The sequence below is a fragment of the Phacochoerus africanus genome, chromosome 3 (assembly GCF_016906955.1).
Source record: "Phacochoerus africanus isolate WHEZ1 chromosome 3, ROS_Pafr_v1, whole genome shotgun sequence".
NCBI classification, from domain to species: Eukaryota; Metazoa; Chordata; class Mammalia; order Artiodactyla; family Suidae; genus Phacochoerus; species Phacochoerus africanus.
In genome coordinates, this window is record NC_062546.1 from 14699657 (window position 1) to 14842010 (window position 142354).

Sequence of the window (142354 nt, forward strand, 5' to 3'; positions counted from 1 at the left end):
ATCCCACCAGCCCTCAGGCCGGAACACTCACATCCTGAGTCCTGCCCACCCCTTCTGGCTAACCCTTTAGAGTGGAAAAATTCTTCCACGTCGCAGGGTTTCTCCACTTTAGCACTGCTGGCTTTGGGGGCTGCTCATTCTTTGCGGAGGTGGGCTTCTCTGTGCCTTGCAGGATGCCTCACAGCGTCCCTGGTCTCTGAGAAGTGGGTCCCAGTAGCTCCCCCTCCTCCAGCTGCCACAGCCAAAACAGAGTCCTGACATTGCCGAATGTCGCCTGAATGGCAAAACTCACCTTTGGTGGAGAATGACTGTCCCAGAACTTTGGTATGAACTGTGAGCTTCTGTCTTGCAGGATCCTGACAGAGACGCTTGTAAAACCTAATAAAGGTCCTCAAGTTGGGCCCAGGAGGCCACTCTCAACTTTCTCCCACTTTCCAGTGAGGATTCCAATCCTTTGACACATTGTCTGAACCCCTTGGCTGCAAGCATCAGGTGCAACCCAAACTCTGAGCCCTCACCCCAAACCCTGAACCTTAACCTTAAATCCCAAACTTCCACCTGTTTTCCCAACCCCTCACCGTAATTCAAATCCTAATCCTATGCTCTTGACCTGTTCCCAAACTTCTGATTCCTTAACCTCCAACAGAATCCTAAATCCAGAGGTTAACCCCCAACAGGAAAGGTACACTTCCAGGTCCTTCCAGCAGTAGCTCCTAACCCCAACCCCTGTCCCTTCTGGCCTCTGGAGATTCTTTGGTCAAGCTTCTGGCCTCCTTCCCTCTGAGGCAGCCCCAAGTCCCTGGGGAGAGGCAGGAAAGGCTGCGGGAGTGCAAGGCTGCAGGAGGCAACTCGGTCTCAGAACCCCTCCCTCATACCACTCCCCCCCAGGCAACCCATCTGGAAATTCCATTACTTATTCATTTGTTTATTCAGACATTTAATGAGCGCCCATTCCGTGCAGGCTCTGTGTTACAGAGCTACAAGAAAAGCCGTGGAAGGGTTCCCCGGGGGCCTAATGGTTAAGAATCTGGCTTTATCACTACTGTGGCTCGGGTTCAATCCCTGGCCCAGGACCTTTTGCATGCTGCTGGTGCAGCTGGAAAAGAAAGAAAGGGAAAAAAAGCAGTAGAGAATTAGATCCAGTTGCTGCCTACTGTCCACTGGGGGAGAGAAGTAGACAAACCAGTAGACACATTGTTCAAAACAGTGATTCCAGAGTCATTGGAGAAATGGCCACTGAGTGCCTATTACATGCGAAGCAGCATCCTAAGTGCCAGCGATTCAGCACTGAGCACAACAGACAAAGCCCCGACATACAGAGCCTCCATTAAAGGACATGGAGGCAGATAATAAATCAGCAAATGTGTGCTGCTGCAGACAGCGCTAAGTTCCGTGGGGGCAGGGCCGGGAGGTCCTGAGGGTGGAGGAGCTGCTCTGCCTCAGGGAACGTCTCACCGGGGGGCTTGGCCATTTGAACCTCGTCTGAAGGAAGAGAGAGTGAAGCATGCAGATAGCCGGGGCAATGGTGTTCCAGGCAAAAGAACCTGGAAATGCAAAGGCCCTGAGGTTGGAACATGCCCGTTATTTTCAGAGAACAGCCAGGAGGACAGTGTGGCTGGGACGGGGGCCGGGGACCGAAGGAGGCTGAGACAGGACCAAAGGAGGCTGAGACGTAGCAAGAGGTCCCAGCATGTTGGGTCTTCTGAGCCATTTTACCCAGAATGAGACGAGAAGCAAAAGGGATTTTGAGAAAAAGAGCGTTATGATCTGATTTATGTTTTAACACCATCACTGAGAAGAGTCAGTAGGGGGCAAAGGCAGAAGCAGAGAGACCAGCGAGGAGGCCGTCGCAATAACCCAGGTGAGAGATGATGGGGCTTGGACCAGGCCGTTCATGGCGAAGGTGGTGAGAATAGTCAGGTTCTGGGTCTATTTTAAGGTAGAGCTGGCGGGGTTTGCTGATGGATTGGATGTAGGGTGTGAGATGGAGCGAAGTCAAGAAGGACTCCAAGGCTTTTGGCAGAAGCAGCTGGGATAATGGAGTTGCCAGTTACGGAAATGGGAAAGCTGGAGGAGGAGCAGCTTTGAATTTATCTTCTTTTACTGTTATGTGTGTGTGTGTATGGGAGGTCATGGATTGAGGTCAGGAGTCCTGTTTTGAACATGACGAGTTTGAAGTGCGTTCTAGTCATCCCAGTGGAGAGGGCGAACGGCCAGGTGCACATAGGAGCTGTGGGACAAATCCGAGTTGGACACTCACACTTGGGTGTCCTCAGCACCTCCGTGGGGTTTCAAGTTGTGGGGTTGGATGTGGTGACCTAGGGAGTGGGACAGAAAAGACGCGCGGCTGGAGGACCAAGCGTTGGGCCCCGCTGGCACAGAGTGGGGATGAGGTGGAAACAGCCAAAGGGATGGTGAAGGAGCCCAGGGCGATGAGGTCCAGGGTGCTGGGAGGGGCATCTGATGCTGTCTTTGCTCCCAGTACCTTTCTTTTGCAGTTGTTATCAGACCTTTTAATGAAGTCGCGAGTTAACACAGAGCAGTTGCTACCAGAGAAGGGAGTTGATACTGGACGAGGGGAGAAGAAAACAGAGACATCAAATCTAGAGCAGCCAGGGAAGCCTTCATATATCCGGTGACATTGGGGCCTGGCTGTGAGCAATTAGTTAAAAATTCCCCTTCAGGAGTTCCCTGGTGGCTCAGTGGGTTAAGGATCCAGTGTTTTCACTGCTGTGGCTCAGATTGTTGCTGTGGTGAGGGTTCGATCCCTGGCCCAGGAATGTCATAGCACGTTCCCCAAAAAGGGGGGGGGGGTGGTTCTTGCTGTGGTGCAACAGGATCAGCAGGGTCTCTGCAGCACCAGGATGCAGGTTTGATCACTGGCCAGGCACAGTGGGTTAAAGGATCTGGCCTTGCCGCACCTGCTGTGTAGGTCACAACTGCAGCTCTGATCTGGTCCCATAGTTGAAAAAGAAAAAGAATTCCCCATCAGACAAGACTGGGGAAAAGCATTCCAGGGTGAAGGAACAGCGCATGCAAAGGCTCGGAGGCCTGTGATTGGTAGGGCACACAAACTGAGCTAATGGTTCCCCGCTGCCCAGACCTGTGACTCACTCCCACTCTGTTCCCTATCATCAGTGGGGCCACCTTGGAGCCCCCCCTCCATCAGTCCCTCTCCCTTATTTCCCCAGAGCACTCCTGCTGTGTCCTGAGGACTCTGCCTCCTACAGATCTCCAGAAACAGCCCTGCCCTCTCCACCCTCACCACCCCAACCCTGGACGGGGTCACCTGGACAATGGCTGCGTCTCCCATCTCCCGGCTTCTTTCTCAGCCACCCTGGGAGGGTCCCACGGGGTGAGGGAGGCTGGTCTGCTTTACATACACAGCAGCCCGGGCGGGTTAACAACCAGATGAAGCTCGTGGCGATCCTCTGCTTCAGACGCTTTCAACAGCTTCCCATTACTCGCAGGACAAAATTTAAAATTCAACAAGGCCCGCGAGGCGCTGTGTACCTGCCCCCCTGCCTGCTTCTCCAGTCTCATCTCCCCGCTCCTTCCCCAACCCTCCTGAGGCGCCAGCCTCCCGCTGCCTTTCAGGTGTCTCCACTCTGCAGTCTGTCCGGCCTCAGGGCCTTTCCCCATGCTGTTCCCTCCACTTGTCTGCTCTGTCCCTCCCCACCCGCACCGCTCAGCCTCGGGGAACCCTTCCCGGAGCCCCAGACTGGACCAGCCCCCCCCAGTTGCTCCCCTCCTTGCTCCCTGTCCCTTTATTTTGTCATCGCCATCGTGTGTTTCAATGCCGTCCTGAGTTCATGATAACAGCTTACAATTATTGAATACTTCATGCTCCACAGTAAATGATAGTCTATTATTACATGTTTCCACATATTTTTAGCCATTTAATTACTCAAACAACCCTATGAGGTCGTCACTATTTTTATTCCCATTCTACAGAGGAAGAAACTGAGGCTCAGAAGAAGTTATTTGTGCTGCAAGATCGCACAGATAGTAAAGAGCCAAGCCAGGGTATGGACCCAGGCAGCCTGGCGCCAGTACCCACAGACATCTGTCTTTTCTGCTCCATGTTCCAACCTCACGAGAGGAGGGACCGTGTCTGTCTGTTCACAGCTGCATCCCCTGCACCCTTCGGAGGGCTCAGTTGATGCCGAACGAGTGAATGAGTAAATGAAGAGGGGTTTGAGCGGTACAGGGTTGGTGGTGTGGGGACGCAAGCCAGGAGGCTGGAATGATGGACAGGATGAGACAGGAAAGGCCCTGTATTGGCAGCTGGATGAGTCCAGACTTGGCCCTGGGCCATGGGAACCCTGAGGCTTTCTTGAGCAGAGGAGGGTGGGGCTCAGAGAAGGGTGTTAGAGAGATCCTGCTGTTGGCTGATGGGGAGGAGGGCCAGAGGTGGGGTCCTTTCCTGCCCAGCAGCCCGGCGAGACTGGCACCTGCCCCCTCCCACTTGGCCCTATTAGCATTCCACGTGTGGCTTGGGCTCCACAATTAACACAAAGGTACAGTCATTCATTCTGACTGGCGGACTCGGGGGATCAGCCGATCGGGGGGCTGGCTGCGCGGGGCTTCTGCTGGGAAGGCATGTCACAGCACAGCGGCCACCGAAATGAAAAGCTATTAATAATGATCCTGGAACTTCACTCCCATCAGCTGTTTGTTTAAAGGTGTTCCGTACTTGGAACCGGCCTGATTTATGTGGGCAATAACGCGCCCCGGTCGGTCCGCACTTTTTAAAGCAGCGCTAATGGGGTGAGACCGAGCCCCCGGGGGATGCTGGGGAATAAGGCTTGAAGGCCAGGCCTGGTCAGCCTCAAACCTCAACTCCCTGCCCAGCACCATCTTAAAAAGCCCTGGAGATGGCCAAAGGGAAAGAGCTGAAAGAGCCAGGAGAGCTGGGTTCAAATCCTAGCCACTCCTCTTGACCAGCCTAAGCGTGTCTCTTCCCCACCCCCAACCCAGCCTCTGTTTCCTCACCTGCACTTTGAATAAAAGGACCCCTGCATTGCAGGGTGTGAGGCGGATCCTGATCCGGAGAAGCATACAGTAAGGGCTCAATAACACCTTCATTTTCTCCTCCTCCTTTTTATTTATTTATTTATTTATTTTTGTCTTTTGTCTCTCTCCTTTTTTTTTAGGGCCACACCCAAGGTATATGGAAGTTCCCAGGCTAGGGGTCTCATCGGAGCTGTAGCCACTGGCCTACGCCACAGCCGCAGCAAGGCCAGACCCAAACCACGTCTGTGACCTACACCACAGTTCACGACAATGCGGGATCCTTAACCCATGGAGCGAGGCCAGGGATGGAACCCGCAACCTCATGGTTCCCAGTCACATTCGGTTCTGCTGTGACATGAAGGGAACTCCGTCTCCTCCTTTTTAAATGGAACCCTCTCTCCACGCCCCCTGCCCAGTCCTCTCCAGGAAAAAGAAGCATTAAGTCCACTTTAGTGTTTATTGAGGATCCGTGGTTGCAATTGACATTTTAATTTCGGAAGGCCTCACAAGGACAGGGGAGGAGACATAGTATTGTGCCCATTTTAAAGATGAGAAGATGAGGCTTAGAGGGGAAAGACACAAGTCTAAGGTGACCCAGCTCGAAGTCTGCTACAACGTGGGTTCCAAATGGGCTGAGACCATATCTGTTTTGACTGCTGCCGAGTACCTCGCATTTTGCACCATGCCTGGCACAGAGTGGAAGTGCGCTCTGTGATTGTTGAACTGAAAGCCAAAAGTGTCAGAATCCCGAATCTTTGACTTGGAGACCTACTGCATTTCCCATGTTGAATCCCAGGGGTAGACACGGTCAGAAGAGCCGGGTACCACCCCTACCTCTTGGGTAAGTCATATGCTCAGACATTGGATCAGATGACTCTAGAGAGGGGTTTCTTAGCCTCGGCACTGTTGACATCTTGGGTTGGGTGGTCCTCTGTTGTAGAAGGTTGTCCCGTGCGCTGCAGGATGTTTTGTAGTGTCCCTGGCCTCCACCCCATACATGCCAGCAACATCCCTCAAGTGTGACAAGCAAAATGTCTCCAGCCATTGCATATGTCCCCAAGGGAGTCGGGGTCAAAATCGCCCCTGGTTGAGAACCACCGTTCTAAGAGCTTTCTCCAGACATCACACAAACTCCACACAGCAGAGGGTTCTGTTGTGGAGGTCTGGGGAGGCGGAGGAGACGAGACTTGTACTCGGGACCCAGCCCATGACCCGAGGAGCAAGGTCGTGTTGATATTTTTACAAAGTCACGTTTTCCCACTTGCCCTGTTAGAGGGCAGTTCTTCTCCTTGCCAGAGCCAATCGCCTGGCAGTTTCAGCTGATGATGCTAACCTGGTCCACACACACAAAGTCCCTCCCTTTGGTGCAAGGTGAATTTCCCAGAATGCACTGCAGCTCAGCGGGGGTTGGGGGGGGGGACTGCTGCTGGGTCCCTATTAGGTTCAGAGGTAAAGCAGAGATCTGAGGCTCTTGGGATGAAGGCTGGGAACGATGTGGGCTGGACTCCAGGGAGGCTCTGGAGGATTTGGAGAGACAGGAGAAAGCCACAGGCAGGTCAGGGGGCAGGAACAGCCACAGCAAAGATGAGGAGGCAGGAGTGAGCAGGAGAAGGGTGTGAGGAAGAAAATGGCCCGTCCCCATTTCCGAAGGATAGACACCAGGACATCCTTCCCTCTTCAGTAGGCCCTGCCTCCCGCTTCCCCACCTGGGGAGGCCACCCCTGTTCCCAAGGGGACCCAATTCCTCCAGGTCATTCCCTCCACGCCTCCCCCCCCCCACCCCCCCCGGGGACTCCTTACACAGAGGTGGCCTGGAGGGGCAGGAAGGGTAGAGGCTCCGATGTGGGATGCCGAGGGTTTCAATGGCAGATTAGAACTCACAGCCCTGTGGCCTTGGCCCAGTCACACGACTCAGGGCAGCATTCACAATACTTAACAAGTGCAGAAGCACAGGCATTGATCAGTCAGAACAGATGATACCTGGGGGCGGGGGGGAACAGTAGGGCTGAACATGATCGGGCCTGCCTCTGCCCCAATGTCTCCACCTCTACCAATAGTGAACAGCGACACACTACCCAGAGGGGCCGTGGGATGAAACAGAAGGGAGGCGCCCAGCACAGCAACCTGCATACAGCAGGCAATCAATTAGCTCCCCCAGAGGATCCAGAAGATGCTGAAATTTGAATGCCCTGCAATGGGCCCTGGATCCCAGGGAAGCCTTCTCTCTTTCCAGATGTTGAGGAAGCTGTCTCATGCGTCCTTCCACCCGCCTGTCCCACATTGCCCGCTCGGCCAGGGCGCAGGACCACAGAGGCTGGAGAGAGGCACGGGGTCCAAAAACATCCGCTACAACCAGTGCGCACTGAATACTTCCTCGGCAGAGGCCCAGGCTGAGGCTGCGGGCCCTGGACCCTTGGCCCCCAAGGGCCTTCACGCCTGCCCAGGGCCCCTGGCACACCCAGCCGTCCCCTGTCCCAGGAGGACCTGGATCTGTCACTCCATCCTGGCCCAGCCAGCACCCCCCCACCCCCGGTGTGTTTAGGCAGCTTGTCATTACAAAATCCATTTTCTTATCTTTCACCATATCTATTTTTCTAATTCTTACTTAACGAGCTCCCCTGAAAATAAGAAAATCATTGGAACAATTTCCTTAAGTGTGAAAGATTAGTCTGAAATCGGCATTAAGGGGACTAATTACCTCCATTCTCCCACCTTTCCGACAGCCGTTTGTTCACTGCGAGCACGTTTGTTCACTGCGAGCACTCATTCGTCTGCTGCCCAGGGGAGTCAGTCAGCACGGGGCTGCAATGGGACTCTCTGCTCAAGCCTTGACTCACACACGGCGTGTGTGTGTGTGTGTGTGTGTGTGTGTGTGTGTGTGTAAGTATGTAAGAGAGAGACGGGGAAGTGGGGCACCCTAGAGCAGGATGTCCCATGGCATGGAGGGTGACGGGGTCCTGTTCAGCATCGGGGGCGGGGGTGGGTACCTGAGGCAGGAGCCTGCCACACAAGTTCCTGATGAGCCCCCGGGGACCTCGATGTCCCGCCACTGACTCACAGAATGGCTTGGAGGAGTCACCTGCGTCCCTGGGCCTCCGTCTTCCCCTCAGTAAAATGAAGGGAGTTTCCTGCGGCTGCGGTCACAGCTTTGCTGAGCCTTCGTGGAGACCAGGCACTGCCCAGGCCACCCCACCCACTCAATTCTCACCCCAGCCCCCAGGGAAGCCACTGTTGCTAGTGCAGCACACACAGGAGAAAGTGGAGGATCAGAGAGGTTAGGGAACCTGCCCCAGGTCACACAGACAGTGAGTTCAGAGCCGGAGGAGGGACCTGGGTCTGTCTGATTCTGGAGCTCGCGTCCTGTCTACTCTACCTGAACCCTGACCTCCGTCTGCTCCCAGAACCGCACTCCCAGCCATCAAGGAGCCTGAAGACCTGGGCTCTGGCCCCAGGTGGGGCACATACCAGGGGTGTGGTCAGAGGCACGTCCAGGCATTTCTCTGAGCCTCTGTTTTCCTCTCTGGGAAATGGGACTGGCTATGGTGCTTCATAACGGATGAAGGATGCGGCAAGGCCCCCACGTTGGGGGGCAAAGGCCTACCCGGGGCATGCTGGGTGTCTGCAGAAGCTGGGGACAAGAACCCAGGCGTCTGGACTCCAAGCTCCCCCATACCTGGTCCCCTGTCTCCGCTCCTGTCCCCAGTGTTGAGGGCCCTCCTTCTGGAACAAGGCTCTGAGCCACAGGAAGGCAGATTGACAAATGGTGCCGCTCAGAGCATCCAGCCGGGGACCCTGGGGTGGGGGAGGGGCCGGCCCCTCCCCCTCTCCAGGGACAACTCACGGGGGAGGCGGATAAGCTCTGAGAAGATGACGGGAACATCTTCCATTTTCCATTTAACCACCTGATATTGAATTATAAATAATTCATACACCTGCCAAACATTTGATTAAAAGAACCCAATTCGCACTGCATTTGTCAAGGGGTAAGAATTGCATTTGGTGTTTTTATTTTAATCTGTCCTTTAACTCTTTTACGAATATTTATTTATACTTGGCTGTCAGGTTTTATTCTATTTGCCCTGATTTTATTCCGGCTGTAGCCGGCATTTTTTCCTTTCCCTTTTTATTTTGTCACTTCTGCCTAGTAGTCATGCATTTGAGAGCCCAGAGGTAATAAATAAGGAAGCGGGACTCCGTCTCTGCGCTCTCCGTGCACGCCTGCCCCACCCCTGTCTATACTTATTGTTTATGGACCCCTCTCCCTTAGCCTGCTCCCCACTCCCGCAGGCTCAGCTACTCTGGGTCCAGGGCGGCCAAGTCCAGGGTGTCAGGGCTCGTTGCACACAGGCACGCCTCTGTCTCCCTTGCCCTTTCCCTGCCATCCTCCTCTTTGCCAAGCACACAGGACGCCCTCTAATAATTTTCTTCAATGAATAAATGAAGCAACATCCCTAAAACCATCAGTATCAGTGTCTTTGGGGACAAAGGGGAAAGTGTTGGTATTTAGTGAGTCTGGTGATGACGATAAGCTGTCACAGTGGACCTTGCACCTGACAAGCTCAACCCCCCGGTGCTGCCACGTACCAGCTGTGTGAATGTGGGTAAAATACTTCCGTTCTCTAGGTCTGCCCTCCCCCCATCTATAAAAGACATGTATTAAAATAGCCCCCACGTCAGAGGGTGGACCCAAGAATTAGCACACGTGCCCGGCATGGGGTAAGCATTTGTTTTCTTTTTTTGTAAAACTGCAATCTCCCTTTCTCAACACTGTCCATTTTCCCACCCACCCTTCCTTCCTGCTTCCCCCGGGAAGCTGAAGTTTCAAGGCGTTTGAGATTTTATCCTGAATGCCAGGTGTAGGTCAACAGATGTGTCTGTGACAAACAAGAAAAGGACAAGCGGGCCATTCCTTTTTTGCTGGCTACCTGCTTTCTCAGTAATGTGCTGTGTTTGTCGGAGGGCTTACACCGGTCGGTTTGTGAGTTGACATAAAAACTTGTTTCTGCCAAGCGATTCAGGTGAGCTGGGAATTTGCTTGAGACCTTGTCAGTGCTCTCTGAATACAAAGGGGCTGGGAGGTTTTGTGCCCAAGAAAGCCTGTGACTGTGAGAGCATCGGGCTGGGGATAAGCGATTTTTAAAAAGTTTATGAAAGGTATTTTTATACACATGGTGTTTTTATCTCGATCATCCATAAAAATCCTAGCATCTTTCAAGATCCATCCAGTCACCCCACTCTCCCCTGGCTTTCCCCAGTCCGTCAGGCATCTCACAGGATGAGCAGGGACCTCGGGGCCCTATCTGTCACCTGACGGGTTCACCAGGGCCTCGTCAGGGATCTCCCTGCCTCCGGGCTTGTCGCTTCCGAAGCCATGCTCCACACTGAGTGTTCTTTCTGAGACCCAGCTCACCACTCTCTTGATTAAAGCTTCAGTGGCTCCCACTGCCTGCAGAGTTCCAGATGGCCCTTGCTTGGGGGGAGGCGTCTGCCACCTCCGTTAGATGGTGGAGACTTTTTCTTTGGTCATCAATAATCTGATCCCATGAGAAGCCAAGCCACAACTTCCCTGGACACGTACATTCTGCCAGGCACTGTGCCTGGCGCAGGGTTCAGGGGTGAGTCAGGAACGCTGCAGGAAAAGGGGAAGAGAGGAACCTGCATTTACGGAGCACTTCCTGTGTACGTTTTGCCCGCTGCAGCCTGCAAACTCGGTGTGATTTTGCAGAGCAAGGAAGGGGCTTGTTCGAGGGCCCCAGCTGGTAAGTGACAGAGCTGGGATTCAGAACCAGGTCTCTGAGTCTGATATCCAGGATCTGTTGGACACCTGTGGCCACTGTATTGCTTCCTGGAAACTAGTGGGTGAGGGTCTCAAGAGAGAGCTGGTCCTCAGGACTTTGGGGCCTGCTCAGGTGGGGCTGTGGGACTTCAGCAGAGAGGCTGCAGGTCCACCTGAGAGGGGGCTGGAGCCAGGACAGTGCCCCCTTCATGATTATTCTGTGACAACAGAGACCTTTTTTTTTTGCTTTATAGGGCCACACCTGTGGCATATGGAAGTTCCCAGGCAAGGGGTCCAATCAGAGCTGTAGCTGCCAGGCTATACCACAGCCACAGCAACGTGGGATCCAAGCTGTGTCTGTGACCTACACCACAGCCCACGGCAATGCCGGATCCTTAACCCACTGAGCAAGGCCAGGGATCAAACCCAAATCCTCATGGAAACTAGTCAGATTTGTTTCCTCTGCACTGTAACGGGAAGTTCCCTGGAGACCATTGAAAAGGTGTTTTCACCCCAGAGCCTGAAGCAGTAGAAAGAGGGGCCCAGACTGTGGAGGCAAGACAGCCCCAGGCTGGAATCCCAGTCTTGTCCCCACATGCCACACGTGTGACCTGCGAAAAACCTCTTCACCTGTCCATGCCCTGCTTTCCTCCTCACTAGAACACAAATTACAATCCACCCCTCAAAGACTTGTTAAGAGGCTGGACGAAGGTCACGTGAGTAAAAATGCTCTGTCAACTAGAAAATGAATTATGCATTCTCTGTGCATGTATAATTTGGTCCTCTACACAACTTCATGAAATAGGACAGGAATTTTTTTAAGTTAATTTCTTTTTGGAGTTCCCATTGTGACATAGTGGTAACAAATCCGATGAGTATCCATGAGGATGTGGGTTTGATCCCTGGCCCTGCCCAGTAGGTTAAGGATCTGGTGTTGCTGTGAGCTGTGGTGTAGGTCACAGACACAGAACCTGCCAGCAGCTGTAGCTCAGATTCGACCCCTAGCCTGAGAACTTCCGTATGCCTCGGATGCAGCCCTAAAAAAAAAAAAAAGAAAAGAAAAGAAAAAGCGAGGGAGTCCCCATGGTGGCTCAGCAGAAACAAATCTGACTCGTATCCAAGAGGATGCAGGTTTGATCCCTGGCCTCATTCAGTAGGTTAAGGATCTGGCATTGCTCTGAGGTGTGGTGTAGGTCACAGACGCGGCTCGGATCCAGGGTTGCTGTGCTGTGGCTGTGCTCCAATTTGACCCCTAGCCTGGGAATCTCCATGTGCCTTGGGTGCGGCCCTAAAAAGACCCCCCCAAAAAAAAGTTAATTTCTTTTTAAAAATTAATTGTATAAGAAATACATGAATCCATTCTCTTAGAAACCAGGATAGCATTGATGCAGCTGAGGTCCCCTTTACTGCCACTTCCAATCCGGTCTCTCCCCCGCTTCCTTAGACGTCTCCCCCGTGATGAGTTTGATACGTAGCGTTGCGTGCCATTTCGATACTTGCACGTACATGGTATGTACCTACAGAAAACAAGCGGCATTGTTTTGTATTATTGTGATGTTTATGGATTCCTACTAGATGGATCATCGCTCTACAACTTGCTTTTTTTTTTCTCTCTCTCTCTCCAACAGTGTTTTGAAAGCTATCAGCGTTGATAGGTCTGGTTCGTTCCATTAAAGTGGCTCTGTTCCATGGTATGAATATACCCCAATTTGTGTGTCCGCTCTGTTTCCCACAGACGTGTAGAATGTTTTCTCTCTTTTTCCCTTGTTACCGGCAGTGCTTCTGTGACGGTGTGCACGTCTCCTGGAGCACATGCTGGAATATTCCAACATCTATTCTATTCCCATTGGAATAGACTGGGGCAGGCTTATTAATGACGGTAATGGTATGGCGCTTTGACCGTGTTTGAGATGTACCGTGTGCATTATCTCATTTAACCTTCACTTAAACCACGTGGGAGCAAAGATCACACCCAATTTTTGGAGGAGAAGACGGAGGCCCAGAGACGTCCAGAATGTGACTCAGAGTCACGCAGCTGGGTTGGGGCAGAGTCTCCCCCAGGCCCTGGTTTTCCTCAGCCCAGCACACCCCCTGCCGCCGCAGCGGTACCCCCTCTGCTCATGGGCATTTAGGGCAGGATGACCTGGAAAAGCCAACTGGGCCGGTCTGGACCCAGTGTTCAGGAGCTATGAAATCCCACGGGGCAGGTGTCTTCTGGGGATAGGAAAGGTGTCCGCGTCGTTTCTGGAACAGAAAGTTCTACTTGCCAGCCGGGAGGACCACTCTCCCCACTCCTGAGTTTTCCTGAACCCCCATCTCAGGGGTTAAGGCAGCAGAGGTGGAGACCGGCAGAGACATTGAATCGTAAAATTGCAGGATCCTGGAGCTGGACCCTTGAGGAGAACATGAGGCCCCAGGTGGGGTGGGGCGGACTTGCTGACTGGCCGCAGCGCCGGCTGTAGGATGAGCAGGGTCAGGGGCCTGGCTTGTGCCGGCCAGTGGGCCGAGCGGTTGAGTGACAGGGCCTGGAAGCCTAGGCCTAGAGGAGAGGTCAACGGGGGCCGCAGAGCCAGCGCTGTCTGCCGGAGGCCGGCCACATGGGAGAGAGAGGGAAGGGCGGCCCCAGGGAGCCGAGGCCTGGCTGCAGCTCCATCCCTCCTGCCTGTGGAGCTGTCCTTCCTCTCTGGGCTGGTGCTCCAGCCCCGCTCACCACTTCTGCCCTCAGTCTTCCGCAGTCGTCCTCTCCCACTCCTCCCCATCCCTTCCTGTTGGCAGAAACCCCCTCATCTCTCTCTCCTTTAAAAGTCCCTCCCTCCCGCTACCTCCCCCTCCTTCCTTCCCATCCTGGCCAACTGATCAAGTTGCCTCTGTTTCACTCCCTCCCACTCACTCCTCAGCCACTGCAGTCCAACGTCGGCCCCCTCCCCTCCCTCTCTCCTGGTCCCCACCGCCTCCCTGGTGCTCTTCTGTACCGTGATGCTTCTGTTCCTCGCCTCTGATCCCTGCACCGGCAGTGTCATCGCCTTGGTCCTTGATCCACTTTGGACACCTGTGACCACGGCATGCCCCCAGATCTCCCTCCTCTGACCTCCGAGACCCCCCTTTCTCCCGGTTTCTTCCTGCCTCTCCTTCTCCATCACCTGCACCATCTCCCCCTCCACCTGCCCCTCCATTGTTTAAAACTATTGATTATGAAATTTTAAAAAATGCAAAAAAGCATACAGAGAAAAAGGAACCAAAGTGGCTTTAAATCTCACCAGTTATTCCCCTGTTGATATATATATATATATATATATATATATATATATATATTTTTTTTTGAAATAGCTGTGGCTGTTGACCCACGGAGACAGGCATAGGCTGTGTACAGAGAGCCCCTCCCCCACCCTCCAGCCGCTCTCCAGAGGCAAACCCTGATCACCATGTCTCATAACTCCTTCTCGAAAAATCTTTTGTTCCTATTCCAGCACGTATGTTTTTGTATTATTTTTATTTGCCTCGAAGGGATCATCCTCTTGCTCTGTCTTATGCTTCTGCCCCCCTTTAAGCCCTGAGGCTGGCCTGAGCCTGTTCTCTCGCCTCATTCTCCTCTTGGGTGTTGTCTTAGGGGTGTGATGCCCAAGCCGCTCGTTGCCAGCGTTCATTTCTTTTCTGGATTCCAGACCCACACGTTTAACTGTACAGTCAGCATCTCTGCTTGGGTGGCATCTCACGCTTTTTGTGGCTTTAGCATCTCCCCTGACAAACCGGCTCCCCCTCTCACTTCCATCACCGCCCCGCCCCCCCATCACCCCCATCTCCCCAAATGGCTCTACCAGCTATACAAGCCAGCAACCTGGGGTCACTCCTAAAAGCCTAATGTCATGTCTAGCCTGTGTCTGAATCCTGGATGTGCCACGTGGGTCGTGGAAACTCCATGTTTCAGATTTCTGGGGTGTTGTGTGGATTAAGAGATAGGACGTGCCAGGTGCTCTGAGCCTTCCCGGGCCCGCAGTACCTGCCCAAGAAATGCTGGCTGTGGTTACGGGTATTACCCATGATCCCTCCCTTTGCCAATCATCTACAACCACTCAGTCAGCTGGGACTGTCCAGTCTCCCAGCAGGACTGGCTTAAAGCTTCCTGTCCAGCCCCCCCCTAATCAAAGCAGCCCCTCCAATCTATTCTGCCCTTAAATGATTCTCCCAGGAGTTACATTGTGGCTCAGAGGGTTAAGAACCTGATTAGTATCCATGAGGATGCAGATTTGATTCCTGGCCTCACTCAGCTAAGGATCCAACGTTGCCGCAAGCTGTGGTATATGTCGCAGATGTGGCTCGGATGCATCCTGTGTTGGTTGCTGTGGCATAGGCTGGCAGCTGCAGCTCCAGTTCGACTCCTAGCCTGGGAACATCCATATGCTGTGGATACAGCCGTAAAAAAAAGAAAATACACACACACACACACACACACACACACACACACACACAATGGAATATTACTCAGCCATTAAAAGGAAAGAAATAACAGCACTTGCAGCCACATGGATGGGCCTAGAAATTATCATGCTAAGTGAAGTCAGTCTGACAGCGAGACACCAACATCATATGCTATCACTTACATGTGGAATCTAAAAAAAGGACACAATGAACTTCTTTGCTGAACAGATACTGACTCACAGACTTTGAAAAACTTACGGTTTCCAAAGGAAAGAGGTTGGGGAGTGGGGGATGCACTAGGGGTTTAGGATGGCAATGCTATAAAATTTGGTTGTGATGATCATTGTACAGCTATAAATGTAATAAAATTCATAGAGTAATAAAAAAAAAAAGATCCCCCCAAAAGGGAAACCTCATTAAGGCCACTCCCCTGTTTAAACCCTGCAGTCATCACCAACACAGGCAGACTCCACCGTCTCTCCCCTGGCTTAGGGCACAGCAGAGATTCAGCCGGAAGTTCCCAGCCTTGTATGGCCCGTGTCCTTTCTGATTGGCTGGTGCCCTGCTGAACCCACGGTTGCCTGTGTTGATGTGCCCTGTGCGTCCAGCCCCCTCTCTCCCACCATTCCCCTTGCAGTTCATGTTTCCACTGGAACAAGCATCTTACCTGTCTCCAAACAGGACGCACTTCCTCTCTGACCTCTGGACCTTCTCCCATGCTGTCCCCTGGGCCTGACACCCTCTTTGCCTCCTCCCCACCTGGCCAATTCCTGCTTATCCAACAGGTCACTATCCAGGAAGACTGCCCCTCATCCCGCTCCTGTGACAGCCTTTTGTACAGTGTGTCACATTCGTGATTTCTTGGCGAGGGGCCTGGGGTGGGGGCACGCCATTCCTGGTTTAAAATTCGTTCTTGCCTCTGGTTTCTCTACCACCGAAATGCAAGACGTCTAGGGGTGAACAATTTGTTCACCCATTCACTGCTGTATGCTCAGCTCCAGGCGCAGAGAGGGCGTTCAGAAAACATCTGTGGGAGTTCCCGTTGTGGCACAGTGGAAACGAATCCGACTAGCAATCATGAGGTTGAGGATTCGATCCCTAGCCTCGCTCAGCGGGTTAGGGATCTGGTGTTGCTGTGAGCTGTGGTGTAGGTCACAGACACAGCTCAGATCTGGTGTTGCTGTGGCTCTGGTGTAGGCTGGCAGCTGTAGTTCTGATTAGACCTCTAGCCTGGGAACCTCCATATGCCGTAGTGCTACCCTAAAAAGACCACCAAAAAAAAAAAAAAGAAAGAAAGAAAATGTGGAATTGCTTATTAATTCTTCCACTTTACAAATATTGGTTGAACCCCTTTTAGTGCCAGGCATTGTTCTATGCCCTAAGGGTACATCAGAGAATCAAACCAACACGAATTCCTATCCCAGTGAAGCAGATAGGCTAGTGATGAGAAACAAGAGATAAGCATAGTAAATAAGGAAATCCTATATTAGAAGGTGATAAATGCTATGAAAAATAAGGAGAAGGAAAAGGGGGGTGGGCAGGGCCTTGGAGAGGGGCTGCCGTCATTGAACAGACTGATGGGGTTGCAAGATCGTATTTGAGCAAAGATATTAAAATTGGTAAAGGAGGGAGCGCCACAGATATTTAGGGGAAGAATATTCTGGGCAGAGGGAGTGGCCAGTGCAAAGGCCGTCAGGTGGGAACACGTCTGCTGTGTGCAAGGAAAGCCCAGAAGGCCGCTGGTGGAGCCGAGGGAGGGCGGGAGTCGGTGGGTGTGGACGAAGTCAAAGAGGCCCTGGGCCCCGATCACCCTGGGCCTTGTAGAAACTCTGGCTTTGATGCCGAGAGAAATGAGAGCTTCCCCCCTCCCCTGACAGCTTTATTGAGGTGTAATTTACATACTATAAAATTCATTCATTGTCAGCGTACAATTCGATGATTTTTAGTAAATAACAGAGTTGTGTAACCACCATCACGATCCAGGTTTTGAATGTTTCTTTTATCCCAGAAAGAGCCTTGGGCCCATGCGTCGTCAGTCCCCATTCTCACCGCCAGCCCCAGGCGACTGCTCATCTGTTTTCTGTCTCCAGAGATGGGCCTTTTCTGGCCATATCGCATAAACAAAACCGAACAGCATGTGGGTTTTTTTTTTCATCTGGTTTCTTTCATTGACCGCGTTGTTTCTGAGAGGCATTCTGTTTGCACCATGTATCAGTCGCCTGGTCCTTTTTTATTGCTTCATAGTATTCATTTGGCTATACCACAATTTGTTTTTCCATTCACCAGTTGATAGACTTTTGGATTGTTTCCACGTTGGGGCTCTTGTGTTTGTTTGGTTTTTTAAAACGATTTTATTTTGGGCCGCAGCTATGGCACAAGGAAGTTCCCAAGCCAGGGATCAAACCTGTAACAGCAGCAACCCAAGCCACTATCACAGGCAGTAACAACGCCAGATCCTTAACCCACTGCGCCACAAGGGAATTTCCTTTTTGGCTCTTTTTTTTTTTTTTTTTTTTTTGCTTTTTAGGGCCACACCTGTGGCATATGGAAGTTCCTGGGCTCGGGGTCAAATTGGAGCCACAGCTGCCGGCCTACACCACAGCCACAGCCAATGCAGGATCCAAGCCACATCTGTGACCTACACCACAGCTCATGGCAACACTGGATCCTTAACCTGTTGAGTGAGGAGGCCAGGAATCGAACCTGCATCCTCATGGATCCTAGTTGGGTTCGTTAACCGCTGAGCCACTAAGGGAACTGCCCTTTTTGGCTCTTTTGAATCATGCTGCTATGAACATGTGCTTACAAGTCTCCCCATGGGCATTCGTTTTCACTTCTCTTGGTTAGGTACCTAAGAGTGGAATTGCTGCGTCACATGGTAAATTTCTCTTTAACTTTTTTTTTAATATAGTTTTTTTTTTTTTATGTTTAACTTTTAAAGAGACTCCCAAACAGTGTTCTGGTTGGGAAATTATCCATTGGGCTGCTCTGTGGCGAATAGCCTACAGGGAATCAAGGGTGGAAGCAGAGAGACCGGTTGTTTAATGACCATAATTAATTCAATAAACCCACCGGGTCCCAGGTCTGAGGAGAAAGGGGTGAGGACTGTCACCAGGTTGGCACCGAAGACCCTCATGGAGGACCCAGGCCAGGAGATGCCCAGCTGCAAACCCTGCGTTCGCAGCCCCAGAAAGGTGCAGGGAGGCCTGTCCCCCCACCCCTCCGCCTCCCTCCACGCTGCCCAATCCCCAGACAGCTGCCACGAAGCCAAAGCGTGAAAATCCCCAGTATGGAGAAGAATCAGCATCAGGCCTGACTGTTGGAAGCTATGGAGCCCTCTCCCCGCAGGGAGGTGACAAAATTTTCTTTGCAATTAAAATTCCTTTGAAACTGAGACCACGGAAAATGCAGAGGAGAAAGCTTTTTAAACCAGGGGAAAATACTCTTCGTAGCAATTACCATGTGTGCATTTCAACAAAAGCTGTTTCTCCTCCCTCCTCCTGCCGGCTGCAGGGGACTGCCCCTGCTGGGCCTCCGCTCCTACATTGTTTTGACACCGGGCCCAGAAGTCTCCTTGGGCCTTCAGAACTTCTCCCCGGCTGCTCCTTGCTTCTCTGCCCACTGCCCACTCTTAGCTCCTGGGTCCCTCACGCATTCAGCCGCCACTCCAGGCCCTTACTTAAAACACCGCTTCCTGCGAGGCCTCCTTTCCCGACCCAGTGGCTCATCTGTCAAGACGCACGTCCATCTTCGGGCTCATCCTGGCTCTGTCTTCCTCCTGTCTGTGGGCCCTCCGCATCCCACAGGGTCCTTCCCCTCTCTGGCCGCACAGCCCTACCTCTCTGCACAGCTCAGTGCTCTGACCTCGGCGCTCTGCTTGTAGCCTGGCCTGGGAGCGTGACGTCCAGCACATTAGCGAAGAGCGGTCGATGCTGAAGATCTGGGTTCTCGTCCTCCATCCAATCAGCAGATAGTCATCAAGTCATTACAATGTGCCATGCATATTGCCAAGCCCTAGGGATTAGCAATTTCCGTGTTTAGAAACAGGAGGCTAGGTTTTTCGGAACCACCCTTCAGCTGAAAGGAGCTCAGAATGCTGGATAGAATGGAAAGAGCATCTTATTAAAGCATCAAAGAGCTGACAAGTAAGCTCTTTGTAAGGAATTACCAGGAATTATTAGGTCAAAACTGAGGGGAAAACAGAAGCCCAGAGAAGTTCGAGAGCACAGAATCTGTTTTTGTCCTGAGGGCATTTGCTGATCTCAGGAATTTAGAATTCATGGTGTTTTTTTTTTTTTTTTTTTTTTAATGATCTCCCAGCATAAAGGGAATTGAAATCGAAGTCCACGGCCTGCACAAGGTGGGCAATCAAGTAGGAGACCCTCACCCAAACAAGTTGGAACTCCAGAGGGCTTCCCTTTGGGGTAGAGGGGACCCAAAGCTAACCCAGCTTTGAAGCAGCCTCATCCACGCTACTTGGATCTTCCAGGCAATGTCAGGTCTTGAATTTTGTTTAAAGCAATCCCAGAATGGCAGCACCACAGCCAAATGCGAATCCTTTTTAGAAGCAAAGACCTTCATCCTGGGCCTGAAATTCTTCCTAAAAAAAAAAAAAAAAAAAAAAAAAAAAACCAACAACAAAACAAAAAATCCAAGCACAAAGGCCAACACACAGTCAAAGACAACCCGACCTGCCAGAGACAATGCTAATGAGCCAGGTGAGCTCGGAGGGCGCAGTGTAAGCAAACAAAGGCCCTCCTTCGCCTCCGAGGGCTTACGTTCCAGCCAGGAAGACAGAGGGCCACAGTCTCATCCAGGCCACCGACAGTCTGCGCCTGGCCTAGTGGAGTCACTTCTCCATCCTCACTTTGCTTTGCCTCTCGGTGGCTTTCAACAGGCTGACCTCTAGCTCTGCTCTCGGTTTCCATGACACCACACTCTTGGATGGCCTCCAGCCTCACTGGCAGCTTCTGCTCGGTCTTTCTCTTTCCTTCCCCTTCTCTATTGCATCTCTGATGTTGGAGGGCCTCGGGGCTCAGTTGCGGGTCTGCTCTCTGTCTCTCCCCAAGTGATGTCATTCACTTCTTCAGCCTTAAATATCACCTACAGGCTAATGAGTCTCAGATTTATAGCACCTCTCCTTGGAGTCCAGACTGTTCCATCCAGCTGCCTGCTACACATCTCCTCTGGCACATCTCATGAATTTCTCAACCATAACATCCCTGAATAGGAGGAACTCGTACTTCCTCCCCGAACCCTTCCTCCCCTCATGTGCTCCATCGTGGCAAGTGTCAGACCATCCAGCGGCAGCCATCTAAGAGTCATCCTAAATCCCTGGTTTGAATGACGGTGGGGATGGAGATGACGCAGAGTGGGCAACTTAGAGAATTATTTGGGAAATAAAAGTGCGCCAGACTTAATAATAGATTGTCCACTGGGGGTGTAGGGGTGAGAGTTGTTAAACACGACCTCCAGCCTCCTGGCTTGGACCACTTGACAGATATGGATGCCATTCCCTCAGAGGGGGCATCTGGGAGAGGACCAATGTGGAGGAAGAACATATGTTTGGCTTTGCACATGTTGAGTTGGAGGGTTCTCAGAGGTATCTAAGTGGAAGCACTGAGAAGGCATCATATTCCTATCTCTGGACGTCTTGAGAAGGGAGGTTGAGATTGAGCCTGGGGTCATCCTAGCACTGATGGAACAGGAGCCAATGGCATGGCTGAGATTGCCCGGGAAGAGATTGAGGCACTTGAAAGTGGGGTGGAGGAGCCTGCAAAGGAGATAGAGAAAGCATCATTGGAGAGGTGGGAAGGAATCCAGTTTGTTTAGTTTCACGTTTCGAATGCTGCCAAGAGGTCAAGCAAAATGAAGACTGGAGACCATCCATTGGGTTCAGCAAGAGGGAGGTCACAGGTAACCCCAGGAGCCATCTGGATGCAGTGCTGGGGATGCCAGCCAGATGGCAGTGGGTTGAGAAGAGAGTGGGAGGCGAGGAAAGCATGCGTGAGAAGTCTGCGGAGAAGTTCTGTTGTTAAGAGAAGGGGCTGAGAGGTGTCGGGAGGGGTGTGCCTATTTTTGTTTGTTTGTTTTAAGATGGAATCTACCTGAGCGCATGTAAATGCCAGGAGCCCATCAGAGACGGGTGAAGACAGGGCAGGAGAAGGGAGAATTTGTAGTGTGAGGTTTCTCAGATGCCAGGAGGGGTGAGCGGGCTCCAGGACCCAGATCAGGGGCCTGTCCTCAGACCAGAGGGACAGCTTCTCTGTGGCAAAGAGCAAGAAAGAGGAGAGAGGAGGCATTCCCATCGTGGCTCAGTTCGGAGATGTGTTCCGAACCTGACTAGTATCCCTGAGGATGTGGGTTCGATCCCTCGCCTCACTCAGTGGGTTAAGGATCCAGTGTTGCTGTGAGCTGTGGTGTAGGTTGCAGACGTGGCTTGGATCTGGCGTGGCTGTGGCTGTGGTGTAGGCCAGCAGCTATAGCTCCGATTGGACCCCTAGCCTGGGAACCTCCACATGCTGCAGGTGTAGCCATAAAAAGACAGAAAAAAAGAAAGAGGAGAGAGGAGATGTGTTCCGCCATCTATAAAATGAGGATAATAATAGTGCCTACCTGTGGGGTGGCTGGGGTGGGGATTCCATGAATGGAGGCTCAGCCTAGGGTAGTAATGGCAGGTGGTTAAAGCTCTACAGATCGCAGCTGCTATTATTATCTTCCCTCTCAAAGCTCTGATCCACTCTCGCTTGTGGATAATAATCATCACATCTCACCTGGTTACAGCACTTAACTCTTTCCAGAGGATTATTTTCCTATGCATCTCTGCGAGCCTCCCAGCAAACCGAGCAGGATTTATTTCCCCCGTTCTGCCGAGGAGCACACTGAGGCTCAGAGAGGTGAAGTGCCTTGCCCGGCGTCACGCAGCTGGCAGCAGCAGCGTTGGGAGTCCAGTCCAGATGCAGATCCCAGGTCCGCTCCCCCGCCCCCACTCACCTTCTCTACAAAGAGGGACTCAGATCTAGGGGCTCAGTGCCCCCAGGCAGCCCTGGAGGCACAGCCCTATGGCTGAGCTCTGTTTTCAGTAGGTGCAGGGTCCCCTGGAGAAAGGGCTGGGGAATCCTGGACTCAAGTCTATAGCTTTAAACTCAGGAGGGAGAGGATTAAGTTTCCAACCAGGTGCTGAGCTCGGCTGGCTTTCTTGTTCCAGCCTGAGAAGGGAGATTAGGGGGAAAGATGCCCTATCTGCCAGCTCCATCGCTTGTCGGGAGAGAGAAGAAAGTGAAACCTCCTTCAGGCCTGGCATTGGTGCTGCCTATCTGTCACTCCAGACAAGGCCCTGCTTATACTTGGGGGGGGGCGGTGGGGGTGCGATTTGGCCAAACTGGTCCAGTCTGCAGCCCCAGCAGTCCCAACCCGTGGATGGAAGACCGTGAGAGATAGGCTCTCCCTGTTCCCTTCCCGCATCTGTTCCAGGCACAGTGAGGTCCTAAGGAGCGTTCCCACCTCTAAGTTAAGACCCAGCCCCTTGCCAAGGTGCCCAGCCCAGTCACACCTTTCTTTTCTGCCCTCTTCCCCACCTCTCAGCTCCACCCCACCCCACACTCTGAATAGTCCTTCCTCCAAGATGGGTTCAAGTCATTCCCGCTGCCGGCACTCCCTTCCCCCTTTGTTCTATATGGGGAACCCCTACTTATCCTTCAAGCAGCAATTCAATGTCACGTGATGCAGAAAGCCCCGTGTGACTTCCTTAGAGAAAAGCAAGTCTTTTTTTTTTTTTCTTCCCATTTTTGCCTGCCCCGCATCATATGGGGTTCCCAGGCCAGTGATCAGATCTGAGCTACAGTTGCACCCTGTGCCACAACTGCAGCAACGCTGGATCTTTAACCCACTGTGCCAGGCTGGGGATTGAACCTGCATTCCAGCATTCTCAAGATGCCGTTGATCCCGTTATGCCATAGCAGGAACTCCGAAAAGCTTTATTGAGCACCTACTATGTACCGGTCCCTGGGTTAGGCTTAAGAAATGTTATCAGGTCCTGGCCTTGCCTCCCGAGGTCCAGGGTTGCAGCCCCATAGGGAGAAGTGGCCAGGCTGGAGGTCCCTGGGGATGTGGATGGGAAGCAGCAGAGGAAGTGGGAAGTGGTAACCGCAAAGGGGCAGGCTTGGGGCAGGGGGCATGCTGACCTCAGGCCCGGCCGGAGAAGGCAAGGGACAGGCCAGTTCCCTGACATGGCAGCCACCCATACTTCCCCTTGGTCTGTCGGCTCCTCTTGGCACCTTCTGTCTGCTCAACTGCTCACAGGCCAGGTGGAGTGGGCGAGGCAGCGCGGAGCAGGAGGGGCACCTGGTGAAGAGCTTGGCTCTGATGCCAGGACGCCTGTGGGACCTTGGACAAGTCACCTGTCCTCTCTGTGCCTCCCCCCCTCCACAGAACGACAACAGAAGTAGCGTCAGCCTTGTAGGGGTTTTCGAGAAATAAGCGGATTGCACATGTGAGATGCTTAGGATGGTGGTATCTAGCAATTTTATTACTATTTATTATTTTAATCGGCAGACTTGGGCCCATTATCAGCTCCCCATGTGCACCCCGTCTCTGAGCCTCTCTGCATCAGGGAAATGAGGAAAGCAGTGGGTTTCCAGCTCTGATATTCTGGGATAGGAATGAAAGGGGGTAGTCGCTGTTAGGGGCTGGGGGAGTGGTCTAAGAAAAGACCCAGGGGCAGAGCTGACCCCTAAGTGGGGAGGAGACACCCCCTCCCCCAGGAAGCCTACCATGTTCATGAGCCACAAAAGGTAAGTTTCCAGAAGGGAGTTAGCAGCCAGATCACGGAGAACCTTAAATGCCAAAACAATGCTTCTGAGAGGTGACAGGGCTTGATCAATTATTTGGAGATTATGTCTAATCATTAGAGAGATAATGGGCCCTCCAGAGAGGCAGTGATCTCCCTGTCACTGGAGGAGTGCAAGCAGAGGCTGAGATCTAAGAGAGGATTCAGGAGTTCCCATGTGGCTCAGCAGGTTGAGAACCTGATTAGTATCCATGAGGATGCAGGTTCGATCCCTGGCCTTGCTCAGTGGGTTAAAGGCCTAGTGTGCAGCATAGGTTGCAGAGAGAGCTGGGATCTGGCATTGCTGTGGCTGTGGTGTAGGCTGGCAGCTGATGCTCCCATTCAGCCCCTAGCCTAGGAACTTCCGTGTGCCACAGGTGCGGCCCTAAAAAGCAAAAAAAAAAAAAAAAAAAAAAAAGAAAAAGAAAATAATAACAAGAGAGGATTCAGATATCAGATAAGTGGGCCAAAGTCTTAGAGGGCCTAAAACCCTTAAGAGACCACGGCTTTCCGAGAGCAGCACTGGGGGAAGAGGCAGTGGCCGTAGTGCTTAAGCTCTGCAGCCATGGAGTCAGCAGCTTCCTTGGTATGTGACCTTGGCAGTTGAACTCATGCTCCTTGGCTCCAGTTTGCCCATCTACAAACTGGGGGTGACGACAGTGTCTGCGTCGTGGTCAGGGGGAGGATTAGACGGACGGGCGTCGACGTGCTCCTTCACGGCTGGGGTTCCTGTTCTCTGTCTGCCTTGGCCTCCGGGACCCCCCTCTGCCGTCCCCCTCCTGTCTCCCATCCTAGAAGGAAGCGGCCACACTGGAGTCTGGGGCTGACAAGGCTCCAGCCCGAAGCCTCCCTAAGGAGCTTGCCATGGTTACCAGCTGCCTGCAAGGAGAGGCCATAAATCCTGTGCCCAGGGTGGTAGGAGGGAGGAAACCCGTGTGTCGGGTGGGAAGGGGGGCAGCTAAGTGGAATTGAATCTTGTTTAAGGAGGAGGCCCACGCCTCCCCGGGCCTGTAATTTACTGCGAGGTTGACAAGATGAAAGCAGAATTTTCAGTGGCATAATCGCTGGGACCTCGGGGAGCCGCGAGAGGCGAGCTGCAAGGCAGGCGGTGGCAGCCAGGCTTTAAGCGAGATCTGGGGCGCTGATCCCGCTGTGATCACAGTGGGTGGCAGACCTGGGGTGCAGGGCTCGGAGCAGGGGTGGGCGGGGCGGGGGCGCTGTGCTGAGGCCTGGCTGGCTAAGCCCAGGGCTCAGGCCGCGTCTTGTCTGTTGTCATCTCCAGAGCCGAGGTCAGGCCCCAGTTTTTCAGTGGATTTTATGTGGTGGAACGTACCGCCCAGGACAGCTGTGACAGTGGCCGCCGACAGCCCCGAGCAGAGCCCCTCCTCTGGGACTGTGCTCAGCCAAAGGGGGCTGACTTGTTCAAGGCCCCCTGGAGAGGTGGACCACTCAGGTCCAATATCTGGAAGATGCATGGATTCAAAGGCCAGGCCCCTTGCCTCAACTTGCAGCATCCCAGCTCCAGAGCGCCCCATGGAGCAGCCGGGGCCTCTGCTGAGACAGCATCACGTTCAGCTTCTCCCCCTGCGTGGCTCTGCCTCTCTCGCCCCTTCCACCGGTTCCTTTCAACTTTCCCCGCTGCAGGCAGATCTCCACCCCTTTGAGCCTGTTTTTAGGGGGCCAGACCTAAGGCCTTCCATCACCGGGAAGCTTGCTGTAAAACGGCTTTTGCGTGTAGTGTTGGAAGAGGATCACAGAACCTTCTTTTGCAGATGAGGAGACAGGCCTAGAGAAGAACACAGTGTTGGGGCTGAAGCTGGGAGGCCAGATTCCCAGCCCACTAGTCCAACGCCTCCATTTTACAGATGGGAAGGCTGAGGCCCGGAGAGTTGGGGGGATGCAGTTAAGCAGCTATTACAGGGTGCGGGGGGTCATGGAGGCAGAGTGCTAGGGTGAAAGCTCACTGCCTTGGAGCTGGATCCTAGCCACGTGGTCTTGAGCAAGTAGTCTTTTCTTAGTGACTCTACTTTTCATTAGTAACTGGAGAATCTAAAGCCCATCTTGGGAGAATATGTGAGGCTCGCCTAAAACAACCAGAGCTTGCACTGGGTGCGTGTTGGACGAACCCTTCACAAACATCTTGATGAATCACCATGAAAATGTGTCACTCGGGGTTCCTGTCGTGGCGCAGCCGAAACAAATCCGACTGGGAACCATGAGGTTGCAGGTTTGATCCCTGGCCTCGCTCAGTGGGTTAAGGATCCAGCATTGCCGTGAGCTGTGGTGTAGGTTGCAGACACAACTCGGATCCCACATTGCTGGGGCTGTGGTGTAGGCTGGCAGCTGTGGCTCTGATTCGACCCCTGGCCTGGGAGCCTCCAAGTGCTACAGCCCTAAAAAGGAAAAAAAGAAAGAAAGAAAAAGGGAAAAAGAAAATGTGTCACAGGCTCTGGGGCCAGACTTTCCTAGTTCAAGTCCTAGATCCCCACTTCCTGGCAGGGACTTTGCACAAGGTACTTCACCTCTCTGTACCCCAGTGTCTCCATCTGTGAAATAAGAATAAAACAGACTGTGGCACAGATTAAACAAGGTAACTCGTGTAAAGTGCTTAGCACAGCTCAGCCCAGCTAGCTATTTTTAGCTCGTCAAATGGACACGTCCTGGCGCATGGAAAGCACCCTGTAAATGTTGCCTATTAGTATTATTATCACTGTTACTGAATTAGATGCTCTGGAGACCTGGGGATAAGTGTTTTGAAAGAGTCCCTGTCATGATGCTGTCGACAGGACCCTGTTCCCAGCAAGTCCTCTGATGAGCCTTGGGAGCCCCCATTTGACCTTCCATTGTACTGAAGCCTAGGGAGGGCAGGGACTTGCCCAAGGTCACCCAGCACTGCAGGATCAAAGCCAAGTTCCAACCTAGTCCACTTGCCTCCCAGGCTGGAGCGCTGTCTCCTGTGCTGCAAAAGGACACATCCCTTAATGTCATCAGCTCAGGTTGCAATAAAAATTAACTACCCTGAATATGTGCATCATCAGTGCAGCTCCAAGACGGAGAAGGGACTGAAAGGAGATGTGTCACATTTGCTCCTGAGGCATCCACGCAGTCCCTCTCTCTCTTTTTAAATTTTTTAAAATTAAAGTATAGTTGATTTACCATGTCCTGTCAATCGGTACAGCAAAGTGAAGCCTTCATACACACACACACACACACACACACACACACACACACACACATACATTCTTTTTCTCCTATTATCTTCCATCATGTTCTATCCCAAGAGATTGGATATAGTTCCCTGTGCTGTACAGCACGACCTCATTGCTTATCCATTCTACATGTAATAGTTTGCATCGTCCAACCCCAAACTCCCCGTCCATCCCACTCCCTCCCCTTCCCCCTTGGCACCAAGTCTGTTCTCCATGTCTGTGAGTCTGTTGCTGTTCTGTAGATAGGTTCGTCTGTGCCATATTTTAGATTCCACATAGAAGTGATGTTATGTGGTATTTGTCTTCCTCTTTCCAACTGACTTCACTTAATATGAGAATCTCTGGTTCCAACCATGTTGCTGCAAATGGCATTATTTCGTTCTTTTAATGGCTTAATAGTATTCCATAGTGTGTATGTACCACATCTTCTTAATCCATCCACCTGTCAATGGACATTTGGGTTGTTTCCATGTCTTGGTTATTGTCAGTAGTGCTGCTGTGAACATAGGGGTGCATGGATCTTTGTGAATGATAAGCAGTCTCTTTAATGATTCCTTGGAGGGCTCTCCACCCCATGAGGACTCCCACCAGCCTGCTGGTTTCCTCACTGTGGCCTTGGTGAGACCTGATGCTAGATACGGGATGGATACCCCAAGAGACCTTGAGTGAACAGAGTGAGGGTGGGGCTTCACCCTTGGCCAGCCCAGGTTCCCATCTCCCCTCGCAAGTCATCTGTGCATCCTTCAGGGCCACTCGGGGCCACCTTGGTTCTCACCCCAGTCCAGAGGGTAGTGTCTGAGTGAGGGTGATGGGTGGGGACTTTCCCCCTAAGGTTGCTAGATTAGAAGCTGATGCACAGGGGCAGAGGACCCTGCCATGGACCCCCAGGCTCTGCCCCTGTGGATCCTTTGCCACAGACAAACTTTAATAGACTCAGGTCCGGGGGAATCTCCCTCTGGCTGGAGCCACATATTCCAGGAACTGGGTGGGGGAGGGTGAGACCCAGAGGGAGCCTCCAGGCCCCTGGTAGGATGGAGGAGCTGGGATCAGGTATGTTTGTGACATGCACAGATGTGGTAAACAGAACAATGGGAGGCAGGCAACCAAGGAGGCAAAAGAGGGGGAGAAGAATATGGAAGGGAAGGCAGAGACAGACTAGGAGGAAGAGCAGAAGAAAGGCAGAAAGCAGAGGGAAAATGAGAATGACTGGAATGGGATGTATCCATCACGGTATATTCATGCAACGGAGTACTATACAGTAGTGAAAAGGAAACACAAGAACAAAGATGAATCTCAAAAACACGATGCAAACAAAATGCAAAAGAGTATATACAGGATGATTCCCTCTATCTCAAGTTTGAAAACAAGCTAAATTCGGATGTTAGGAATGCATAAGTAGGTGGTAAACTACATAAAAAGGCAAAGGCACTAGTTATCCTAAAAGCCAGGAAGGGAGGATGCAGTGGTTATGGTCAAAAGGGACACAGTGGGGGAATTCTGAAGAGTGGGTGACTTTCGGCGTTTTGATCAAAGGGTGATCTGTGGGGTTCATCTTATAATTATTTGTTAAACTCTGCATTTACGTTTCATGCACTTTTTGTTACAAATGTTGAATTTCACAATTTTAACTGATTACCAAAGTGGAGAAAGAGGAGGAGAGAGGAGGGGGCAGCTCAGGCGTGAGAGGGAGAAGGACCTCCCGGGGCTCAGCTTGGCTGGCATCACAGCAGGGCCCTGCCCCCCATCCGGCCGCATTTGTAAAATGGAATAAATATTGACACGGCCAGGATGGTATTCAATTTGTCCTGATCACTGGGCTGCGGTGAGTTCTGACAGGGCGCGGTGTAAAACAGCAGCTCGGATGTAATTTCTACTGTCAACATGATGTACAGCGGGCTCTGCCTGCGGCACCGGCAGGCAGGCAGGATGGGGGCAGGGCGGGAGACAGGTGCAAGCCAGGGGCACCTGGGGTGGAGGGTCCAGGGGGCCAGCCCAGGGCCGGAGAGCAGTGTCAGTCAAGGGATGCGTGTATATGTGTGTGTGTGTGTAAGTGTAAATGTGCATACGTGTCTATATTCATAACACTCATAGGTGGTCAGGCTAAGTAGACAGTCGGCGTGGGATAAGCCGTGTCAAGAGGTGTTCAGGGGAAGGACATGGTTCATGCTTAGAACCCAAGGCAGGCCTTTTCTTCCTTCCCAGCTGACACTGAGCACATCTTTGCCCATCCTCATCACCATCCCCGCCACCTGCCACCATAGCCTGGCTGTGTGACCTTGGGCAAGTTTCTCAACCTCTCTGAGCCACTGTCCCTTCTTCTATAATAGAAATTATAAGGAGAGCTGTTGTGAGATTTCAAGCAGATCATTGATATAAAGTGCCCTGCATGGAAATAAGTGTTACCTCTTATTATTAGCTAATTGGATGGCACTGTGCCTGGCACACAGTAAAAGTTCTATAAATGTTATCTATCATTATTCTCACTGACTCAGAATCAGCTCAATATATGCAACCTGCCTGCCTTTCTTCTTCCTCTGTTCCTTTGATCTGCCAAGGCTGTTCCCCCAAAGCAACAAAGCTTGGGACAAACGCCACTCTGTCCCGTCAGCCCCTGGCATTCTAATCAGAGTGAAATGAGATGGTGAAGGAGGGCGATGATAACTTACTCTGTTGTGTTATGGTGAGGAGTAAGCAAGGCGATGCCCATAAAGTGCCCAGACAGTACCTGGTTCTTAGTAGGTGGTAATAAATGTCACTTAAAAATTGGGGGTCGTACCTGATGTTGCTCCCCCCTCATTCCCTACGTCTGACCCATCACCAGATCTGGTCTATTTTACTTCCTAAATATTTCAAATCTGTCACCTTCTGTCCATCCCACGATGGGCTCCTTGAGCTGAGCCACCACCACCACCTCTCACCCAGACACTGCCACTGCCTCTTCACGGGTCCCTGGCTTCCGCTCTTGGCACATGTGCAGTTTGTCCTTTAAGCCTCAAGCCCGTGATCTCTTTCAAAACCAAGTGTGATCACATCTCCTCTGCTAAAAATCCTTCGATGCCTTCCCATTGCTCTGGAGCCAAAATCTGAACTCCTTAAGCCCTTTCGTAAGTTGCTTCTCCCCCCACAAGCTGTGCTCTGGCCCTTGAACTTTCAGGCCCTCAGATGTGGCTTTGCATGTTCTAATGACCTAGGCCCCAGTATGTCTCTCATCTCTTACATTTCATCTCAAAAACCCCTTTCTTGGAGTTCCCGTCGTGGCGCAGCGGAAACGAATCTGACTAGGAACCATGGGGTTGCGGGTTTGATCCCTGGCCTTGCTTAGTGGGTTAAGGATCTGGCGTTGGTGTAGGTAGCAGACACCGCTCGGATCCCGTGTTGCTGTGGCTCTGGCGTAGGCCGGTGGCTGCAGCTCTGATTGGACCCCTAGCCTGGGAACCTCCATATGCCACAGGTATGGCCCTAAAAGGACAAAAGACAAAAGACCAAAACAAAACACAAAAAACAACCCCTTTTTTGGGGAACTGCCCCCCCCCCCGCCCCTCCCATCCCTGGCCCCTCCCCTGTGAAAGGTGCGAGTCCCCACACTTACCCTTCATGGAACCTGACTCCTTTGGTAATTGTATATTTACTTGCGAGATGATTGAATTGATGAATATCTCCTTACACACACACACACACACACAGAGAACACTGGGCCATAGGAGCAGGGACTTTGATTTATCCACTGCTACATGCTCTGCCTCCAGCTCAGTGCCTAGCATAGAGTAGGTGCTCAATAAATACTTGGTGAATCAGTGAGTGGAACAAACAGAAGGAAACAATGCCACAGAAAGGCAGCCCAGCGGGAGGCGGTGTGGTGGTAACCAGGCAACCCCACCATGTGGCCTTCCGTCCATCTATCCATCCATCTGTCCATCTATACATTCTTTCATCCATTCACCCACATTCAGTAAAACCCACTCTGAGCAGGGCACAGAGCTGGAGGGCAGGGATGGAGGCGCCCACAGCCAGCTGGCAGGGTGCCGAGACCAAGATCAGGGAGAGCCTGATTCTTTTTTTTTTTTTTTGTCTTGTCTTTTTAGGGCCACACCCAAGGCATATGGAGGTTCCCAGGCTAAGGGTCAAATCAGAGCTGCAGCTGCCGGCCTACGCCAGAGCCACAGCAATGCGGGATCTGAGCTGCGTCTGCGACCTACACCACAGCTCATGGGGATCCTTAACCCACTGAGCGAGGCCAGGGATCAAACTCGCGTTCTCATGAATGCTAGTCGGGTTCGTTAACCACTGAGCCACTATGGGAACTCCCGGAGAGCCTGATTCTGAGCCTTGACTCAGATGAGTGAGCTTACTGGGGTTGGGGGTGGGAGAAGCAGAGAGATGGCCTGGAGGAGAGGGAAGTCAGGCTGGGCTCCGAGAGGTGGGTCAGGGTTGGATCTGGGCAACATGGGAGAAAGGTATTCCTGGCAGAGGGAACAGCAGGAGCAAAGGCTCAGAGGCTCCGAAGGAGTAAAAAGGGTTAGCCCCATCTGCCCAGAGAGATGGGCACATGAAAGATGCCTTGACAGTGACGTAGAGTGGGCGGGTCCAGACCTCATAGGGCCGTGAGTGGCCACATGCGCTATGGCTAAAGGCTCAGGCTTTGGAGCCAACAGCCCAGGGTTCAGATCCCAGCACCACATCCTCCCGCTTGCATCTTGGGCAATGTTCATGAACTCTTTGTGCCTCCGTTTCCTCATCTGAAAATGAGGGCAAATAACAGTACCTACCTCCAGGGATTACACGTGGGCAGAGTCACTGAGCGTGAAAAGCTCTTTGCTACTCTGAATGGTAACTAATGGATGCCAGGCCCGAGTCTGGACTTCATCCTGAAGGTGAAAGGGAGCTGGGGAAGGTTTTGGACAGAACCTTCCAGACTGAGCTGGGCTTCATGAAGGTGCATCTGGTAGTAGGCTCAGCAGAGACTGGGGACAAAACTGGGGCCCTTAGATCAGCTTTACAGATGGGGTGACCATGATTAGGGGGCGCCTATGGCCCCAGCTTTACTCATCCCCGCTCCCCTGACCTCCCCGCTTTGCCTCCCTGGATCACAGTCCAGCTACCAAGCCCAGAAACACTGGCCCATCCTGACCCCCGACACAAACACACCCAGAGAGACAGTCCCCACCCCACCTGGCAGTGCAGCACCGAGCTCACAGGATACATGCCTCACCCCCAGGCCCCAGGAACAGCCCACAGGCTCAGTCCACGCAGAGCAGCCCCCATCCACTCACTCCACACTTACTTTCGTGTGCATGGAGTTGTTCTAGTGCTGGGACACAGCGCACGTGCGTGCCATCCTGCACACGTCACTACTAATGCAAATGCACACATGTGCTCAGGCACGCGCATGCTCAGGCATGTGGCAGTAGCCGGTCTGCTCTCTTGTTCATGGCTCCACTGCCCGGCACCCCTCCACGCCTCAACAGCTCCTGTGCTATGCTGGGATCGGTTCTGGCCTAGAGGGAGAGTTTGAGCTGTAGAGATCATTTCTCCCCAGGGAGAAGGCAGCCGCCAAGCACAGAGAGCTCTGGGCTCAGGATCCAGCAGGCACTGTGCCCCTGGGACTCGGACAGGGCAGACAGAAGCCAGGTGGCCAGGCACAGTTCTCCCTGCAGAGCTGGGAGCCAGGTGGGCATGGAGGGAGGGCATCTACATGCCAAACCAGTGCACGTGGAGCCGAGAGTGAATGAACGAGCCAATGAATGAGCTGCCTCTTCCCGCCTCAGCCTTCCCCCCGGCACCAGCCTCGCCCTGGAGTGGGTGGCGGAGGGGAACCACCCCTACCCAGCACAAGCCCTCACTCCTCTGGAGTGAGGTGCACGCAGCAGCTCATGGCAGTTGTTAAATAAATGCGCGAGTGAATAAATGAATGACCTGGTCAGGATACTTTGAACTTACTAGGGGTCCAGTTGGATTTTTCAAGTGACCAGAAGTAATAATGATGATAATAACAATAATAAAAATAGCAGTCACTATCATTACACTAGCTGACCTTTGTGGCCAAACCCTGTGGATGCCTTCACATGCATCATCGCATTTATTCCCCACACTGGCTCTGGGAGGGAAGCACTGTTATCCCCATTATTCAGATGAGAAAACTGAGACTTAGGGGAACAGAAAATTCCCAAGGTCGCACATACAGTAAAACAATAGAACTGGGACTCAAACCCTGGTCTCCCTCTGAACCCTGTGGTTTTAGGTCACCTGGATATTAAATCCGGTCCCAGCAGTAGGGGCCAGGAAGATTCTCAGGAGTGTGGGGGAGGAGGCAGGGGTGAGGAGCCCCAGGCTGCACCATCAGATCTCCTGCTTTGTCCTGTGGGGGTGAGGGGGTGGCAGTCGCTGGGCCAAGCCCCTCTTCTTGGTCTTGGCAGAGTGAGAGGCTGGGAAACAGATGTGGGAAGGGGAGGATAAGAATCCTTCCCTCTGTTCCCCCAGGGAGACAGCCAGATGACAAAGGAGGGCCTGGAGCCACTGAGCTCACAGTGATACAGCCTTGGCAGCAATGGTACTAGGGCACTGAGAAATCAAGAAAGGACAAGCCCAGATTCTGGAAGGATACAATGTAGGCAGTGGCAATGATGCCCAAAGGACAGATGGGGCTACAGCAAATCAGCAAGGCTGGCAACTTCTCACTGAGAGAGAAAGACACATTGCCCAAGCAGTTCCCAAAATCTGTCTGTGGAAAGATTTCACTGGGGCTCTCCCAGGCCCCAGCTCCATGCTTGGCTCTGCGAGGTGTGAGTGGGAAGGAGAAGGGAGGGCAGGAGGAAGGAATAGGTATGATCTCTGTCCTCTAGAAGCTTGTCATCACAGCTGATACCAAATCCCAGTAGAAGACCCTGCCATAGAGGTCTGCGGGGGTTCAGAGGGGAGAGAGAATAAGAGTCTGAAGGAAGATGGGCTGGAGCTGGATTGTCAAAGCCCAGAATCGATACATTTGGTGGTTCAACAATATCATCAAGGGTAGATTGTTCCATCATTTCTTAGTGGGTGCCTTTGGCGTGGCTCCCCTCGTTATCCCAGAATGGCTGCTCTTGCTCCAGCCATCACCTTCTCACACATGCTGAAAACAGAAAGTTCCTACTCAAGGCATTTCTTTTTAAAGAGTAAAAAAATGTATATCCAGAAGCTCTCCAGGAGTGATTCCTTTATATGTCATTAGCCAGAACTGTGTCACATGATACTTTCTAGACCAATCACTGCTGGAAATGGGGGAATGGCCCTTATTGGCTTAGACTAATCACTGTTCAGAGGGGAGGGGCTGAGCACATGGCCAAGCTGCGAGAAGGTGACTATCTAAGCAAAATGGAAGCAAGAAAGAAGGATGAGGGGAAAATTAGCTGTTAGCAGCCGGCCCATCTTTTCTGTTTTGCACCTCTCTTTATACACCATAAAAGCCAGCCAGCCAGACTGCTGAGGGAAGGGTAGGAATTGGGGGAGCAGGCAAAACAAACCTTCAAAAATCCCTAGAGGGGCTGCCACCCACCCACACGTGTCTCCACCTACTCTCTTCCCAGCCTCTCCCAAATCCACTCCAGTCACACCTGCACACCTACCACTCAACCAAAACAGCTTTTATCAAGGCCACTGATGACCTCCGTTTTGCTAAATCCAATGGTCAGTTCAAAGTCTGTGTCTGACTTGACCTGTCAGTAGAATGACCATATAATTTATCATCCAAACCGAGAGTGAAAGGGGGTTGGACACTCGTCATAGTTATGCCAGGACAGCAGGTGTAAAGTGGAACCGTGACAGGCAAAGGTGGAGAGGCTGTCACCAGTTAATGCCCCCTTCTTCCTTTCTTCTGTGGGCTTCCCCAGTACCTCTTCTCTCCTAGCCTCCCCTCCCCATCCCCAGTCTCTCTGTGTTGAGGTGCTGGGACCCCTTCTCCATCTATGCTCCCTCATTCGCGAGCTGACCCAATCTCAGCTCTAAAAACCATCCAAGTGCCCAGATTTATATCTGCAGCCAGGACTTCGCCCCTGAGCTCCTGACTATTAGCACAGTTGCCTGCTTGATGTCTCCACTTGGACTCGCCAAACGTCCACAACTTGATTGTAATACATCCAGACGAGTCCCCGCTGGTCTCCCCAGGTCTGCTCTGCCCACGCTTGCCTGCAGCTCAGTGAAAGCACCCCATCATTTCCATTGCCCGGGCTGCAGGTGTGGTCAGGATTGGTTCCTCTCTTCCCCTCGCACCCCATTTCTGATCCATCCACGTATTTTGTGATCCAGCCATACTCCTCAGCACCTCCGCTGCTCCTGCTTGGTTCAAGCCCCCTTCACTCCTCATCTGGCTTATTGAAATAGCTCCCTTGCCCCCTCCTAGCCCCAGTATCCCTCTGTTTAGAACACAACAGCCAGCCTGGGTGAACTTTTAAAATGTAAACCAGATCATGGCATTCCTCTGCCAAAACCCTCCTAAGAGTCACAGCTCACTCACAGAAAATCCCAAAGGAGGTCTTGCAGGCTCTGACGCCCAGCTCCCCATCTCTCTGTCTTCATCTCCTGCTGCCCTCCTGCACTCTCTCCAGCTCAGCAACCCTGGGCTCATTGCTGTTTCTCCTGCACACCAAACATGCACTGACCTCAGGGCCTTTGCACTTGCTGTTCCCCCAGCCTGGAATGCTCTTCTCCCAGCTCTGTGCATGGCTATCTCCTTCCCTCACTCCAGATCTCTGTTCAAAGTATCATCCTCACTGTGGGGCCCTCCCTGACCGTCTTGTATAAATTATCATTTATAAGAGGTGATTGAGAGAGAGAAGGAGAGAGCGAACCACCCCCAGCACTTCCGTGACCCCTTACTTTGTTTTTCCCCATAGCTCTTACCATCATCTGACATGTTATTTATTTGTTGTCTGACCCCCACTAGACTTGCAAGGGCAAGGACTCCGTTACTTTTCATTGTGACACAATGAAACAGCACAGAGTGGCCACTCACAAACATCTGTGGAAGGAATGGACATGCACCAGATACACACATACACGCGTGTGCGCACTCACACTGGCATCCATGATTGCAGGCATGTGCCTGCACACATACAGGAACCACACGTGTGGTGGGAACTTATGTGGCTCTGAGAGCACATGGATTATAGGAGGTGAGGCTGAAGAGTAGAAGGGACAAAGCCAGCATTTATTGAGCCAGCCTGGGGCTCGGCTTCTCATCCCATTTGGGATTAAACAGCTGGGCAGTAGGTTGGGACATGCGGCCCAGAGAAGGCTGCCAAGATGCCCAAGATCTTACCGGGAGACCCAGCAGGACCGAACGCAGCCCCAAGGCACCACAGCTGCCTCCCTGAAGGACTCAGAATATGCCAAGATCCTGTAGCTGATGCCCACTCAGGAAAGGCAGCTGGAGCAGGAAGGAAGGAGGGAGGGAAGAGGCTGGAGTGTCTAGGGCAGTGCTGGCAGGGCCGTGTGGAGTGGTGGAGACTTGGCCAGTGGCGAGGGAACCTGGCCAATGAGCCCAATGGAGGAGCCGGTGGGCTGAGGTATGAAGGTCCAGGCAGGGGGTAGGGGGTGTGTGGCCATGCGGGCCTTGCCCTGCAAACGACAGTGCAGGATGTGCCCTGCCCGGGGTGGCCTGCCAGGGAGGCAGGTGGGAGCTGAGACACAGCCACCCTTGTCCTGCCAAGTGTGCTTCCGAGCACTGGGCTGCGTCCACTCAGGGGGCCGTCTTTTCCTATCCCCTCAAAGATGCCCTCCGCAAGGGGAATCTAAGTCCTGGGTTCGAGGCCCCACTCCATCACCAAGTATCCTGTGCCGCTCTGGACCACACTCGTGGACTCTGCACTTTTCTAAAGTGGGCCTTGACTTTGCAGCCCTTCCGCAGCGTGCTCCCTCTCCTCCCCAACACCCCAAATTCTGCCTGTTCAAATCCTTCCTTCGCTTTAACTCCAAGGGCCACCTTCTCTGTGACCCTACTCTGTCACAGAGTCCCTACTCTGCACCCAGCTATGCCTGGCCCTCCAAAGTTGAAGGATTCCCATCATGAAATTCCCTCATAGCCGTGTGCCATTTTGGTTTTTATTGTATAAAGTCCCTCCAAGTGCTTCTCTACACACTCAGAATGAAATGGACACTGCTTTCCTTCTTCCAGTCCTGCTCCATCTGGCCGGCACCCCCATTTCCTGAGGCATCTTCAGCCACCCCCTTGCTCTGTACCATCCACCGTGGCCTGCTTCCCTGTTCCTCAGCTTGTTCCAGCCTCTGGACCTTTGCACATGCTGTTCCTTCTGCATGGAACCATGGTGTGCCTGGCTCTTTCTCATCCTCCCAGATCCCCCAAATGTCACCTCCTCCGAGAGATCCTCCCTGATACCCTGTCTACAATAACACACCCACTGCAGCCCTTCCATCCCCCTCTTCCTCCTTCTTCCCTGCTTTATGTTCCTCCTTAATATTTATCACTCCCTGAAATTATATTGTAGATTCCATTCCTTTGTTACCAGAAGGTCAGCTCCATGAGAGCCAGGACTTTATTGCTTTATTACTTTGTCCCTCGTGCCTACACAGGGGGCCGGTGTCAGGGAGGCACGGGTAAATATTTGTAGAAAGAGTAAACCAGAAGAATAACCAGAAGAATACACCTCTCTCCTGATAGTTGAGTAGCTGATTACATCCTGCTGCCTTAAACAGAGACATGATTTTCCAAGTGTGTTGAGTGAATAAATGTAATGCATTTCTGTCTCCCCAAATGTAGTAGATGCTAATGTTTGATGAATGAATGAATGATGGAATCTTAGTGTTTCCCCCTCTTATTAAAGGGGTTCTAGAGAAAGAAAGGAGAGAGAGGGGAGAGAGCCCCAAATGGGGTGCCTGCAGACATTGGGGGATCTCCCCTTGTTCCCCCTTCCTGCACCCCCATGGCCCTCCCCAGAGGTGGCCCCAGCATCCCCCAAACCCTCCCTTCCCCCAGCCCTTCCCCTCTGCATCCCTGCAGGGCTGTGATGGGCCCTGAAACTGCCTGATGGAGTAAGGGGATGAGTTCCTGCAGCGCACAGGGAAGTCATAAGCTGCAGGAAATGAAGGCTTTGGAGCGGTGCCTCCTCCTCACCCATAACTCCAGCCTCATTACGACCAGCCCAGGCCATAATGTTGGGAATCAACGCACCGGATCCCCAGGGGCAGCAGCACAGCTCAGGAACTGCGTGCGGAGCAGGGCCACCACGGTGGGGGAGGGTCTGCCAGCATCCCTCGGCTGTGCCTTCATGCCGAGTGAGACCCCACGGAGTGGGCGAGGAAGGGGTGCTAGGGATGCTCACGGTGGGGTCAAGAGTTCTCCTGACGTCCATTAGTTCAGGGTGGGTCTGGAGGGAGAGGGAACGGCTGGCTTGGGGACTTTTCAGCTCTGCCCCAGGAACCGATGTTGTCTCATTCTCGTTGCCCTGAAATGCAGTTTTAACCCCCTCACCATCACCCCCACCTCCCAACAGATGACATCTACCCCAGAACCCCTTCCATAAAGAAATCCTGGAGCTGCTAGTGGGAAAGAGCCCTGGGGAGTCACGCATCTGCAAAATGGGTATAAGACAGCAACTTTCACAGTTGTTGTGATTCATGGGAGTTAGTGAGTTCAAGTTATGAGAACTGCTGGCTGTGGTCCTGGGTCACAAGAAGTGATCGGCCTGTCTTCTGCTCCAAAGATTCCAGCCACTTCCCTCATCTGCAGGAGGACCTGGCTGGGGGCCAGGCCAGTCCCTCCCAGATCCTCTGCTCAGCCACACACCTCATGTTTCCAAGCTGACTCCCCAAACTAGCCAGACCACCCCCAACCTGCCTGCCCACTCCTCTGCCAGGACACCCATCCTTTTCTAACCACCCGTCAGAGGCCTCCTCCTCCAAGAAGCAGCCCTGATTCCCTCCCACCTACCTGCCCCTTCTGGACACCTGTGCCCACTCTCTTCCTAGAGCCCCCCAGGTGCCAGGTTGCACCCCCTTTCAGAGCCCTGATCACACACCACCAGACATTCAGGTGGGTGCACGAGGGGTCTTGACTCTCGCACCACTGAACTGTGTGCTTACTTACCTTTGTCTTAGCATCCAGCCCATACCTGGCACAGAGTCAAAACTCAGCGCGATAGAGTTGTTGAACTGAGCTGAACTCGGTTTGGGAAGAGAAGTGGGGACCCAGCTCCTCACCTCCACTTATGCTTCTCAGTGCCTGAAACTCCTCCATTGCCGTCCCCTGTAAACACCCACGTTGAGCCATTATTCATCATTATGGCTTGAGTAGGAGTGAGTCCCTCAGATCCTTTCTTGCTGAAAGCAGGATCTGATGGAGGGAGGGAAGCAGAGATGGATGGATCTGGGGACGGCAGTGCTGGTCCAGGAAGGGGGCGAGGTGGCTCTCAGACTCTGGGAAAGGAAGGTCCTCTGAGGAGGATGGGGGGACCCCAGAGGCAGGCTCAGAGGGAAGGTGACCTTGCCCAGAGCCACACAGGGAGCCTCCAAGCAAGGCCCTCTGGGACTCTGGCACCCCACCCCGTAAAGGGATGTGGAGGGACTCACAGGAGATCAGAAGGCCCTCCCTGGGCTCCTGTGTATGGGGTAGAATGAGCAGAGGGATGGGTGACAGGCAGGGTGCGGGACTCCGCACCCAGAAGGCTTGGGAGCTCTTGAAGAAGGGAAAGCTCCCCTTCTAGGATGGGGGTTTTCTAGAGGGTGGGCTGGGCTGGAGAGATTTGCAGCCGTGGGGTGTCGGGGGCAGGGAAGGCATCTTATAAGGTCCCGGCTCCTGTGGGACCGTGGCCTATGGGAGGCCCACGAAGAAACAGCTGGAGGAGGGGTCCACGAGGAAAGGGGGTGCCGGGAGAGGGTGAGAGAGAGGATGTGTGCGGTGGGAGTTGAAAGGAAGCTTCCAGGGCTGGGGGGGAGGGGACAGGACATGACTTCTTGACTGTGAGCCCAAGAAGGCAGGAACGACTTGGTCCTGTTTGTCCCACCCTGCACCGTGCCAGGCACACTGTCGGCGTTTAATTAGTACCCGAAGGACAAAAAGATAGACGCAACCTGCCCTGTCTCCGCAGAGAGCCTCCTCTGATGTTTTCTCATTTCTCTCGCAGACTCCTGGTCGGGACGGCCCCTAGTCCCCGAAGGATCCGCCGGACCCCAGCCAGCACCCCTGAGCGCAGGGACCATGGCACACCCCCGACTCCGGAGCTGCAGAGGCGCTGCCTGGTGATCCGGCTGCGGCCGCGCCAGGGGGGCGCGGGCGGGGACCCCGGGGCCGTCCATGCCCCGGGTGCGGCCGCGCCCCCTCCCTCTGCAGCCAGGCGCCCCCAAGGCTGGGCGGCATTCAGGGCCGCGCGCCTGTCCGGGTGCCCCGTCGGGGGCGGCGCCCCGGTGGCCGCGCTGAGGCCACCATGTGACACTGCACCGCTCTGTCCTGCCATCGAGCGGCCACGCCCTGGTGCCTCCCGTCCATGCTCCTGGGCCCAGGCCCCTGGCAGGCCAAGCATGAGGCCGCGGCTCGACGGCCGGGGGCTCCGAGAGGGAGCCGCGCTGTCGCCGGCGTTGCTGCTGCTGCTGCTACTGCTGCTGCTACCGCCGCCGCCGCAGCTGCCAGGACCCCTGTGGGCGGCGGGCACGCCAGCGCCATCGGAGCCCCGGGCTGCGCAGGACGGCGCGCCTGGCACAGGCCGCGTGAAGCGCGGCTGGGTGTGGAACCAGTTTTTCGTGGTGGAGGAGTACACGGGCACCGAGCCCCTGTACGTGGGCAAGGTAAAGTGGGATCCCCATCCACTATCCCCCCCCCCCAGGACCCGGGAGCCCTCTGGTAGATGCAAAGGACCCCAGTTCCCCTCCCCTCCAACCCAGTCCCCGCGGCCGCCTCCCAGCTGCCCCCGGTCAGGGGCGGACAACAGAGTCATCCCTCTGTTCCGTGCCCACCCACATCTTTTTCTAGTCTGTCTCCCTTTTGCATCCTGGAGCAGAGAGTGCACTAGGTAGACCCAGTTCATTTTGTAGATCAATGCACGGAGAATGTAGAAACGAGTTTGCCAATAGGACGGTGTCACACACAAACTGTCCCCTCTCTGCTTAAAATTCTTCAATAGCTTCCCATGCCCTAGGGGTCAAGCCCAAATGCCATCCCACTATTGGCTAAGTTCTGGCCTCCCAGCCAGCCTCATCTCCTGCCACGCTCCCTGTGAGTCTCCAGCCACGGCACCCCTCTGATGTCCTTCTGATGGTCCCTCTGAGGCCCCCCCCCACAGGCTCCTGCCAGCCACCCCCCCAGATTGTTTACTTCCCCCAACTGCTCTGTCCTGCTCCTTCTACTGCTTGCAGTATCTCACAGTCAGGTCCCTGCTCAGAGGCCGCTTACTCAGAAAAGCCATCCCGGATCACACCAGGCTAGATCACATCCTCCTGTATGTGGCCATGCCTCCCTGTTCTGTGCCCTCCAAGGTCCTGGTATCTTTGCTTCATGACGCTTAATTATGCATGTGTTTGTTTGATTATGCAGTTGAGGCATGTCTCTCCTGTTAGATTGTGTTTGTTTTGCTCACTGTAAAATCTTCAGTGCCTAGCGCAGACATTGCTCACTGACTGTTCATTGCGTGAGTGAATGAGAGCTACTTTCTCAAACTCTCTGAGTAATTGTTGTGCCCTGAGTGTCAGGCGCTGAGAAGGACTTTTGTTCATCTATTCAATCCCAGAGCCCCTCATGGGTATGATGCTGGGGAGGCAGAGGGAAGTGAGGTCCAGCCTCTGCCATTTGCAGGCTCCCCAGAGTGGCAGAGACACCCTGGTGCATAAAAAGCCTCACGGGTCATGGAGTTCCCGTGGTGGCTCAGTGGTAACAAACCCGACTAGTATCCATGAGGACACGGGTTCGATCCCTGGCCTTGCTCAGTGCGTTAATGATCCAGTGTTGCCATGAGCTGCGGTTGCAGGTTGCAGACATGGCTTGAATCCCGTGTTGCTGTGGCTGTGGTGTAGGCTGGCAGCTGTAGCTCTGTTTCGACCCCTAGCCTGGGAGCTTCCATATGCCACAGGTGTGACCTTAAAAAGCAAAAAATAAAAGGCTTCGCAGGTCAGCACCTGGCACTGACTAGGCATTCAGAATAGGCATTCGGTAAGTGGTGTCTGTTGGCTGGCTTCATGGAGGGGGTTTCTAAATGCCTGAGCTGGGTTTTGACGTATGAGTAGGTGTTCAGGCTGATGAGGAAGAGGGCAGAGTCGATGCAAAGCCTTGGAGGCCTGCTGGAGCCTGGCTTCTTCAGAGACTTGGCAGCAGTTGAGATGTTGAGGTGGAGGGTGCTTGTAGGGCACGAACAGCAGGGCGGTGCCCAGGGAGTGTTTGGCTTCCGCTGAGGCCAGTCAGCGTTCCAGGAACGTTTGGTCAGCAGAGATGGGGGAAACCAGCTGTGGAGTTTGCTGTGTGCTTAAATGGACCTGAGAACTGGGAGGCTGACCAAGCTGCTCAATTCAAGGCTCAGGGATCAGGACCCTTGACAAGGGGGAGGGGAAGGTCTTGCTGTAAACCTGTGGGTTTGCCTTGCAGGAAACTCAGTTTCACTGGTCTAGATACAGTAATCCCTGGTCCTTGGTACACTCCCCTCCATCCATGTGGCTGACATGGATTCCCCCTGGCTGAGCAAAGTGGGGATTTGATGGAGCACAGAGAGGTTCATGTCTCTGCTCAAGGTCACCCAGCAAACTAGCAGCAGAATCTAGGACTCCTGACTCCCAGCCAGGGTGGCGAGATGGTGGAGCTGGTAGAATGAAGCGAAGGGAAGGGGAAGGAGGAACAAGTGGCAGCCGGGCAGGAGCTAATGGTGAAGTAGCTAGGGTGCGGACGTTGGAGCCAGACACACCTGAGTTCGAGGCCTGGTTCTGCCAACCCATTAACCGGCTTACCTGAAACAAGTTACTTCTTCTCTCTGGACCTCAGTCTCTTCGTCTATGAAAGTGGGGCTGGGGGAGCCCACTTCCTGGGGTTGTGAAAGGCTGAAAGAAGAAAACTGAGCGCAAGGTGTTGGGCGTGTGGCCTGGTTGTTTATTGTTGTCTCATTATTCCCACACGAAGCACTTTACCCTTAAACTGCAAGGCAGAAATCATGGTTCCCTCTTGTAGACAAGGGAGTCGAGGTGCAAGAGGGCAGGTGCCTTAGTCAGAGTTGGAACCTGTGCATATCGGAGGCCAGTCCCAGCCTGTGTCTCCAAACCTCTCCAAAACCTCCGGGCTTGGTAGAGGGACTTTGGTCCAGGAAAGCCCCAGCAGGTCAGGAAAGGACTCTGACACATCCGCCTAAACATCAGCTGTGAGGTCTCAGGCACCTCAGCCCTGTCATCTGCCCGGCAGCTGGGGTCTGAGAAGGCCCCCTCAGCTACCCACATCCCCAAGAGATGAAAGAGTCAGCCACTGCGGTATCACTTCTGTCTGCATCCACTTAGCCATTATCATCTCAACAGCAGGAGTCAAGTGCCACCTCTGTCTCCTTGAACTACAGTCTGTCGGTGATGGGAGGGCCCAACTAAGTCTCTTTATTCTAAGATGGGGAAACTGAGGCTGGAGGCAGAGAACATCACGCCAAGGCCACTCGGCTTTCCAGGGAAGTTTGATTGGCAGGCATGGGGTGAGACCACCGTGGTGGTAGAACCAACCCCAAGGATGAGGCTCTCCTGACATGGGCTCTGGGCTCAGTGCAGTTTATCTGTCCTGTATGAAGCATCTTCTATGAGCCCAGTATTGTGCCAGGCCCTGGGGGTCCTTCTTCTCGCAGCATCCCCGCTGCTGCCATGACTACGTTATCCTTCCCTCCATCATCTTCACCCAGAGCCCCTCCCCTCTTACTCTCAGACGAGCACTCTGTGCAAGGAAGGAAGAGAAGTTTCCATCTCTTTGCAAACACGTGCCCAAAGCACCCTTTCTTATGAAAGATGATATAGTGTGTGGTTCAGCAGGGCCAACCGGAGCCAGACTGCCAGGGCTCAAATCCCAGCTCTGCTGCTTGTGTCCTCTGGCCCTGGCACATCCTTTAACCTCTCTGTGCCTCAGTCTCCCCATCTGCTGAGTGAGGCTATGCCTGGCACCTCCTCCAAGAGTTGTGATGAGGAGTCAGTCAGTTAGCTTAGGCCGAGAACCTGGGAGCTCCCAGTACGTGCTCAGCAAGTCTCAGCTTTTATGATGATGGGTCTGGCCTGATATTTCCACACCTGGAGTACACACAGATATTAGGAACCCCTGCCCCCCCCATCCCCAAAGCCTCCTGAGCCGTCCGATGTCCTAGTTTCTCACCAGAGTGGGGGGAGGGGTAACCAGCGCATCCCTCACTCTAGGAATATGAGCTTGGCCTTTTGAAAATCCCCTGTCCCCTTTCCGGCCAAGTCCCTCCTTTGTACGAGTGGTTGTGTGTGCACACATGTATGCATACACACGCACACATTCATGCCGTCCTCGCTCGCTCTTCAGGGAGAAAGGACTCCTCCACGGTTTCAGTTAATTCACTGCTTCCCGGTCCCCCGCCCCAGGGAGCCGCTCGGAGCATCCGTCCTTGTCGAATTCCAAAGGTAGCTTAGCAACCGCACCATCCGCCATCCGCTGAGTGAACCCTGGGCGCCCAACAGGAACCTATTTTACAACTGCTTCCTCCATCACTCACCGCCAGGCTCCTTTCGGCACCTGCGGGAACCACGGGGTCCCCTGGGTTATCGCCAGGGCCCCACACCAATGGGCCCCTGTGCCGTCCTGCCCGCCTCAGCAGCGCAGCCCACCTGGTCCCCCCTCACCTTCTCACAACACCCACCCTCGGCAACCTCCCAGCATTTCCATACAGTCCGGGTACTTGGGCTAATCCCTTTCCCCAACCATAATTTCCCCCGAGGCTTCTGTCAGCTGGATGTGGATTTTGTAGGATTTTTAATTTTTTTAAAAAACAAGAGAATTATGGGGTCAGCACTTATGACCAACTCCTGTGGGCGGTGAGATCTATTTTAGATATACTGCAGGATTAAAGTGGGGAGGAGAGCAGATTTAATTAAGTTGCTAATATTTAAAGAAAATTGATGAACTCCTGGTTTACGAGGAGCCCAGGCACGAACAGACCCCTCCTGGAGGGGGGGAGGCTTTTTATTTGATTTGCTTTCTGTTTAAATCCTGGACTCGTTTTTATTTGCGTAGCCGCACTGTCCGTTTAATTGTCTTTAATAAGGAAAACGTACCTCTGCTCGCATTTAATTTTGATTTAATTAGGAGGAAGTAATTAATGGCCTCGTAAATCCCGTTTTTCAGCCCCCCCCCCCCCCCCGGGATGGAAGCCATCACTCTGGTGTTTTTCCCGTTGTTTATGATCCAGGGCCAGGGCTTAGGGAGGGAGAATTCCCTCTGGGCTGGCCACGCTTGACGCAGAGAAAAGAACCCAAGATGCGAAGTTACACAGGCCTCAGGCCGCCTCTTGTTCACTGTGCGGCTTTACATAGGATACGGGCCCTCTCTGAGCCTCAGTTTGCCAACCTGTTCAATGGGGAGAAGATAATCTCTATGTCGCAAGATCACTGAGATATCAAGGAGGGAACAGTAGGAGGTCTGGAAGTGTCCCCTAGGCTAGCTCATGTGTACCTGGGGTTTAACCAAATCACTGAAACCTCCAGAAATCCCGGAAGACAGCTGGTAGATTCTAATGACAGTTGTATACTTCATTATTCGTTTATTCAGTGTGTGGTGCTGTGGCCTCTGCTTGGTGCCGGCGAAATGGAAGCAAACAGCCATAGGCTTGATATCCTCAGGGAGTTCACCATCCCACACACTCACACACACACACACACACACCCCTCTCTCCCACTCCCCCTGTATTTTCTCTGCACACTCTGTCAGACACCTAGTATGTACCAGGCATGGTGAGCTCAGACGGAGACAGTCAACGTTAGTCCCTGCCCATGAGGCCCACAACAGCTGGGGAGACAGATTACAACAGGGGGGTGTGGAACAGAGGGGAGTGTGCACAGGGCAGGGGTGCAGAGCAGGAGGAGGGGACATTGGGAGGGCATCTGGGAGGGCTGCCTGAAGGAGGAAACCAGCTGGGTTTAAAGGATGAGAAGATGTTGCATGATGGCCCCTGGGTCTCCAGTGGGTCAGGTGTTGAGACTGTAGCTCTTGTGTCAGGAGATGAGGGGGGGGAACAAGGGGACTCTTAGTCCCTCCCGAGACTAGGTGCCTGAAAAGGAGTGGCAACTCATCTTCACTGAGCACTGACTGTGTGCCTGGAGCTCTCTCATATCATCATATTATAGAGGGAGCTCGTGATCTATGGAGAAACAATATTGGTCTCATTTATAGATGAGAAAACTGAGGCTCAGAGGAGGGGAATGTCTCGCTCAGTACCAGCCACAGGTGGGTGACAGAGCTGATGCTGGCACCCAGCCATTCCTGAATCCAAAGCCCACCGCCATCTCTCCTGACTTGTGATTTAAAGTCCTTTTCCAAATGATGAAATAGATGGAAGAGGTGGCCGGGGACTGTGGCCTGTGAGGACAGGGTAGTACAGGCCTCTCCCTGAGCCCTGCAGCCCAGTGGCCACCCGGCAGCCCGCTCCCGCCTCCCTCTGCCTCTTCCTTAGCCAGAAACATCGTAAGCGTTCCCACCAGATTCCAGAGTGACCAAACTGCGCTTTGGAGTCAAACAGACCTGGGCCTATCTCCAGCTCTTCACCTGGAAAATGGGGAGACTTTTACATGGGCCCAGAGTTAAATTAGATCTCTGCAGAAGCCTGCAATCTGGCACATAGCAGGTGTTCAATAAACAAGAGCACCAAACTCCAGCCTCACAGCTGAGAGTCTTGAGACACCCGCCCTTGGGATAGAGCCACAGGTAGAGCCAGAGCCAGGAGCCAGGCAGGCAGGGCGAGCGGCCCAAGCTCTTAGCTTCTCCCCGGGCTGACCAGCCCTGTCTGATGCTGCAGACCCCAGAGAGTAGCCCCTGAGCCCCATTGTGAGCTCTGTGTCCTGCTTCACGGAAGAATATCATTGGTGACGTCACCACTCGGTTCTACTCCCTCCCCCCGTAAGTGGTCCCTGGCCGGGGGTTTGAGATAAAATGTCAAGGACATCGGGGACATGACGGAGACCCGGGGGGCCAGAAAGGGAAGGAGACAACCACTTACAGAGTGTGTAGGTCATTACCAACATAATGGCGTTTCATCTTCACCACGCCCGTGCCAGGTAGGATTCGATCTGATTTCTCAGGTGGAAGAATGGACCCAGAAGGTAATATTAACACATGCTGTGATCAGAGCACTAGTGAGCGATGGAGTCAGGCAACTGGCTTCCCACCCTTAGCTGGGTGACAAAGCGAATGACCTCCCCTTTCTGTGCCTCCGTTTTCTCATCTGAGAAATGGGGGTGATAGTAAGATTATAGCTGGTCAGCATTTCCCCAAATGGTATCTCACTGCTCAGGAATGTTTGCTGATTTAATCAACTGGCAACAGGTCTGACTGGGAAGTGGGTGGAGGCTCCCTGAGAGGGATCCAGTTTGCCCTCTTCTCTCGCCATCCTGCCTGAGCAAAGGTGGAGAGGAAGCATCAACAGCAAGCAGGAGAGACAGGTCTCCTCATCCCCAGCACGGCCGCTGATTCAGGGCCGATGTCTTGAGATAATTTTATTGGGGGTATTAAACTGAGTTATGAGGTTTTTACAATCCAGCCACTTATGAGAAATCTATTAACAGTAACTGGACAGGAAGAAGGCTTCTCGGTGGAGCTCAGGACGGGCATTAATTGGGGCAATCTATAACAGGACGGGGACCCGGAAAGGTTCCACCCGGCGCCTCCATTTACTCCCCGCAATTTCTGCTGAGAATCAGCAGACTCGCCAAAAAGAGAGAGATGCCCATTAATCGGCTAATGAAATATGAAAATGTTTATGGGCCATTCAATCTTCCAAATGGCACTTCTATAATCCACCTTTCAGACACAAAGTTCCACCAGCAGAATTTATACCCAGGCTCCTCCTGTGTGGCAGGGGGTGGGCTTTCATCCCCCTTCGTGATGACTTCATTGGCACCTGTTATCCTGCCGAGTGTGATGGGGTACATGGCATCCCAACCCAGAAGGGGCCTTAGGGATTCTCTCGTTCGCACCCCATCTCTGCAGAAGCTTACAGAGGAGCAGGGACCCACCCAAGGTCACTGGCTTCATCAGATACATTTTATTCTGCTCAGAGCTGCCTCGGAGATTTGGACATTGGAGGATGAGGACTTGGGTGTTTCTATTTGGAAGAACAGTCTTTCTGCTTGTTCCTTGCCCAGGAGATCTCAGTGCAGTGAAAACAGCCTGGCTTCTGGAGCTTAACAGTGCCTGGATTAAATCCCAGTTATATATAGCTAACATTTAGTAATAATATAATAATAACGATAGCTACCATTTATAGGACACTTACTATGTCTCAGGAAGGCTGATTTTCAGCGAGCACCTACCAGTATAGTTGTACCGGTGGTTAAAATAGGGAAAAAGCTCCCTACCTGCAGTAAATAGTCCCTTTCCTCTCCCTCGCCCCAACTCCCTCATTCCCTGGACCTCTGTGTGATCCGGCACGCCCAGCGTTCCTGCCTGGCCCAGCAGGGGCCCTGCTGCGGCACCGCTCCATGGGCAGTTCCTCTGCCAGGCTGGCTGTTACATATTGTCAGTGTCCCCTGTTGCCAGGCAGGTGCCGAGGGCCTTATTTGGACCTCACACTCAATAAACTCCCCCAGAACCTCTAGAAGGAGGTGCTGTTATGATCCACATATTCCAGAGGAGGCACCTGAGGCCCAGAGAGGTACAGTGACTTGTGCAAGGACACACAGCATGGCGATGCTGGAGGCAAGGCCAGGCCAGGCCATACTGCTTCTTCCCTGCCATGGGTTCCTCCCAAGCAGTTTGAGGCTGGAATGAGAAAGCCCAGGTTGGAGTTCCCGTCGCGGCTCAGCAGAAACAAATCTGACTATATCCATGCGGACACAGGTTCGATCCCTGGCCTTGCTCAGCAGGTTAAGGATCTGGGTTGCTGTGAGCTGTGGTGTAGGTTGCAGACATGGCTCGGATCCAGTGTTGCTATTGCTGTTGCTGTGGCGTAGGCCAGCAGCTACAGCAGCTCCCATTCGACCCCTAGCCTGGGAACGTCCATATGCCCTGAATGTGGCCCTAAAAAAAAAAAAAAGAAAGAAAGAGAGAGAGAGAGAGAAAAGAAAGAAAGCACAGGCTGTGACCCAGGCCAGTTAGTCCAGCGCTCTGACCTTGAGCAAATCATCCCAATTCTCTAATCCTCAGTCAGAAAATGGGGGAAAAAAAATCTGTAAAGTGAAGATAGCAAAAGCTACTCTAGAGGAATTTGTTTTTTAAAGAACTCTGAACTAGATAAGTGTGTAAATTGCTTAGCACAGTGCCCGGCACATAGTAGGTGCTCCTCCAATTTGCGTTCCCTTTCCTCCTCTGTCCCTCCACTCCATGTCCCCACCATGTGCCAAGCCCTGAGGCTGGCTTTCTAGGTACCAGATGAGCAAGAAATACCAGCCCTGGAGTTCCTTTTGTGGCTCAGTAGGTTAAGCACCTGACATATTATCCATGAGGATGTGGGTTCAATCCATGGCCTTGCTCAGCAGGTTAAGGATCCAGCATTGCTGCACGCTGCAGCATGGGTCACAGATGCGGCTCCCATCCGGCGTTGCTGTGGCAGCTACAGGTCCAATTCGGCCCCAAGCCTGGGCACTTCCGTATGCTGCAGGTGGGCCATAGAAAGAAAAGAAAAGAAAAAGAAGAGGAAGATACCACTGCTAACCTCTGAGGATTCAGAGCCTAGGGACTGCGGTCAAGGGCAGCAGCTTGGAAGTTTGTTAGAAGGGCAAACTCTTGAGGTCCCACCCAGACCTACTGGGTCAGAATCTGCTTTGCAATGAGATCTTCAGGTGATTTGCCTGCACATTAAGGTTTGAGAAACATGGCTACAGCGATCCTACAGGCTGAGCGTCATAATGACGGCTTGATGTATTGCAAAGATTTGGAATGGTGGGGTTGAGGGGGGGGGGGTCCGAGAAAGCTTTGGGGAAGAGGTGGCCCTTGAACTGAGCCTTGCAGGATGAGTAGACTCTCAGTAGACAGAGAAATAAGGACAGGGCACTCAAGGAAGAAGAGGTGCAGAGGTGGCTCTAGCTTCTTTGTAAGGGCAATGGGGAGCCACAGGAGAGGTCTAAGCAGGGGAGGATGTGTTCAGATGGCTCTGGCTACAGAGGGAAAAGGAAAGGTAGATGACGGGGGCAGGAAGCACGGTGGACCTGACAGTGAGACCTGGGACAAGGATGGTGCGAGGCCTCCCAGCCGCAGTGTCTTCACCGAAGAATAGGTCTGTCAGGAGTTCACGTCGTGCCTCAGTGGCTAACGAATTAGACTAGGAACCATGAGGTTGCGGGTTCGATCCCTAGCCTTGCTCAGTGGGTTAAGGACCCGACGTTGCCTTGAGCTGTGGTGTAGGTAGCAGACGCGGCTCAGATCCCGCATTGCTGTGGCTCTGGTGTAGGCCGGCGGCTACAACTCCGATTGGACCCCTAGCCTGGGAACCTCCATATGCTGTGGGAGCGGCCTAAGAAATGGCAAAAAGACAAAAAAAAAAGAATAGGTCTGTCAAAGAAGCGATGCGGTTAGGAAGGGGCCCCTAGTGGGTCTTGGGGGGCTGGGGGGGCCAAGCCAAGAGGAGCTCCCACCCCAGCCTCCATCCTGCCTTCCTCCCTGCCTCCCCAGATCCACTCGGACTCAGACGAGGGGGACGGGGCCATCAAGTACACCATCTCGGGCGAGGGCGCTGGGACCATCTTCCTGATCGATGAGCTGACGGGCGACATCCACGCCATGGAGCGCCTGGACCGGGAGCAGAAGACCTTCTACACGCTGAGGGCTCAGGCCCGGGACCGCGCCACCAACCGCCTGCTGGAGCCCGAGTCGGAGTTCATCATCAAGGTGCAGGACATCAACGACAGCGAGCCCCGCTTCCTGCACGGCCCCTACATCGGCAGCGTGGCTGAGCTCTCACCCACAGGTGGGCTGCGGGGGGCAGGGAGAAGGGGAAGGGGAGCTGCCAGGCTGTGAGAAGGCGCTTGGGGTGGGGTGGGGGGGTGGGGAGGCAGGCGAGGCAGGAACCTCCATCCGCAGCAGAAGGTACAGGTGTAAGCTCAGGTGCCTGCACGAGCTCAGGCGACGTCCTGGGCGGTCACAGCTGCACACCTGCACAGAGGCATACCTGTGACCCCAGGCATATACAGGGACACGGTCCCCACATAGGGACATAGACCTACGTGTGGACACGGGGACACACTTGGACACACTTATACACCCTCGCGTAGTCACACAGGCCCAGATGCACCTGTACACAGCCCCACTCGGCATGGCTCCACACGCTGGCAACATCGGGACCTGCTGACCTGGCCTTTCACCAGACTCAACCACACACAGACACAGCACAGCCCTTGACCACAACCCCCACACGAATGCAGACACAACTGAACCTGGGCTCACCTACACCCAGAATCAACCAGAGTGGACACAGCTGCTGAAACAAAGCCCAGCCACACAACCAGATATGGCCTCACGCCCGACATGGTCACACACAACGCCACCCAGGAAGCAGCCCCTCCCATCAGTGGAGCTTGTGCACAGACACAGCCACCTGCCTAGACGTGGGCGAAAGCCACAGCCCGACGTTATCACCACCCCGGGGTCTCGGGCTCCGAGTGGAGCTGCAGACAAGCGTGGGCACAGCCAGATGCAACAACCTCCAGACAGCTTCATCCACTGCCCACAGGAAGCCCCAACACACCCAGCCCGGCCACCCAGGGACACAGGCTCACGGAGGTGGCCGAGTCCCCAGACACAGATTCAGCCGCCCATTCCCAGCTGTGGCTGCAACCCCCCGGGAGCATTGGGTCCACACAGTCGTACATGGAAAAAAAGGCAGGACACACATCAAAACGCATACCTGCCAACACAGCCATACTCAGAAACACATCTCACAGCAGTGAGATGCTGAAAAGAGCTTGGGTGACTCCCCCCTTTCCCACTGAGGGACCCACAGGGAGTGGACTGATCATCAAGGCCCCACGTAGCCTGGGGCTCCTGGTGGGAGCTGGTGCCATGGGTTGAGGGCCAAGCCGGAAGCGGCCATCTCTTCCCACACCACATAAGCCTGAGCCACCTGCCAGCCAGGCTGGACAGGGAGCAGCGGCCCTAAGTTCTAGGATCTGTTCCATCGCTGATGTACAGTGGCCGACGGCTTAACACTGCCTCTCCCTTGGCCTTCCAGCTCTGTAGCTACATGTCAGGGGCCAGGGGTATTCGGGTCCTTGGGGAAGAGTGTGGTCAGCCTTGGCTTCCCCAGACTGGGCCACACTGGCAGATTGGTTGGTAAGGAGCAGGCAGCCAGTCAAGGAAGAGAAGGGAGTGGGCCAGAGAAGATGGGGAGCACAGAGGGATGGTGGGAGAACGGAGAATGGCGGGGGGGGGGTGAATGTGGATGTGGGCTGGTGTTCACACACACACGTGCAGATGTGCACATGCACAGCCTTTAAGGCGTGTGCATGCATGTGACATGCTATGTATCTGTGAAACAGATTCATTCATTCGTTTAACGCGTATGCATAGGCACTGGGGACGCAGTGACAAGAAGACAGACCCGCCTCCCTGCTCCCATGGAGGGGACATTCAGACAGAGGAGGACAGGAAGGAAGCATGTAAACAGGCAGGGTCTGGGAAGATGACATTAAAGCAAAGACGCGAAAGAAGTGAGGGCATGATGGGGTCACTTTGCTCTACAGCAGAAATTGACAGAACATTGTCAATTAACTATACTTTAAAATTAAAAAAAAAAAAGTGAGGGCATGGGCCCCAGGGGGAACAGCATTCCAGACAGGGGGAACAGTACTTGCAAAGGCCCCAAGGTTGAACTCCCTCTGAGGAGACGCAGAGAGGCGACCAGATCATGCAGCCATGTGATCCATAGTCAGGATTTTGCCTTTCATGCTGAGCAAGCTGGGAAGTCAGTGGCGGGGCTTGTTCAGGAGAGTGACATGATCTGACTTAATTGTAACAAGATCCTGTGGCTGGTCCGTGAAGATGAGGTGGGGAGGGGGCTGGATAAGGGCAGAAGCAGATTGCGCATTGAGAAGGATACTGCAATTACCTAGGCAGGAAATGATAGTGCCTTGGAGAAAGGTGGTACCAGAAAGGGTACTGAAAAGAGATAAACTTGAGGATCTACTTTGAAAGTAGAGCTGAAAGCATTTGTTAATGGACCGGCTGTGGGATGAGAGAGGACGAAAATTCAAGGATGACCACCGAGATTTTGACCTGGGCAATTAAATAGATGCAATCTCCATTTGCTGAGATGGGAGAAACAGATTTGGGGGATGGAGGGAAACGAGGAGTTTGGTTTCAGATGTGCTAAGCTGGAAGTATTTATCAGAAAGCCGAAGAGAGATCTTGGAAAAGGCAGTTCAATATACAGGTTCAGTGGAAGGGTCTGGGCTAGAGAGATAAATCTGGAAGTTGTCCAAGGCAAAGACCCAGGGAATACTTAGAAATCAGTTTTGCAAGTGGGGAAACTAAGGCTCAGAGGAGCCAGTGAGGGGTTCAAATGCGCATAGTCAGTCGGAGGTAGCTTAACCCTCTGACTTCCCAGGTCCAGCAGCCCCCACTCCCGGATTCAAACTCTGACCTAAGGAGATGTGGTCCTGTCTCTCTTCACCTAAAACTGAGCTGCACATTTCTACATGGAAAAATCCAGAAAGATGGCCAGAGATGAGGCAAGAGAAGGAAGCTGGAATCATATCCAAAGGACTTGAGGGAACCACAAGGATGTAATGTGGGCACACTTGCATTTTAGAAATCTCCCACTGGGGAGTTCCTGTCGTGGCTCAGTGGGTTAAGGACCTGACATTGTCTCTGTGAGGATGCGGGTTCCATCCCTGGCCTCACTCCGTGGGTTAAGGATCCAGCATTGCCATGAGCTGCTGTGTAGGTCGTAGATGCAGCTCAGATCCCCATCTGCTGTGGCTGTGGCATAGGGCGGCAGCTGTAGCTCCGATTTGACCCCTGGCATGGGAACCTCCATATGCCATAGGTGAGGCCCTAGAAAGACAAAAAGAAAGACATCTCCTGGTGCTGCTGCGAGGTGGCTAGTGGATGCAGGTGAGGGGTACAGAGGGGAGTGCAGCCGCATAGCCACCATAGTGGCCTTCCCATCGCCACTTCACTCTCACTTCGACTCTGAAAGGTGGCAGGACTGATGTTAGCATCCCTGTTGAACAGATGGGAACACCAAGGCTCAGAGAGAGGAGATCTACCCACAGTCACTTAGCATGTCAGTGACCAAGCACGTCATTGGCCTTGGCTCCCAGGCTTTTGGAGCAGCAAGATTCTGTGTCACTCATGGGGAAAATGAGACCGAGAAAAGGGCAGGGACTCATTCAAGGTCACCCGGGAAGTAGGAGGCAGAGCCAGCCCCCAGCTTTATGAACACAGCTCTAAGGAGCCCCCGCCCTGCCTCCCCGCCCGCTGCCAGCCCTCCGACTCTGACATTCTCACTTAGGAAAAAGTAGGGACTTAACTTGGACAAGCCAGGGAAACCCAGGAGGAGGAAGGAGGAAGCAGAAATTAGATTAGTTTATTTCATTTGAGCAACTTTTTGAAAGGGAAGCAAGTCCGACACCGGGGTAGTTGCGGAAACTCCAGACGGCTTTGAAAATCAGTCACAATTACTGAGCCTCCTGATCTGCGCTGAGAGGGGCGGGGTCGACAAGCAGCACCGGGGGTCTGGGCTCTTCCGAGATCAGAGGGAGCGGGGATGCAGCTTGGGACATGAAAGGCTGCAGCGCTCACAAATTAAACCACTCACAGCTTAAAAGGGAAGGAAAGTGTGCCGGGGGGCCCCCAATGAGCCACACTTCTGAGGAGGGGCACGCCAGCCAGGCTGAGCCTAATGCAGTGAAGCGGGTCCTGCATCTGACAGTCAGGAGGCCTGGCTCCCCGTGTGACCTTGGGAAAGTCGCTGCCCCTCTCTGGGCCCCACGTTCCCTTCTGAGCACTGAGGGGGCTCATTCATGCCCAGAGGTTTTTTGAGCGCCTACTCTGTGCCAGGCACCATCCCTGGCATTGGGGATCCTTAGGAAGCCTACATCTAGAGCAGGGAGGGAGACAGGAAAGAAATAAACAAGCCAATGTATAATACACCCTGCGGTGTAAGTGCTGTGAAGAATAAGAGAACTGGGAGTTATATCGGGACTGCAATTTTAGATGGGGGGGAGGGAGGGCCTTTCCTTTTTATAGGAGGACATTCGAACAAAGGGCCGAAGGAACCAATGGAATGGACCAAGGAGCTATGTGAAACAGTGGTTTTCAAACTTTATTGTGCATCCAAGTTATGTGAAGGACTTGTTAAAACACGGAAGCCTCCCCGCCCCAACCAAGTTTCTGATTCAGTAGATCCAGGCTGTTAGAAATGTTTGCATTTTTAGAGTTCCTGTTGTGGCTCAGTGGTAATGAACCCGACTAATATCCACAGGGATGCAGGTTCGATCCCTGGCCTTGTTCAGTGGGTTAAGGATCCGGCTGTAGTGTAGGTTGCATATGTGGCTTAGATCTGGAATGGCTGTGACTGTGGCTGTGGCTGGCAGCTGCAGCTCCAATTCAACCCCCAACCTGGACCTTCCATATGCCATGGGTGCAGCCCTAAAAAGAAAAAAAAAAAAGAAGAAGAAGAAAAAGAAAAAGAAATATTTGTATTTTTAACAAAGATGCTAATAAGGTGATGCTGATGCTACTGGTTCAGGAGCCACAGTTGGAGAACCACTAGGCTAGAGGAAGAAGGCTCTCGGTAGAGGGACCAGCAAGTGCAACAGCAAGTCTTGAAGCGTGATGTGTTTGTCATGTTTGAGAAACAGCAAGGAGGCCAATGTGGCAAAGAGAGGAATAAATGAGGGGGCAGAGGATCCAAGGAGGTCAGAGGAGGTGCTAGAAGCTGGACCACATGGCACTCTGTAGCCACTAAAAGCTTTTTGGTTGTGCTCTAAGTGAGAGAGGGAGCAGAAGACTTATATGATCCAATGTGGATTTTTAAAAGTTGGTTTGTTGGCCGCCATGTTGAAAATAGACTGTAGGGGGCAAGGTTGGAAGTAGGAAGATCAGTGTGGAGGCAGCTGCAATAGTGGGGCCAGGAGGTGATGGTGACTTGGATTCTGGATGTACACTGAAGGTAGAGCCAGCAGGGTTTTGTGATAGATTGGATGGGGGAAGTGAGAGAGAGAGAAAATGAGGAGGATGCTGAAGGCTTTGAGCAAGTAGATGGATGGAACTGTTGCTGCTGAGATGGGGAATGCTCCAGGAAGAGCAAGTTTGCAGCACGTAATTAAGAATTCATTATTGGACATGTTAGATTGAGACATCTACTAGAAATCCATGTGGAGTTGTCAAGGGGACATTTGGATCTCTGAGTCTAGAGGTCAAGGGCAAGATCATGGCTAGAGTTACAACTTTGGAAGTCATCAGCAGAGCGAGAATTTAAGGCTTGAGGCTGGGTGAAATCAGCGAGGGAGTGAGTTCTGGTAGAGAAGAGTTAGACTAGATCATCTCTTGATGTTGGGGGGGCCAGACCCCTTCCCTAAGTGGTCACAACCTAACCGGTGGACAGCAAGAGAATTTCACAGGGCTCCCATGGCCAATTCAACTCCACCTACTTATTAATGCCAACTATGTATAAGACAAAATACTTGGCACCATTGAGGGTACAGAAACGAGAAGTTCAATCCAACACACATCTATTAGCCGCTACTTTATTCTGGGCACTGCAGGGGATGTAAAGATAAGTAATTGAATTAAATCCACAAATGTTTATTAGCACCCATTATATACAAGGCCTCCAGTGTACTTGGCTCTGTCGGGATTGCAAAGATGAGTCACCCAACTAAGTGAACATTTATTAGCACCTACTTTATATATATATATATATATAGCCCCAAGTGGAGAGAAACAAAAAATTAAAGTTGCTTTAATTCAGTAAATACCTAAGAGTTCTTACTATGTATGTGGCCCTCTGTTAGATAGGTGGGGATGCAAAGATAAGCAGGATACTGCCCCTGATCTCAAAGTGGTAGCAGATCAGTTTCATCTCTGGTGCCAACTCTCGTCAACTGGTAGTGCTTATAGGGCTGTGTTGAGAAGGAGTCTGAGGTCTCATTCAGGCTCAGCAGAAAAGAATGCCACAATCGATTAGTGATGTCTGCTGGAAGCCAAGGAGGGATAATGTGGTGGCACGTATGCCATAGGACTGGCATTGCTGGATGATGGGATCAGGGCTCAACAGACTGGAAATGGACAGGGACCCTGCCACAGCTGCTTTCCCGTGTATTCCAGTCCCTCTGTGAGCAGCATCTTTAATAGGCGGAAAGAGCCTCTTTTGTAGTGCAGTCTGCACTTCTTGGGACATTCACTAAATAATAGCTATCAGCCAACACTGCTTTCACAAAGCTATTTCCCTTTATTCTCACAATCCTGGGAATAAGCAGGGCAGGTATTACTGTCCTCATTTTACCAATGAAGAGATAAATGCAGAGAGAGATAAAGTAACTTGCCTAAGTTTCCACAGTAAGAGCCAGAGCCAGAACCAGACCCAGAACCTGGAACCAGACCCCAAGCTACTTGCCTTGGTGTGTGTGGGAACCAGTCCCGACCACCTCTTTAGGGCACATAGAACTTTGCTGTTTGCAAAGCACTTTCACATCCCTAATCTCATTTTATCCTCCCAGACAATTTCTCTCTCTCTCCCTCTCTCAGGTTAAGTGTTAACACCCCCATTTTACAGCTGAGGAAACTGAAACTCAAGAGGGGAGGGGAAAGAAAGTCAGACGGCACACTCTCTGATTCCTAAGCCCAGTGCTTGGGAGGACGGTGGCAGAGAGGAAAAGAGGGAGGCAGGAGGAAGTGGTTCCCCAAGGGTCTCGTTTGGGGGGGGCAGCAGCAGGCTGGGAGCCTCTGATTGTCCCGTCTGCAGCTGGAGAGAGTGTGGCTCAACAGCCCTCGGGCCCAAGCCAGGAATCAATCGCTGGCCTCTGCAGAGACAACTTCTAAAGATGTTTTTAATTAAAGTCCAGGAAGATCTATATGTGCAATATCTCCTTGCCTAGCAACGGCACTGGCTCTCACCACCCAGGATCGGGGTAAGTGGGACAGGAGGTTTCTAGTGGAGAGAAGTAGCAGAGGGGAGCAGAGGCCCGGCCCTCAGGAGTCAGCCCCGTGTCTTTCTTTGTCTTTTCCATCAACAAATCACTCAACAAACGTGAACACCCTCTCTATGCCAGGCCCTGTGGCCACATGGCCGAGGGTACAAAGGAACTAATCCACCATCCTGCCCTCAAGCATCTAGCACAGAGCGGGTGCTCTGTAGATGTTGGGTGACTGAGTGGAGCTGAATGATAAGCCAGAAATGTTCGCTTTCTGCAACAGGCAGAGAAGGACGCTACTGCCGTCGCTTAGAATGTTGCTGTCCTGAATAAACCAGGTGACTGGCTATTTAACAGAGGGCCCTGTTTAAACCTGGAGAAGACAGAAGAGCCTATGGGACCCGGTTTGGAATAGGAGAGTCTTCTCTCCCAGGAGAGCAGATGAGATCCACACACGCTCAAGTGTTACCTGCCTGGGAGAGTCCATGGCTGGGGTCCATGAGGAGTGAAGGAGCAAGGAGAGGCTGTTTGGGGGTTCCCTGGGGACTCTATAAAGAAGTGTGTTTGACATGGGGGGCCCTGACCCCCATCAGGCCAATTCCCCTTCCTTCTCTCTATTCTCCCTCCTGCTCACTCTCACTTTCCTCTTGCTTCATATGTATCTCTGTCTGCCTGTCTCTATGGAACCCTCCTTTCTGACTTTATCTCTGTACATCTACCTCTTTCCATCCCACCGTCTCTCTCCCACTCTCTGTCTGTATGTGTCTCTGCTTCTCTGACCCTCATCTCTCTGTCTCTGTCCTCATTTCTCCCTATGTGTCTGGGTACCTCCGTTTGTCTCACTTTCTCTTTGTCCATCTCTCTAGATCTCTGTCCCTCTACCTGCCCCCACCCCCAATCCCCTGACTCCTTTCTTGCTGGTCTCTCTGTGCCTCCTTTGTCACTTGTCCCTGGGCCTGCCTCCTCCCCTTCTATTCTCTGACCCCTTCTTCCTGTGCAACTACTTCTCTGCATCTCCTGTGTATCATTCATCTACATTAGGCTGCCCTGGCAGGGTGGCAGGAAGTGGGGTTGGGGCCAGCCCAGTGAGCTGGCGGCCTCGTAAGTGATGATCAAAGAGGGAGTTGGGCGGGGAGGGCGAGGTGAGGAGGTGGTTGGAGAAGGGGCTTGTTTCCTGTGTAATCGGAACGTTCCCAGGGACTCGACAAGTGGTTTTTAATTTTTAATAGAAAGCATTCCACGCAGTTCTGGCAGCAGCGGGGGGTGGGACTCATTTTTCATAAATGAGAAGCTAAATGTGAGCCGAGGGTTTCCCCAGGCCCAGCAGGGCAGCAAAGGGAGGCAGGAAAGAGGCAGGATGATAATAATTACAAACATCTTCATAATAATGACACTTGGTCATGTCAGTTGAGGATTCTGTTCTCTTCCAAAGTGCTTCGTCTCTTTCATCTCATGAAGGGGTCTCCCTCACCCCAAAGACAGGAAGGATAGAGTGTTATTTCCATTTTACAGAGGGGAAGTGAGGCCCAGCCAAGGACAGTGTTGGAATGAGAATTTGTCTTCAATCCCTGGGCCCCACTCCACATGGCGCCACCTCCGCCCTGAGAAGTTTGGGGTCTGGAGCCCAAGGTTGGCCCTCAGTTGGCTCTGATTAGACCCCTAGCCTGGGAACCTCCACATGCCACAGGTGCAGCCCTAGAAAAGGAAAAAAGACAAAAAAAAAAGGAAAAATACCTTTGGCTATGCTCCACCCCAAGAGAGCTCTGTTGAATTGGTCTGGGACGGGGCTCAGCATCAGTTTTATATTAAAGCTCCTAAGAGATTCTAATGTGCAACCAGGTTGAGAGCCACTGGTTTCTGTGCTCTCCAAGGACCAGCCTTTCCATATCCAACATCCCACGTGGAGCCCTGAGCTCTTTACCCAAGAATCCTTTGGACAACCCTTCCTATGCCAGTCTGGAATTAGGCCCTTAACCCCACAAAGCAGAAGGGCTGGGTTGGTAGCACCATGGACAGCGCACAGCTCATTCTAGCCAATCCCAGCTCTCCTGGAAGTCTGAGTTTGAACCAGCTACCAGAGAGGGAGAATCCTTGTTCTTCCCCTGCTCTTTCCTCCCTTTCCTCTCTTTGGCTCTTCTGTCACTTATCTCTCTATTTCTACTCCTATTGACCCCCTCTCCTACTACCTTAGAAGGCAAGGTACATGTACGTTTTGACTTCAGATCGACATGGGTTTGAATCCTGCGTCTCCTCTTTCCTTGCCAGGTGAATTTAGCTGGGAACTGTCCTTGGTACTGAACAAGGAAACCTATTTGTGTTCTCACAACCATCCCAAGAGTCTGGTAGTAATATTACCCCCATTTAACAGGTGACGAAATTGAGACAAAAAGGGTGCAATACTAACCTTCACTCAACCTCTATGTCCTCATCTGCAAAGTGGAGCTTTTGATAGCGCTTACTTCAAGGATTTATTGTATAAATTCCATGAGATACTATACATAAAGAGCTTATTATAGTATGTAGCACAAAATGTTATTTAATAAACCTAATCTATCATTATCACTGAATAAGGATATATAATAATGGGTTTCATTATTATTCAGTATTCATTTACATTTCACCCTTCACTGGGCATAGCAGTTTCCTCATCTGTAAAATGAAGATAATGTAGGATTGTCCTGGAGTCAGTTCATATCAGATCACGAGAGCCAAATATTGATTTTCTAGAGTTTCATGAGCTACTTGATACCACATTGGTAGCTTGAAATTGGCCATGGTGAGAGTGTTTACACCGTGGAAATCAGCAAACACTATAAAGCAGGGTATCTCTCCCCATCCATCCATCCCCCAGAGCCAGTGGTTAAACATTTGCTAGCGTGTTATGCATCTACATCATAAAATTGGCATGGGGACTGAAGGAGAGAATGGCCGTGACGGTGCATTGTAAAATGCAACCTGCTGAACCTAGACAGAGGACACAGGTGGTCCTATAGCAGCCACAAGCCTGGAGCCCTTTTGTCTGCTGATTCTGGGGAGCTGCTGACTTGTGAAGATGGGGGGGTGCACAGTGTGAGGCTCCGAACCAGTGGTGAATCACTGACCCTTCACCATCCCTACGTGTCAGCATTAACTGTAATGGCTGCAATAAAGAATCCCAGATTGGGGAAGTGATTCCATCATCCCCGCGGGAGTCCCTGGGATGCAGCCAGGGAAGGAGAGAGAGCTCAGCCACGTCCCTGGGGAGTCACTCAGCTCGGCATTGTGCCTTGCCTGGGGGATGGGGTGGGGACATGCAGAGGAGAGCGGCAGGGAGACCCTCTCTCATAACTGTTACAGCAGCCACTGTTTATCGAGCACCCACCACGAGCCTGATGCTTTATGTATCTTCTCTCATTTCGGTATGTCTGTGAGGGAGGCACGATTGTGCCATTGTATACAGGCATGCCGTGCCTCCTGAGAGGACAGCAACAACCTGCATTTTATTGAGTTCTTAGCACGGGGTGGGCACTGTCCTCGGTGCTGAATATGGAAATGTATTTGAATTCTGAAACGGAGCCCAGGAGGTGGGTGGTACTCTCACCCTCATTTCACAAATGAGGAAATGGGGGCCAAAATGGGGTTTACGACATGCCCAAGGTCAAGCTGCTAATAAGTGGCAGAGTCATCACTGATAGTGATTCAGTACCCCAGACCACCATCCAGAGTCACTGTGCCCAGGCTGACTCTGGCTCCCTGAGGTCTTTGGCCTTGGAGAGTCCTGGGTTCAGATCCCCCCACTTTCTTGTTCTGTGCCCTCAGTCAAGTCTCTTCCCCTTTTGGACCTCTGTCCTCACCTGTAATTTAGAGGGGCGCACTCTGCCTCTCAGAGATGCTAAGAGAATTAGAGATGATGGATTTAAGTGGCTAGTGAAGCCAGGCATGTAGTGAGTGCTCAATAGGGTGTATTTCTTTCTCCCCTCTCTGAATAATAGGAGACACCTGGCATCATGCCCTTGCCCTGAATAGGAGACCCCTGGGTACCAGTCATCAAGAAGGAGGGGCCTTGCCCAAACCTCTTCCCCAGCTTCTCCAGGCAACTCTGACATGGTTGATGTGGAGCTGGAGCCGCCAAAGAGAGAGAGGCGCATTGCAGGGCCGGTTTAGGAGGCTGGGAGGGGGAACATGGAGAGGGAAATGAGAAATGCAAAAGAGTGAAAAATAAATACATGTGTCTGTCTGGAATGATCGAGGGCCCCAGGCTGGAGGCGGGAGAGGCGGGCGGCGGGCTGGGCTTAGCAGAATTGCTGCAGTAGCACTTCCAGAGCCTCGCTCATTAGCCAGGCAGTGAACTGGCCTCACCCCCCAGCATGCCACCCTGCTGGCCCAGACAGCCCAACCCAACCCACTGGGAGGGCCCTCCCCAGAACCTCAGGAGGCCTGGGTCCCACCCCCTCACCAGTAGGGCACCCAGAAGAGGGCATTTCCTTGAAGTGAGGTTTGAATCGCATCCCACTTGGGTCCTATCCTGAGCCCCCCAAGAATCCCACTTTGGTCTTCCATGCCACCCCTTCCTATCTGGAAAGGTGCGGGTGGCCCACACAGCTCTGCTCATCCCTCCATCCACCCCCTCCCCCACCCCTCTCATCACCCCCGTCCTGTCCAGCCTCATATCCCAAGCCCTGCTTTCGTCAAATTGAACATGATGTCAAATTAGAGCCATCTCTGGGACAGGCCAAGAGAAGCTCCCAGTTTAATGAGGCAGCGTCGAAAATCAATAACTTAATTGCCGCTGTTTGATGGACTTTTATCCAATTTATACTCTCCCCAGCAGCCTACGTGCAGAGCATGAGGAGAAGTGTATGTGTCGGGGGCGGGGACTGTCTGAGCACCCGGGGGCGGCGGGGGGTGGGGGTTGGCGAGGAGGGCACCAGGGCCCACAGCCAACCACTTCCTAAAGGGAAAGCTGATGCTGATGTTCCTCTGCCTGGGGACCAAGAGACACTGGCCCCTGAGCTCTAGTGAACTTGGTTGTCCTTCTGGAGATGCCCCCACACCCGCCACCTCCATGGTGGAGGTGGGAGGATGCCAAGTGGGGAGGTAGGAGGCAGAATTCCCTTGAGGACTCAGGAGGGGCTGGGATGGGTAGAAAGACCCCTGCTTTGGGATTAAAGTGCCTGTTTTCCAGCCTTAAGCTCTAACTCTGTAATGACCTTAACTGCTGAAAATATCCATTTCCACCACCCACTGAGAGACTGTTCTGAGCTGGTTCTGCACTGGGAGTTTAAAATGAGTTCCCTCAAGAACCAAGGACCGGGACTGTCCCCATTTTGCCCATAAGGAAACTGAGATTCAGAGTCTTGCCAGAGTCCTGCAGCGGGGAACCACTGAAGGGAGATTGGAATCCACATCTGACTCTATGGTCATGCTTGCGCCCCTGGGAAAGCCCCAGATCTGGAAGCGGGTTGGTCTTAATGTTAGATTGGGGACTGTTGATGGGATTGGCTCCAATGACCTCTTGCCTAGGTCTCCCCTCCTGGCTTCTCTGGGGGTGGGGAGAGGTGAGGAGGACAAGCACAGCAGCCCCAGCTGACCCCTGTCTCGCTTGGTCCCCCGGGCCCAGGCACGTCGGTGATGCAGGTGATGGCCTCAGATGCGGATGACCCCACGTACGGCAGCAGCGCTCGGCTGGTGTACAGCGTGCTGGATGGCGAGCACCACTTCACTGTGGACCCCAAGACCGGTGAGGGGCGGGGTCGAGCCAAAGGGGCGGAACTAGAGGAGGGGCGCCAGGGGCGGGGCCGGCGGGGGCGGGCGGAAGTCTGCTTTGAGCCTCGCAACCTGCTGCGTGGAGGTCAGAACAGAGGACACAGAAGCATCTTGCCCGCTCCGGGAGATCCCAGGGTCGTGGAGAGGGAGGGGCGGCCAGGCGGGAAGAGAGAAGAACTGAGGAACAAAATAAAATGGAGTGGGGGGCGCCCACAAAATGGTCGTGAAAACAAAAATGCAGGAGACCATCCCCATGGGCTCCCTGAAAGGACTTTGGAGATCTGAACACAGAAGGCCCCCTTGCCCTTGGAGCTAAACTGAGGCAGGCGCGTCCATTGCCCATAAGGGGTCGGTCATGGCCGTAAGTGTCGCTGGGGGCCGGGTGTGGAGGGGCGGCGGTCGGCTGGTGAAGGGCAGCCCGTCAGCAGTTGTGAAACCTCTATTCACGTGGCAGCTGTGAAGGATCCGATGGGAAGACAGGCTGAGACCGTTAGGGAAGGATGGCTTCCTGGCTTTCTTGCCCTCCTACCAGCACCACCAAGCAGTGGTCCAGCACCCACAGCCACCGCCCCCCGCTTCACTCGCTCTGAAGCTAGAACCTGAGTACATCTCTGAGGGGCTTTGCCAGAGCAGCAGGGAGGTCAGGAGGAGGATGCTGAGCTCCCAGCGGTGAAGGGGTTCGCTTAAGGTGCCACAGCTGGGTGCAGCTGCCAGTGCCAAAGGCAGTGCTCTCACGGGCGCTGGGACAGGAAAAGGCAGGAGATGAAACATCAGGCACCACAGAATGTTTATTAAATGTCATCAGGGGGCTCCCAATCCAGTTGGGGGGGGCACAGGCATCTGCGTGGCCAATTAGGGTGCAAGTCTCTTGGAAGTGGTAGCCGGCGATCTCCTAAGGATAAGAAAGTGTTGGCCAGACAGATTCGGAGAAGGGCATTCCAGGCAGAGGGCATGGTGCAGGCAAAACTGGGAGGAAGAGAACAGCCTGAGGCATGAGGGGAATGGTAAGCAACTTAGGACTGGGGAAGAGGCTTGCTGAGAGGTGACGTGGAGAGGCTGGTGGGGACCTGACTGTGCGGTGTGTGAGGCAGGCTGAAGCACTTGGATTTTATTCCGAGGGCAGTGGGGCGGGAGGCTATTTGATGGATTTGGGTTTGGGGGTTTTGTTTGTGTTTGTTTTATTTAGAGGAAGGGGTTGAGGATTCCAGTCTGCAGTTGCATTCTCTTACACATAATATCTGCATTAATTTTTTTTCTCCTTGTGAAACTAATACATTTTAGGAAACAAACATTAATGTTTTTAAAAAAGAAAGGAAGAGCGCCCCCCACCCCATCCCCAGTAACTGCAACTCCAAAGGTGGCCACTTGGGGTATATAGCCTATGAGACTTTGAACTCATTCAGTTGAAAAATATTGTTTCTTAGAGTTCCCCTCGTGATATAATGGAAACAAATCCGACGTGGGGGGGGGGGTAGTTCCCGTCGTGGCGCAGTGGTTAACGAATCCCACTAGGAACCATGAGGTTCTGGGTTCGATCCCTGGCCTTGCTCTGTGGGTTAAGGATCCTGCGTTGCCGTGAGCTGTGGTGTAGGTCGCTGACGAGGCTCGGATCTTGCATTGCTGTGGCTCTGGCCTCAGCCAGCAGCTGTAGTTCCCATTCACCCCCTAGCCTGGGAACCTCCATATACCATGGGTGCAGCCCTAAAAACCAAAAAGAAAAAAAAGGAAAAATACTGTTTCTTTAAAAAAACAGATCATACATTTCAAGGTTCAAAATCCAAAAAGTCTGGAGTTCCTGTCATGGCTCAGCAGGTTAAGAACCCGACGAGATCCGCAAGGATGTGGGTTCGATCCTTGGCCTTGTTTAGGAGTTAAAGGATCCAGTGTTGCCCTGAGCTGTGGTATAGGTTGCAGAAGCGGCTTGGATCTGACATTGCTGTGGCTGTGGTGTAGGCTGGCAGTTGCAGCTCCAGTTGGACCCCTTACCTGGGAACTTCCATATGCCATGAATGTGGCCGTAAAAAGACCAAAAAAAAAAAAAAAAAAAAAACCCACAAAATTCAAAAAGTCCACATGGGTGGAACTTTTAGTGGAAATTCTTCACCGTCTTCAGTCCCCCAGCCACCCAGCCTGTATCCCCAATGTAATTTTCCTGTGTGGTTTTCCAGAGCGATTCTATGCATGTACAAGAAAATAGGTACATGTATTTGTTTTGGGGTTTTTTTTTATACAAATGGTAGTTATAAACACACACTATACACACTGCTTGCCTTTTTCACCTAACAATACATTTTGCAGATTATTCCATATCAGTACAGAAAGAGCTTCCTCATTCTTTTATTTAACAGCTGTTGTGGATACACTAAAATGTATTTCACCAGTCCCCTATTGATGGACACTTACTCTGTTTCCAATCTTTTGCAACAACGAACAGTGCTACAGTGAATAACCTCATACATACATCATTTTGTGCTCATGTGAGTGTATCCGCAGGATAATTTTCAGGAAGTGGAAAAGCTGGGTCAAAGAGCACGTGCGTTTGGCATCTGGGCAGATAATGCCAAAATATACCAGATCACACTTTCGAGAGCCGCATGCAAGAGAGCCTGTTTCCTCTCCCCCTCCCCAACACTGTGGGCTCACTGATGACTTTTAAGCAGGGAAGTGACACGCTCAGGTTTTTATTTTAACAAGATCCCTTGGGCTGCTGCTGTATAGCATGGCTCGGAGGCAGGAACTGAATTCAGGGAGAACCAGGAGCATGGGGTGCCCAGCAGAGAGCCCCAAAGGACAAAAACCAAAGCCTGCTCCCTACCTCGGCTCCCACCCAGACTCCTTAAATTGCTTTCTCTAGTTAGGGAGCCAGAGAAAATGCGGGATCGGTAGGGAGGGGTAGATGCGAGTTAGTTGAGATGCTGAGGAGGGCGAATGAGGGATGACAGTGAGATCCTACAAAGAGCAAACCTCGGGAGCCTGGACAAACGTGTAGGACTAGGTTGAAGAAAGCATTCGAGGATTCCTGACTTTGGGTCCTGGGATGGGAAGGGGTACAACCTAGAGAAGCAGAAGGAGGAGTGTGGATTAAGAGAACTATCTAAGGGGGTTCCCACTGTGGCACAGGGGGTTAAGAATCCAACTGCAGTGGCCTGGGTCGTTGCAGAGGTGTGGGTTTCGATCTGGGGCACAGCACAGTGGGTTAAAGTATTCACGTGCCGTCGCTCTGGTATAGGTTGCAGCTGCGGCTTAGTCTCAGTCCCTGGCCCGGATTCAGCCTCTGGTCCAGGACCTTCCGTGTGCTGCAGGTGTGGCCATAAAAAAAAAAGAAGAAGAAGAAGAAAAAGAAAAAGAAAAAAGGAAAGAAAACTGTCGAGGGGGAGAGGAGCTTCTGAATGTGCTCCAGCATCTGGTGCAGAGCTAATTAATTCAGTTTTAACCATGTTGGCTTTAAGTGAGAGGAGGAGAGGAAAGAAACATCTAGAACGAGTTGTCTGAAATGTGGGTCGAGAGCTTCAGAAATGGTTGGGGTTCTTGAAGCTTTGATTTCCCCACGTGCACAAGAGAGGTAATTATACTCGTCTCACATGACGGCTGTGAGGATCCGACGGGAGGGTTCATTTATTCATTCAGCTACTCTTTACTGAGGGCCTGTGTGTTCCCAGCTCTGCTCTGGGCTCTAGGAATGCCGAAGCAGGCAAATCCAAGACCCTGTCTTTGTGGAGCTTTTATTTGAGCAGGAAATACAGAAAATAAGCACGTAAACGTACAACATAATGTAGAGTAGCAGTGAATGCTAGGAAGACACAGAAACAGGATCAGAGAATAGTCTTGGATGAAGAAATCAGGACAGGTCTTTCTGAGGAGGGGGCATTGGGGCTGAGTCCTGAATGGAGAGAGGCTGTGAGCCACTTGGTACCTAGGAGAGAACATGCAGGCCGGTGGGGCGGCGGGGGGGTGGGGGGGGGACCATGAGTGTGTGAGGTGCTCAGCACAAAGCTTGGTACCTAAATGTAAGCCAAGCTGGGGGAGGAGGAGGAGGAGTTTGGCGATGCCGATGATGCTGGTGAAGCCTTCATCCATTCAACCCGAGGCGGTAAGGCCCTTAGTGTTGATCAGCTTTAAGGTGGGGAGGAAAAGACAGAAGAGAAATAAGGGAAAAGCCAGGACTGAGTCTGGGAGGGGGCAGGGTGGGCAGATGAAGCGTCAGACTCTAAGAGAGTGAGGAGGTTGGCCGGATTCTGAGCACATCGCCCACTGCAGAGAGGAGGGTGGCAAGTGGGAGGCCGTGGAGCCTGGGAGGGCAGGAATCGTTCCCTAGAAGCCAGAAAGTGGGCACCAAGCAAGGCAAATGAAGAAACACAGATGGGGTCCCTGTTCTAGGGTCCTTCAGCTTTCTCAGTCTGAAAAGCTATGTGTAGACATTGCCCGGGAAGGACCCAATTTGTTCCTCCCCTTGCCTTCAGGCCCGCGGTAGGGGCCGCCCTGGTGCCATTTCCAGCCACAGCTCCATTTCCCCAGCCAGGAATATTCCACTGATGCGGGGCTATATTTAGCAGCCGCTGCGAGGTACAGTCTGTTCTCGCTGTGCAGATAGCAGGGAGCAGAGCCGGAACGGGGCCTGAGAGGAAGGTGTGAGGGAAGGGGGAGGCAGGGCGCCCCAAGGAGGCTCGTGCCAGAGGAGGAATTAACTTGTGTGTTTTAAAGGCCAGACCTGCCAGCAAGCCTCCCCTCCGCCCCCCAGGGAAAACAGGGATGGCATTTGCTGGCTAATGAGGCGTCACTTGGGCTCCAGGACCCCTGCTGCAGCATTTGGAGGGGACAACGGGGGTGGGGAGGACAACAGCTGGAACTGGGGGTGACAGGTGGGGACCAGGCTGCAAGGAGGGTTCTCAGGACCAAACCCACCCCCACCCCATCCCGCCCACCACCACCCCAGCAAGCATAGAAAGCCTCTCTCAGAGACTTCAAGAGAGCTGCTGAAGGAGTTCCCGTTGTGGCTTAGTGGTAACGAACCTGACTAGTATCCACGAGGACATGGGTTCGATCCCTGGCCTCGCACAGTGGGTTAAGAATCCGGTGCTGCTGTGAGCTGTGGTATAGGTCACAGATGTGGCTCAGATCCCGCATTGCTGTGGCTGTGGTGTAGCCTGGCAGCTGTAACTCTGATTTGACCCCTAGCCTGGGAACTTCCATATGCTGTGGGTGCAACCCTAAAAAATCCAAAAAAAAAAAAGGTAGTTGCTGAACATTCTCAACCGAGCCAGAGATGATAGCTGGTGAACCTTCTCAACCAAGCCAGAGATGGAGATGTTTGGTTCCCTGGGAGGAAATGAAACTGATCTTTGTAAGGGCCAGATCTGGAGTCAGGGTGATGTGCTCAATCTGCCTTCATGGGGCGTTTATTCCAACAGAGAAGCCAGAAACAGACAACTAGACCCAGGACGGGCAGAGGGTCTAAGGGAAGAGGTCAGGAAGTCAGGATGTTTATCGAAGACCTACTATGTGCCAGACGCTGTAGACTATGGACAAGATGATAAATACAACCAACATGGATGGATCTTGCCCCTGGCGGAAGTGCTCTATAGGGTACTTGACCTAGGACTTGGGGAAGGGGAGTCATCAAGCCACCTCTAAAAGGTGGAACCTGCTGCTGGCAGCTTTGTCTCGTTTAACCCTCTTAACAGCCCTTCCAGCTGGGTTTCCCCATTTTATAGAATAGGAAACTGAGGCTCAGAGAGAGTTAGGAACTTGCCCAGGAGTTCCCACTGTGGTGCCGTGGGTTAAGAATCCTACTGCAGGCCTTCCTGTTGTGGCTCAGAGGTTAACAAACCCAACGAGTATCCATGAGGACGTAGGTTCGATCCCTGGCTTCACTCCGTGGGTTAAGGATCCAGTGTTGCCATGAGCGGTGGTGTAGGTTGCGGATGTGGCTTGGATCCTGTGTTGCTCTGGCTGTGGTGTAGGCCGCCAGCTACAGCTCCAATTTGACCCCTAGCCTGGGAGCCTCCATATGCCACAGGTGCAGCCCTAAAAAGACCAAATAAAAACAAAACAAAACAAAACAAAAAAACCGTGGAGATGTGGATTTGATCCCTGGCCGGATAACTTCCACATGCCGCAGGAATGGCCAAAAAAAAGGCAGGAATGGGGATAAAAACACTTAAAAAAAAAAAAGAACTGCCCAAGGTCGGATAACATGTAAATGGTGGGAAGAAGGCTTGACTCCATATCTGTCTGACTCCAAAGTCCCTCATTTTTGTGGGCCTTATGTCTGACTCTGTAGCCCTGGCACATGGAAGGCCCTCAGTAAGGGCCCAGTAAATGAGTCAATGAATGAATTTTCAGAGCCACACGATTTAAGGACAACTTCATGGGTTGACTTGGGAATTTTCTCCCAGACCTCCCAGGAGCACACCAGCCTCCAGGAAGCTTCTTCCAGCATCAGGGGGTAGAGTGGGGAGTGGAACAGAGTCTATAGCAAAATATGCCATCAATTCCTCCTATCCCTTTTTTTTTTTTTTTGGTCTTTTGTCTTTTCAGGGCCGCTTCTCGTGGCATATGGAGGTTCCCAGGCTAGGGGTCGAATCGGAGCTGTCGCCGCCGGCCCACGCCACAGCCACCGCAACGCCAGATCTGAGCCACGTCTGCAACCTACACCACAGCTCACGGCGATGCCAGATCCTTAACCCACTAAGCGAGGCCAGGGATCGAACCTGAAACCTCATGGTTCCCAGTCGGATTCATTTTCTCTGCACCACAACGGGAACTCCCAATTCCTCCTATCTTGAACTGGCCTCTTAGTAAAGTGGGGGAGCAGGACTGTATCCCCGACCCCTTGAATCCGGGCCACCTTATGACTGGCTTTGGCCAAGAGAGTGTCACAGAAGTGATATTCTGCAAATCCCCAGATTGGCCTTAAGAGACCTTTCAGCTTTCACTCTCCCCTCCTGAACGTGGCCCTGAGACTGCCATAGAAGGGAGCCAGCTCAGCCCCCTGGAGGATGAGAGCAGGTCTAGCCAACAGCCAAGATCAACCACCAGGCTTGCACATGAGGCCATCTGGGACCTTCCAGGCAGCCGACCCTCCAGTTAAAAGGCGGCCGCATGAAGGAACCCAGAAGAGGAGTGGGCTGGGGAACTCGCTTGATTTCTTTATTCACTGTCCACTGCTATATAACAAACTGCCCCAAAATGTGGTGGCTTAAAACAGCAACATTTTATTAGTTGTCTCAATTCTGTGGGTTGGCTGGGCTGTTCTTTGGCAGGGGTCACTCCCATGGCAACAGTCAGCTGGCAGGTCAGCTAGGACAGCTGGCATGGCTGGGGCTCTCCCTCCATGTGGCCTTTCATCCTAGGCTTCTTCACAGCACACTGGCCTCAGGGTTCCAAGAGGACAAGTCCCAGGACACAAGGGCTTGTCAAGCCTTTGCTTTTGTCACACTTGGCTGATGTCCCACTGGCCAATGTGAGCCTCGTGGCCAAGGCCAGAGTCAGTGTGGGAGGGAATGACCCAAAAGTGTGGATCCCAACAGGTGTAGTTCATTGGGAGCTATCACCAGAGCAACCTGTCACTCGGTGTGACCCTGGGGGCAGGGTCCAGAGGGACCGTGGCCTCAAGGTACCTACTTCCTAGTTGCCCAGAGATGGCATCCGATCACAAACTCAATGATGTTTCATCCTGTTTCCAAGGGAGAGGATTTTAGTGTCCCCAGTTCTTCTGGAGCTGGAGGTGACAGGGACAGCAAGGAGGCCAGCCACATGAGGGTGGCTCCTCACCCACAGGGGTGGATCTCAGCCTGACCCCTGTTCCAAGCACCACTCGGAGCCGGGGTCATGGAGCTTTTGGTTCACAAGCTCATAGATGCACAGTGGGCCCCATCCCATCACCAGCCTCCATATCAGTGAGCTCCTAGATGTGTACACAGGACATGCACCAAGCTTAGCACATAGTCAGCACTCAACTGGCCCGCTTGCCTTCTGCCTTTCTGCCTGGCTCACACAAGGAGCTCCGGTCTTTGGTCCAGTGATCACTCTGCTGTCAATCCATCTGTCTGCCCTCTCCCCGCTCCACTGCCCCCCGCCATCTTTCTCCACCCCTCCCTGTCCCTGGCCCCTCTGGCATCCCTGAGAAGGTCTGTTCATGCTGCCTCTGCTGTTCTTGCTTTCCGCCCTCCTTTCTTTCTGTCTCTCTGTCTCTCTCTCCAGGTTGCCGTCTCTCTGTGGATCTCTCTCTAATCGCCTCCTGGGTGTGTGTATTTCTCTCTGGCTCCACTGCTCCTCTCCTGCCTGATTAGGACTGAGATGAGCAAGGGGGATATCACAAGAGCTGAGGCAGGACCACAAAAGTGAACATCTCTCTGTCAGAGGCCTGGGCTCTCCCTCTGTACCTGGTGGTGGCTGGGGTGGGGGATATCAACTGGGCTGGGCAGGGACCCTCCATCCTTACAGTGGTCCAGCAGAGCAGTTCACAGCATGGACTCTGGCCCCAGAGTGCCTGCTGGAATCCTGACTGTGAGCTTTCTACATGAGCGACCTTGGGCCAGTACTTAACCCGTGCCTCCATCTCATCATCTGTAAAATGGGTATAATTGCCTTCCTCTTAGAGGTGTTGAGGGGATTAAATGAGGCGATTCACTTAAGGTGCTTAGAAGTATGCCAGGCACAGAGTAAATGCACGTCAATATCCGTTACTATTGTTACGGTTCTATGCAATTCTCACGAGATGAAACTCTGCAGCAGCGGTTCTCAAGCGATTTTTCCCCCAGGGACCGTTTGACAACATCTGGAACTAGGGTTGGCTGTCGAGGGTGCTGCTACTGGCATCTAGCGGGTAGAATTATCCTGCCCCAAATGTCAATGGTGCCAAGTTGGAGAAATCCTGTTCTTTAGGGAGGTACCGTGATTGTCCCATTTTACGGTTAAAGAAACTGAGGTTCAGAGCAGTGAAGGGATTTGCTCAAGATCACGTGGTCAGCAGATGGCAGAGCTGGGATTTATCCCAGGTTCATCTGCTTCCAGGTCTCTCCTGCCCTTGGAAAGACCAGTCCCAGCTGAGGGGGGTCAGGAGGGGGTTTACTGAGGAGTCTGGAAGGCTGCTGATAGAGGGTCTGTATGACCCCCTGTTTAGACAGACTGCACTTTCCCACAGAAACAGGGCCACCATCCAGGTGCCCCATCCCTGGCTCCCCCAGCTACACACACACACACACACACACACACTATAGCCTCTCCTCCCATTCTGTCGCCTTTAGTGGTGTCCAGGGGCTGTTTGGGGACATCAGGAGTCAGAGATTGGGTTTTATGGGGCGCATCATGGGCCTGCTGGTGCATGACTCCACCTGGCGCTCAGGGCCCAGGCACCACCTGCCACCACCTGGTGCTCGGCAGGTTGGAGTGTGGGGTGCGGGGGGGCTCTGAATGCCTCATCAACTCCTCCCTCCACCCTGGTCTCCCACTGGCGAGGAGACAAGAAGCCCAGCCCTCCCCCATGCAGAATTCATCTTGCCACCACCCCCATTCCTGCTGCCCTCCCCCTGCTTCCATTAGCAGCTTGAAGGGTTGTCTGATCAGCGATTCGCTGGTGCCTGGACAGAGAATCTAGGGCCAGGCCTGGGGTGTGGGGCTGAGGGCTGGGGGCATGACGTAATCGTGGGAGAATAAGAGTGTGTGCCAGCAGCTAGGCGTCTGTGTGGGCGTGTGACCTCGTATGTGTCATGTATGTTGAACGTAAGGATGTGGGGCACATCAGTGTCTGTGTGCAGGTGAACATGACTCCACAGTGAGTGTGTTTGAAGGTGGGTGTGAGCTCAGTTCGTGTCGTTAAGTACTCACTGACCTGCTGCTCGGGGCCCGCCCTGGCCTGAGTGCCACGGACCTAGAGATGGATCAGGCACAGGCCAGGCTCATATATAGAAATCCCGGGGTCACACAGTGGCTGGTTCTAGTCCCTACGCCTCTTTTCAGTAAACCAGAGTCCATAGTCTGTTGCTTTTGTGTTGTGTGTATGTGTGTGTGTGCGAGTGTGTGTGTTTGAAAGTAGGTGTGTTAATATGTCTGTATGTAAATGTGCATGAGTGTGTATGTGTACAAGTGTGCGGGAGAGAGTGTTTGAATCTGAGAGTTGTGTGTGTGTGTGTATTATGTATGTGAGTGCATGTGTGTATGCAGTAGTGAGTGTGAGTTATCTGTGTGAGTGTATCTGTATAAGCGCATGTGTGTGTGCGGGGCTGTGCGTGTGTGTGTTGGTGTGTGTTGGCTGCTGAGCCCCGCACCTGCACGGCAGTCATCTCTGTGTCTTATGCGTCCACTGCTCTGCTCTTGAACTTGAATGAGCCCAGCCTCTGCCTGGGGAGTGGCCTCCATATCCGCTGGCAGCTGTGGGAGGGTGGCAGTCCCTGGCCTCACCCTCCTTCATCCACAGGTGTGATCCGGACGGCCGTGCCCGACCTTGACCGCGAGAGCCAAGAGCGCTACGAGGTGGTGATCCAGGCCACAGACATGGCGGGCCAGCTGGGCGGCCTCTCGGGCTCCACTACTGTCACCATCGTGGTCACTGACGTCAACGACAACCCGCCCCGGTTCCCACAGAGTGAGTGAGGCCTTCCCGGAGGGTGGAGGTGCATCTGGGTGTCTGTCTGGTCACCCCTCCAAGGCGCCCCGCTGCCCTGTAGGCCTCGCACCAGAGGGACGCCCCATCTGTCCATCCAAGTCACCCATGAACTCCCTGCCCCCCTCCAGTCCCGCTGCTTGCAGGGGACAACCCCGAGGTTGTCTGGTTTTTCCAAGCAACAGTCGCCTTCCCACCCCTCACCTTGTTTCCTGCCAAGAGTGAGCCCCTCTGCCCACCGCCCACCCCGGCCCCTCCCTGACCCTTGCACACACCCCGTCCTGCTTATTGCATGTCATCTGTTACGGACCCAAGCTTGCCAAGGGACGTTGGGGATGGGGGGACAGACACAGGGCTATCTTACGGATATTGACAGAGGCTGCCACCATGCTCAGGCCAAGGGACACCTATAATTGTGCACAGGGCAGCTGAGGGCTGGGGTGGCAGGTCTTTCCTTTGTCTTCTGAGGCAGGAGGACAGGCTTCTGGGCTTCTCCGTGAAAGCAGGAGGCCTTTCCACTCTCTGCCTCCCCTGGCACTCTCTACCTCCCCTGGGGATGGTGGGTTTCTTTGCCCTGGTCCCCCAGCACCCCATCAGCCCAGCCAGCCCCTCTGTCCCAGGTTCAGGCCCAGAGCCGCACCAGAGATGTCGCCGAAGCTGGCAGAGACTAAATGCTGTGGGGAGCTGGGCTGATTCCTATCGGGCGAGTCATTACTCGAGGGCTGCTGCTCTCACATTAGGCCCTGCCACGGGGGACTGACCCCCGAGCGATAAGGGAATCCAATCCCTGAGCTGAGAGCACATCTCGGCTTAGCGCCTCAGCCCAGACTCACAGCAGGGTGGGCAGTGCCCGCCAGCCAGCTCCACGCCCCTGTCGCTGTTGCTGGGGAGGGGGGGGCGGGGGGGCCCCCATCCAAGCCCCACTCACTGATGGGGAAGCTTCGGAGGGCCATGTGGAGGGGTAGGGGCCACCCACTCTTCTCCCCAAGTGTACCAGGCTCTGTGAGCTGGAAGAGGTGGGGCAGAGCAGAGGGGCCAGGGCCCCAGAAGTCTCTGGATTATTCATTCATGCATTCCTTTCTTTCTTTTGCTTCTTTTATTCTTTTTTAGCTGCGGCACGGCATACGGAGTTCCCAGGCCAAGGATCAGATCTGAGCTGCTGTTGCAACTTATGCTCTAGCTGGGGCAACAATGCCAGATCCTTAACCCACTGTGCCAGGCCAGGGATTGAACCTACAGCCCAGTACTCCCAAAACACCACCAATCCTGTTGTGCCACAGTGGGAACTCCCCTTCCTTTATTTCTTTATTGTGAAATACGGCTCACAGACAGAAGGGTGTAACATATAATTGTCCGATTCAAATGATTATAAAGCCAACACTCCTATAACCACCAGCCACGACCCTAGAAACCCCCACATGCTCTTTCTTGATCATAACTTCTCCTCCACCCCTTCCTCCAGAGTTAACCATCTGCTTTTGTGATTACCACCGCCTTGCTTTTCTTTTTCTTTTTTATTGAAGTATAGTTGATTACAATATTATATCAACCACAGGTGTACAATGCAGTGATTCACCATTTTTAAAGGTTATACTCCATTTATAGTTATTATAAAGTATCTGTTACATTCCCCATGTTGTACAATATATCCCTATAGCTTATTTTAAACCTAATAATTTGTATCTCTGTATCTCCCACCCCTATCATGCCTCTCCCCACTGGTAACCACTGGTTTATTCTCTATATCTGTGAGTCTGCTTCTTTTCTGTTATATTCACTAGTTCGTTGTATTTTTTGGATTCCACATACAAGTTAAACTATATAGTATTTCTCTTTCTCTGACTGACTTATTTCACTTAGCATAATACCCTCCAAGTCCATATTGCTGGAAATGGCAAAACTTCATTCTTTTTTATAGCTGAGTATTATCCCTTTGTGTGTGTGTATCACACCTTCCTTATCCATTTCTTTAGGATGGATTCACCCATGTATGCATCACCTAACATTATAGTTTAATTTCATTTGTTTGTTTAACCTCATATAAATGGAACCCTACATTCCATTAACCCTATGTCCTATAAATGATTTGTCTTGCTTTGTCTCTCAGAATTCTGTTTGTGAAGTGGTATGTTGTTGTTCGTAGCTATAATTTGTTCATTTTCACTGCTGTATAGTATTTCACGATGCATTGACTCTCCTGTCAGTGGACATTTGCTTTGTTTCCAGTTTGAGGCTATGATGGAGAATACTGCTTTGAACATTACTGCCTGTCTCCCAGCGCTGTTTTGTCTGCATTTCTCTTGTGTACAAAGGAGCAGAATAGCTGGGTTGTGGGATAAATCCATTTTCACCTTTACTAAATAATGCCAAGCTGTCTTCCCCCACGAAAAAATGCACATGTCCATGGTGCCGTATGCTCACCAACACTTGGTACTGTCAGATTCTTCATTTGTGTGAATCTGGTGAGTGTGTACGGGCAACTCATGCTGATTTTCATTCATTCACTTACTCGTCACTCACATGTTTCATTTATGTGACAGCATGGTGTTCTGCCAGACACCAGTGAATGCCTGATGAATGAGAGATGTGGTCCTTGCTCTGCAGGCGAGAAGCTTACACCCTGGAGGGAGGGGCGGGGGGAGAGAAAGAGAGGGAGAAAGGGATAGAGAGAGAGAATAAACAGAAAACCGTAGGGAAATGCAGTAATCCTTAGCGTGGGATAAGACGGGGGCCCTGGACACACAGGAGCAGAGCCTGGAGGCCTGAGACGCCTCCTTAATGGAGGCAATATTCAGTGAAACTAGAAAAAGAGTGGGAACAGGAGAGGAGAAGGCAAAGAGGAGCATTAAGAGAGGGACTGTCTAGAGGTGGGATAGAGCGAGTCATCCTTCAGGAATGACCGGAACTCCAGCCAGCCTGAACTTCAAGTTGGGGTGGGGGGCAGTTGGGGGCCCGAGGCTGCAGAAGTCAGCAGGGGCCAGGCAGCAAGCATCTTGCGGGGCAGGCCAAGGCAAGGGCCTTGTACAAATCCATCCCAGGACAGCGGAGAGCTGCGGCAAGGAGGAGGGCAGGGGAGTGGTCGGCTTGTGTTGTGAGCCCCCCTCGCTGCGTGTGTGAATCAGAGGCAGCCACTCCACACAAGGGGATCCAGACCGAGTGGGGGTCCCAAGAGACACATCCCCATCTCCAGAACCCCTGCTTCACCTGGGCTGGCCCATCATTTAGCACATCACCCCCCGCCCCTTCATCTTGGCTCTGGGAGGAGAGCAGGGAGCTATTTGCATCTCGTCAGACCCTCCTCCTTCCGGTTTCCCCCTCGGCTTCCATCCTCTGGCCACGAGGGGCCATCTTGCCATTCTTCAAACACGCCAGGCATTGCACCCGCCTCAGGGCCTTGGCACCTGCGGTTCCCTCTGTCTGGAATGCTCGTTCCGAAATAGCTGCTTAACTCACTCCCTCACCTCCCTCAGCCTTTTGGCAGAAATGCCACCTTTCAGGGAGGCCTTCCTGGATCACCCCATTCCAGACTCCAGACACGCCTTCATCACTCCCCATTCCCCTCCTGGCTTCGTTTTTCTCCAAAGTACCATTTGACATACTGCATGTTTTACTGATGTGACCGTTTAGTGTTTTTCCCCTGCCACTAAGAGGAGAGCACTGTGAGCCCTGGGATCTGGGTCTGTTTTGTCTGTTGCTGCAACCCCAGCGCCTAGAGGTGCCTCTGGGACATCAGAGATGCTCGATAAATATGTGGGAATGAAGGAACTAATATTAACATCAAGAGCAACAAAACCTCAGCATGAAGCCCGACCATTTTAGTACAATTTGTTCCCTTTCTTGGCTACTCTCAGGTGCTGGGCCCTATGCTAAGCCCTTGACATGCATCAGCATCTGAGCTACTCGTGGGATTAGCAGCGCTGTTGGGAAGGCACCATTATTATTCCCATTCTACAGATGAGGAAAACCAAAGCTCTGGATCATACGGCCAGGACTGACTCCAGAGCCTTAGCCTTGATCATTCTGGGGACACTGAGTCCCAGAGAACTGCAGGCACTTTCCCAAATCAATCAGGGAGTAAAGCCGTCAGAACTGGAACCTCCTCTTACGCTGCATCCCGCATTTCTGCAAAGGACTTGCCTCTGCCAGTGCCCACCCTGGCCAAGCAGGGAGCTCCTTTAAGACGCTGCCCTCGGGAGTTCCCATTGTGGCTGAGCAGGTCAAGAACCCAACTAGTTTCCATGAGAATGCAGGTTCAATCCCTGGCCTTGTTCAGTGGCTTAAGGATCAGGTGTTGCCGTGAGCTAAGGTGAAGGTCACGGATGTGGCTCCGATCCTGCGTTGCTGCGTCTGCGGCGCAGGCCGACAGCTGCAGCTCTGACTCGACCCCCTGGCCTGGGAGCTTCCATATGCTGCAGGTGCAGCCCTGAGACCCCCTCCTCTCCCCCAGCTGCTGGAAGCTGGGGGAGGGGCTGCCCCTTCGGCCCTGCTCACAGCCGTATCCCCTACAGAGATGTACCAGTTCAGCATCCAGGAGTCCGCCCCCATCGGCACAGCAGTGGGACGCGTGAAGGCCGAGGACTCGGACGTGGGGGAAAACACAGACATGACTTACCATCTCAGGGAGGAGAGCGGCAGCGGCGGCCATGTGTTCAAGGTCACCACTGACAGCGACACTCAGGAGGCCATCATTGTAGTGCAGAAGGTACGGCTGCTGCGGGAGGGGTGGGGAGGCAGGCCCCAGGGCAGTGGGGTCAGGGAGGCTGCCAAGCGGCCAGGAGCCCCCGTCCCACTCCACTCCAGGGCTTAGGTCTTTGCAGAGCCCCTGGACCAACCTGGGAAACCCCTGACGGTGCTGTTCTCACCTTACAAATGAAAACAGGAGGCACAGAAAGGTTAAGTGACTTGTCCAAGGTTGCACAGCCAGCTGTGGAGAGTCAGGATTCGGTCCAGGTTTTGAGTCTGTGCTGAGCTAATTCAAGTTCATACCAGGGCCTTCACACTCATTGTTTCCTTTACTCCTCGTGTTGCCCAATATTATGCCCATTTTTACAAGTGAGAAAACAGAGGCTCAGAGAGGCCAAAGCGCTTCTCCGCGATCACTCCTGTAAGGGGGAGCGTGGGATGGGAACCCAGGTCTGGTGACCCCACAGCTCCTTCCTCCCTGAGTCTAACAGCCTCCACGCCGGCTCGCTAGCCCAGGAACCAGAAACTAAAACAGCAGACTCAGCAACCCCCAGGGACAGGGAACCGAGGTCAAAAAGAAAAGCAAAACTCCCTCTTCCAGGCCTTGGTCACGGGCTTGGCGGTTCAGGGCTGCGCAGGCCTTTGAAGCTGTCCTCTCCAGCCCTGCTCCCCCAGGGAGGTCTGAATCCCCTGCCCTTGCCCACAAATGGTCACAGGCCTTTGTACACCCCTGGGGACGGGATGCTCACTCCCTATCCTTGTCCAGCTCTTCTTCCTCCCATTCAGCCAGAATCTGTCTCCTTAAATCTGCTCCTATCAGCCCAGGCTCTACCCTCTACTCTCTGGGGCCCACAGAAACATCTGGCCCTTCACTCACTCGATGAGCACATTCTGACCCATTCTCTGCCTGGCCGTGAGGGTTTGAGCATAGAGAAAACTCCCAGTTTCCTCAACTGGGAAAATAATACAATACTAATAACGAAGTGTTTACAACGTGCCAAGTGCCCTTCGACTGCTTTCCATGTATTAACTCATTTCATCCCTACAACCCGCTGAGGTACTATTATTGCCCATTTTACAGATGAGAAACTGAGGCCCTGAGAAGTTCAGTGATTTGCATCCAAGGTCTCGCATCTTACAAAGCAGTGTAGGGATACAGGCCTGGGCAGTCCAGTTCCAGAATCCACCCTTTTAAGCCTTACATGGTTTTCAGTCTTCTGATCTCCATTTGTCCTCAATGGAAGATGAGCCCATTTCACAGATGGGGAACTGGAGGCCCAGAGAGGCCCAGCATCACAGAGCAGCAGAACAGGCCCCAAGCCCAGCCTGCATCCGCAGTGCTGCCCCCTCTGCCCCCCCTCCCCCCAGCTCTTGGGCCCCCTCCTGCCTGCTCCAGCAGTGGCGCCTGAGGTGTCCCTGTGGAGTCAGTGCTGGCTCAGGGAGCAGCGCCCCCGCCTGATTGATGACCTGGCTCCAGAGCCCATCGCTCACTCCCGGGCCAGGCCAGCGCCTGCCTCCCTGCATCCTGATTTCCCAGGCAACAGAATGCAGGAAGTTGGTAACCCTTCTTTTTCTTCTTCTTCTTTTTTTCCCTGCTGAAGAAGGGAGTGGGAGGATGGGAGGTTCTGAGAAGAAAGGAGGGTCCCTACACACAGGGCGGGTCTCCAGGAAGGTCACCCTCGCCGCTCAGACGGCTCCCCCGCCATGTAATGGAGGCGCCTGTGGCTCCCCCATTGCAATTTCTCTTTGTTCTAAGGCATTGTCCTTAGAAGGCCAGAGCCAACACAGCCATGGAGCTCATTCATCAGAGGGTCACCCACCAGCACTCCCTGATGAGAAGCAGGGCTCAGCGTGGCTTCAGCCAGATCTCTGAAGAGAGCTTTAAGGCAGCCTGGCTTATAGGGCTCAACTCACATTAGCAGTCCCACCTAACCCTCCCCCCTGAGGCCCAGAGAGGCCAAACAGCTTGCCCGCTGACCCAGACCGAGTCCACAGCAGATCCAGGGTCCTCTCCTCTCATGGGGTTAAGGACTGAGACTCAGGAGCCACACTGCCTGGGTTTGAATCCTGCCTCTGCTCAGTGACCTTGGGCAAATTCCAGAAACTTCTAGGTCTCAATTTCCTCATGTGCAAATTGGGGTAATAAAAATACAAGCCTCTTTGCGATGTTGTAAAATTAGATGAGTCAGTATATTTACTTATATATTTAAAATCCTGACACCGGAGTTCGCTTGTGGTGGGGGGGGGTTAGGGATCCAGCCCCGTCACTGCAGTGGCTCAGGTCACTGCTGCAGTGGGGGTTCAGTCCCTGCCCCGGGAACTTCCACATGCTGCAGGCTTGGCCAAAAGATAAAAAATAAAGATTGGAAGGAAATACGCATCAGAGATGACTTGTGAATAAGAAAAAAAACAAATACGGCACAGAGTAAGTGCTTTGTAAATTAATAAATTACTGAAATGCCCTAACATACTGTGCCCCCTCACCACCCGTGCCCCGGTAACAGGAAGTCTGGGCTGTGTGTCTCTGGGGAAGACTGTCCCCAGCAGGGCCTTACTGTCTCCACGTGCTGGTCTGGGTCTCGGGCACCCGTTTCAGTGGTGCAGCCCCTGCTGAGTCAGCAGTGACCTTGGGCCAGCCCCGCCCTCTCTGGGCCCATCCCCACCCCCGCCTTGAGATCTCGCCCCTGTGGGGGTGAGCCCACTCACCGGGCCTCTGCTTCCCCCACCCCGACCCCAGCGCCTGGACTTCGAGTCCCAGCCTGTGCACACCGTGGTCCTGGAGGCCCTCAACAAGTTCGTGGACCCCCGCTTCGCTGACCTGGGCACCTTCCGGGACCAGGCGATCGTGCGCGTGGCCGTGACCGACGTGGACGAGCCCCCCGAGTTCCAGCCGCCCTCCGGCCTCCTGGAGGTACAGGAGGACGCGCAGGTGGGCTCCCTGGTCGGCGTGGTGACGGCGCGGGACCCCGACGCCGCCAACCGGCCCGTCCGGTGAGACCCCCGCCCGGGGCCGACGCCTGCTGCCTGCAACCCCGCCAGCGCCCCATGGACAGACGGCGGGCAGAGGGGGAGGGGGCCCGGGGCGGGGAGAGGGAGGGGGTAGGGGGAGGGGAGAAAACAGGCCGGAGCCAAAGAGACAAAGGAAACAGATTCCCGAACAGTTGCAGAGACAGGGACGCAGGATAAGGAGAGAGAAGCAGGTGTGACACACAGCGCAGTGAGCGGGCTCAGCCTCCGCCGTCCTCCACCAAAAAAAAAAAAAAAAAAAAAAGATCACTTCATCCTTCCAGCTCTGCAGGTCAGAAATGTTGAAAACACCATCAACTTCTGTGTTACTCTCACACCTCCCTCCAGTCCATCAGCAAATCCTGTCATCTCTGCTTTAAAAACATCTCCTGAATCTGACCATTTCTCACCGCCTCCACTACTGCCCCTTGCTCTTTCCCCTGGATTACTGCCTCCCCGCCGGTCTCCTGCTTCTGCCCTCACCCCTCTTGAATCTAGAATCGCACAGGAGTCAGACTGATCTGCCCCGATGTAAGTCAGAGCGTGGCCTGCCTCTGCTCAAAGCCCTGCCAAGGCACCTCTGGCTCAGAATAAAAGCCCAGACCCTCACAACGCCCCACCCCCAGCCCCCACTTCCACTACCCTCCGCCCCTTGTTCACTCTTCCCAGTCACACTGGCAACTCCACAGACACACCCAGTCCTCCTCTACCTCGGGACCTTCGCAACTCCTGATTCCTCTGCCTAGAACGTTCTCCCCCTTAATAGCCCCATAGTTGGTCCTCTCACTTCCTCCAGGACCTTCCAAAGGAGTCACTTTCTCAGTGACACTTTCCCCAACCATTCTCTCTAAAATGTTAACCTCCCACCAACTTCCCGGCCCCATACTTCATAGGCAATTTTTTTGTCCTCATCAGCCTTCATCACCATTGAATATGCCACCCTTTTTTTCTGATGGTTTTTTGCTCCTCCCTCCAAAAAAAAAATAAGTTCCAGGAGGGTAGGGAGGCGTGTCTGTGTCCATGACTGCATCCTAGGGCTTCACCTGCTGCCAGGCGCTCAGTGGACACTCCCTGACCCATGGTGGACGAATGAAATGCAGAGAAAAGAGGCAGCCACAGAGGGCAGAGAGAGCAACAATGGCAGGAAGTGACCAGAGAGAGAGGAGAGCTGGTGGAAAGAGGGCCAGAGGAACTAACGGACAGAAAGAACCCACCTGGTACTGGAGGAACAGAGAGAGGAGACTTGGCAAGAAAGCCGGAAAGGGAAAGAAAGAATCAGAAGCAGAGAGAAAGGCAGAGTAGGGAGGGAGGCAGGTGGGGGGAGGGGAGGGGATGCTGTGTCTCTGTTGGTGTCCCCGGGGAGGGGTAGGGGTTTGGGAGCTGCAGGGGTTGGGGAATCCCTGACGGTGGCCCAGGTTGGAAGAATGTCAGGTGGAAAGGGAACCAGAGGAGGAGGTGGGGGTAGGGCAAATGGCCATTGTTGGGTGGGTGGGAAAAAGAGCTCCCTGCTTATGCCCTGAAAATCTTGTACATAGTCAGTGAGTGATCCCTGAACCAACTATGTGCCCAGCTTTGGGCCGAGCATTTGGAGAGAGGGGGAAGGGAAGTTAACTTGAGGATCTCTGCATTACACAATGTCAGATGGGTAACATTCCCATCCTGGTCCCTGTGAATGGTGCTCTCAGAGTTGTACAGTGCACAGCCTGTGCAACCTTCCATGGCAACCCTGGGAGAGGACACAAAGATGCCATCCTGCTTAACCAACAATGGACTCCCAGACTGGGAACTACCCTCAGGGGTCTAGAAAGACTCCTGGAGGAGAGAGGAATGGAACTGAGCTGGGTACCCGAGTCTGGTCAGGTGTAAATAAGAGCAGGAGGGCATTCCAGGCACAGGTATGTGGAGGCAAAGGAATGCTAGGTATGCTGGAGAAAGGCAGACTGTGATAGCTACAGGAGACAGGGAGACGAGCCGGCGAGACTAGTCTGATAGGCCTCAGAGGAAGGCCAAGGAGCTCAGACTCTGTGCAGAGGTTCCCCAATGCTTCCCGGCTGCCTCCACCCTTCTCACGGCCAAAACTGCCCTCCACTGCCTCTGAACACCACCACTGCCCTTCCATGCCCGCTACTGCCCTTCCATGCCCGCTGTTGGTAGGTATAGTCTTGAAACATCCTGTCAGCCTCTGGCTCAGCCCAAACCTCACCTAGGGGACCATTATCACCTGTGTTTGGCAGGAAAGTGAAGCCCAGGGAGTTAAAAAACAGGAGGAGGGGCCTCCTGGCCTCCCAGGCCCTGCTCCAGCCTGGCTGCTCCCCTCCTCTCTGATAAAGCTCTCCTCACCCCCTCTCAAGCCTGTCCCTCCCCCCTCCATCGCCTTCCCTCCCCCCCCCCTTTTATCTGCACTAAAAGGGCCAACTTTGAAACCTGCTTCCCACCTCCTTTCATCTCTCTTTGCCGCCCCTTCCCTGGGGCTCCTCAGATGTGGAGGCGGTGAGGAGCTTGAGACAGGTCCAATTTCACACCACAAACATTTACCCAACTCCTCCTCCGTGCCCGGCCCTGCGCCAGGCCTGAGATGACTCAGCCAAGGGCAGAGCTGGGGAGGAGTGCCCAGTCTGGCGGGGACAGACACGGAAATGGGAGGCCAGAGAAGGGGTCCTCACAGGCCACGTGTGTGGCCCAGAGCTTGGCCTCTGTTCCAGCTCCTGGGTTCCAAGGGTCATGGACTTAGTCAACACCCATGCATTGAGTCATGCCCTGTCCAGCACTGATCCAGGCAATGGGAAAACAGTGGTGATAAGACCTAATCCCTCTCCTCTCCTGAGGGGGAAACGGCCAATAAGTAGTTGCGTTCGTTGAATGGTTAAAAGGGATCATTGCTGATAAGAACGAGATGAGGAAGATTAACCAGGTAATAGGATAAGGATTGGAGCCACAAGGGGTACTTTGGATTAAGTACTCAAGGAGTTGACGCAAGAGCTGACATCAGAATGATAGAGCCAACCATGCAAAGATGTGGGGAAGCGCATTCCAGGTAGAAGGAACAGCAAGTGCAAAGGTCCTGAGGCAGGAACGAGCTTAGTGTGTTCCCGGAAATGAAGACATGAAGTGGGATCCTGGGAGGTTTTGCCTAGCATGGTAGGCACCTGGGAAATACAGAAATGCGTGCACAGATGTCCCGAGTGATTTTTCTGAACCCCTGCCCTGGAGCAGGTGGAAGCTGCCTCATGCTGTTGCATTTGGCCCTCAGGAAATAGATGACTCGATGCAAAAACTGAGGATCAGAGAAGGGCAGTGACTCTCTCAATGTCACTCGGCCTGAGCGGGGAAGGAATGGGCTTTAACCCACGATTGTCTGCTTCTTGAGTCCAGCCTCCTGCCACCTCACCCCGACTTTTGACTCTCTTTGTAGTTAGAAGCAATTTCCACCCTTATGCCTGAGGCACAGAGATGAGTCGTCTGTGGGCCAGTAGGAAAGCTGGGGCCCATGTGAGTGAATCCAATGACAAATCTAAGTCTGTGTGGGCTGAGGTGGGGGGTTAAGGAGTAGAAAGCTCCACGGAGGGGTGAGTATTCTGGGCACCAAGGAAGGTGGCCCCCGAGCAAGGATGGCAAGGAATAGGTTGGCATAGGAAGGGGACACTCCAGGGTGCAGTGGTGGTGAGGGCCTGGTGCCAGGTACAGACTCAAGGGGCCACAAGGTTAAGTTCAGGAGCAGGGAGCCAGGCTGGATGAACTCAACATGAGGGGGTTGGGGCAGGAGAATGAGGTCAGGGGGGCACTTGGGCACAAGCTGTACAGAACCTTGAGTGTTAGATGAAGGCGTGGACTTTAACCTTAGGCAGTAGGACACCTTTTTTCTTTCCAGAAAAGGAGAAGCCGAAGGCCCATCTCTGCATTAGGCAGCCTTGCAAATACACTGGCTGTTTCTCAGCCCAGTCCCAGCCCCCTTGTGAGTTTCACTTGCGCAGCAAAACCAGGACCAGAGAGGGAGCGAACACTTCCTTTCCTCCCAGAACGCCACAGTGGGGTGCTGTAGAAACACATGGGCTATAGAGTCAGAGAAGACCTGGGATTCGAACACCAGCTTGGTTGTAGAATTGTGGGAAAATCACTATACCCAGGCCAAGCCTCAGTCTTCCTATCTTTAAAATGGGTGGCATGGTAGTACCTGCCTCATTCATTTATTCTCGTCTACTATGGACTAGACTCTGCTCGGTGGTCCCCGGGTTGGAGGGAGGATTAAGTGTCCAGCACATAGTGGGTCCTCAGGAAATGGACGTTACCATTTTTCTCGACACCTGTTTCTCCCCTTCCTTCTGCAGATTTCTAGGTGTCGTGTGGTGGGTTTTGAGTGTGGGCTTTAAAAGGGTGGGGAGGGGACAGCATCACAGACAGGATGGAGTGAGCTGAAAGGAATGGCTTGGTCAGGGGAGCAGCCCCTTTTGCAGCTGAGGCGGAGGCTGCATCTTTCAGCCTGTTGTGTGTACACGACCCCAGACACAGGAGCACCAGGCAGCCTGGACATGCATGAATCTGCAGACTTTCCTGTTTGCCATGCCTGTGTGAGCTATCCATGCACGCATTTATGTGGAGAAAACCCACATGCGCCCTCAAGCCAGGAAGTACCCCCCTCCACTTCTCTCACCCTGACTTGACAACAGCAGCTGCTCCTAGCTGTTTGTAGCATGTGGGAGCACCCACAGGTGTACCTGGCTGGCCCCGAGGAGGATGCTCTTGGTTCGACCTGGGCCTCTGGACAGACGGATGTGCCTTGAGAACTTGGCTTTGCCACCAACCAGCCCTATTTGACCCAGGGCAAGGCACCTGGCTTCTGGGAGCCTCCGTTTCCTCTTGGGGAAAGTGGCAGCGGCAGTGATGACAGCATTGGCCAGGATTAGAGGGGCTCGTGCACGTGAAGCCCTTACATGGGCCTGGCACGAAGTCTTGCTGAGCAAATCAAAAGAAGAGCTAATCCATAGGTCATGTGGCAGGTGCCCAGCGCAGGTAAAAATGTGTTATTGGCAGTGCTTGTCTAATCCTCACAACCACCCTAGGAGGTAGGTATTTTATTTGCTCCATTTTTAAAAGGAAGGAACTGAAGAACAGAGACCAAGTGACTTGCTCAAGGTCACACTGCTAGGTGGCAAACCTAGGCAGATGGGCACCGGATCCGCACTCCTGACCACCATTCCCAGGCGTTCTTTGCATGCGTGCAGACACACACACACACACACACACACACACACACACACACACACACACACACACACTGGCTGACACAAACACACCTGCTCCTTTTCCCCTTCCTGCCCTCCAGGTCCTGGCTGACCAAATGAGAAGTAGGACAGTGAGATTTGAGCAGAACCTTCTGGACCACAGATGACTCCTGTCCTTCTCAGACCACTGGCAATGCTCCCAGGCCCAAACAAGGGTGCCTTCCACCCCCAGGCACACAGATCACACACTGATCTGTGGAGGGTCTCCTGTACCCACCTTACCAGACATTTCTTTTTTTTTTTTTTTGTCTTTTTGCTATTTCTTGGGCCACTCCCGCGGCATATAGAGGTTCCCAGGCTAGGGGTCGAATCGGAGCTGTAGCCACCGGCCTACGCCAGAGCCACAGCAACGCGGGATCCGAGCCGCATCTGCGACCTACACCACAGCTCACGGCAACGCCGGATCGTTAACCCACTGAGCAAGTGCAGGGACCGAACCCGCAACCTCATGGTTCCTAGTCGGATTCGTTAACCACTGCGCCACGACGGGAACTCCCCCTTACCAGGCATTTCTGAGCACTCATTAGAAAAACAATAGTTTTCACTCATGGAGTCATTTTCCCGGAACTCAGCTAGGCACCTACCCCCCAGCTAGGCATTTAATCCTCCAGCCACTTGCAAGGTGGGAGGAAAAATCATTTCCACTCTGATGAAAATTAAGGCTCAAAGATGAAGTGACTTCTCTTGGGTCATCTTGGACCTGCATCCAGTTCCAGGGCTGAGTGGCCGCCTCTTGTACCTTCTGTCGGTGACGTAGCATCTTACAATCATGCACACACACTTTCTGCCCATGACACCAACCAGACACAACTCATGCACCTACACGTGAGGGGTACAAGCCTCCCCTGCTGCCCTCTCGCCCCCCCCCCCCACATCTGCCAGGCCACATGCCATGCCCTCCACCCCTCCCTCCCATTACTGGCTGGCTCCCTGAACTGGAAAAAAAGCTACCTGGGCTCAGCCAGCCTCACTGACCTTCAGCCCCAAGTCTTTAACTGGTTAATGGCAGCTCCCCACAGCCCCCGTCCCATGGCCTTGGATACAGCTGTCTCCACTTAGATTCCAGCCCCCCCACCCCCGACCCTGCTTCCCCTCCAGGAGGGAACAAAAGAGAATAACTGGGAGGAGGAAGGAGAAGAGTGGAGGGGAGGAGAAATGAGAAGGCGGTGGGCATCCCCCCACGAGCCCAGCTCAAGCCCAGCCCTAATGGGCAATCAGGAGGCTCCAGCCATGTCCTGCCCCTGGCCCTCTCCTGGACTCGGATCTCCCACCTGTAAAACCAGGAGGCGGTCTCCACGCTTCCTTCCAGCTGAGCTGATGCTTGGAGTCTGGTTCTACCTCCTTTTGGACTCAAACATCTGACAGGCCAGGCTTGGGGCAAAGGTAGCCCGAAGCTCCACGTGTTGCCACGTTGGATGGTTCATGGTGTTAGAAAGAACTTTGGGTGTACAGTCCCAAATTGGGGTACAGATTTTAATTTTGTGACAGTCCCTGTGCACCCTTGGGCGGGGTTTATCAGTGGTCCATATGGCATCTTGAAGTAAATTAGAAAAAGCCCTCCTGCCTTTGACAAGATGCTTCCTGGGCTCGGACAGGACTGTGCAGGCAGAACACTGGCTGGACTTCACCCCTACTTCCCCCTTTCCGCCGACGAACTTTGTGCAGGATGCCACCTGCACAACCAGGCTTGGCAGCCCTGAGCTTGGCAGATTTCCTCTCTGAGTTTCAGTGTCTTCATCTGCAAAGCGGGGGAGATCACATCAGCCTTACAAGATGCCAGGCAGGGCGGGACCTTGTCTGCCTTGTTTGCCATTTCATCCCCAGGGCTTAGCACAGAGCGGCACTTAGCATAAAGGAACAGAGGGAGGGATGGCTGGAGGAAGAGTAAGCTACAAACTGCTAAGTGCTGTGCTCATGGGAGGAATGACCATCTTGGGTCTCAACCTCCCCGCACAGGTTCACCCGGGTCAGGAGGACCTAGGCTGATCAGGACCAAAGAGGATGTGGGCTTAGGTGCTTAGGGACGGGAGAGAGCATTAAACTGGGGACTCGGGAGACTGGCTGTAACACCCACTGCACGCGTGTGCCTGGGCTTTCGAAGTTCGCCCCACTATAACAGTGAATGTGAAAAGAATAAGGCGTGTCACCTGTGCCTGGTTCCAAGAATTACCTCCTCTAACCCACACCGGTGTGAGGTTATGAATCACCCCATTTTCCAGACCAGCACACAGAGGCCAAAGAGGTCGAGTGACTTGTCCAAAGTCAGGTAGAAGCAGCAGAAGATTCCAAGCCAGCTCCAGCTGCTCTCAGATCCATGCGGTCCCACTGGGGATCATTGGCCCATTCCACAGCTGAGGCAACTGAGACTCAGAGAGGCTCGGTCATGCAGCCAAGTCCCCACTGAAGGGTCATCTCAGGGCTCCGGGTCCCCAGCAGAGGATGTTTCTGGTGTCCTCACCTCCCTGGGCCTCAGTTCCTTGCTCTGGAAGAGGGGGTTGAGGCTCCTTTCCTCCTGCGGGTCGGGGGAGGGGGGGGGGCGCGAGCGGGCGCTGAGCCCTGCCCACCGCGCTCCTTTGTCTGCGACGCACAAAGAGCCCTTGCTTGGCATTCGGGGCCTTTGTCGGCCGCCGCGCAGCCTGGCTGTGCCCCCGCCCGCGTTATCAGAGCGGGGAAGCGGCCGACAGAGCTGGCGGGGCCTCTCTGGGCCGCCGCCGCCCGAGACTTGTGTTGGACACGGGCCTTTCAGGCCTAGAGCCGCCGCACAAAGGCCCGGGAAGAAGGCGGAACAAAGGGCTTTTTCACGCGGCAACTGAAAAGCCGCAGATTAGCACGGGGCGTGCTGCACGGGCGGGAGGGGCGGGCGGCCATCCCCCCGGACCCCCTCCCGCGGCCCGTGGCCCGTGGCCCTCCCTGGTCTGGGGCCTCCAGAGAGCCTCAGAGCGGCCAAGCCGACGCCTCTCTCCTGCTCAGAATGCCCCCTGGTTCCCCAGGGCACGTCAACCGCCTGCATTCTGCACTCTGCGGGTTCGGGGCCTCCCCCTCCCCCTTCCCAGCTCTGGCCGCGTTTGCCCTCTTTGCCGGCCCCTGAATAATTGCCATTCGCACTGGTCTCACCGCCGTTCGCACCTCTGTTCCCCTTGCCCGGCGTGCTACCCCGTCCCTTTCTCAAGCCCAGTTCCAGGTCGCCTCTTACGGAAAAATAAGAATCAAACATCCCGTGTGCTGGGCCCTTTGCCTTTTCCCAGCCCTCACTGCGGCATGCAAATTGGTAGCCCCATTACCCAGCTTTGGAAACTGAGGCGCGCAGTAAAGGTTGAGGGTGGCCCACGGTTGCACAGCAGGGGCCCAGCGCGGCTGAGAGGCAAACCCCGATCCCTTTCCACTCCTCCTCTGGCGGAAAGCGTCCCTCTGCTTCTCGTGTTTCCCAGGCAGGTGGTCCCTTTTTTGGGGCAGGGTGGAGGGACATGGGCACAGGGTCCATGGGCGCCAGGGCACCTTCAATCACCCCGCCCTTCTTCCTTCAGGTACGCCATTGACCGAGACTCAGATTTGGACCAGATCTTTGATATCGATGCCGACACGGGCGCCATCGTGACCGGCAAGGGGCTGGATCGAGAGACAGCTGGCTGGCACAACATCACGGTGCTGGCCATGGAGGCGGGTGAGCCAGGGGGCGGGGCGAACATGGGTGGGAGGGGCAAAGACTGCGTGGTCCGGCAAAGCCCAGAGAGGAGGGGCCAAGTGTTGGGGTCCCGGCAAAGAGTAAGAAACTGGCCAAAGCTGGTGGGGGGGAGTGGTCAGCAAAAGCGGATGCACAGGAGCCTGAACCGAGATCTGGGAAGGATCCCAAGCCAGAGGGACAGGGCCAGTCTTGGTTCCGGCTTTCTTCCCTCAGCATTTATTGAGCACCTACTACATACCAGCCTCCTCCCTTTTTTTAATGGCTACACTCCTGGCATAGGGAAGTTTTGAGGCCAGCGATTGAATTCGAGCCTCAGCTGTGGCAATGCCTGATCCTTTAACCCACTGTGCTAGGCCAGGGATCCAACCTGCCCCTCGGCGGGGACCCAAGCTGCTGCAGTTAGATTCTTAACCCACTGTGCCAAAGCGGGAACTCCCACCAGTCCGTTTTTTGGAGGCTGGGGATACAGCACTGAATGAGGTAGAAAAACTCCTGTCTTTGCAGGGAAGAGCTGGACCATCAATGAACTAAGAGAAAAGATGTACACATGTCAGCAGATGCTGTGCTGACAAGAAACCAGGAAGAAAGCAGAGGAAAAGGGTTGGAAGAGGGTGTTGTTTCTTTTAGGGGAGGACCTCTCTGAGAGGAGACATTTCAACAGAGAGCTCAATAAAGTGAGGGAGTCATGCCATTGCCACCGCCGGGGGCGGGGGTGGGGTGGGGGGGAGATTGTTCCAAGGAGAGGGAACAGCCAGGGCAAAGCCCGGTGGTGGTAGTTTGCGTGGCATATTGGAGGAGAGCGGTCAGTCATTGCAGCGTCTGGACTTGATGAGGTGGGATTCACGGGGCAGGGAGGGGTTTGAACAGAGAGGGAGGTCGTGAGACATAATACCTCTGGCTGCTGCATTGGGAACAGACTGTTTGGTGTTTGGGGGCTGCAGGGCGAGGGGGTGGGTAAGGAAGGGCTCTCAGCTAGCAGTTACATGCGACAGTGCTTCGAAGATAAGAGAGTGGCCTGGCCCAAGATGACAGCCAGGGAAATGGTGAAAAGTGGTCACCTTTGGGAGACAGGGCTAAAGATAGAGCCCAAAGGACCTGCTTTTGGGATGCTTTGGAGGAGAGATGGAGGGGGGTCCAGGATGACTCCAAAGTGCTTGACCTCAGTTTCTAGAAGAGTGTGTGTGTGGTGGGTGCAGGGGGGGCCTTGGTCACAGGCAGTTTGGTGCAGCTGGGGAGGAGTGTGAGCTGAGAGGAGAAAGAGGGGGTCCTGGGACATGGGGTCCAAACAGGTCAGGCCATGGAGGTGAGGAGCTGAGAGTGTGGGGGTTCGTGGTACACCAGGGGCAGGGAGAGGGCAGTTCCAGGCCTCCTCCATAGCCAGAGCAGCATCGCCTCTGTGGCTGCCACTGCCTGGACCTGCTCTGTAAGCTCCCCCGCCCTGTCAGCTCTTAAGGTCTCAGGAGCCAGCATAGCTGCCAGTAAGCAATGGTGACAACAGGAATACTCAGAGTCTCTGAGCCCGGGGCGGGCAGCATGCCAGCTCCCCTCTGCAGTTCCTCAGCCCCAAGCCCCTCCTGCCCCTGCAAGCCCTCCTGGCGGCCTTCCTCCTCCCCACCCCTGCCAGTGCCTCCCACTTCCCAGGCCCCACCAGCCCATTCCGGGGGCCGAGGAAGTCCCTAGGCTGAAGTTCCCTTCGTCTCTTTCAACTTTGGTTTAAAAGAAAATACAAAGCTGGCTCAAACCTCAGTGCCTGCTGCTCCCGAGCCTTTGAATCCACTTCTCCACCGCATGAAAGGGAGATAACAAAGGTGGCTGGAGAGGAAGTGGCGGCTGGACTGAAGGGAAGACAGCCCCCCGCCCCTTACCTCCCCGAACCTGCTCCCCGGGCGGCCAGGGGGCCGGGCTGGGCTGCTGGGCAGGGCTGCCTCCTCTCCCTGCCCGCAGATGCGTCTCCCCCACCGCCCGGTCGCCTGACCACTAGCATATCCCTTCTTGGGTTAAGGGTTGTGCTTCCACGCAGTGAGAGCAGCTGGGGCAGCGTGCAGTCTGTAATGCTGCCGTTTCACAGGAGACGGCGTAGGGGGATCCTCCCTCACAGACATCCTACCCTGTTTACCCAGTAGATACTGAGCTCGATGCTTTCTGGCACAGACTTTTTTTTTTTTTTTTTTGAATCGCCATCGGTTAAGATCCGCACCCAGTTTACTGATGGGAAAATAGACGCTCGGAGCATTCGGAGATTTGCCCAAGGATGTGCAGTGGCAGAGCTGGGATTTGGACCAAGTCTGTCTGGTTTCCACCACAGCTTTGCTACAGGGCCTCCCTTTTCCTGGTTTTCTACTCTCTGGGCTCCACCACTGTCCCCTCACCCCACCCCCATCCACGCACCATCCCCAGCAACTGAGCATGGGGGAGGAGAGGAGTCTCTGAAAGGAAAAGAGTGGTGGCTGGACTGGGCTGGAGACAACTCCCCTCCGAGCTGTAATTCACAACCCCTGCCCAACCCTTACCAGGGATATTAATCAATGTGAAAATGAATGGTTCCCACTTCACAGTACTAGTAGGAGGATTAAGGAGGATGATATGTGGAAAGAACTTAGTCTAGTACTTAGTAAGTGCACAGTTAATGATATCTGTCGATCTTGACTCTGTGCACTCAACTTAAGCACCGACCCTATGCCAGGCCCTTGGCAGTGCTGTGCTTCGTAAATCGTCCCACTAATCAGGTGTCGATTCGGCTATTATCCTTGAGGGGTGGATGAGGAAACCAAGACTCAGAGAGGTGAAGTCATTTGTCCAAATTCCCAGCCCCAGCCTGTCTGATGCTCCTCAAGTTATATGGCTTTGGTGCCAGGCGCGAAGCCAGGAATGCCACAGATAATCCGCCCACTCCAGCTTCTTGCCATCTCCGGGAGACAAGAACAAATCATTAGCCCCACTTTACAGACAAGGAAATAGAGGCTCAGGAAGGAACAGCAATGGCCCTGAAGTCACAGAGCAAGTCCATGCAGGACCAGGGTTCCAGCAGCCAGCTGGGGGCCCAAGTTCAGTGCGCATGGGTCTGCCCGCCGGAGCCCTCCTGCTGAAGCATCCATTTGGCTGCCTCGGAAACAGGGGACAGTGGCGGGGTCACGGCGCCCCGCCTGCTCCGGGTGTACCAAACACGAGGTGACGAGAATCAGAGGGGAAATATTTATACACAGCAGCCAGGCTCTGCAAGCACCTCAGAGAAGGCAGCACTCAGGCGGGAGCCGCCGCCCGTCATAGAGGGTTACCTCAAAGACTCCCGAACCACTTAGTATGCCGGCTCCCTCTCCCCGAACTTCTGAGTCATCCATTCTGCCCATGCAGACGCTCCTTCCACTGACATTATCTTTAACGTTTTGTAATCATGAAATATTAATGACCGATATTGAATTTAAAGTACAATTTGTGTCTGAATCCGTCGGTGGAAAGGGCAGATGTAAGGGACAGTCTTCAAAGAGACGAGGCAGGGTGGGGGGCTGGGGGCTTGGAAAGCCAGCACTGGGGTCAGGGATGGGGTCCCAGGGGGCTGCACCCAGCCCCCTCCCCCAGGGCCCTAAGCTGCTGTAGAGGGGTGGTCTCTAGCTGCCCAGGAGAGCAAAGAGTTAATCGGATTGGCTTGAAGCTTCCCCACCTGGGTCACCCCAGGTCAAGTCACGGTTTTACAGCACCCTGATTTTTCCTTCCCGCCACAGAGCTTGCTTTATGATTTATATATGCATTTGCGTTTGGACTTAGTGAACCGCTCTTCCCCAGGAAACAGTACCTCCCATGAAGACAAGGTCTCGCCTATATCTGTAGCATTCACTCCAGGCCTGGTATGTAGTCAGTGTGTATAAATATTTCCTGAATGGGTGGATAAATGGCCCGCCCAGTTAGGAAGGCAGGGCGACGTGATGGAGAAGAACTGGTTCTAGTGGCACAACTCCCAGCTGTATGAGTCTGGACAGTCACCCCTCCTCTGCTTGCCTTAGTTTTCTCATCCATTAAATGGTACTTACTGGAGTTCCTGCTGTGGCGCAGCGGGATTGGCGGTGGCATCTTGGGAGTACTGAGATGCAGGTTCAGTCCTTGTCCCAGCACAGTAGGTTAAGGATCCAGTGTTGATGCAGCTGCAGCTCAGATCTGATCCCTGCCTGGGAACTCCATATGCCGCTGCACTGTCAAAAAACAAGCAAACAAAAAATGGTACCTCCTGGATTGCTATGAGGATAATAACTGTTCTTGTGAACTATTAGTAATAGCAGCTTCTGCGTATTTGAAGCTCACACTATGCCAGATATTGTGCTGAATGTTTTATATAAAGTGTCTGCTGAGGGCTTTTTGTCACCCACATGTGCTGGGCTGGGCACTGGGATCTGGTGGCAAAAACTCTCGGCCACTGACCTCAGGAGCTCACAGAGGGGCAGGAGAGACTTGTTCACTCGGTGACAACACGGAGTGGAAGAAAAAGGACAGTGGGCACTCGGGAGGCACAGGGAGAGACTTGGTCCCGCCCAAGAAGGGCAGAGGAAGGGACAGCATCTTTCCCAGGGGAGGGAACATCTGAGTTGGGTCTCGAAGGCTGAGGAAAGGGGGTTTGGGTGCTCCCGGCTGAAAGGCCCCTGTATGCCAGGGGCCTGGAGAAAGACCACTGTCCGCTCTGAGACTGGAGAGACGGAGTGTGGCTGGAGGCTGGGGCTGGAGCCGGCGAGGAGAGAAGGAAGGGCCTCAGATGCCCTGTGAGGAGCCGGACAGCTCTGGGGATGACAGGCAGCCAGTGCAGGTCTTTAAGCAGAAGAGCGAGCTGGTCAGATGTCAGTCCTCAGTGTTCACTCGGGTTCGTGCGGGAGGAGGGACAGGAGGGGGCCAGCCTGGAGCCGGAGATCAGCTGGGAGGCCCTCATCATAAAGACTCAGGCTTAGTCACGTGCAGAGGGTGCAGGGCAGGGCTGGGACAGGCAGGAGGATGGTCAGGAGACTGACTGTGGTGCCTTCTGGGAAGAGGCTTGGTGCAGCCCTGTGTGGAAGGGGCTGCTCTGTAAGGTAGTGAGCTCCCTGTCACCAGAGGTGTGTAAATCAGGCCTGGGTTTCTCTTAGACCAGGTCACTCCTGGGATCCTGTGCCACCTAGGTACTTAACGGATGCTGACAGGAACAAAGATTTTGTCATGTCCATGGCGTCTCATAGGACAGCCCAGAATATCAAGGCCAGCTTGGCCCTAGGGAAGAAAACTTCCTCCCCCACACTCTCCCCAGGATTGCAGGGGCCCTACTTCTCCCAGAAGTCCTCCCTTACCCTTCAGAGGTCCAAACATGCCCACCCAGACAAGGTCAAACCTCCCATCTCAACGTGGAAGCCAGATAATCAGAGAAATAGAGAGAGGCGCCCTAACCTATGCTCCCTCCGGAGGAGTGGGGACAAGGCAGGGAGTGTGAAGCGTCCGCTCCTGAGAGCCCTGACGCCCCTCCCCCGGCGCACCCCCTCCTGCTCACTCAGCCTCCTCCCCATCCTCTCCCCCCTTCCCCCCACTTGTCTCGTCCAGCTCGTAATTGGGATGATAAATCTTTCTGCCCAGCTGGCCAGCGCTAATCAGAGCCTGGTGTTTGGATGCAATTTAATTCTCTCGGGAGGAGGGAGGCGCTGGGGGGATGGTGGAGGAGAGGGTCTGGGTTCTGCTCCCCCCACCCTTGAACCACCATGAGGGAGAAGGGACCTTCCCGCTGCCCCCACCCCTCTCCCCCCTCCCTCCCCGCTCTCCCCACGTCCCACTCCCACTCTTGCCACCTCACTTCCCTCGTTCTCTGCGACAGCCAAGAACTCGAGGGTCCAACTCCATTTGTTTTACTGATGAGAAAACCTTGGTCCAGAGAGAGAGACAGGAACAGGGTCACACAGCCAGACAGTTCCCTAGATGGAGGGACCCTAGATGGGGTGCCACCCCCACAGAAATCGTCCCTTCGGGGATCTCATCTCTTCCTGTCCCCTCCCCAGCATCTCACCACAGTCAGGGATGCCACTGACAATGACATCTATTCTCTCAGTGAATCTTTATTAAGCACCTACTGTGTGCTGTGCACAAACGGGCTGAGGATATACAAAAGTAAAGAACAAGAGACCAAAATTTTGCTGACTTTCTAGTGGGGGCGAAAGATGGTAGGCAAACTAAATAAGTGAAAATATAGGGGATGCTGGGTAGGTGCCAGGGAGAGAAATAAAGCAGGGAGAGGGTGTCTGGTGGGATTGCAAGAAGCAAAGTAAAATAAAGGCATCAGGGGAGGTCTCTGCGAGAAGACACCTGGGCAAAGATCTGCAGGAGGGGAAGCAGGAGACCGAACAGAGGAAGGGGGAGCGCGGGGTGAGGGACGAGGCCGGGGAGGAAGAGCGCGTGGGAGCCCTTGGAGGTTTGGGGCTTATACTCTGGCTGCCCAGGACTGAGGGCAGTCAAGGAAAGCTTCCTGGAGGAAGCAGAGACATTTGTTTGGGGCCTTGAGCAAGTAGGACTCTGGCAGCTGAAAATGGTCAGAAAGCAGTACTGTGTGATGATTAGAAACTCCCACTTTGGAACCAGACCGGGGTTCAAGTCCTGGCTTTGTTGATCCTTATGAGCCTCTGGCAAGTTCTGAGCCCGTTTTCTCATCAGCAAAATGGCACTGATTCAAGGCCCTACCTCTGTCAGTGGTTGACAGGATAAAATGAGGCAGAACAGACCCTGGCCCGTGGGGAGTGTTTGATATGTGTTTGCTCGTGTCCTTTAAGAGGACCGTATTCCTAAGAGTTCCCTAACGGAGTCGCCAGGCCGGGCCCCACTCCCTCTACCCTTCCTATTGGGCTCCAGTCCTCAAAGCCCAGAGAATGGGTTAGAAACTGCCAGGGGGTTGGGGTCTTCCTTGGAAGAGATCCAGAGTCTCACTAGCTACAGCCTTCCTTCTCACCCCAGGACCTTTGCACGTGCTCTTCTACCTGGAACACTCGTTCCTGTCCATCCCCTTCACCTGATTACGTCCTAGTGGGATCTCTGCCTAAATGTCACCTACTCCAGGGCAACTGTCCCTACACCCCATCAGGATAGGGGCCCCTGCCACATAGGTTCACAGTCCTGGATCTTTTTCTCTAACCCTGACTCTTCTCACAGTCTAGAATGATAGATACTGGTCCCTGACACCAAACCAAGAGACCGTGTTGGTCTTGTTCCATGTTATGTCCTTGGTACAAAGGAGGCGCTCAAACTGTAATAGTCAGCAAACCCCAGGAGTCTCAGTTTCAAATCGCCCTGTCCGATCCCTCGTCTGTTACCCATAGGGACTCTGAAACCCAAAGTAGCTAAGAAGCCTGCCCACACTGCACAGCAGCTCTCCCACCCCAGTCTGCCCTCTTCTCGAGGCACCCACAGAACTAACTGCCCACCTTCTTCACCCCCTCGGCCCCCCAGGGCTTCACCTGCCACCTCCCCGGATTAATGGTAAGCCAGCTCAGAGAGGAAGCACCCGGTCGAAGCACGTTTAATTTTAATTTAGGAATCGGTTAAGGCTGCAGCCCTGCTCAGCTCTGGACTGTCAATCAGCCTTCCTCAAGGCTGCATCAATTAGTTTAAAAATATTGAATGTAATTTTGCCTGACACAACATATTGCAGCTACTGCAAAATATAATTTATTTTAGAAGAAGAAATAATTAAACTAATTTGCATGTCAGTCAGCTGAACTGAGATGCCAAGGGAGGGGAGTGGGACCCTTGGGGGATCCAGCCCCTGGAGAGGGCACCTGCTGCTGAGCATTGGGTGAGGTCAGCCTGGGCCTGGGTCCGAGCAATAGCTGCATCTGGATGGACAGATATTCAGGTGGTTGGGGGTGGGGGGCACTGGCGTTGCATCTAGCCAAGCATGGGCCTTAGTGTCGGAAGACCTAGGACCCAACCCCAGCTCCACCACCAACCCGCCTGTGACTTTGTACAAAGCCTTGCCGGTTTGGGGGTGCCTCCATTTCTCCATCTACAAAATGGGTTTAAGAAGACATCCTTTACAGGTTGTTTTGAGGCTCAAATGAGGTCGTAGATAAGAAAGTTTGTTATAAATTGGAAAGTCCTGCACAGAGATGAAGCTTAATTAATTGGTGGATTTCTTGTTTTATACCAGAAACATTTGTGGTGCTAAATTATGCCTTATTAGCAAGTATTACAAATGATGCTAACTGTGCTCAAGAGGAGTTTTGGAGGAAGCCAATCAGAGGCGAGATGTCAGGTTGGACCCCCCGCAGCACCTGCCAGTCACCCCAGGGCAGCAGTTGGCAACACTTACCACATATCAGATTCACCTGGGGCTGTTAAAAACCTATCCATGACCAAGCCTTTGGCACCAGTACGTTTTAAAGGCTTTGCAGGTGATTTTAATGCGCCACACCACGCCGGAGACCACCAGGATGTCAGGAGCCCTGGATGCTGACTCAGGGCTGGCCCACGAGCTCGGGGGCTCCAGGCCAGCCCCCGGTTCAGGGGTCTCTGGGATAAGCTCTGTAGGTGGCAACTTTGGCAACGTCAAGGCTCATCTCTCGGCTGCCCCACATCTTAGATCTGAGACCCTCACTCGTGCCGAAGGACTCAGGGCTTTCCCAAGAAGTGACATTTGAAAGGAGGTGTTAGGACAAGACGAGAGCTAGGTAAGGTAAGGATGCACTAACTAATTGTATTGTGATAAACGTTCAGAAATATCTATGTGTATCGAAACGTTGCATTTTACACCTTAAACTTACTCCATGTCATATGTGGATTATATGGAGGGGGGAGTGGTAGGAGAGGCCCAGCAGAACCCAGGGAAAGTTACAATCGTGGGGGTCTCACCAGCGGTGGCCCTAGCCCTCCAGCAAGGTGTCTGCCCACTGAGGACTTTGCTCCACTCTGAGACCTCCCTTTGCCCCCGAAGGATCCTGTCACTCCCTCCGGCCCCTGTGCCCCCCCACCCCCACCGCAGGGGACGGGGCCCTGGCTGACCCTCTACCCTCCCTGTCCCTCAATGCAGAGAGAGAGGTGCCTTTCCCTGGCAGCAGCCCTCCCCCACCCCCTCCTCCGAAAGCACCCACTGGCTGGCTGTTTAAGTTCCCCAGCTAAAAAACCTGCTCTTAAAAATAACAGCTCACCCAGCATTCCCAGTCACGACTCCTGTCTCCTGCCCCCAGAAAAGCCCCCCTCTAATCACTGAAGCAGCAGATCTGGGTGAGCCGAGAAGATAAGGTGCCCCCAGCCTAAGGGGAGCTCCACAGAGGAGTTGGGGTCTGAGTTAATTAAGGGCTCCCCCTTCCTTTCCCTGATCCCCCCAGGAGGTGGCCTCACCTGCCTCCCCATCTCCACGTCCCTCTTTATCAACACAGGAGCAGCTGCCGTGGGTGTCCAGGGGGCCCCCCAAGTTCAGAGGAAGAGGCAGCCAACCAGCCCCCACTTCCTCCCCAAATGCAAGGGGTTCGTGGCTGCCTGGAAGCTTTCAGGCTGCCCCCCAAATAGCTCCTTGCCAGCTGGGCCAGAGACCCTGCCATCAAGTCTGCTTGGAAGGGAGTTGTTTCCCCTCCCCCGGGGGATGTCCTTGATTTTACTGGTGGGTAGAACGAGTTGGTAATGAACTCATGGCTAAGATAGCCAAGGATGGGGCACCAGTGAGCACTGAGGTCTTGGGCAGGGGGGGGCAGGGGGGCTGCTATAAAGGGCCAGCAGTCAGGGTGCTTCTCAGAGAGGCCAGGCTGGGTCACTGCAGCCTAGACCCAACAAGCCCAGCATCACTTAATGTCATTGCTGAAAGGAGCCTCAAAGAAATCCTTATCTAGCACTTGCTGTGTGTTGCATAGGCAGTTTTAAGTGCTTTGCAGATATCAACTCAATCTGTTCTCTTAACCAACCCATTACTGCTAGCCTCGTTTTGCGGGCAAGAAAACCAAGGCACAGAGAGGTCCAGTGACCTGGCGTGGACCACACAGCTACTGAGAGTACAGAGTTGAGATTGGAACCACTTGGCTCCCGAGCCCTTACTCTGTATGCTCTGTATGCTCTGTTCATTTTCCAGGTGTGGAAACTGATCTCAGGGAGGGAAAAGTCTTATCCAAGGTCAAACACTCTGTCAGGGACAGAGCCATGCCCCAAATTCAAGCCTCTTCCAAATGTTTCCAGGCTTCATTACACTCCTTCAGTAGGTCTGTTAGACCCTATTCTGTGCCACCTTCCACGGTGCCGGGGACCCAGGAACTAATACGACAGAGGCAGTGAGTGACCTCAGAGACATCGTAGTTGGAGGGGTGGAGACTTGGTGGTCTTGCTGAGGATCCTGGTCAAGACCCAGCTCCAGTGGGACTCGTCTTGCCCTCTTGGGGCTGCATCTTAAAAGAGCAGACCTTTGAGATGTCCGTTGCCAGCTCACCAGTTCCTTAACCTTTGCCATGTTTTAGTTTATGTAATTTGGGGATAGAAATTGTACCAAACCACAAGCTCTCTGCAAGGCTCCCTGAAATAATGCGTAGGGACCCCCAGGAGAATTCTCTGCTCTCCATGCGGATGGGAGAAAAGTGGCAATGTTGAGTGTAGCGTTGTTGGGGGTGGGAGTGAGGCTGATGTGCTAGTGACATGGCTGATGATGGCAGGGGTCACGCTAGTGCCGGTGGGGCTGGTCCTGGCACTTGTGGCAGAGGTGGTGGAGATTGTGAATTATTGGTGGTGAGGGTGGGGTGATGGTAGTAAGGGTGGGGAGGGTGTGATGATGGCGGGCATGAGGAAGCTCGCGCTAATGAACAGGGTGGTGGCGGCGGCTGTGATTCTAACGGCGATGGAAGTGAGGACCTAAGGGTGATGGTGACAGAGGAGTGGCGATGGCAGTGACGGTGAGAGTCATGAGGATGGTGATGGTGGCACTCATAACAGTTAGGTTGGTGACTGTGCTAATGGTGGTAGTGGTAATGGTTTAGTGGTGGGAGTGGTCAAAGGTGACAGTGAAGGTAGTCGTGGTGGAGGTGGTGATGGGGGGCACTGGTGATTTTGGTGGTGGAGGTTGTGACGGTGCCAGTGGTAACAGTAATGGTGATGGTTAGAGTGATGATCTAATGGTGATGATGACGACAGTGGTGGTGACAGTTATGGTGATGATGACGACAGTGGTGGTGACAGTTATGGTGATGATGACGACAACAGTGGTGGCAGTGCCAGTTATGGTGATGATGATGACAGTGGCGGTGCCAGTTATGGTGATGATGACGACAGTGGTGGTGGTGACAGTTATGGTGATGATGACGACAGTGGTGGTGACAGTTATGATGATGACAGTGGTGGTGACAGTTATGGTGATGATGACGGTGGTGGTGACAGTTATGGTGATGATGACAGTGGTGGTGACAGTTATGGTGATGATGACGACGGTGGTGGTGACAGTTATGGTGATGACAGTGGTGGTGGTGACAGTTATGGTGATGATGACGACAGTGGTGGTGACAGTTATGGTGATGATGACGACAGTAGTGGTGACAGTTATGGTGATGATGACGGTGGTGGTGACAGTTATGGTGATGATGACGACAGTGGTGGTGACAGTTATGGTGATGATGACGGTGGTGGTGACAGTTATGGTGATGATGACGACAGTGGTGGTGACAGTTATGGTGATGATGACGGTGGTGGTGACAGTTATGGTGATGATGACGACGGTGGTGGTGACAGTTATGGTGATGATGACGACAGTGGTGGTGGTGACAGTTATGGTGATGATGACAGTGGTGGTGACAGTTATGGTGATGATGACGACAGTAGTGGTGACAGTTATGGTGATGATGACAGTAGTGATGACAGTGGTGGTGGTGACAGTTATGGTGATGATGACGACGGTGGTGGTGACAGTTATGGTGATGATGACGACAGTAGTGGTGACAGTTATGGTGATGATGACAGTAGTGATGACAGTGGTGGTGGTGACAGTTATGGTGATGATGATGACAGTGGTGGTGACAGTTATGGTGATGATGACGGTGGTGGTGACAGTTTTGGTGATGATGATGACAGTGGTGGTGGTGACAGTTATGGTGATGATGACGACAGTGGTGGTGACAGTTATGGTGATGATGATGACAGTGGTGGTGGTGACAGTTATGGTGATGATGACGACAGTGGTGGTGGTGACAGTTATGGTGATGATGACGACAGTAGTGGTGACAGTTATGGTGATGATGACAGTGGTGGTGACAGTTATGGTGATGATGACAGTGGTGGTGACAGTTATGGTGATGATGACGGTGGTGGTGACAGTTATGGTGATGATGACAGTGGTGGTGACAGTTATGGTGATGATGACAGTGGTGGTGACAGTTATGGTGATGATGACAGTGGTGGTGACAGTTATGGTGATGATGACGACAGTGGTGGTGGTGACAGTTATGGTGATGACAGTGGTGGTGGTGACAGTTATGGTGATGATGACCCACTTAGCCAGTTGTCCTCAGTCCTGGTCCTAGTATGAGCTTGGTCCATGCACAGCTCTCTCAGTGTGACCCCACTGCCTAATCTTGTCCTAGCGGTAGATGAGGGGCTTGTCTGGGTCTCACCCACCCACCCTACTCCTGTGGTCTCTTTTCAGACAATCATGCCCAGCTCTCCCGGGCATCCCTAAGGATCCGAATCCTGGATGTGAACGACAATCCCCCTGAGCTGGCCACACCCTACGAAGCAGCCGTGTGTGAGGATGCCAAGCCAGGCCAGGTACCACTGAGGGGCTGGGGGCTGGGGGTTGCTGCCAGGGTACCCTCTACTCCAGCCCAGAGTGGGCTCAGCCTCGCATCAGCTCCCTACCCCCTCTTCACCCTTCAGCTCATCCAGACCATCAGTGTGGTGGACAGAGATGAGCCCCAGGGTGGGCACCGCTTCTATTTCCGCCTGGTGCCTGAAGCTCCCAGCAACCCTCATTTCTCTCTGCTCGACATCCAAGGTGAGTTACCCGTGAACCACCAAATCCTAGGGTCCATGGAAAGAGGGGCCAGGGGCCTAGCTTCCCCGCCCCCTTCTCATAGAGGCACCCAGAGGGCCAGTGGTGGGTCCAAAATCACACAGAAAGTCCGGGCCAGACCCAGAGGTGGGTTGGCGGAGTGGAGGGGGTAGAGGATGGTAGATGGAGAGACCCAGAGAGGGTCCACGCGGGGCCTAAGGGGCCCAGCATCCAGTGTGGAAAGAGCCGCTGATTTAAGTGGACATTGGAATAAGCCACGTGCACACACCCTTCCGTTTATAAAGTGCTTTATCTGGAGTTCCCATTATGACTCAGTAGGTTAAGAACTAAGCATAGTCTCTGTGAGGATATGGGTTCAGTCCCTGGCCTTGTTCAGTGGGTTAAGGATCCTGCGTTGCCGCAAGCTGCTGTGTAGGTCGCAAATGCGGCTCGGATCTGATGTGGCTGTGGCTGTGGTGTAGGCCAGCAGCTGCATCTCAGGGTTGACCCCTAGCCCAGGAAATTCCATATGCCTCAGGTTCAGCTGTAAAAAGGAAAAGTTTCTCTGCATCCTCATGGTCACCCTGGGAGGTGGTTTTCTTGCCCCTTGGCCCATTTTCCAGGTGAAGAGACTCTAAGAGGATAAGGGACCCTCCCAGTGTCATAGGGAGTCAGTGATGAGGCTGGAATTCAAACCCACCCCTGTCTCAGATCCAGTGTGCTTGCTGTCTTAACTTGCTCCCTGGAAAGCAAACTGCCCTGCCCAGCCTGAGCTGATCCCATTGTGAGATCCTCCCCTCAAGTCCCCCCACCCCCAACCCAGCAAGAAGGTGCAGTCTGAACCTTCAAGGAGTAGAGTGGGGGACGGGGCGGGGGGGGGGGGGGCAGGGTGTCTTTTTCTTTTTTGGCCACCCCACGGCATATGGAGTTCCTGGGCCAGAGATCAGATCCAAGCCGCAGTTGCAACCTATGCCACAGCTGCGGCAACACCAGCTCCTTTAACCCACTGTGCCAAGCCAAGCATCGAACCCGCGTCCTAGCACTGCAGAGATGCTGCCGATCCATCTGCACCACAGCAGGAACTCCCATTCAGCAATCTTTATTCAGCATGTATTGAAATACAGTCTATATGTCAGGCACTATGCCCGGTCCTGAAAATGCAGCTTCGCCTAAGAAAAAATCCCTGCCCCCATGGAGCTGACATTCTAGGGAAGGGAAACTAAACAAATAATAGGATGAGGATGATAAGTGGCTGGGGTTGGGGAGGAGTAATGCAAACTTCACGGTGCTGGACCCTGGATACCTGGCACATTCTAGTTATTCCAAAAAAAAAAAAGAGAGAGAGAGAGAGACAAAATAGGAAGGAATAAAGCAAGGTAAGAGGAGAAGCTATTTGAAATAAGGTGGTTTAGGAAGTTCTCTTGGAAGGAATCAGTAGTGACAGGGATCTAAAGGAAGAGAGAGAGTGAGCCATGTAGGTAATTGGACAAAGAATGACCCAAGTGCAAGAAACAGCATGTGCAAAGGCCCTGAGGTGGGAGCAGTCCTGGGTGTCTGAGAGCTGCATGGTTGGGGTGAGTGAGCACAGGACCAGAGGAGAGGTAATCAGTGGTTACCAGGAGCCAGGTCATGTGGGTTCCTTCTGATCCTGGGACAGGTCTGGGATCCCCCCCCCCAAGACCTTGACACCCCTTCCCTCAGTGGCCTCTGAAGCCAGACCCATCTGTATTTCCAGGAGTCACATTAAAAATATTTGGAGTTCCCTGGTGGCCTAACGGTTAAGGATTCGGCATTGTTACTGCCATGGCTCATTGTCACTTCTGTGGCTTCGGTTCAACCCCTGGCTCGGGGAACTTCTGCATGCCATGGGTGCAGCCACAAAAAGAAAAATTTTAAACAACCATTGTAGTTCAGATAACTAATGAGAAAGGATACTGATCGTACATAATCTGGATTAAGATGCTAGAGGCTTTGCCATGCCAGGCTGTCTGTAACCCCTGAGTGACTTCATTGTGTTAAAGTTGGGGCTGTACTTGGGGGAGCAGCTGAGGCAGCAGGGAAGGACTCAGGGGACTCAGAGTCCAAGCTGTTTAAAGCTTTTCAGAAGTCATTCAATATTTTAACAACTTTAACAACTGCTGGTATTGCCCTGCCTGTGCGTTATTGCATTGCTATCCTGAACTGGGCCAGCAGACACAAGTAGCCCGGACTTGACCTCGCCAAGTTCACAGATCTTTCCAACCCAAGGGGCCTGAGAGTCTGCCCAGTGTGGGGGTGGGGCTGGCTTGGCCACCAGGGCTCCCATCCAGTGTGACCACCTGATACTAGCCCTGGGAGTGAGGGTGGCAGCAGCATGCTGATGTCAGCACAGCCAGGGAGGGGCTTCTCCAGTCCCCCAGCCCCTCCCCACAGTGTGCCAAGCCCCCTCCTCCTTGCCACATAAATATCCCGGTTGACAAACGGCTACCCCAACCCATCTGTTTCTTTGTACAAATTTGTAGCCAGTTTGGAAACGTGATTTATAAATATTGCTTTTGCAGCCAGGGATTGACACTGATAGATGTCAGGCCAGATGGATGGATGCAGTGCTGGGCGCAGATCCTGCCTAGAAGGGTGGGATGGGGGTCTGGGGTGACCAGTGGCTTCCCCACATGAAGCCAGCTGCTGCCCAGGAGGGCAGTGAAGGGGTAGAGGGCTGGTGCTCAGGGATTTCCTCCTGGGGGAGGCGAAAGAGCGGCAGGGACCAGAGCTCTCGAAACATATGGCTCCACGGCCAAAGACAGCAACCCTGAGAAACAAACATCTCCTCTCCTCTCCTCTATTCTTGCTTGGGAATTTGAGGCTGAGCCAGAGCCAGCTACTCATTTTTCAAATCTGTCTGTTTCTCTGTGCCTCCACTACCACTATTAATTCACATCTAAAACACACAAGAGCTTCCAAACTGGCCTTCCACATCCACTCTTGTATTTTTATTTATTTGTTTATTTATGTATTTTTGCTTTTTAGGACCGTGCCCGCAGCATATGGAAGTTCCCAAGCTAGGGGTTGAATCAGAGCTATAGCTGCCAGCCTACACCACAGCCACAGCAACCCAGGATCCAAGCCACATCTGTGACCTGCACACCACAGCTCATGGCGTCACCAGATCCTTAACCCACTGAGCGAAGCCAGGGATCAAACCTGCATCCTCATGGATACTAGCGGGATTCATTTCCACTGAGCCACAGTGGGAACTCCCATACTCTTTTTTTTTTTTTTGTCTTTTTGCATTTTCTAGGGCCACATCCTAGGCATAGGGAGGTTCCCAGGCTAGGGGTCTAATAAGAGCTGTAGCTGCCGGCCTGGGCCAGAGCCACAGCAACGTGGATCCGAGCCACATCTGCGACGTACACCATATCTCATGGCAACGCCAGATCCTTAACCCACTGAGCGAGGCCAGGAATCGAACCCGCAACCTCATGGTTCCTAGTTGGATTCATTAACCACTGAGCTACGACAGGAACTCCTCTACTTTTCTTCTTAGAACTCACCAGAGTCTGTCATCGTAGACTAGATTGTGGGTTCATTTGATTAACATTTGTCTCTCACATTAGAATAAAAGGCCAGATCCAGGACTATGGTTGATTTAGCTCTTCATTATTTTCCCCCTGATGCTATGGCGGGTGCCGAGCACATAGGGGTGACTCAACAAAGATTTGATGGGGATGGACGGATGGATGACTTGATGGATGGATGGAAAAAGTAACTATGCCACCAATTCACAGGATGAAATCCAGACAAATCCCTTCTCTCTGAGCCTCAACTTCCACGTATATAAAATGGAAATGACGTCACAATTCTTTTTTTAATTTTCCCACTGTACAGCAAGGGGGTCAGGTTATCCTTACATGTATACATTACAATTACATTTTTCCCCCAGCCTTTCTTCTGTTGCAACATGAGACAATTCTTGATGGTGGTGAGGATGAAACAGTTACTGCGTATTTAAAGCATCCACCCGGTCCTTGAAGCATAAAAAGTATGCGGGCATGAGGAGCCCCCACCATTCCTCCTTTTCCTCATCGTGCTCTCGAGCCTTTCTTTCCCAGGGGAGGGCAGATGTTGTCACAGCTGGAGTCGACTCACCCTTTGACAGGTGGGCTAGAGGTCAAAAGAGCTCCAGGGGCCACCAGGACCACCAGTTACCCTAAAAGATATGGTTCATTCACGCACCCTTCTTCAAGGCGGGCTCCGTGCCAGGGAGGAGACAGACGCTTGCTGCCTTAACACAGTGTGACAAGGGCTGTGACAGAAGTGTGCATGGCACCTGCATCGTCAGAGCAGGCAGGAGGGAGCCATAAATCCTTCCTTCCCAGGGAAGCAGAGAAAGGAGGCCACAGAAAGGAGGTGACATTTAGCCAGAGCATGACAGATGAGGAATTTGCCCAGGCCAGGTGGAGAGGGTGTTCCAGCCAGCGGGAACTCGGCGAATAAAGAAAGGCAGGGCAGCCCAGACAGAGCACGGGCGCAGGGTGAGCGCGTGGGGGGTGGGGCAGGAAAAAAGGAGCACCCCGACGTTCAGGTAGGATTTCTGCATGTCGGGAACTCTCCTAAGAGTTATGTGCGAATTACATGATTTAATCCTCACGTCACGTGATGCTCTTTTCCTCAGTGACAGACGAGGAGACCGAGGTCCAGAGAAGCTGAGCGAGTTTCCCGAGCTAGTAAATGATGGACTCTGCGTGAGTTCGTCACATTTAGTGGAAAATTTCAAGTATGTGTAAAAGGAGAAGGAATAACACAGTTATACATCCCATGTCCATCACGTGAGCTTTAACCCATGACTGATCTTGTCTTAGCTGGACCGCTGGTGCCTTCACAGATGTACCCAAGGTCACAAGTCGGCCCATCCAAGGGTTCTTTCTCTTGTATTATGTCCGTGATGGGGAAGGCCAGGCCAGGCGCACTGAACTGGGGACTGCGGGGAAGAGGCTGCATTCACTTGGGGCCACGGAGCTGGGGAAGGGGTCCAGGCTGCCAAAGTCGGAGGCCAGAGAGACCAGCCTTAAGACTGCGGGGGGCAGAGAGAAGGACTCAGGAGGGAGGCTTGGGCCCCCAGCAGGAAATAGGGCCCCTGCTGTGAAGCTGGCTGCGAGGGGCGGTGGGCAGCAGCCAGCTGGGCTCTGAGCACCTCTGGACCACCACGCTGGCAGCCACTAAAAGGATGGAGGGCCAGGGATGGCCTGACCCCAACAGAAGTGCGGAGGAGGTGGGAGGGCAGGGAAGGTGGGCGCACCTACACCTCAGCCTGTGTTTTATTTCCACCCAGGCATGTTCAGACCCCACCACCCCCAGTCCTCACTGGCACGCCCAGCACTAGGCTGAAGCACGAGATGAGTATGACTCGTGTGAGGTCACTGTCCTCAGGCCACAAGCATCCAAAGGAAAGAGCTGGGGGAGTTCCCATTGTGACTCAGCAGGTTAAGGACCCGACGTTGTCTCTGTGAGGATGCGGGTTCCATCCCTGGCCTCGCTCAGTGGGTTAGGGATCCGGTGTTGCCACAGCTGTGGCCTAGGTCACAGCTGCAGCTCAGATGCGACCTCTGGCTTGGGAATTTCTGTATGCTGTGGGTGTGGCCAAAAAAAGAAAAGGAAAGAAGTGGGGGAGATAAGAGGTTGGTGTTCTAGGGTCTCCTCTTCGGGATCCAGGGGCCACACCCCCAGCCCTCCAGTCTCAACTCTTAGACTCCTGGCACGGAGTTCCCTCAGGCCAAAGGCAGGTGCCAGCCCGACTGCCCAGTCTTCTCTGATGACCCAGAACTTGTCCGGGCCCAGCAAGCCACAACTCAAGGGCCGTAGGACGCCAGGGCCAGTGTGCATTGGGTGGCTGGGGTGGAATGTGGAACAATAACAGCAAAAATGCTGTTGAGACAAATGACCAAAAAAAAATGACATAGCCAGGGACAAGACCTTGGCCCAGCTGGGGACAGAATCTTGGAATAGCTGGGGACAAGACCTTGGCCCAGCTGGGGACAGAATCTTGGAAGAGCTGGGGACAGGACCTTGGCACAGCTGGGGACAAAATCTTGGAAGAGCTGAAAATGGAATTTTGAGACAGCTGGGAATAGAATCTTAGGACAGCTAAGGACAGAATTGTGGGCTCTATGGCTGGGGACAAGCTCTTCAGGCAGTGGGGAGATCAGGGAGTAGGCCTATGGGTCAGCTGGGAGGCAGGAGCTGGGGGCAGAGGGAGGCAGAGGCTGGGAGGAATGGGGAGGCGGCGGGGGAGGCTGACCCCAAGTCTCACGCCACTCCCTTTCCCCCGGCACAGACAACACGGCTGCGGTGCACACGCAGCACCTGGGCTTCAACCGGCAGGAGCAGGACGTGTTCTTCCTGCCCATCCTGGTGGTGGACAGCGGGCCACCCACGCTGAGCAGCACGGGCACACTCACCATCCGCATCTGTGGCTGCGACAGCTCCGGTGCCATCCAGTCCTGCAACACCACGGCCTTCGTCATGGCCGCCTCCCTCAGCCCGGGTGCCCTCATCGCCCTCTTGGTCTGTGTCCTCATCCTGGTTGGTGAGTCGGCCAAGAGCCAGTGCCCCCCAGCCCCACCCCCGGGCCAACCGGCCCCCGTCCTCGGGCCCCGCATTTCCTCCCCGAGTGGGCCCCGTCGAGTCTCACTTTCCCTCTCCCGGCAAGGAGATTCCCTGACTCTTCTCCCACATTCGAACATGCAGCTCCTGCAAGAAGCAAGAAGCATCCTCAGAGCAGCCCCAGGAGGAGTCAGCCCCCAGCTGAGATTAAATTCGTACTGGCTCACCCTCTCCCTGGCCCAAACTCTCCCTAATTTTTAAAAGCCGAGAATATTTGTGTGTGTGTGTCTTTTCTAGGACCACACCCGCGGCATATGGAGGTTCCCAGGCTAGGGGTTGAATCGGAGCTGTGGCCACTGGCCTACACCACAGCCACAGCAACGCGGGATCCGAGCCGCAGCTGCAACCTACGCTACAGCTCATGGCAACACCAGATCCTTAACCCTAAGGCCAGGGATAGAACCTGCAACCTCATGGTTCCTAGTTGGATTCATTCACCACTGAGTCACAACGGGAACTCCAAAAGCCAAGAATGTTTTTTAAAATTCTCTCATGTCAGAGTTCCCGCTGTGGCACAACAGGACCAACGGCCCCTTGGGGGCTCTGGGACGTGGGTTCAATCCCTGGCCTGGCCTGACACAGTGGGTTAAAGATCTGGCGTTGCAGCAGCTGCAGCATAGGTTGCAACTGTAGCTCAGATCTGATCCCTGGCCCGGGAACTCCACCCGCCGAGGGGCGGCCAAAGACTCAAAAAGAAATCCTCTCACGTCTATTGTCCTATTGTGTTCTGTACATAGTGCTTTTAGTAAAAAGGCTCTTGTGAACCTCACAACATTCAGCCAGATAGATCATCCCCATTTTTCAGATGAGGAAACCAAGGCTCAGGGAGGTGGGGTGGCTCGCTAAAGGGGACCCGGTTAGTCTTCTGACTTGAAATGAGGTCTTTTTGCCCTGTGTTCCCTGCTCCTTTAACTCCCCCACCTGCTCTGAATCTAAACCAGGGATAAAACCCTGGGGCCGTGGGGTAAAATCTGAGGACACTTGGGGAGGGGGCACAATCTACTCTGGTATCAGGTGCACCAGCAGCCAGTTGAACCCCCAAAGTGTCCCCAGTTCTTCACTCAGTGATGGCAGGAAGTCAGAGAGGAGAGGAGATGCTTGCTTAGAAGGCTAAGAACTGGGGCATTCCTGTTATGGCTCAGTCAAGGTTCAGGAGCTAAACTGGATTCAGGTGGCCATAGTGCCACCTCCGGCCATTGAAGCGGGGACGGCCTCACTCGGTCCCGACTGCTGGACTTGCGGGAACAGTCTGGGCTGGAGGAACTCAAGGCAGGGCTTCCTCGCAGATCCGGGGTTTGCTCAGTTCCCTGGGAGATTCACCTCGCTGCCCCCCCCCCCGCCCTGCCTCCCCGGGACCCCTTCAGCCTCTGCAGAGCCCCCCCCCCACCGCAGCCTCCTCCCAGCTGGGAGCCACGCCTCCTCCCCCCCCCCCCCCCCGCCCCAGCCCATGGCTCAGAAACCCTTTTTCCAGAGGGTGCACTTTACAGCAGTTTCATTTTCCGAGGCAGTGCAAACAAATTTCTGCCTAATTGCCCACAAACGAAGAAAGTGCACATCAGTGCTCTAAAGGTGACGGGCGGAATCGCTGATCAGGCCTGGCACATCTGTCGCCCGCCGCCCGAGCTCCCCACCATCTGCTCTCATGGGCATCCCCCTCCGCAGCTCCCGGCCTCCAGCTCCGGAAGCTGTCCATCCATTTTTTCCGCTTCTCTCCTGACACCTTCCCTCCCTCCGACCTGTCCCCGGATCCCACCTCCTTCCCTGTCGTGAGCCACCTTGTTAGGTCGTGAGCCAGCACCCTGCCCCATGGCCCTTGCAGCTGGTTCTGGCCACTGGCCTGGCCTGAGCTGTTGGGAGCAGCAGGAAGAGTCTAGCTGACATGACAGGCAGCATGTGTCTGTCCATCCATCCACCCGCCTATCTATCTAATTCTCTCATTTGCTCATGGATTCCTTATTTATCCATCCAAGCGTGTTCCTCCATGTGCTAAGTTATTCTAGGCACTGAGATTCATCAGTGAATGAAAGAGACAAGAAGCCCTGAGTACCTGGCAAGTTGGGGTTGCCATCGCTGAGATGGGGAGACTGCGGGTAGGAAGGGGGAGAGATTATTATTTCGAATTTGGACATGTTAAGGTTGCAGTGCTCCCAGTCAACCCCGAGGACTTATTGGAGAGGAAATTGGATGTACAATCTAGGTTTCAGGGGAGAAGTCCAGGCTGGAGGCTGCAGTATGGCGTTTGTCAGTCTCTAAATGGAACTGAAAGCCACGAGACAAGGAACATGCCAAGAGAGGGCGTGTGGATACAGGACCCAGGACTGAGTCCTGAGACATCTGATGGCAGGAAGTCAGAGAGGAGAGGAGATGCTTGCTTAGAAGGCTGAGAACTGGGGAGTTCCTGTTATGGCTCAGTAGGTTAAAGACCCAGTGTTGTCTCTGGGAGGATGTGTGGTCAATCCCTGGCCTCACTCGGTAGGTTAAGGATCCAGCATTGTGGCCAGCTTGGATCCGGTGTCATTGTGGCTGTGACATAGGCTAGCAGCTGCAGCTCCGATTTGACCTCTAGCCCAGGAACTTCCATATGCCACAAAAAAGAAGCTTGAGGACCGGTTATCAGTGAGGTGGGAGGAGGAAGAGAAGGCGGAGCCCTGGAAGGCAAGTGAGCCAAGAAAGGATGAGTCATTCATTTGCTCATCCTTGCATCACTCAGATCTCCATCCTGTTCTTCATTCACTCATTCATTCAACAAGTGTGGTTCTCGTGCTTACTGCGTGCCAGGCCGCACCCGGGGGGAACATTCCCCAGGTCCTCAAGGTAGTTCGCAGCATGGGTTTTGGGGTGAGGCGAGACCAACATGGTAACACAGTAAGGTCTGGCTATGATGGAGTCGTGGCTTTCCAACTTAAGCTGCCTGTGCATCACCTGGAGGCCTTATGGGAGCAGACTGCTGGGCCCCCACCCAGGAGATCTAGGGCGAGACCTTAGAGTTTGTGTTTCTAACCAGTTTCCAGGAGATGCTTGATGCCTCTAGTCCAGGGACCGAACCAGGGTGATAGAGAGGGGAACCCCTCCTCAGGGGAGCTTGGAGGGGATGGTCCTGAGCCTGGCCTGAAGCTCTCAGGGAAGGGCTCCTGCAGGAAATGGCTTGACCTGAGACTCAAAGGGCTGACAGGGCGCTCAGGGTTTCTGGAGTGGGCAGAGGAGGGAGAGAGTGAAAGGTCAGGGTCAGCCACATTTCATTCCCCCCGCCCCAGACCTCAGCTGCCCCTGTTCCACCCCTCAGCACCTAGGAACCTCACAGGGTTGTATCTCTTCATAGGGTTGAAGAGGGAGACCTCAGAGATTGGGTCCCGCCCTCCACACCCGTGAAATCTCTTAACACTGCTCTCTGTCCCCACCCCACCCTCAGTGGTGGTGTAGTCTTGATTTGCACACCTCTCAAGATGGGTAGCTCACTACCTATCCAGATAGCCATCTCAGTTCCCAGACTGTGAGAAAGCTGTTTTTGCACAGAAATCTAGGAATCTTGCATGAGCGTTTAGGCCGAACCGGCTCTGCTGGGGAGGAGGGGCGGGGTGTTCCCCCGACTGCCCTGGGCAGGGCTTGGCCCTCATGCGCTCACCTCTGTCTCGTGCACAGTTCTGGTGCTGCTGATCCTCACCCTCAGGCGCCACCACAAGAGCCACCTGAGCTCCGACGAAGACGAAGACATGCGGGACAATGTCATCAAATACAACGATGAGGGCGGCGGGGAGCAAGACACCGAGGCCTATGACATGTCGGCGCTGCGGAGCCTCTACGACTTCGGCGAGCTCAAGGGCGGCGACGGGAGCGGCGGCGGGGGCCCGGGCGGGGGCGCGGGGAGCCCCCCGCAGGCCCACCTGCCCTCGGAGCGCCACTCGCTCCCGCAGGGGCCGCCGAGCCCGGAGCCGGACTTCTCAGTGTTCAGGGACTTCATCAGCCGCAAGGTGGCGCTGGCGGACGGGGACCTGTCGGTGCCGCCCTACGACGCCTTCCAGACCTACGCCTTCGAGGGCGCGGACTCCCCGGCGGGCTCGCTCAGCTCGCTGCACAGCGGCTCGTCGGGCTCCGAGCAGGACTTCGCCTTTCTCAGCAGCTGGGGCCCGCGCTTCCGGCCCCTGGCCGCGCTCTACGCTGGTCACCGCCCCGACGAGGAGACCCCAGCCTCCTAGCCCGCCCTCCCTGTCACCCAGGACCCGACTGGACCCCAGGACAAAGCACGTCCCCTGTTCATCCCCTTCCCCAACCCCTCCTACCTTCCCGGGACGGCCAGAAGGCGGGGGTGGGGGGACTTGTTGGGGTTGCACTCCCCGACAGCAGCCCTCCCCTGGAGGAGGAGGGGTGGGCAGCTTTCGCCCAGAGGTGCGGGCATCACGACCAACGTCATTAAAACTTCTACGAGAACGGGCACTGCCTGGCTCTGGGGTTAGACAGGGAGCTAGGGCGGCGTTGCTCCCTCCTGGCTTGGACAAGAAGCCTGGAGGGAGGATGCTCCCACGCTCCCCAGGTAACCCCCATCAGCGTTAAGAAGAACGGAAAGGCTGTTCATTTACTAAGCGCCTACTGTGTGCTGGGACACTGCAGAGACCATCCGAGTCGTCACAGAAACCATGAGGTGGGTCCCTACAGGTAACAGGTGGAGAAAGCCACCCAGAGAAGTGGCTGTGACCTAAGGACACTTGGCTGGTGTATGGTGGAGCCATGGCACCCACCAGCTACCTGGCCTTGGGCAAGGTACCCCACTTCTCTGGGCCTCAGTTTTCCTTCTACGTCAAACAAGGCAAATAATGAACCTACCTCGAAGAGTTGTGAGGATAAAAAGGGTTCACAGGTGTCAAGTGGTTAGGACAGTGCCTGGCACATAGTAGGTGTTCAATAAATGGTAGCCTTTGATGCTGTTACTATCTTTGTCTTTATTAGAAGCCCAGCATATCTGCCTCCCCCTTCTCCCAACATCCCCAAGGGAGGAGAAAATGGGCCATCAGTGTCACTCTTCCTCTGAGCGGGGAGGAGGGACGTCCCCAGCAACTGGACAGCCTTCCAGAGGCTTGGGCAACACTGGAGTGGGACCCCTGGCAGGGGTGCCAGCAGAGAACAAGGTGGGCTACTCCAGGACTTGGATGAGAGGGGAGGGTTGGCGGGAAATGGAGGGGTCAGAAGCCACTGGGTGTGGCGGGAACCATATCTATTTGGTCCGGGAACCCAGCAGTCTCCCCATCCACGGACCCCAAGTTAAGAACCCCAGGGCTAAGTCACCCCTCAGAGCCTCCAGCTCTAAAACCATTTGATTGCAAGGTACAGGTTATTTGTCCTCCTACCTCATCCCCAAGTGATTCATTCATTTCACATTGATTGTCTTTGAATTCTAGCTCCTACTAGGTGGGCAACCTTCCTCGAGGTCTGTAACTGCTGAAGCCTCAGTTTCTTCATCTGTAAAACAGGGCTAATGAGAGTCCCCTCCTTAAAGAGTTGTTAAGAGGCTTAGGGGAGATAACAAATGTTAAGCTCTGATCTCAGTGCCTTCCTGCCACATCGAAAGTGCTCAATAAATGCTCATGCGCCTTACTTTTTACCCTCCCAGGGAGCAGTCATTCATTCCCACCACATTTGTCAAGGTCCACTGTTGACAGATCCAGAGAGAGTCATTATGTCCTGAGTGTCTTACCTGTATTGTCTCAGATACTGTCAGCCCCGGTTCACAGGTGAAGAAACTGAGGCTCAGAGAGTAGTAACCCACTCAAGGTTACACAGAGCGTTTAAGTAGTTCTTGCCTTCCAGGAACTCAGGGCCCAACCGGGTGGGGGCAGGAGGCAGGGGGCCAGAAGCAGCCAATAGCAATGCTCTGGGTAAAGAGTGGTGGCAGAATGGACAGAATAAGGTCCTGGAAATACTGAAGAAAGAATAATTCCCAGCGGAGGTGACTCCAGCAGGATCTTGAAGAATGAGTATGAGGTGTACCAGATGGCCAAGCAGGCAAAGCATTCCAGGCAGAGAGAAGAGCATCCTCAAAGGCTGGGAGCGGGGGAGTGGCCAGAAGCATGTGGCGGCTTTGGGAGAGGCGTGTGGTCCCCAGGGCTGGGTTGCTGGGTGAGTAGAAAAGGCTGATTGGAGGAAGACTGAGAAAAGACTGTGAAGGCCAGGCCAAGAAATGATGCTTTGCTCAACTTGAACAGATCTCCTAACAGCCGCTGAGGGCTATGGGGTGAGTGTGGTTGGCCCGAGTTGGGGCATCTCGGGACCATCATCCATATTGGAGCCTTAATCCGTGGTTGCTGTAGCTCATGCTACAAATGGGTGTTATAACTTGGGGACCCGGGGGGATTCTAGTGATCCCCTCTCTGGCCCACGTGGGCCCCACTCTGCATACAGAATCCCAGCAACTCTCGGGTGGTGTATTGCCACCTTCCTTGTAGAGAGGGAAGCTGACGCCCAGACCCAGAGGAGTGAAGTGACTGGCTGGCCACCCAGCTGGTAGGGGACAGAGCTGGGACAACACAGGACCTCTGATTCCAAGTCTGTGTTCCTCCCACATGTGCCAGTTGCCTTGACTTTGACCCTGCCAAGAAGGAGATGAGAGGCAGGTTGCATGTCTGGAAGGACAAACAAACAGAGTCATAAAGACCCTTGAACATCCTGTCCAAGCCCCATATGTGGGGAATGACTTTCTCAAAGTCACACAGCATTAAAGATCTTGCCAGAAATAAAAACTGTTATTCATCCAGAGCCTCTAGCTCTTCTGTTTTCCAGCTGTGTGACTTTGGACACATTGTTTACCCTCTCTGTGCCTCCGTTTTCTTACTCATAAAGGACACACATTAGAACACCTACTCCATAGGGCTGTACTGAGGAGAAAATGCAGTAATTACGGCTGACACTTCCCAAGCATTTCCCACGCTTGAAGCACTTCAAGTGAATTAACTCCTTTAACCCTTCATCCCCCCAATGAAGTAGCCCTCATTTTATAGGTGAGAAATGGAGGCACAAAAATAGTTAAGTAACTTGCCTAAGAGCAAACAGCTAGTAAATAGAGATGCCAAGATTTAATGGGGGTGCTCTGGCCCCCAGAACCTCCACTGTCCGCAGCACACACAGTGCCTGACACAGAGGAAGCACGGGTCACGTGGCCTGCACATATCTGGTGTCAGTCTCTGTGTCCTGGGAGAGTTTGTTCCTCCACCACCGCCGTCCTGTACAGCCCGTGGGAGTCCTCAAGCCTCCCTGGGGGATTGCAGCTGATCCCCAGGTGGAGGTGGGGAGAGGTAACGCTCCCCTGGTTCCCTCTGCTTCCAGCTCCTGCACGGCACCTGTCATCTCCACTGGGCCCTGAACCAAGCCAGGAGTGAAATACGTGAGTCCAGCCCCTTCTCTGGGTTCTGCAAGGTTTCCACCAAGGCCCAGCGTTTCGTGAGCTTTGTACGTTTTTATGATGATCTGGGGTCACAGACAAGGGCCTCATGGTGGCGTAGACAGCCTTTGGCCATCCGTCACGTTGGTTCCCACCACGTTGCCCCACGAGCTCCGTTTTCCTCTCCCTGTGTTATCCAGGCTCTATTTGGGCACCCCTACCTCTACCAAGGAGCTCAGAAAACAAAGAGCCTTCCCTTTACCACGTCTGCCCTCCTTTCAAGGCATCTGGGAAAATGAAAAGAAAAAAAAAAAAATGTCCCTTTTGTTGTCACCATCTCTATCACTGTCATCAGCACGGGATAAAAGGGCATCCAGGGTCATGAGCAAGAATTGATGTACAATTGGCCAAGAATTTTAGAACTGGGGATATTAATGACAATGGTGGTAACAAGGATGATGACAGCCCCCTTCCATGGCACTTGCTGCATGCCAGGCGCTCTTCTAAGCCCTGTAGGTAATTATTACTAAACAGGTAAGACCTATGGAGGGCGGACTCTGTTTACCATGTGGAGCCCCGTTTTAGAGACGAGGAACCCAGTGCTCACAGACGGGGAGGGCCTGGCCCAGGGACGCAAAGCTTATAAAGCCCGGGACCGTTTCACACCCACCTGGCCACGAATCTGTGCAGAACAGGACAGTTCGCATTCAGAGTGGAGTTTCTGGGGGAGTGTGGGGAGGAGAGAGGAGCGGTTGGCCAGAAGGGGAGGCAGTTCAGACAGATGGCAGAGCTGGGGCGCACGGTGCCTCTCCAGTAGGTACCCGTGTGTGCGCGTCTGCACGTGGTGGCAGGGGCATGGGAAGGCAGCGCCCAGCACACAGGTCAAGAACTAACCTCCCACCTCCTGCTTCAGGCAGCTCAGAGAGCAGGCTGCTGTCAGAGGGGGCGGCTGAGTGCTGCATCCATCAGCCAGCCAGCCGTCATCCTGCCCACCCCCGGGTCACGAATCAGCAGCTCCACTTACCTCCTGCCAGCAAGCGCTCTCAGGCCAGCTCTGTCACTGGCCGCTGAGCCTTTGGAAAATGTAACCCTGTCAGCCCTCACTCGGAGGCAAGCGTGTTCACGCTTCAATGCGCTGCACCCGCGTGGACCCGCACGCCCACATACTCCAGCCAGCACGTGATGCGGGCACGTGTGTACCTTCAGACATGTTCCTAGCTGGGGGCACAGTGCAGACACATGCACACAGAGCATTTCCCTGCAGTTCTGCCCATGTGGTCACGTGCCAGCATGCCATGCATGTGCTAGAGGCACCCTCTCACGTGTGCACACAAATTTGTACACAGAGCATACATGTACCTTCCATGGCTGTGTTCTCTTACATGCATGTACATACATGTCCACGAATACCCTTCGGGCGGGCCATTACATTTCCCCATTCAGGCACGCACTCGTTCACAGACTCACATGGGTCCCCAGACCCTCCCATGCAGGTACATGGTACCCGTATGCTTATCCCCTTGGACCTGCCTGTGCATATGAACTCAGAGCTCCATGCACGCGTGCACAATGCAAATGCATATTTGCATGCATGTGCAGGAAAGCGTGTGTAGCCTCAGGAAGCATCAGGTACAAACTCTACATTCAGCTGCATCATGCCCATAGGTGTGTGTGCATATGTGAGCCCGTAGGTCTGTGTGTACATAATATACATGCTCACAAGCATCTAACTAAAAGGCGTCCTCCAGCAAGTGCTTGGATCCACAAGGACACACACACGTGCCATGATATATACCCCCACGTGTCTGCCTGTCTACACGCATGTACCTCCACTTCCACACCACGTGTCCACTGGCACCTCACCACCTCCGGTCCACGTGCGCCTTCAGGTGGGCCCACCATGGTCCACCCATAGCCGTGCCACGTGTGTCAAACTCCGCACACAGGCATGCACGCAGATAGCCACGTGCCTCTGAAGCCCATCTCCACACGTGTGTGGGGTTAGAGCCCTGGCACGTGGGAGCACACACTCCCCCTCTGGGGAGCTGCCTGTCCCAGCCCCAGATTGTCAGGTGTGCTGGGGACAGCAGGCATGCTTCCCACACACAGAAATCGCCACTCACGCAGAATTGCATCTGCTGCAAACTTCTCATCTGCTGTGCAAATGATGATTAAATGTTATTGTGCAAGAGAAAACGGCAAGGAGGGATTCATTAGCTTTATTGTCAGAAAGGACTCCATGGGCTCCAGCTCCCATCTCCGAGGCTGGCTTAACCCCCTGTGCGCTGGGAGCGTTGCGCTTGTAGAGAATGAAGGTCCCAGAGAGAGAGATCCCAGTGCTGGGCCCATGTGAGCCAGCTGGGCGCAGAGAGCCCTGGGGAGAGAGTCACACGGGTCCAGGTGGCTGCTGCAAACCTGCCCCTCATTTGCTGTGTAGCCTTGGACTTGTTTCATTCATCACCTAATCTCTCACCCCTACCTTGTCCCAGGGAGGTAGAAATACAGAGGCCATGGCCCCTCCTGGAGGCACAGGGTTCTCAGATAGAGAAGGGCCTTCCAGGCTGATGAAACAACTTAAGCAAAGGCTTGAAGGCTGGGAGACATAGTAGCAGCACAGGGCTTGTCCAGAAATACTGGGCCTTGACAGGTCAGATGGAGGACAGGTTGTAAAGAACCCAATAAACCCCTCCCAAGACCTTGGCCTTTTCCCAAGAATGAAGGGGAACCATGAAAGCTATATGGAAAGGGTGGACCCATAAACTACAGGGCGTCCAGTTACATTTGAATTTCAGATAAATAGCAAACAGGAGTTGTAGCATTAGTATGTCCTAGATATTGCACAGGCCCTACTTATGCTAAATAATGTATCATTGTCTATCTGAAATTCACATTTAACCGGAATCCTGTATTTTTATTTACTGAATCTGGCAACACGATGTATGGATTTGCATTTTAGAAGGATCACTCTGGCTGTCATGTCCAGGGTAGATCAGAGGATGAGAGGAGAGAGAGGGAGACCAGTAAAGAGGTGAGGAGCTCACATTCTCACCTTCTTTAATCAGAAAACCCCCAGTTTTTAGCTGGGCCCATGGCCATCTACAAAGACTGCATTCCCCAGTCTCCATTATAACCCTGTATCACATGGACTGAGTCCTGTCAACACAATCCAAGCAGAATTGTTAAGTGGCAGCTTCTGGGAACACCTCCTTAAAAGACTGTTGACCCATGCATTTAGCCTCTATTTCCCACTCCTTTCTCCTTTCTGCTGCCTGAACACAGCTCAGATGGCTGGCACTCAAGCAGCCACCTTGGACCATGAGGGCACATGCTGACCCTATGGATGCCAAACTGAACTAGAGGGAGACTTGGTTCCTTTGAACCTCATGGAGCCACCGTACCAGCCCTGAACTGCCCCCATCCACACTTAGTTTACATGAGAGAGAAATACACTTACAACTTGTTGACGTTACTGTTACTTTGGTTTTCTCTCCCAAGAAGCCAAGCCTAATTCAAAGCTGATATAAGAAGCTGATAGAGGAATCTCAGAGAGAGAAGCTGAGGCTTAAACCGGGGGCAGCAGCGGTGGATTTGAGGAAGACCCAGCAGGAGCTGGCAATTGACGGGATGTGGGGATGGGGTGGGTAGAGCAGGTCAAAGGCTTCAGGCTTGAGTGACAAGGATAGAGAAGCTGGTAATGAGCCAGGGGACCCCAGTGAAGCCTCGGATCAGGGATCACAGGAAGTACGTTTGGCTTGGGACATGTTGAATTTGAGGGGCCTGTAGGCCATGTGCACAAAACAGGGAAATTCAGGGCCGGAGCGCAGCAAAGAGGAGAGCTACCCGAGAGCTCTGCAGGGCAGCTCAGGTCGTAAGAGCAAGGGAGGGTAGAGTGATCCGAGGGTCAAGGGTGAATTCTGAGGAAGCATCAGAGGCAGGTGGAGGGAGGGGAGCCACCAGGACCTCAGTTTCTCCAGCTGCAAAGTGGGAGCCAATGAGAGGGATGACCTAAATGGTTCTAAACTTCCTTCCTGATCTCACATTCAAGAACTAAGGCGTCATCTTAGACCATGTATTTCTCCTCCTTGTGATTCAGCTTCCCCTTTGGAAAACAGGGCTGAAAATGGTACCTACCGCATGTGTTGTTTGGAAGACCGAGTGACCCAGACTGCACTAGCCCAGCCCTGGTCTAGAGTGAGAGCAGGATGTGGACGCAGGGGCTCGGCGTGGGTGAAGGGGTGCTGGAGGTGAGTCCTCTTTCCCACTCCAAGCCCAGAAAGAGGCTGAAAGCCTGGGAGCCCTCGCTGAGACCTTTAGTGGGCACCTGCTGTATGCAGAACACAGCCAGATGCGGAGGTGGGGGGAAATGGGGAGGAAAAGATGGGCTTACTTCTGGAAAAGTAATAAAGCCCAGCCTTGCCAGGAGAGTTTGGAGGAAGCTAAGATCTGGGGAGAGGGGAGAGGGACAGAGGTGGGATTGTCCAGCCCAGAGGAGGGACTGATGACCCGAGGCCTGGAGGGCGGTGTGCTTAGCACTGGAGGGAGCCTGCCGATGAGAGCATAGGCACCTGCAAAACGCGTCTGCAGGAAGCCCGAGAGAGCTAGAGAGAGAAGCGCTTTTTAACACTTCACATCCATCGGTTTCCCGGGACTGCGGTAACAAAGCAGCAGAAGCTGGGTGATTTAAACAACAGAAATGTACCATCTCATCGTGCTGGAGCCCAGAAATCTGAAGGTCAGGTGTCAACAGGGTTGGTTCCTTCCGTGTGGGTTTGTGGGCCCAGCTGAGGTCCATGTTTGCGAGGCTAGGTTGAGGAAGGATTGCGAGGGCCAGGCTGCCCTGCAGGCACCTGGATGGTTGTCTTCTCCCCTCGGTGTGTGTCTGTCTCCCGGTCCAAATCTCCCCTTTTTATAAAGATGCCAGTCGTATTGGATTAGGGGTCCCTCCAGCTCTATGAGCTCATCTTAGCTAATCACATCTGCAAAGACCCTGTTTCTGCACAAGGTTACATGCAGAAATGCTACAGCTTAGGACTTCAGCATGTGAATTTTAAGGGGACAGATGTCCTCCCCCACACCAGACTCAGCGCCAGCTATCACCAGAGACCCGGGCCTTCCTGGGCTCTTTCACTGGGACCATGCGTGTCCTCCAGCCTTTGGCAGAAGCTTGTACAGTCTGAGGGAGGAGACCATGGGATCCTGATCATCAGCTGGGTTGGGGTTGGGATGGGGCGTAGTTTTCTTTTTTTTTTTTTTTGTCTTTTGTATTTTTAGGGCCACACCCATGGCATATAGAGGTTCCCAGGCTAGGGGTCATGTCAGAGCTATAACTGCTGGCCTACGCCACAGCCACAGCAACATGGGATCCAAGCCATGTCTGGGACCTACACCACAGCTCACGGCAACAGCAGATCCTTAACTCACTGAGCAAGGCCAGGGATCGAACCTGCGTCCTCATGGATGCTAGTTGGGTTCATTAGCCACTGAGCCACGATGGGAACTCCGGGGCATAGTTTTCTCCCATCCTCTTCCTTCATACTCATTGATTCCCTCAGAACCTCACATTTAACCACCGACACACACACATACACACACACACACACACACACACACACACACACACACACATGCACAGACTCTCTATTCAGAGCACACCCCAGACAACCCTTCCATAAGCATGAAGGCACACACAAAGACACACACACACACACACAGTCATTCAGCAGAACCCTCACACACAAAGAATCACACACATATGTACACATGCTCACAGTCACAGAGACACACAGACACAACTCACACATATCCCCTACATGCCGGCTGGCTCCCCCACATAGGCAGAGGGACCCTCACATCAGTGCAGGCGCAGGGATAGGACACATCTCTGGTCTCCCAGTTTCACACAATGCAGACCTGCTTGTGCGTCTTCAGAGGCCCTTAGAGCCACACACAAAGACACAAAACACACAGACCAAGGCATTCCCGTGCACACACACCCACACAGGGGCCATCTGTACACAGAGGGCTTTTTAATCCTGCTGTGGTTGGCAGACCCTGGCGTGCACATGCCATCCCGCTGGCCCCACAGCACACCATCCACTCCCTGGTAATTGGAGGCAATTTAATCCCTTTCCTGCCCAGCCAATCAGAGGCTCCACAGAGCAGGCAGCCATCAGAATGCCCCACCATGAGGGCAGCGAGGAGAGAGCCCCCTCCTGACTCTGGTTTCCCCATCCACCTTTGCCGTTGAGATGGGATTTACAAACCTAGACACACAGGCGCACACACGCATGCATGCTGAAGTCTTGAGACTGTATACACACACACACAATCACAGAGGCACACAAAAATGCATGCATACCCAGAACTACTCATAGAGGCACAGGAAGAGAAGTTACACAACAGATATAAAGGCACACCATCTCGGTGGTGCGAGTGTGTGTCCATCTTTCCAGGAGCTCTACTAACGTGCCTGAACACACAGACATATGGTGACACCTCGAGATGGAGGCCACGTATACACAGTCATGCAGTGAACACCCTCCTGAGGTCAGAGGGACCCACAGTGGCAGTGAAGAGGTACAGAGGCACCGAAGCATGGAAGCAGGTGTGCACAGGGTGTGCACACACACAAAATGCACAGGACCCTCACTGGCCCGTAGCATGTCACTCAGAGGCCCGTGGTCCACGTCCACTGAACCCAGAGATGGCCTGCTTCCCTCCCCTGCCAGGGTGATTTCCCAGGGGGAGTGGGAAGCCGAGACCCCACCTGTCAACCTGCCATTTGTCACTCCATCACGGCCGGTGCGCTGACATTCAGAGCCCGGCGCTGAGATGATCGCATTTAGCTGTAATGTACCACAGATTGCACTGACATTTGGAAAATATTCCACCTCGGGACCCATTCAACTTCAAACTTTTTTTCCTGGAAGAGGAGGGAAATGGCAGAGAGGGGGCAGCGGGGGGCCTGCCGTGTTCTCAAAAGGAGCTGCTTCCCAGCCCAGCCCCCCAAAGCTGAGACTCCCAGCCCCTCCTCCCAGAGACCCTGGGGACCCCGGCCTCCCCATCTGCATCTACCTGGTGGGGGAGGGGGAGGAGGAATGGAGGTTCCCAAGGCAGAGAGGAGGTTCCAGGCCATCCAGCAAGTCTTCACAGAGGATCCCCGGAACTCTCTCCATCAAGTATGAGACCTGGCAAGAGAGACGTGCTACCAGTAGGGCACCTACAATGCGCCAGGCCCCCTTCCAAGCATGACCTCATTTGCAATCAGCACAGCCTTGTGAGGTAGGAACTGTCATTGCCCATTTGAATGATGACCGAGCTGAAGCTCAGAGAGGTGAAGTGACTTGCCCGAGGTCACACAGCCAGGAAAGGCTGGAGCTGAGATTTGAACCCCAATCAGTCTGGCTCCAGAACTTACCCTTTTCCCACTTGTGCATGGGGAACTTGTAAGCCGGGTCGTGGAGTCAGGCAGATGCTGAATCCTCCCGGACTCTCTCACTGCCTTTCCGTGTCTCTTCTTTCCTCTCCCCTTTCCCTCTCTGCTTCCTTTCTCTCCCTTTGCAGCCCCTCTCTGCTTCTCTAAGCAAAATGAGTGCTCCCAGAGTGATGGCGCATGGGCTGGGATGGCTTCCTGGAAAGGAGGAGGCGGCCTGAGCTGCACCTGGAGACCCAGAGGAATGAATGGGTGGGATTGACATCTGCAGACTTGATGAGCAAGCCTGGCAGAAAAGCCTCTGGAAGCTACTGTCTTTTGGTGGATGGGATCTTTGTATCCTTGCTGGGTGACAGCTGCGTTGAGCCAGGGCTTGGATGGGGGAGACTGGCCTGGGGTAGTCCAGGTCTCTCTGAGGTTGTGCCCAGACTGGGATCCAGACAGAAAGGCCATCTGAGTAAACTAATGGCAACCAGAGATGTGCTTTCCTGTCCCCTAAAGGGAAGCCGGCAGAGACCCCTGCTTAATTGAACTGGGCGGTCATGGTGGAAATCCAGGCAGGATGATGGGAAAGAGATACTGTGAAGGCGGGGTAAAAACGACATGGTCCCAGCTGGTCCAAAAAGAGATAAAAGTTGGAAGACTGTCTCATCTTCAGATGAGCTGATGAATCTGCTTAAACAACTTGGAGCCCAACTTCCCAAAAGGCAAAAGAAAGTTGGTTAATCTACTCTAAATGATCCCTGAGCTTCTCTGGGTTGGTAATCAATACACACACTCTCCCTCTCTCTTCATAAGTAGTTCTCAGTAATTGCAAGAAAGAGGGCTTGGGGTGGAAAATGACATTCTATCCACCGCGAGAATCCCTGGCAAGGGGATCAATTGGCCTCCAGTTGGGAGGCCAGCCCTGCAGCTGGGCAGAGGCGATGAGAGGGCCACCGTCACATCCCATTGCGAGCCACAGGGTCATCCTGAGGTCTGCCTGCCTGCAGGAGCTTTCATTGACTGGGGAAAAAGAGCCTGGATGGGGAGGGGAGTGGAGAGCTCCAGGAGCAGCTCCCCCCAGTGGCCATCACTGATATCATCAAGAGCTCAGCAAGGTGCCCACCCTGGATGCCATAGGAGCACCATCCACTACCAGTTTCCTTGCAAGCACATCAATGCTCAGCACCAACACCCTGAAGGCACCATCAGTGCTCACCAGTGAGGATTTTGGGGCACCATCAGGGTCCATCACCAGTGGCCTTGCAGGTCCATCACCTATGTTCTCCCGAGTACCCATCAGTATCCATCCCCAAAGCTCTTGGTGGGCATCCTCACGGATGTCCTCGAGCATAGGGACTGGGTCTTTTTTAGTCCTCCCTCTACTGCCACTAGCTACGGTGCCTGGCACATAATAGGAACTCCATAAGCATCTTCTGGTTTTGTTTTTGTCTTTTTGCTCCCAGCACGTGGAAGTTCCCAGGCCAGGGATCGAACCTACACCACAGCAACAACCCCAGCCACAGCAATGAGAATGCGGATCCTTAGCAACCTGAGCCACCAGGGAACTCCAATCAATAATCATCTTTTGAATAGGTGAATAAGGGCGTGAATGTGCTTGGGAAGGATGGGAACTCCTTTTTCCCATTCACAATCCTACCTCGCTATCCTCGGGGCCTTTCCCAATCCCTAGCCCAGGAGACGGCTCCACAACTATCTGTTGGATGGATGAGTGGGTGAGTCGATGAATGGATAGATGGGTGGATGGATGGATGGTGGGTGGGTAGATGGTGGATGCACGCATGGAAGAAAGAAAGGGTGACTCTGTGAGCCCAGCAAGTGCCCGCTGTAATTCCAGGCAATCAACCTCCAAGACCAGAGTTCAGCCCAAAGTAATCCCAAGAGAGAAGACAAGCGTGCCTTCTATCCACCCCTAGTGGTTCTGGGCCCCCCGTGATGGTTTCACCTGCTTCCTTCCTTTACTGTAGGGATGGGAGTGAGGATGGAGATGGGCAGAGGCAGGAAGAACCACTCACCTCCTGGCCTTCCTCTCCCTCCTCCCACTCTCCAACCCGAATACAATTTTCTAGAATGTCCCCAGGTCCTGGAGGGAAAGCTCATTACCTGCAATCTGCCCATAAAAACATCAGTAGCTGCCTGCCGGCTGGGCAGCCCGTTACCATTAACTCAGCCTGGCAGCGGGGTGGGCCGGGAGCCCGAGGCGGGGGTAGGCAGGCTGTGAGGGCTCAGCCCAGCCTCTCTGAAGACCCCAGCTTTGTGTAGACCCAGCCTTGACCTCTGGCAGAACCGACAGCCCGGTACTTCCCAGAGGGCCATCCTAGGATGGAGAATGCTCAGGCTACCTCCCGTTTATGTCACACCCATGCATTCCAAGCCCTCAACACGCTGCTTGTGATTATTATGAAATAACAACATCAACAACCCAGGTTGAGGCCCCCTTGGTTCCCGGCACCCCCTGGCCCGCCTCCCCCCATGCAGCCCCGCCCACCATCCAGCAGCACATCCACCGCACAAATCACTGCCACGGATTTCTTGGAAGGCAGCTTTAGGGATTTTGTGATTTTTTTTTAGTTTGATTCTAAATCCTGGTTTATTCTTAGCACCTTAAAGAAGAAGTAGAGATGTGGAGGCAGGCTGGATCCCTTCTGACACCCTTCTTGCTCTTTCACCCTACGTCACCCCCCAAACTTAGCCCACCTTGCAGATATAACTTGTCTCCTCCCACAAAGGGGGTGGCACCAGGACCTCTGTCCCGCCTTGGGATGGGACAAGGGGTGGGGGGTGAAAGTGACTCAGGAGGTTGTAGAGGTGCCATCTCCTGGAACTGCAGGAGGACCTATGGGGATGACCAAGGCAGCTGGGGACTCTGATGCATGAGGGGGTCCCAGTGATCACTGCCTCCACCAGAGAGGGTCTGGCTGCCTCCCGGGGGCCACTGGGTCCAGGTGGAGTCAGGCAGCGAGGCCTTCCCAGCTGAGTGTTTTAAGCTCAGGCTCTGGAAATGTTGCAGCTGCCACTCCTGCTACGACCCAGCTGGGACCCACTGACAGCATCTTAATTTCAGCCCAAGCTCTTTTCCAGACGGGCTGCTAATTAGGGCTAATGGGCAGCTCTCCCCGCTGGCTCCGGCTGCCTCCTCCTCCTCTATTAAAGCGAGCCACTGAGCAGGGTCGCTGGGCTAATGCCCCAGGGCCCCTTGGGTGAGTCAGTCCTCTGGGTTAAGCATCTCTCTCAAAAGTCTCTTGTCCGGGGTGAACTTTTTTTGTTGCTTTTTCATCTGACAAATTGGAGGTGGAGGAGGGGGTAACATTCATCCAGGCAGCAGTTCAGTGACCGTGTACCCACTTCCTACTTTATGCCAAGCCTGTGGGAGGCATTGAGGCCATACAGATAAGCTGAACCGGAAGCCAGATGTTCCTGAATTCCAAACTTAGTTTAATTTGTTCTGGCTGTGTGACCTTGGACAAGTCACTTCACCTCTCTGAACCTAGGTCTTTGCATTTACAGAATAGTCCCTACATCACAGAGACATTGTAAGGATGAGATGGGATGTGGTAAGCTGAACACAGGGGCCAGCACCATAGCCATGAAGCTGGCAAAAATCTAAGAGATCATAAAAGGCCATGCGTGCCATCTTGAGAAGCTGGAACCTCATGCCCAGAGAGCAATAAACAGTAGCTATTATTCTTAACCATGCTCATTTTGTTCCATGCGTATTATCTCCAACATACACAATTTTTTTTTGCTTTTCTTTTCTTTTTTTTTTTTTTTTTGCTTTTTAGGGCTGCACTCATGGCATATGGAAGTTCGCCAGATCCTGAACCCACTGAGCGAGGCCAGGGATCAAACACACGTCCTCGTGGATATTAGTCCAGTTCCTTTCCTCTGTGCCACAGCAGGAACTCCTCCAGTGGATACACTTGTACAGCACTCGCTCTGTGCTGGTCACTGTTCCAAGTAATTCATTTCATCTGCACAGCAATCCTACAAGATGGTGTGAATATTATCCCCATTTTGCAGATATAGAAACAAACACAGAAAGGTCTTACCTGTGACCACCCCAGTCAGTATTTAGTTCTCCATCGCTGTGTAACAAATTAGCCCAGCATTTAACAGCTTGAAACAATAAACATTTATTATCTCATGGTTTCTGCAGGTCAGGACTCCAGGCACAGCTTACCTGGGTGCCATGGGTCCTCGCTGCTCTTGGCTGGAGATCATGGTAGTTCCTTGCCATGTGGGCTTCTCTATAGACCACAGGGCAGTTTATAAAGTGGCAGCTGTCTCCTCTATATTGTATTTATTAAATTCAAGTCACTAGGTCCAGCCCTCACTCAAAAGGAAGGTACTCTTGTCGTTCCCATCGTGGCACAGCAGAAAAAAATCCAACTAGGAATCATGAGGTTATGGGTTCGATCCCTGGCCTCGCTCAGTGCGTTGAGGATCCGGCCTTGCCATGAGCTGTGGTGTAGATCACAGATGCAGCTCAGATATGGTGTTGCTGTGGCAAAGGTCAGCAGCTACAGCTCCAATTTTACTCCTAGCCTGGGAACCTCCATATGCCACAAGTGCGGCCCTAAAACGACCAAAAAAAAAAAAAAAAAGAAGCTATTCCGTAAAGGCATAAATACCAGCTGCCACCACCCCATTGGGGGCCATCTAGTGAGTATCCAGCACGGCCAGTAAATCAAGGACCAGGGGCATGAACCCAGAATCCCTGTTGTGAATCCAGAATCGGGTTAATATCCCAGCTCCACAATTGTTGCCTGAAAGAAGAGAAATGACCCCCCTCCACCCTTCCCTCCTGAAGCTCTCCACTTAGAGCAAGAGAGACAGGCAAGTAAGAGAGTGCAATGGAAGGTGTATTAGCAGCAAAGCGGAGCAGATTAAGCGAGACGCCTTTCTGGAGGAAGCGATGCCTGATCTGAGAAGCTGAAGACAAGGCGAAGTTGGCCAAGCAAAGAAGCGTATGGAAGGGAATCTGGAAGCTGGAACAGTGTGTGCCAAAGCTCATGGGAAAGACTGGTGCTTTGCATGAAGGCCAGTGTGTGTAGAGGAGGAAGGGAGCCCGGGTGGATAAAGCAGCAGCTAGAAAGGTTAACAGAGACCAAGTCATAAAGGGGCAGGTAAAAGAACTTGGATGTTATTCCGAAGAACTAGGGAGCCATGGGTGGTTGTCCACAGTAAGATTTGTGTTTTTAAAAGGCTATCCTGAATGGTGTGGGGCATGGAAGAGGGAGGCTGGAGCCAAGGAGAGGAGTCAGGAGATTCTTCCTTCCTTTATTCATTCCTTCAGGTCCTGAATTTTTAGCAAGGCCCAACTCTGTACACCGTTCTGGGTACTGGAGATACAGCAATCAGTATCATATAGGGCTATTTCCTCTCTCTCTCTCTCTCTCTCTCTTTTTTTTTTTTTTTTTTGCTTTTTAGGGCCACACCTGCAGCACATGGAAGTTCCCATGCTAGGGCTTTAATTGGAGCTACAGCTGCCAGCCTACACCACAGCCACAGCAACGCCAGATCCTTAACCCACTGAGCAAGGCCAGGGATCAACTCCCCCACTGCATCCTCATGGATAGTAGTCGGGTTCATCCCCACTGAGCCACAACGGAAACTCCAGGGATGTTTTCTCTTGGAAGTTACATTCCAGTGGGAGAAAAAATAAACTAGCATAAAAGCAAAAGTGACCACATTAGCTACATCGACCATAAACCCAAATGATAAGAAAGAGCTGACAAGGGGAAAACAGCATTCCAGGCAGAGAAACACCTAATGCAAAGGTCCTGAGGCTCAGAGGGTTTGGTTGGCGGCCAGGACGGCCAAGGCATACCAGCCAAAAGGGAGAAGGACAGGAAATGAGGCTGAAGAAGTAGACAGAAGCCAGAACCAGAGAGGCTGACATTGAGCCCTGACAGCAGGGAAGAAAAGTGGCCATGACGAGGGCTGTTGGTAAGAAGGTGTGACCCACTGGCCTTGTTTAAGCAGATCAGAGTGATGATGCTGGGCTCCATGGACCAGGGGAGCCACAGCAAGTGAGGGAGAGAGGAGAGGCTGGCCCAGCCCTGGCTCATTTTGCGAAAAGCCCTCCTCCCCGCAGCCGCAAATTAACAGTCATCCCCATGGCAGACCCCAGGCGAAGGCAGCTGATAGGAAGTATTTGCATATTTGTTTAATAAAAAGTTATGGATGTACAAAGACGGATAATTAATTACCCAGCATATTTTCCCTCCGTTCCCCCGCCCCTCCTCCCCATCACCGCCATGGCCCCAATCACTTTCCTCCCCTTCTGGCTGAGTCAGCAGAATCCTTGCCTCTTCTTGGGGGGTGGGGGAATCAGGCCCAATAAATATGTACTTATGAAGTGTGTATTGCAGCCAGTCAGGCCTGCACAAGCAGCAATCCTGGACTGTTCTGCCTGAAGTATTTATGCCAGTACCTAGGACCACTTTAGCTATTTATTTTCGCAAAGAAATTAAATTAGATAGTTTGATAGCTTTCAGTGTAATTATACAAGAAATTTACATGAGATGGTTATGAGGAGAAGGGGGATCATTAAGCACCCAAACCCCAAGGATATCCATTAGTTGGGACTCTCCCTCCCTTATTTCCTCCCCAGCTACTGCAAGAGCCAGGGGAGGTGTCCCTCCCGGGGAAAGTCGGGGTGGGGGATTCAATTTGCTGGAACGTGAGCCCCAAGAAGATGGGAGCTGGTCTGTCTGTTTCAGCAGTGACCAAGGCGCATGGTAAATGCCCAGAATGCTCAGAGTGAGTGGATGCCAGCTCCCCCAAGCCAAGGGATTTTATGTCTCTGAGCTTCAGCTTCCCCCTCTGTAATACCCAAGTTGCTCTGCAAACTCAGTGAGATCATGCAAGGAAAATACCCCCTAACCATAGCCGCCATTTATTTCAGGAACTGATCCAGGTACCATAACAGTCATTTTAATCAGATGTCAGTACTTTAACTTTATCCCCATTTAATGGATAGGAAAAGTGAGAGTTGACCAGGTTCAAAGCGTTATCCCAGCAGCTCAAGGCAGGGCCAGGTTTGAAACCAGGCAGCTCGGATCAGGAGCTGTACAACCACCAGAGCTTTCTTGGAACTGGGCGGATTTGGCATTTCTGAGTTAAAGACCTACTGCCTTCACCCACGCCTGTGTGTAGCCAGGGAAACCCAGACCCAGGAAGAAGGAGCCCTGTGCCAGCGTCCCACTGAGCTAGCCGGGCTGAACCTTCCTAGCACCACTGCGCTCACTTCCCCATGGGCTGAGTAATTATCCGGGGCTGATTAGCGCTGATTGCGGGGGCCCCCTGCGGGGCAGAGGCGGGAGCCCCGCCTGGGTCTGGGACTGCGGGGTGCCGGTGGGTGGAGGTGCTGGGAATTCCTCTCATCCACCCTGTCCCTCGCCAGCCCGGGGGAGGGGGCGCCGCTACTGTCTGAGCCCTAGAGGGACACCCCAGGGAGCCCGAGGCTGGGAGAAGTACATTTTAATCCAAAACTGGAGGACTGAGGCTGGGTTGAGGGAGCTTCCAGCCCAAAGCGCCTGAATTGCAATTCTGGCTCTGCTCCTTCAAGTAGCTGTGTGGCAAGTTAACCTCTCTGATCTTCATAAAATGGGAAGAGAACAACAGTTCCTTCCCCCTTGGCTTGTCATGAGGAAAAAAGAAGGGCTGACAAGAAGTAAGCACTCGGGAAACATACTGTTATTATTTTTATCCAAATCCCTGAAAGTGGGAAGGGCAGTGAACTCTCTTTAACCAAAGGCTGCAGTGACTGAAGGATGCAGGGGAGAGCTCTCCCTTTCAGGCAAGGGGGGATGCCTATCCTGCCCGCCCTGCGAGAGCCCCCTAGATCTTAGAGGTGAGCTAAAGAAGGAAACACCATGTTTTGAGGGTCTGTGTGTGCCAGGTAGTCACTCAGGTGAGTCCTGTTCCCAGATAAGGACACAGGTGCAGCCAGCAAGTCCTTCGCACAGATCACGCCTTGGAGGCGGAGCCAAAATTCCAACGTGGGTCACTTTGAGCCCAAAGCCTCTGGGGCATCTGGGGGTCCAGCTTGCAGCCCTCTTTTCTGCTTGGGAAGTCACCTGGGCTCTGGGGTGGCCCTGCCTGTCCCAGGCCCTTCCCAGGGCAGAAAACTGGCAAAACAGAGCATGGAAGACTTTAATGGAGGAAGCTAATCAGGGAATCCTAGAGGAGACAGCCAGCCAAGATCCAATTAAAATGCCAGCCACCGTGAGTTCCCCGTTTTAATTTTCCACAAATTAGCTTAAAAGGGGGGATAGAAATGAAGATATTAGCTTTTTTTTTTTTTTAAGAGCCAAGAGGGAAAATCCTTTGAGGATTATATTACTTGTTTCTCTTATGAAAAAAAAAAAAAAAAGCCACTCTTAGCTGAGGGATTTGGGTTCCAGCTCTATCCCCCTTAGAGGCAATTTCCAGGCCAGGCTGTTGGAGTGCAGGCATGGTAACTCCTTTATAAGACATCACTTCCTGAATGGGCTGGTACTTAGCATGTACCTTCCAGCCCTCACCACCCGCAGATCAGCATCATTGCGCCTGTTTACAAGTAACTGAGGCTCAGAGAGGTAAAATGATTTGCTCGAGGTCTCCCAGCTGGGAAGTGGTAGAGCCTGGTTCCAACAGCCGCGTACTCCCCGCCACAGCCAGGCTCTTTTTCAGCCCCAGGTCCTGGTCCAAACCCCAAGCTCACTCAGGATCCAGTAGGAACCTGCAGAGTTGAGGAGAGGGATGCAAAGGGCAGGCTCCAGCCTCAGCCTGCCCTCTGCATCCTCCTGCAGGACCTGCCAGGGGTTGTTAGCATTCCAGAGGCCCCGTGGGCTTTCTGGTCTTCACTCAAGGTGGGGTAGTGTCGTCCCCCCCCCCCCCCCCCCGCCACACACGCCACCAGCTGCTCCAGGGTAGCTGTGATTTCTGACCCCTGATCACACGTACACATGTGGGAACTGGGTCTCTGCCCTTCAACACCTTGCAGCTGGGACCCAACCCATTCATCACTGTCTCCTGGCAAAGGCCAGCTCCTGCCACCACCTCCTCCTCCACAGTGACTGGCCCTGGCAGCCAGTGCCCTTGATCTCACTGCAGTGTCCTCCACTCCCGTGACCCTCCCATCCTCCCGTCTGCTGGAAATAATTCATTTTGCCGATGCAGAAATAACACAAAGTTAGGCTCGGGGATAACAGCAGCCCCCTCACTGTGTCTCCTACGTAGGGGACAAGGCCCCTCAAGCCCCAAAGCCTGAGGGCACCCCCAAGCTCTGTTACAAACCCTAGGGCAGGATCCTGGCACAGACAAAGCTCCTATCCTTCAGGGCTGTGTGACTTTGGACAAGTGCCTTAACCTCTCTGTACCTTCGTTTCTTCATTAACAGAATGGGTGTAATAGACGGTCTAGCTGGAGAGGTTGTAGTGAGGCTTCCATGAGACCACAGTTGTGCCAGACTCTGGCACACAGAGGATGCTCAATAAATGTTACCCTCTTCCCTCCCAAAACTGGAAGGCCTAGCAGGAATGAGGATTCTAGATGGAAGAGGAGGCAAGAGAGAGCTGAGAAAATGAGACAAGACTTCCCTTAGTGGAGTCCCGAGTCCATGGAAAGGGAGATAAATGAGGCATCAGGGGCTGGATGACAGATGAAAATATCTCGGCTGCCACCCTGGCCCGGTAGAAAGGGCCGGGGCAGACCTGAAACTTCCCAGGTCATTGCTTCCTAAGTCATTGCCAGCGAAACAGCTTCCCTGCACCTGGGTGGGCACTGGGAGAGCCAGAGACTTCAGTGATCTCAAGGCATGTCGTGGGGATGGAGGAATACCCAAATCTGAGGGTGACACCTTAGATTCTGGTGGCAGCCCGAGGCTGGAGGTGCCCAAGCTGAGGACCAAGAGTCTAGTTCAAGGAGATGTCTGAATCTGGGGTCGTGCCAAATCTGTGTATAAACCCACATTTGGGGGATGTCAGTACTGAGCCTTAACTCTGAACTTGGGGCTGACCCTACTCGTGAAGCTCCAGGTTTGGGAGGCTGCAGATCTGGACTCAGTGTTCCCAAGACTGAGCTGATCCCCAAGTCTGTCTGTGAGCCCAAGCCTAGCAGATATCAGATTTTGAGGTGAGCTCTGAATGTGGGGTATGCTGATCATGAACCTTAACATACTGGGGTGTCTGTGAGCCTCAGATGAACCCCACATCTGAGGGATGCGGTCTGTTTAGGAGCCTGGTGTGTGAGGCTCCACACCAGCCCTGGAGGTTGGGGGGGCGGTGGGAGAAGCCAGGCATCTCAGGGCTCTAAGGAAGAAGTCTTGGGCCGGGGGTGGCAGGGGGATCCCTGGGGAGCAAGTGAAAGACCCGCCCAATCCCATCCTTCTGCTCACCTTTACCCCTCTAACAGGGCACATGACCCTCATCTTTAGTCTCACCCTCCACCACCCATTCACCCCCCCTCCCTCCCCCATCGCTGCCCCAAAATGCTCATTCTGCAGGAACTGCTGTTCTGAACCCCACGTCTCAGGCACCTCCCCATTCCTTCTCTGGGCCAGGAGGATCAAGGGATGCGGGGCAGAGAAAACCCATCATCTCATCCGCCAGCAGGGTAAATCCTCTCCAAATCACCCTTCAGGGCCTGGGAAAGGCAGATCCGATTCTTGGGGAGCTTGGAGGCCTGCTGCCTTATCTAAGCCTCTGGAACAAGCATTTTGCATTTATTCCCCCAAATGTGTTGCCGAACTGCGTTCCAGCCTATGGCTCCCAGCCATCTGCAGAGAGAAATCCAGTTAGACCTTGTATAATAAGTTCCTGACAATCTTGCTGAGGACGCTGGGTCATAAAAGTCTCCTGGTTTTATCGCCGGTAACAGACACGGAGTGAAATTAAGTTGTCTTATCAAATTTAGATAATATATATCCCTCTAGAGTAGGAGGCTCTGCATGGGGCTTTCATGGTATGAGCCCAGGAGGGGGACAGGGAGTGGAGGAGTGTTCCTAGGGCTGTGGCACAGGGCGGGGGCCAGGCTGGGGAGCCCAGCAGGACTGGCAGGCGGGAGGGTGGGGTTACTGGCATCCCAGGTCTCAAGGTCAGCCAGGTCTGGGTTTGAGACCTGGCTCTGTCATTTCCATGCTGGGTGAACTTGGACAACTTCCTTGACATCTCAGTTTCTTCATCTGTAAAGTGGGCATGATGATAATAGCGCCCAGCTCTGGGCTTGACGTGAAATTTCAGTGAGATGCTACGTGCAGCAGGCTTAGCCCAGTGCATGGCGTGTGATGAGCACTTAATGTGTATTCTTGGTTTGTTTTTAAATTTTTTTATAGTTCCAATATTATGTCAATTTCTGCAAAGTGACCTAGTTACATACATCTATGTGTGTGTGTGTGTGTATACATACATTCTTTCTCCCATATTATCTTCCATCATGTTCTGTCACAAGTGGTTGGATATAGTTCCCTGTGCTAGACAGCAGGACCTCATTGCTTATCCATTCTAAAGGTAATTGTTTGTTTCTACTAACTCCCAGCCCATCCAGCTCCCTCCCCCTGCCCCTCTCCCCAACAGCCACAAGTCTGCTCTCCATGTCTGTGAGTCTGTTTCTGTTCTGTGGATAGGTTCATCTGGACCATAGTTTTAGATTCCATATATAAGTGATATGATATGGTATTTGTCTTTCTCTCTCTGACTGACTTCACTTAGTGTAAGAATCTCAAGTTCCATCCATGTTGCTGCAAATGGCATTTTGTTCTTTTTTATGGCTGAGTAGTAGTCCACTGTATATACGTACCACATCTTCTTAATCCATTCTTCAGTGGATGGACATTTAGGTTGTTTCTGTCTTGTCTATTGTGAATAGTGCTGCAGCAAACATAGAGGTGCGTGTATCTTTTTGAATTGTAGTTTTGTCCAGATATATGCCCGGAGTGGGATTGCTGGATCATATAGTAGTCCTATATTTAGTTTTCTGAGGAACCTCCATACTGTTTTCCATAGTAGTTGAACCAATTTACATTCCCACCAATGGTGTAGGAGGGTTCCCTTTTCTCTACTACAGCATGTATTATTTGTAGACTTATTAATGATAGCCATTCTGATAATACGTATTATTCATAATTTGGGAACAGGAGAAGGAACAAAGGCTAGACACTGATATTTATCTGGTCCATTCTCTTCCCATTTTACAGGTGGGAAAACTGAGGTGGGGAGTATAAGTAGACAGTGGTCACAGAGGAGAGTGGGTTCCCAAGTCACCCCCTCAGGACTGAGTCATCCCAACTCTCTCCCACCCCAACTTGGGCCCCTTTTCTGCTCTGCCAGTGGACCCCCCCACTCAGGGCCTTTCCCAGGGAATGGACATACATGGCAGGAAGCTTGGCCATCTCTTTGCTAGTAGAATGGACTCACAGGACATTGCCCAGTGTCAGGCTTCTAGGCCTGCCCAGTTGGTCCTGGGAAACTTGTCCTGGTGTCCCCAGGAGGGGGTTGTCACACCCCAAACCAGCCGGGATCCTCTCTGTGGCAACCTCATCCTTTGGCATACCTCCTGTGATGGAGAGCTCATGACCTCACCGAGCATTCATTTCATTTCCCCAGCCTGGGTTTAAGACAACCTCAACTCACCTGACTTCCGAGCTAAGACTTATTCATTCTAGAACCACACCCTGCCATCACAACTTCCTTTCAGCTCAGCCTGAATGTATATGAGCTTGTGTATGTTAATGGGTTTCTGTGTGTGTGTGCCACACTGTGAGTTCTAAGGGGAGAGGACCCTGGACTGGTATAGCTCTGTGTCCCCAAGGGGCACACAATTGAACTCAAAAATAGTCATAACAATAGTTAACCTTTATTAAGCACTTGCTGCGTGTCAGGCATGAGTTACATGGATTAACTCATTTCATCATTATAATAACTCCAAGATTCTCCTACTATTATTATCTCCAACTTACAGAGAGGAAACCTGAGGCACAGAGAGGTGAGGTAACTTGCCCAAGGTCACACAGCTAGGACATGATGGAGCCAAGATTTGAATGCCAGCACGTGAGTCCAGAGCTATGACTCTTCCCTCCCAGATATTCCTAAAGAAGGAGGGAGGAAGGAAGTTTGAACAGAAAAGGCAGACCAGGTGTGTATATCCATCTCTTCCATGTAGATGAGCATCCTAGAGGGCAGGAAATGTGTTGCTCCTCTCTCTCTCTCCCCCAGCACATAACACAGTGCTTGACAAACATTAGGTGCTCAATAAATGTTAATGAAATGACTGTTGGCTCTTCATAGGTATATTTTTCTCCCCCACTATCCCAAGAGCCCTTAGATCGTGAACTGAATTATATTCATCTCAGGAGAGCTGTCACTAGCCCATTCTCTATGGATTAGAGAAAAGCCGGCATGATCCTGTGAACATGGCTTGACAAGCTAATGGCCCACTGTGCAAAAAAAAAAAAAAAAACTTCTGCCATCAGGGGTCCCGGGTGGACAAGTAGAGCCCCACTCTCCCAATGATGAACCTTTGTACAGCACACAATGTGAAGAATTGTACATGGAAACCCTGCTCTGGCTCCCTGGGGCCCAGCACTGAGCCTAAACATGCAATAAGCATTTTGAGTGTTTGTTGACTGACTATTTGCCAGTATTTGCCTCTCCCTTACCCTGTTTCGCCCGTAGCTGGTCTGAGCATTCTGAGCCCCAAGAGAGCGATTGGTGAAAGAGCTACCAGCTGGGTGTCATGCAGCCTCATGCTGATGGGGGAGTTTGCAGACATAAGAGGGACAGACAGGGTCAGGCATAATTGGTAAATATTTGTCTCTCTAATCAGAGGGGCTTTTAATTAGCAATTTCATCCTTGCAACTGGTTTATTATTTTTTTTCTTTCTACGGGAAGTCAATTAAATGTAACAGATGGAGGAGAACATGGGGGTTTCCTTTCTCCCACCATCTGTCCCGTCCCACAACCACCACCACCACCACCACCTCCCCGCTCCAGCTGCACCCACACCTCATTGGTGAGGCTGCCTGCCATTTGCCAGAGAAGGGCGGGGCCGGGGGGACAGATGAGCAAGGGAGGGGTCTCTGAAGCCCCAGGAAGTCCTCCTTGAGGCACCAGGTCTTCCTGGCTACCTGGCACACCCAGCCTGGTCCTGTCGGCCAGACCTTTGACCCCAGGTCCCGAGACCCTTTGGCAGCTGGGGATCTCCCCTTTCTGCCCCGCTCTCTGCCTGCCTGGGAGCCAGCACTGTGGAAGGTGTGCAAGCATTAGCGCCCACTGCAGGTCTGCCAGTTGCCCCATCCAGAGGAGATTCTTCACTAGCGCAGCAAATCTGTATTGAGTGTCTGCTTTCTGCCAGGCAATGGATTGGGCACAAGGGCCATAAATCGGGCTGTCCCTGCCCTTCAGGAATTTGTAGCCCATCGGAGAAGATGAGGATTCATTCATTTATTCTCTAAATATTTATTAAACAGCATGTGTGTGCCAAGCCCTGTGTTAGGCCCTGAGGACACAGTGATGGATCCGACCGTTCCCTGGCTTTAAATAACTTTATTAAGCAAAGGAGACAGGCACGTAAATTCCTGCATTTGATAAGTATTTATGGAGCATCTACAGGAGCTGTTCTGGCTGTTGAATACACAGCAGTCAACAGCACAAAGTTCATGTCCTTTCTGGTAGGGGGGCCGGCAGTAAACAGATGGATGTTCAATGCCAGGAGTGATCAGTGATTTGAGGGAAAAAAATCACCATAATATTGTGTCGTATGGAATCTGAGCCCTGGAATTAAAATTCCAGAGTTGTTGGCATGGCCAGCAAGGGCCCCGAGCACCAGTCACGTGATCATTTTCTCTCTACATCATTGCTTGTCACTCCCCATCTCGCGGGCTACCTTCCAGCCACATCCACCTTCTGATGTCTGCTCCAACCTGCTGTGCTCTGTCCTGAGGCTTTTACCCAGTCTGTTCCCTCTGCCTGCCACACTTGTCCCCTTATTCTTTGCCTGGCTAAACTCTACAACTGGGACATCTTCCCCGTCACCTCTGGAGCGCTCAGGGTATGTTGGTTCCTTCCACTGCATTTCTGCAGCTCTGGTACTCCCTGCGTCCCAGATATTTCCTCCCTCTTGGTCATCGCCAGCTACTCATCCATCTCCCTCATCCTGCCTGGGAGCCAACCCAGGTTCCAGGCTGTGTCTGTCTCTCTCCTCTCTACTGTATTGCCAGCACCAGACACAGTGTCGGGCAGGTGCTGTGGCACCTATCAACCCCACCGATATTTTTTGGGCTGAATTAAACCAGGTAGAGAGAAGGAGAAAGGGCAGCCCAGTCAGGGACTAAGATTTGCAAAGACAAGGCAGCTTCAAAGATTCCTAAGTGTTTCAGAAACAGGGAGCAACCCGCTGTGGCCAGATTAAGGAGAAGAGCAGCAGACAAAGCTGGGGTTAAGCCTTGAATGTTAAACTATGATGTCTAGACTTTATCCTTATAAGTCTATAAGCCAACTTCAATTACTCATATTCCTCATGCATGATTTTGCTAGAGACCCATGTGTTTCTGTACAACTGTTGGCTTTTTTCTTTAAATGATCACATTTTTACTTTATTTTTTCAATAATGGCTTTATTGAGATATGTCATATAACATCAAATCCAACATTTTAAAGCATATAGTGTGTGGCGTTCTCTTGTGGATCAGTGGGTTAAGGATCCGGCTTTTTCACTGGGTCATTGCTGTGGCACCATTTTGATACCTGGGCCAGGAACTTCCACGTGCTGCGGGCCATGTGGAAAAAAACAAATCCCTAAAGTAGACAGTTCAGTGGGTTTTAGCATATTTACAGTCATACAGTCGTCATCACTACCTAATTTCAGAATATTTTTGTCACCCCCAAAAAAATCCTTTGCTCACTCCCCGTCATTTCCCATTCCCTCTCCCCCCAGCCCCCTGGCAGTCACTAATCTATTTCTTGTTTCTATGGATTTGCCTGTTCTGAACATTTCATATGAATGGATTCATATACTCTATGGCCTTTTGTGACTGACTTCTTTTAGTTAGCAAGCTGGTTTCAGGATTCATCCATGTTGTCGCATGTAACTACTTCATTCCTTTTCATCGCCAATTAATATTCCTTTGTATAGACATACCACATTTTTTTCAACCATTCATCAGTTGATGGACATCTGAGTTGTTTCCATTTGGGGGCTATTTTAAACAGTGCTGCTGTCAACACTCACATACAAGGGGTTTTTTTGTTTTGTTTTGTTTTTTTCTTGTTTTTTGTCTTTTTAGGGCTGCACCCATGGCATGTGGAGGTTCCGAGGCTAGGGGCTGAATTGGAGGTACAGCTGCCAGCCTACACCACAGCCACAGCAATGCCAGATTCAAGCTGCATCTGCGACCTACGTCACAGCTCACGGCAATGGTGGATCCTTAACCCACTGAGCAAGGCCAGGGATTGAATCCGCAACCTCGTGGTTCCTAATTGGATTCGTTTCCGCTGCACCATGATGGGAACTCCTCATGTACAAGTTTTTGT

The 142354-nt window shown here is 53.1% G+C and overlaps 1 protein-coding gene across 1 annotated transcript; it reads left to right on the forward strand.

Annotated features, from left to right (window-relative positions):
* The first annotated feature begins 40353 nt into the window (after positions 1–40353).
* On the forward strand, positions 40354–115964 carry CDH22 (cadherin 22). Its single transcript, XM_047770294.1, has 11 exons — positions 40354–41011; positions 51003–51297; positions 64065–64184; positions 74628–74795; positions 79322–79515; positions 82234–82487; positions 91306–91442; positions 104056–104177; positions 104286–104403; positions 110711–110962; positions 114679–115964. The coding sequence occupies exons 1-11, from the start codon at positions 40748–40750 to the stop codon at positions 115230–115232; spliced, it is 2478 nt and encodes an 825-aa protein (XP_047626250.1). The 5' UTR covers positions 40354–40747; the 3' UTR covers positions 115233–115964.
* Positions 115965–142354: the final 26390 nt, after the last annotated feature.

What these genes read in the sequence shown, in the direction of transcription:
- CDH22 (XM_047770294.1), top strand. Translation starts at nt 40,748, where the DNA reads ATGAGGCCGCGGCTCGACGGCCGGGGGCTCCGAGAGGGAGCCGCGCTG. An exon ending in CCATCATTGTAGTGCAGAAG is followed by an intron (nt 79,516 to 82,233) that starts GTACGGCTGCTG and finishes CCCCGACCCCAG; the next exon opens with CGCCTGGACTTCGAGTCCCA. An exon ending in AGGATGCCAAGCCAGGCCAG is followed by an intron (nt 104,178 to 104,285) that starts GTACCACTGAGG and finishes TTCACCCTTCAG; the next exon opens with CTCATCCAGACCATCAGTGT.